The sequence below is a fragment of the Malaya genurostris genome, chromosome 1, assembly GCF_030247185.1.
Source record: "Malaya genurostris strain Urasoe2022 chromosome 1, Malgen_1.1, whole genome shotgun sequence".
Taxonomy (NCBI): domain Eukaryota; kingdom Metazoa; phylum Arthropoda; class Insecta; order Diptera; family Culicidae; genus Malaya; species Malaya genurostris.
Window position 1 is genome coordinate 151,888,073 of NC_080570.1, and position 120,323 is coordinate 152,008,395.

The 120,323-nt window shown below is 37.1% G+C and overlaps 1 protein-coding gene across 5 annotated transcripts; it reads left to right on the top strand.

The window, feature by feature from the left end:
• The first annotated feature begins 655 nt into the window (after positions 1-655).
• On the top strand, positions 656-115,137 carry LOC131426194 (protein lozenge-like). 5 transcript variants are annotated; one of them, XM_058588736.1, is made up of 7 exons: positions 656-1,234; positions 20,349-21,090; positions 36,077-36,316; positions 62,529-62,642; positions 86,218-86,433; positions 113,954-114,109; positions 114,172-115,137. In XM_058588736.1, exons 2-7 carry the CDS (start codon positions 20,823-20,825, stop codon positions 114,729-114,731), a joined length of 1,554 nt encoding a protein of 517 aa, XP_058444719.1. In that variant the 5' UTR covers positions 656-1,234; positions 20,349-20,822; the 3' UTR covers positions 114,732-115,137. The 5 variants fall into 5 exon arrangements, with proteins under 5 accessions (XP_058444719.1, XP_058444720.1, XP_058444722.1 ...); XM_058588737.1 differs by having other exon boundaries at positions 20,355-21,090; XM_058588739.1 differs by having other exon boundaries at positions 656-1,132.
• The last annotated feature ends 5,186 nt before the right edge of the window (positions 115,138-120,323 follow it).

The window sequence follows — 120,323 nt, forward strand, 5'->3', positions numbered from 1 at the left end:
AAGTCATTTTCATCGAAAAGTAACACAACTAATAAAAAGGTAAAAAAAATCATTCAACTGACTTAACTTCAAAATTTCTAAATCGTCAATACTTTCCGCCACGGGCGAGTTGCAAAGCTTTTCTAGCAAACGTTCGGTGGGTAATTCGTCGCTGTCCAAATTTCCCTCATACTCGCACCAGCACGATCGTCGGTATTTCCAGCCCTCATGACACATTGTTTGTGTATGGTATTTGCGATGTTCACTCCGGCGATAATTCACGCGGCCAAGAATTCATCCGGCGGTTCATTTAATCAGCTGCCAGGAAAGCATGGCCTGCTAAATGAACTCCGTAGCTTTTCCATCTGCCATCCTCCTTTGAACGTTCAGTAGCTAAACCAGGCAACCCCACTTTGGTTCACTCGGGCTGTGCTTGGATCAAAGCACACTGTAAATCTTCGGACGAGTCACACGGGAGTGACTGCGAACGGTTACCGGGCGGGAAGAATGAACACATTCGTGCGCTCTCGCTCACTCGCTCGGCCCGCATAGCATAGTGTTACAAAAGCTACAGGCACCAACGCAAAAACCACTTCTTCTCGTTGTTGTTGTTGCTGTTGGGGGCGAGGATTTTGTGGTTGCGTACGCTTTGTGTCTTTTCCCATTCATCAGTTCTCGGTTGCTGCTGGACGTAGCGAGACGATTCTCACCGTTCCCAAGTTCAAGCTGTGCTCGAAAGTGTGTTCCCGGCCGCGCTCAACAACACACGGTTAGTACTCTGGTAGCCTGGATGCCCCCCTGTTCGCGGAAAACCGTTTTTGTTGTGTCCGTTCGCGGTTTAATGCGCGGTTTTATCCGAAGAAGTGAAGTGTAGTGTTTTGGTTTTTTTTCGCGTGCAATTGTTGGCGGTGTGGTGGCGGTAGAAACGCGCCCTAGCCACGCTGAATGCGGTTATCCTGAACTTGAACTGCAATCGAAAGGGCCCCAGCCCTCCCCGACCAAAGAGACTACCAACCACCATCACCACCACCAAAGGAGAAAGCTCAGTGCCGTCTTCGACCGGTCGGGGAAGTGAATACGGTTTTACTTCCGTGGGTAGACCACAAAGTTTTTCGGTTAGTTGTGACGGGGTTTCGGTCGGATTTGACGTGAGGTGAGCAGTAGTTACTGAAACACTGGATTTTAGTGAAAACTATGCATTAAAATTAAGTGCCAAGAAGTTCCTGCCCGGTAGTGGAACACAGCTGAAGACGTGGTATGCAAATGATCGTTTTTCCCTCTTAGTGAATCTACTAGTTTGTGACAATGCTAGAAAACTGGCTCACGAAGGGTTCAGTGAGATTCCGCCGGTTCCACTAGCCTGACTGAGTCATTATTCGATCATATTTATGATGGTGATGATGATGATGATGCTAATAGACTGTAGCCAAATCGTACGACGAATGCCTTTCTTATCCCTCAAGTATGTTTGTATGTTTGTATGACTAATTGAATGTAAATGAGATCGACGGACGAGAACGGCAAGGTAATAGAGATTACTAGTTTCATTGTTTGCTTACAGTAGTGCTCCACTTGAAAAGTTACTTGAAACAGTTGCTCTAGTAATTCACGATGTACTGCTAACGCACTAAGAAGTCGAAGACGAAATATAAACGAATCAACAACAAAAAATCCAACATGTTTTTTTCCTGTTGAGCATTTTTGGCTATTATATAAAACTCAAAGGATATCGATTAATTTTAGGACATAAATTTTGAATTTATTGATAAAATTTTGTTAGCAAGAATGAGCAAAAATAAAGTTTTTTTTTCAATTTTGAGATTAGTGTTGAGTTAATATTTTCTCGGAGATGACTGAGCGAATTTCTACAAGCTTATTTGAAATCTTCTCTTGAATCATTGATCAAGCGTGAAGACCTAAAAGCGATCACTTCCGGTTCCGGAGATATAATGGTATAAGTGACGTAAGCGACAAAAGGTTCTTTTCTTATTTTTTTTCATTCATCTCTTCGGTCCAGAAAAGCTTTCTGGTCCTATGTGCGGGGTTGGGGATCGAACCCAGGTGGGCTACGTGAAAGCCATCGACTAACCCATCACGACGCTATACCTGTCCCCGGGAGATATAATAGTAAAAGTGGCGTAAACGACAAAACTGACATTACCGCGCAATTTTCTCGGATATGGGTAAACCGATTTCAGTACTTTTGGACTTATTCGACACTACAATTGGGCTGTGGATCGAGTTCCAAAATAATATGACTGACACTTGAAGTTTGGGATATATAATCATATAAGTAACGTATCCGACAAGTGGCGGTTTCTTTTTCGAAACGCAATTTTTTTTTCAAAATGTGACCAATGATCAAGTTCAAATGTATTATTGCTGATACATTTGGTTTGAGGAGTGTGGCCGAATATGTGACGTAAGCACTGAAGCATACTTTTGTGAGCTACCCGAATTGTTCTGAATAATTTTTTAACAAAAATTGAGCCCACATTCGAGTTAGAAAGTATCCTAATAAAAAAGGCAAAACAAGTCCTAATGGGACTGTGTGTTTTAGAAGTGCTCAATTGATTTCCTACCACTTCTTCTTAGATTCCATTTGCAAATACCTACAATTTGAAAATCAATTCTGAGTCGAATTGGTATCTCAATCAGTGCTAAGAGAACAGTTTACCAAACTTATGATGGATGTAAAGTTTCATCCACATCGAAGCAATTCCGATTTTGCGTTGTTTGTTTCTGGGATTGCACTGCATTGCACTGGGATTGCAGGTATTGGTACAACAACCGACAATTCCGCCATCCATGAGAGTTAATACAGTCGTATCAAAAACGCTTTTCACATTTGTTTATTCCCTTTCATAGCACTTCAAGTCTCGCTGGTGTCATGTCCTTGAGTACAAAATGCACCGAATTAGCCTCATATAACTCCGGCACATTTGCTTCTCTTTAACAGTGGCATGCTGCTAAATCTCCACTCCAAAAAAAATTGAATTTTACAGGGGACTTAATCATACGATGTAATTCATAAAGACCTAATTTGCCAAATGACGGAAAATTTTATTTGTAATGACATAATGTTAGATGAGCTTGAATTTTACTGGTTTCGACTGTAACTTGCGTTCTGCTAGCTGGTGCGACTGTATGAATTTAAATGCACCATTTATCAGCCAAGCAGATGTATGCTTCTGTGGGTCAGTCGATTAACTGATGTACTTACGATCAAATAATTCTCGGTTCAAGTCGCGGCGGGTGCTATTAGTATTCTTTTTTTTATTTCAATGAATTTCATGTCATGGAGTTTTAGACACAATAAATGTTCTTCCACGTAAATTTGCGCGACGCCCCATTTATGCGCATATAATAAGATGTAAAATCACAGGGTTTTTTATAAGTGTGTACCCATAAAAGTGGTTTTCCGATGTGTTGAGTCAAAGACGTTTCAATCAGGAGAAATCCACCATTTATAGTTCCTGTTGTGTCGAAAACTTCACTTTGCTTTCCACAGTTGCAGATAGTCTGCCAGATTCGAAATTGTAATTCTAATTATTACATTTTCTTCCTTGTGAAACGATCATCAACTTTGAAACACAGAAATTCGTAATAGTTGGTACAATCGTACTCCATCGAAAAATATTAGAACCATATTTGTTTCATTTTGCCATTAGGGTGACCATGTTACGGTGAATAAAATAAATGGTTTTGAGTTGAAATTTTTCCAAAATTATGTTATTTTATTTATTTCATAAATAAAATATGAAATAAAAGAAAACATGTAGCGCCCTTAATCCACAAACCATGAAAACCGTTAAAAATCGGTTCAGTGGTTAGCAAGCTATGAATTTTTAGAAAAAAAAGCCAGTTTTCCAAAAAAAAACGTGATTAATCCACCTAGCAGTGAACCTTGAGTGAAATTATTTGTCACACACGCATTTGCTGATCTCAACGAACTGATTCGAATGGTATATGGATGTTATGTTCTTCCAGCATTTATTGCTGTAAGTAGTTTAAAACAATATAATTAAAAAAAATCTTCCATCATCTGGATTACATATGCCATATTCGAACGATTATGTTGCCAAAAACGAGCCGTGCTAAAATCGGTCCGAGGCAAATTGTCATGAAAAAGGATGCTGTACACAGTCTTTTTGGTACTTAGCAACAATTGTATGTAACAGTATAAAAAATCGTGTTTTCCGTTGCTCCCAAGCATTTCTTTGTCATACAGCGCTCAAAACTCCTACTGCTGGAATAGGGGGAAAAGTCGTTTACACAAAAATTTCGATATCTCCGTTAAAAATGGACGAATTTTAACAATCTATGGCTTGTTGAATAGGTATTATCGTGCGGAATCTAAGTCTGAAAACATATTCTGTTTTCAAGGTCAATTGTGACAGATACTGTCAAAAAACTGAAAATTTTGACATAAAACTTCGAATAACTCAAAAAGTAAACATCCGATCTCAAAACCATTCAATAGCGTTTTGGGTGACGGGGAGACCTTTCATTTGCGACCAGTTTGATCAAAATCGGTCCAGCCATCTCTGAGATATCGACCTCTTAGTTGACAACACACATACAGACACACACACACACACAGACATTTGCTCAGTTCGTCGAGCTGAATCGATTGGTATATGTCATTCGGCCCTCCGGGCCTCGGAAAAATTTTCGAAAGTTTGAGCGAATTCTATACCTATTTTTTATATATATAAAAACGTGTTTAATCCACCTAGCAGTGAGATGATACCTATTTTTATCAATCCGCAAGTGTTTTTTGCATGAATATTCTTCGGTGTTTAAGTTTTCATGACATTATTTTAATGACCCTCGTTTTAAGCGACAATTTGAGATTTTAATCACTCATTACTCTGTAATGTCGAAACTGCAAATCGGATCGAATTTGAATCTAGAAGTGTGATAATCGATTAAACATGCCATGATATGTAAGTTCCACTCTAGAGTTTACGGTAATTTAAGGTACTTCCAGAGCCGGTATTCAGGAACCAGCATAACCCAAACCGATTCGTATGGCCATATGACGAATAAATTACAACAGTTTTGAGTTCAACTTTGAAGCTTTTCGGGATTGTCATCTTCTATATCGGTTTGAATTTTAAAAATTCATCATCATGTAATTCGAGAACCGGAAGTCATAATTGGATAAAATAATTAATTTTTGTATAAGTTTGTTTTAATTAAAATTTTTGTTTCTGAAATTTGATTAGGCTTTTTTTGAGAAAACGATTGAGCTTTGAGAAACGATTTTATACTGGAACCGGAATTCTAAAAGCGGTATGGCCGAAGTCAGATAAATTCACCTGAGTAGCTGTACACTTTACATTTGTTTCAAAACATTTGAAAATCAGTTAAGACATCTTTGAGAGATCATAGCACGAATTAAATTTTTAGGTGCCTTCTGATCGACAACTGAATACCACTAAAACTGAAAAAAGTTAATTTTTTTATCGACTATCCAAATCTGCTAACCCGATAAACCTGATTAAATTATGTGGAATAGACATTTTTATACAATCCCCGAAACCGGAAGTTGGATCTGACTGAAAAGCAAGATGTTTTATAGAACTTTGAAACTTTTCATTTGAATCTTAGATGATTCTTAGATTTCATTTGAATCTTAGATCGGTTCAGCCATCTTCAAGAAAAATGAGTTACACAATTTTGATTTCGTTTCACATATCATCCTGTAGTTCCGAAACCAGAGGTCGGAACCAAACATAATGCAGGAACTTTGTTTGGGAGCATACGGCTTTTCGTATGAATCTGAATTTGTAGAAAAGAAATTTTCCGAGAAAATTAATTGAAGTTATTTGTCACACACGCATTTGCTGATCTCGACGAACTGATTCGAATGGTATATGGATGTTATGTTGTTCCAGCATTTATTGCTGTAAGTAGTTTAAAACAAAATAATTAAAAAAAATTCTGCCATCATCTGGTTTATATATGTCATATTCGAACGATTATGTTGCCAAAAACGAGCCGTGCCAAAATCGGTCCGAGGCTAAATGTCATGAAAAAGAATGCTGTACACAATCCTTTTGGTTCTTAGAAACAATTGTATGTAACAGTATAAAAAATCGTGTTTTCCGTTGCTCCCAAGCATTTCTTTGTCATACAGCGCTCAAAACTCCTACTGCTGGAATAGGGGGAAAAGTCGCTTACAGAAAAATTTCGATATCTCCGTTTAAAATGGACGGATTTTAACAATCTATGGCTTGTTGGATAGGTATTACCGTGCGGAATCTAAGTCTGAAAACATATTCTGTTTTCAAGGTCAATTGTGACAGATACTGTCAAAAAACTGAAAATTTTGACATAAAACTTTGTATAACTCAAAAAGTAAACATCCGATCTCAAAACCATTCAATAGCGTTTTGGGTGACGGGGAGACCTTTCATTTGCGACCAGTTTGATCAAAATCGGTCCAGCCATCTCTGAGATATCGACCTCTTAGTTGACAACACACATACAGACACACACACACACAGACATTTGCTCAGTTCGTCGAGCTGAATCGATTGGTATATGTCATTCGGCCCTCCGGGCCTCGGAAAAATTTTCGAAAGTTTGAGCGAATTCTATACCTATTTTTTATATATATAAAAATAGGTAAAAAAGGTAAAAAACGATTTTCTGATCCACCCTAACATAGGAAATGGTAACTCTAAAGGTAAAATGAAATACATGCCGGTCTAATATTTTTCGATACCAAATATTACGAATATTCGAGAGAAATAGTAAGTCGCATAACTTTTTTTCATGGAATTGCTAAAATTATCTTTTTTTATAAAAGTTTTTTTATTCAGGCATTTTAGAATACAAGCTTTACGTGGCCGATTGAGCCATGTTTCTATTAGATAAAATATTTTTTTTACCATTGGATCTCGTTGGCACCCTTTTTCTAGAGGGAGAAGAGCTTCCATTTTTATCTTGCGATGATTAAGGGGCACTTTGTTCGAGGCTCGTCTCGTAATCCATTGCCGCATCGGTGGTATCGTTGTTGGTTCGTTTTTTCTTCGTTTTCCTTGTAATTCGCAGTCTTGGGCTCGTTGTTAGTTGTTGTATACCTTGTTGTACATTAGTTGCAGTTGCTGGTTGGATTGATGGTGAAACAAGAGTTTTGATCTCACTAGTTTCCGTTGTTGAGCGGTTGTCCTTGTTTTTGTTTGAAGATGTCCTTTTCGCAGTTTCAGTGCAAGGTTTGCCGTAGTGTGCAGGTTGTTCACAAAACTGACATGTGACCAGTTGATTTTCATACGTAATTAACGTTTTACACGGATCTATTCCGTCTTGATCACAAATTATGTAAGATGGAATTGCTTTACGTAGTTGCATACGTACCACTCGCACGCCATTCCGGAAACCCGGAAAAAACTCCACCATACTTCTCTTTCGATGGAAAGAACTTCACCGTACTGCGACATACTTTCCCGGACGAACCCATCGCTGGTCTGCGGGGGAAGGTCATGCACGCGTACTTCTATGGCATTGTTTACCATGTACACAGGAATTTTATATTTAACATTGTCATGATCAATACTGTGCACCCCGTTATTAACCGAAGCAAATGCAATTGCATTTCTTTCACGTTTGAACATAATGTACACACAGTTAGACGCCTTGTTGAATTGAATCTCACTTACATCATTAACGTTTAGATGCATTCGTTCCTTAAGCAAGATTTCAATTTCGGTTGCTGCTGGTCTAACTTTGCAGCGCTTGAAATCAATATAAATTGAATTTGGCCGTGTAGGCCCAGTTTCAGGCTTTGTTAAATCGTATTTGCCCATTTCGTACACTCTATTGTTCACCACACTGTATTGTCTTTTTTTTTATCGTCTCGACCGTAAGCAATTTTCGACTGTGTCGGATGAGATGCAAGCACGAACTGAAATTATCTTTTCTGGTGATTATGTGGTCTAACATAAAAATAGAAAAATGAAAGATTTTTATCCGCAGCTACAAATCGCTTGCCAAAATAGAAATCAATTTTCACTTCGTCGCTTACTGTGCTCATTCCGTATAATCGTTTTGCGTTTTTAAGTAAATCGAGCTTTGAGACAACTAAAACACTAACTGGAACATGTAGATTGTTTTCTACACAACGGGTAAGGATTTTGTGAAACTCTGACAAAATTTATCACGTGAAAGAGTGATAGGTTTTTGATCATGTATAACAGTTCGGCTGAAAAGTTCGTATCGTTTAATAGAAACACACATTTTTTTGCCAAAATTCGTTTTTATTATTCAACATAATTGCCATCAGAGGCGATACAGCGATTATAGCGATCTTCCAACTTTTCGATATCATTTTTGTAGTACGATTTGTCCTTTGCCTCAAAATAGGCCTCAGTTTCAGCGATTACCTCTTCATTGCTTCTAAATTTTTTACCAGCGAGCATTCTCTTGAGGTCTGAGAACAGGAAAAAGTCACTGGGGGCCAAATCTGGAGAATACGGTGGATGAGGGAGCAATTCGAAGCCCAATTCGTTCAATTTCAGCATGGTTTTCATCGACTTGTGACACGGTGCATTGTCTTGATGAAACAAAATTTTTTTCTTCTTCAAATAAGGCCGTTTTTTGAAATTTCGTCCTTCAAACGCTCTAATAACGCTATATAATAGTCACTGTTGATGGTTTTTCCCTTTTCAAGGTAATCGATGAAAATTATACCATGCGAATCCCAAAATACAGACGCCATAACCTTACCGGCCGATTGTTGAGTCTTTCCACGCTTTGGGTTCGGTTCATCGCGTGCAGTCCACTCAGCTGACTGTCGATTGGACTCCGGAGTGAAGTGATGGAGCCATGTTTCGTCCATTGTTATATATCGTTATATATAACACTGCTCAGAATCATCAATTCGTTGTTGTTTTTGATCGATTTTGAGCTCACGCGGCACCCATTTTGCACAAAGCTTTCTCATATCCAAATATTCGTGAATAATATGTCCAACACGTTCTTTTGATATCTTTAGGGTGTCAGCTATCCCGATCAACTTCACTTTACGGTCATTGAAAATCATTTTGTGGATTTTTTTCACGTTTTCATCGGTAACAACCTCTTTTAGACGTCCACTGCGTTCATCGTCTTCGGTGCTCATATGACCAGTACGAAATTTTGCAAACCACTTACGAATTGTTGCTTCGCCCGGTGCAGAGTCTGGATAACACTCATCAAGCCATTTTTTGGTATCGGCGGCACTTTTTTTCATCAAAAAGTAGTGTTTCATCAACACACGAAATTCCTTTTTTTCCAAGCTACTTTTGTTATTAGCTTCACTCAAAATGCAATATCTCACAAACTAATAATCAGACAGCTGTCAAATTTATACACGTATCTTTTTAAGGTTGGTACTAACTGAAAATGGTATGGATTTAATTCTAGTGGCGCCCTCTCATAGAAACGATACGAACTTTTCAGCCGATCTGTTATATCGAAACAATATACATTCTTCATAACATCAGAAATATGATCAGTAATTTATGGCGCAATTTTCAGTAGTATAAGATAACCATATGTAACTCAGAAGTAAGACTTCCTCAAACTTTAGAATCAATGGACATATGAAAAAAAATAAGAAAACTCATCAAGCTTGTTTGCAGAAGTTTTATTTCCAACGAAACAACGAAATGAATCAAAACTAGTTTTATATACTCTCATGTTAGATTTAACGAATCTACAACAGAACAATCAACAAAAAAAAATTGTTTGTTGTAATTTTGGTTCCTTTAGCCCCGCCTTATTGACTGTAAGCGTGCAATGATGAAAATATTTGAAGAGGACGACCCTTTCATTATTGACAATTGCTCGATTTTCGAACAATTTCGAATTGTGATAAACTCGAATGCCAATGGCATTGCAGATCCTTGCCGTCGGTGTGTCCGTCGCTACGCTGACGGTGTCACGCGACTAAACGAGTTAGCTTTAATCATTACAAATCAACGCAAGCAAGCCTTCTGATTGCTACACCAAGCACTGTCGACCAGGACAAACAGACCGAACACTCGTTTGATTACCCACAAAAATAAAGCCCCCTTTTAACAATGTTGTCTTCGTAGATACATAAGCGGACAAGTTCGGAAGTGTTATGTCCCTTTTGTCTGTGTTGTTAATTTCTTATCGATAGAAACATATTGACATCATAAATAAATAGTAAACAGACTGACTGACTGGGTCGTACTGGTTTCCAAGCATTCCAACGGATTTGGCGAGAATGGATTGGGTTTTCCAATCGACTACCGAGAGAATTCAACTTTTACCGTGATTTGCGATAAGGGATCGACGAACCGAACCATTCCGCGAGAGCTGTTAAATGATAGTTTATATTTGAACTTCAGTTGTGTCATTCTTATGACGCAATATCAGTGGTCGATAAGCTAAGCCGGTATGAAAGGCTTGGGGATTGCTATAGAACGTAATGGTTAATTTTAGAGTATTTCGGATAATTTATCAATACACTGCCAAATTTCGTGAACTGAAACCGTTATTCTGAATCGAAATTGCATGTTAGTGACAAGTTAAGTTCGATATGGAATGGATACTTGAAAAAGAAAGTTTGCTTTCGTATTCTATTCGTTACAGTCGTGAACCATTTACGGAATGACAGAAATAGAGGCTATCAAACACAGTCGAAAATAAGAAAAGTTCATGTTGAACTAATCTCACAAACAAATGACATTGATACATTATTTATTAACCATCGGTACAAAATAAAAGGTTTACTGTATCCGATTAAAACAAAATTTTAGGGCCGTCTTAAAAAAGAAGGATAGGTTCTTAGCATTGATTTTGCAGAAATTTTTTTATAGATCATTCTTTTAGAAGGATTGCTAAAAAAACCCCAAGGCAGTACCCATCGCTCGGAGCAAGTAATACTGGAAACTGAATCAGGTTCATTTCGACAAAAGCCATTTCGTCGAAAAGCTCTCTTCGACGAATGCCATGACGCCGAAAAGAAGAATTTCGTATCTGTATCGAATCTTTTTGTTGTCTTAATATCGTATTGGAATTGATTCAAAATGGAAATAAATGAAAGATGATAGTGCTTGCGCCCGTTTTGTTGACCCACAATCGAATTTCGGCGAAATAACCCATCCGAAGAAACGACTTCCGGTAAAATAGCTTTCTTCGTAATGAGTAAGAGTATCTATAAAACTAACAGCACAAAAGGTGGTAAATCAAAATCGACTAGCACCAATTTGGAGGATACTTTGCACCCGTCTTCCGAATGGCGGCAGACCATACTGAATTGAACGAAGAAACCGATTCGACTCAAGCCCAATTTTTCAAAAAGTCAAATAAATTTTAGGCATGAACTTTCTTCAAATCGTGGTAACACGAAAATTGACGTTCCAAACATATCAATTGGGCTAACCAAAACAAAAATTTGCACTGAAAATATCTAAAATATCAAATTACCAAACAAAGAAAAATAATATAAGTGTCTCTTGAATTATTTTGCAATTAGTTTATTCTGAACACTGTGGCAAAACAGATTTTTTGTTTATTATATGTCGAATTTTACCCCGATAAGACTTCCGGTCTCGGAATTACAGAATGATAAATTTCAATTTTAAGAGAGTATTTTTTCATTTCATTCTGCATAATTCTTCATTTATGCAAATCTGTTTATTTGATGATCAAATACAATGATTTAAGGTACACCGGTTCCGGAAGTACCAGAAAAGTGATCGTGTATTTCAAACCGTAAATCACTTCAATTTCTCGGAAACAGCTTGACCGGTTTTCACAAACTTAGATTCAAATGAAAAGTACTGTTTTCCCATAAGTTCGTTCAGAATTTCGTCCCGATTCGGCTTGCGGTTCCGGAAATACAGGGTAGTGTGTATGAAATTGCAAATGACAGCTCTAACCTGTAATGCAAAATACATAATAACCATTCTTAATTTGGTTCAAAACAGTTCCAATTTATAGGTTATGCTAGTTGCTGACCAAACGAACCGACTTAAGCTATGCCGGCTCCCATGAACATGAGCTTAGCGAGGCACCTGTCGCCGATGATATCGCAAATTGGTAAATAATTTGTTGCTAGTTAGTTACAGTGAATTTGAATTTGCTGCTCATTTTTTTCAAATTTTTTTAAGTACTTTATTGAGTTAATATGAAATCATCGAAACACCCCTCCTAAATAAGCTTAAAAATCAAACAAAATCCAGCTAATAATTTGTTGCAAATTAGTTAATAATTAGTTGTAGTACTTTTGAATTTGTAGCTCGATTTTTGTTTGTTCTTTGTTTCGAGTACATCGCTAAACTCATATCAAGTTAATGAAGCACCCCTACAAAAGAGACTAAAAGACAAATCGAAGCCCATTTTGTTGCAAATTACCCCTCCTAAATAAGCTTAAAAACAAATCAAAATACAGTGGTTGCAAATTAGTTACCGTATATGAATTTGTTGCACTTTTCTTCTTATTTTTAGTATTTCGCTTTTGTTACTAATTAGTTACGCATTTGTTACTAATTAGTTGCTCATTTCTTTGAGTACTTTATTAAGTTTATATGAAGTCAACAAAACACCCCTTCTAAACAAGCTTAAAAACAAACCAAAATTTAGTGTATAATTTTTGAATTGATGTCGTTTATTTATACCCGACTTTAACCTATTTATGGTCGTTCGCCGGAGTAAATAATTTGTTGCAAATTAGTTACTAATTAATTACAGTATTTGAATTTGTTGCTCAATTTCACATACAGTTAACGAAGCACCCCCACTAAATAAGCTAAAAGACAAATCGAGACTCAGTAGATAATTTGTTGCTAATTAATTACTAATTAGTTGCAATACTGTTGAATTTGTGGCTGATTTTTTTTTCGAGTACTTTGCTAAGTTCATAAGCAGTTAACAAAGCACCTCTCCTAAATAAGCTTAAAAACATCTCAAAATTCAGTGGATAATTGGATGCAAATTAGTTACCGTATAAGAGCTTTTTTTTATTATTTTTACTACTTCGCTTTTGTTACTAATTAGTAACGGTTAACTTGCATTAGTTGTTCATTCTTTTTAAATTTTTTGAGTACTTTGTCAAGTTTATATGAAGTCAACGAAACACCCTTCCTAAATAAGCTTAAATATCAATTAAAATTCAGTGAATAATTTGTTGCAAATTAGTTAATAATTAGTTGCAGTACTTTTGAATTTGTTGCTCTTTTTTTCGAGTCCATCGCTAAGTTCATATCAAGTTAATGAAGCACCTCTTCTAAATAAGCAAAAAAGACTAATCGAAACTTAGTAGATAATTTGTTGCTAATTAATTACGGTTATTTTGGAAATGTTGCTCATTTTTTTTTAAATTTTTCAATACTTCGCTAAGTTTATATGAAGTCAACGAAACACCCCTCCTGAATAATTTAAAAAACAAATCAAAATCAAGTGGATAATTGGTTGCAAATTAGTTATTAATTAGTTACAGTATTTGAACTTTTTTTTTTCCATAAATACGTTTATTTCTTAAGGCAGTTTACATAAGTTTTTCTTCGCCGTAGCATCACTTTTACATAATATTCTTATCCTAATTTAATTCTAACATAGTCACAACGTTTTGAATTTATTAAAACATATTCTCTTATAGCTTAAATATCATCTTAGGTAACTCGTCATTAATTATGAAATCTACTCGGAAATATTTTTTGAACCAAACGATTAACTTCTATAAATTATAAAATAAGCTGTTATTTTCAGACATTTTGTTGATAATTTCATAAACTGTTTCGAGTTTGTTTGTATCATTACATAATTTTTATTCTAATTTAGCTATTGGTTGAACTCATGGACGCAGCTGGGATCAGAACTAAGTCTTAAAAAGGGCCTTTATTAAATTGATACTCCAATTTTCTTTATGAAATGATAAATAAGTTTCATGTATGAAAGGTCACGACAAGCAAGAATGTCTCGAACTGGGATATTGGATAGTTTACCTTGGGTACGCAAAGAATTTATTAGTTGAGATCTGACATCACGATACTCCACGCATGTCCAAACGACATGATCAATATCCCGATAACCTTCGCCACAAGCACAATGATTAGTCTCGGAGAGCCCAATTCGAAGGAGATGTGCATCTAACGTGTAGTGATTGGACATGAGTCTGGACATCACACGAATGAAATCCCTACTCACATCCAGTCCCCTGAACCATGCCTTTGTCGATATTTTCGGAATAATTGAGTGCATCCACCGACCCAGATCATCTCTATCCCAAGATGCTTGCCAGCTGGCAAGTGTTCTTTGGCGAGACGAGCTATAGAATTCGTTGAAAGCAATCGGTCGCTCATAAATTTCACCCTCAATAGCACCACGTTTGGCTAAATTGTCGGCTCTTTCATTGCCTGGAATGGAGCAATGAGCCGGGACCCAGACTATAGTGATTAGATAATTATTATTCAATATGTCGTTCAGACACTGTTTTATTTTACCCAAGAAAAACGGTTCATTTTTGCCAGCAGCGATTGAGCGAATGGCTTCAATTGCACTCAGACTATCTGTGAAGAGGAAATAATGGTTTGGAGATAATGTGACGATTACACTCAAACTATAATGAACTGCTGCTAGCTCTGCTATATAAACAGATGCAGGTTCTTGAAGCCTAAATGAGGCCGAAACATTATTGTTGAACATACCAAACCCTGTCGCTTCTTCAATTCGCGATCCGTCCGTGTAAAACATTTTCTCAGAGTCAATATGCCTGAACTTACTTGAAAATATTTTTGGGATTTCCGTCGAGCGTAGATGATCCGGGATTCCACGCACTTCACGCTGCATGGATGTATCGAAAAATAAAGTTGAGTCAGGGGCACTTAGGATGCTGACACGGATAGGAATATATCTTGAAGGGTTGATTTCCTGTGACATATGGTTAAAATATACTGTCATAAATTTTGTTTGAGATCGAAGTTCGACTAGTCGTTCGAAATTATTAATTACCATGGGATTCAGCACCTCACATCTTATTAGCAGGCGTGATGAAAGCTCCCAAAATCGATCTTTTAATGGAAGAACTCCCGCCAGAACTTCAAGACTCATTGTATGTGTCGAGTGCATGCAGCCTAAGGCAATTCGCAAACAACGGTACTGAATTCGCTCAAGTTTGATAAAATGAGAGTTTGCAGCGGAACGAAAACAAACGCATCCATATTCCATCACTGAAAGTATAGTTGTTTGATACAATTTTATTAGATCTTGCGGATGAGAACCCCACCAAGATCCTGTTATTGTTCGAAGAAAATTTACTCTTTGTTGGCATTTCGTTATCAGATACCTAATGTGTCCTCCCCACGTGCATTTGGAATCGAACCACACCCCGAGGTATTTAAAAGTTAAAACCTGTTGGATCATTCTTCCCATCATATGGAGCTGAAGCTGCGCGGGATCATGCTTTCTTGAAAAGACGACTAACTCTGTTTTCTCCGCAGAGAATTCGATACCAAGATGAACAGCCCAAACGGACAAGTTATCTAAGGTACCTTGCAATGGTTTATGCAGATCAATAGCTTTGGGCCCAGTAACTGAAACCACGCCATCATCTGCCAATTGCCTTAGTGTACATGGGGTTACTAGACAGCTGTCAATGTCATTCACGTAAAAATTATAGAGGAGCGGACTGAGGCATGAGCCTTGCGGGAGACCCATGTAGCTAATTCTGAATGTTGCCAAATCGCCATGTGAAAAATACATGCACTTCTCTGACAAAAGGTTGTGCAAATAATTATTTATAACCGCTGGAAGTCCATGTTGGTGGAGCTTGTCTGAAAGAACATCAATGGAAACTGAATCAAATGCTCCTTTAATGTCTAAAAATACAGATGCCATTTGTTGCTTTTGAGCGAAGGCAATTTGGATGTCAGACGAAAGTAATGCAAGGCAATCATTCGTCCCATTATTTCTACGGAAGCCAAACTGAGTATCTGACAACAAACCGTTCGTCTCGACCCAAGTGTCGAGACGTCGTAGAATAATTTTTTCGAACAATTTTCTGATGCAGGACAACATCGCAATGGGTCTATATGAGTTGTGATTGGAAGCTGGTTTCCCCGGCTTTTGAATGGCGATAACTTTCACTTGTCTCCAGTCAGGCGGAACAATATTTTGCTCAAGAAACTTGTTGAACAATTCCAACAAACGTCTTTTTGAGTATTTGAACTTGTTGCTCAATTTTTTAAAACGAAGCACACCTACTAAATAAGCTCGAAAACAAATCGAAATCCAGTAGATTGATTTCTAATTAGTTTCACAAATATAACAATAATTTTGAATTTGTTGCTCAATTTTTTCGAGCACTTCGCTAAGTTCACAAAAAGTTAACGAAGCACTTCTACTAAATAAACTTAAAAGCAAATCGAAAAACTTCATATAAACTTAGCAAAGCACTTAGCACGAAGCATTCTAAAATAAATTGAGCAACAAATTCAAAATAGTATTTTAAATTTAGCAACAAATTATCCATTGAGTTTCGATTTGTTTTTAATCTTACTTGGGAGGGATGCTTCGTTAACTTCATATGAACTTAGTGAAGTATTGAAAAAAAAATTAAAATAAATTGAACAACAAATTTGAAATTTCTGTAACTAGTTAGAAACTAAGTAGCAACAAATTATTCCCATGTTTGCGCCATCAACGGCGGTAGATGCCTCGCTAAGCACAATTTTACCGCTAAGCACATTGTACCGAAATAGTACACTGAGGTCTCTTTTTAAGCTAGGGATACGTACAGCGTAAGAAAAACTCGCGTAACTCGCAAAACTAAAAAATTCATATCACGACGTTTCATGCAAAAAAAGACCTCAGTGTAGTCGAAAATTCAAATACTATGTCGTCTTTATCGAACTTAGACTCAAATACATGGGTCAACTGGCTGCTTTTGAACTTTGTCCGGATTTTTCACCTCCGGTTCCGGAGCAACAGGGTGAGATGTGTTTAAAATTTAAAATCGTCTTTTAAAGTGAAACACGAAGAATTACTGTTAACTTGGAATTAAAAAATTGCTTAAAATTGGAAAAGGTTATGCTAATGTGTGCTCCAATAAACTGTTTTTTGTTCCTATTCAATATTCAAAGAAAAGTTTTTAGAAGAATCTCTTAGTAATATTAATGAAAACATGAATTATATGAGAAAGGCATTATAACAGCGCTAGGTGGTTTGAAAGAAAAGTAGCGTTCCATAGAGAAATTAAAAACATTTTTACATAAAATTCATACTGTAGAAGTCTTTCAAAAAGAATAAAAACTACATAGAAATTGTAGATTAAACAACCTATAGTTTTTTTTAACCGAAAAACCTTTATTTACAAGAGAAGCTCTCATTAAGTTTCGTTGCGAACCTTGGGATTTTTTTTCAAGCCGATTCAAGTATCTTAGTTCAAAGTACAGGGTTGTTACAAAAAAAAGTTACAAATCGAAAACTAAAACGCGCGATATTTGAGCGAAGCGTTACGCCACTATTTTTATGCAAGTTATACTTTCCGCAGAGCTTGAAAATTCACTTAAATATAATTTAAAAATCTGCATAAGTTTGTCATATGAACACAAAAAATGAGTCCGCACTTTGCATCCGCACGTCACTTTAAGAAACCTCTCTTTGATGTACGGAAAATGTTACAGTAAAAATAAAAATGCTTACAATTGTGATTCTGAAAAAAGTTAAACAGATTTCAGCGAAGACATTTTTTTGCTTTAACATCTTCTTGTTCGGCTAGCATTTCCTTCTTGGTAAGAAGAATTTTAAGGCAGGCCAGGATGAGGATGATCTGATTTACCCTTTTTAATTTTAGTTTCAATTATGATAGCGCCTTCTCCTGTTATCAGATTTTACTCTGAATGTCTTTCTTTCCTGTCAAACTTGTTCTCCAGCAGGCATGAAACCTCCTCGTCTTTTAAATCAATATGTTAAAAACATCCAAATGATACATTTCCTTCAATCTATTGCTTCTATAGTAACTAAATCTAATGAGACAGTAGCATAAGAAACATTTCTTGATAACATTACGTAATAAATGAAAGTCGAAAGAGTTTAGACATTTGTTAAATATGCGGCACATGCTAGCAATGGGCTCGTTATATCCATAATTATTTCTGACATAGGCAATCCGAAGAAAGAAATAGGATCGAAGATTACGACGTCGAATGTCAAATTGTAATAATTGCAATTGCTCGGTGAAATCAATCCGCGACTGAAGTAGGTCTGTCACAAAACTAGCCTTACAAACATCGCGACTGACAAATAATAGGTAAATCGAGACCAATCGGTTTGCAGCGGTCATTGTCACTCGTAAGTTTAAAGAATATCTCCATGGAAGCCGTTGGAGACCTAATCGAACAAATTTTCGTTGAATCGCTTCGATGCGTTGGATATTCAAGAGTTGAGCGAACTAAAGCGCAATACCGAGCTTACATGCAACGTACATCAGAGAATGTTTTAGTAACGCGGAAAACAAAGCTTAGAGACTTTGGAGATAGTAAGCTCTATGTGCTCTTTCAAATTTATCTTATGGAATCCAGAAGAACATACAGGTCCTTAACAGACGATGCGCGTTCATGAACAGTTTGTGGAATATTATAGTCGAACTTGAATACAAACTTTTTGCTACTAAAAGAGATAGCGGAGCATTTCGTAGCATTTAAAACCATTTTGAAATATGAAATATGGAAGACATCGGCGTTAGTTTCATACAATTAATCGAAAAATTTAGATCCTTGAGATACAATAAAACTATAAAAGATCCAAGGTGACTTCCTCGAGGAACTCGAGAGGTAACAGTAAATGGTGAAGTTGTACAGCAGCTCTACTTTTACGTATGGATGGGACCGGGGGCAAGATTTATTTGTGTATCCCTTCCTTACTAACTAAATGACTTTTTTTTTTGCTCGGCGGGTCCCGTCAAGGGCCCCTAAGATCGCCCCTATACCCTTGTCCACATAGGATTCCTTCCATATTTCAGAAAAAATTCCAGAGCGCAAGAACAATTGAGAATGTTGGATAGTAAACCCAACAAACTATTAGAACAATTTCTTATCACCACGGATGGAATCGCAGAACTTCTTCGTTTCCTTTCTTGTCCAACTTCGCATCGTAAGCCAGTCGTGCAAATTTTGCTTTGAGAATGCAATTTTTTATCATACACACAATTTGTGACCATTTTATTGAAGAATAGCATTCCGTTTATTACGTTCTTTGCATTATTGAATGTGTTTTCACTGAGACGATATCTTCCATCAGACATCAATATCTTTGAGTGCGAACATCTTCTCTCGATTTCCGCATTGGAATGGGGAAACGCAATCACATAAATCGAAAAGTTTTTGTAATTCTTGGTAACAGCTCTGTTGAAATAGCAATTTGTACCACTTGAGATCGAAGAGCATAAAATCGAAATTTTGTCCACTGAAGAAAACATTTGCTAAACCGCCTTCTAGTAAATTTTGGTTTGATCAAGATTTTATCATTCACCAATTCGGCAAGCTCAACCAATTGCTGAAACGTTTGCCCATCTTTAATTTTTCAGGATTTCAAATAAGCTTCAAAAGTTCGCAAAGAATTTTTTTTTTGATCACATAAAGCACAAATGAGGAATGATGTTTTTTGAAATTCGCGCGAAATCCGCGCCATAGCATCAAAACCATAGCAGAAACCACGATAAATCCGCCAAAATCGCGAAATCCGCGCGACCGTAACAACCCTGAAAGTAGTGCAATGGTACCGCGTATGCACGGAGTGCACGGGGTTGAAAGTTCGATTCTTGTCTCAGACTATTTTTTTCCGATCAAAATTGGTCAAAAAATATGAACCTAATTCTTTGAAATTGTTCTGAATTTCCAATTAAGCTTTTAAATTAAATTTGAAAAATGCTGTTTCTTGAATATCGGACAATCGACGACAGTTTCATAATAGGGTCACTCTTCTTCACGTCAACCGACCTCTAACCGCCACTACCCTGTGATGGAGCAAACTGTAATACTTGAATGTAACACAAAACCATAAACCACACTCATCTGTTTGACCAGTGAATATTGGTCTCGTGTTTATCCTGTGGGTTAGTTAGGTTGGCACTAGCCACCAATACCAAATACTACAGTACCTACTGTTTTAAGTGACACCTTTCTCTTCCCACACCTACCGCTTTTCCTCCTAAGCCACCACCGCCAACGTCAACAAACAATTAACCCTGAAAGGGAAATCAAACAAAGACAACGACGACAACCGTTTGACGCCCGCATCAACCAAACCAAACAAATATTATCGATTAGTGACAATGCAGTAGACAAACAAATAGCTTCATGTGTAAACGATGGTAATTAATAAGTTATAACTTCAACTTTTTTTTCTAGTTTCAGTTCTCCCCTTCGGTTAAAATTAAAACAGTCGTTTGAGTGTATGCGAAAAAACCCACCGGTTTGGCGCTACGCAGTTGAATCACGCACATCAACGTTCGACAGCGATCTACTGGCAATTGACCACTGAATAAATCCACGCCGAATGACTAATAATCAATTGTGTCAACTTTGAATGGTGTCCGTTTGTGCGTTCGTTCGTTCGTTCGTTCGTTCGTTCGTCCCTTCTACCCGTCCGCGTGGGGTGAGAATTACCGAAAAGATCATCGCGCGAGTTGTTAGTATTCAACACGGCGGTTCGTCGTTCGTCGGTCAGAAGATCGTAAGTGAGTAATCAATTGAGACACGACCACCACCACCAACCCGGAACGATCTCACCGACATCCGTTTTGTTCGATTCTGTGAATTGTTTCGCGTGTGCCGCTTGAGAAAAAAAAAGCCTTCAAAATTGCTCCGAAAACTTCGTTCCGAATGCATTTGCCCAGCGGTGGAACGACGGTAGCATCGATAACACCGGGTGGCGGCAGCATCAGCAGCAGCGTCAGCATCAGCGCGAACCCCGCACCGACCGTCGCTGCTACCGAGTGGGACATCTACAAGGACGAGGAGATGCTGGAACCGCCCGCCGGAAGTAACAACAATGCGGAAAACAGTTCGCCCAGTCCGGGCGAAACCGGCGATTTGTGGTGGATCGAACGGTTGGTGATGGAGGCCCAACAGGAATATCCGGGAGAGTTGGGTGAGTGAGTTTCGGATGTTTAGAGTGTTGTATTGTATTTTTCCGTTCAAACGGTTGTTCTAGTTTCCTCAAAAAAAAAAACAAGCCGAGCAGGCAAAAAATCAATCCCGTCACGAAAATGCAGCACACCGACGGATGCAGTCGGATAGCTGACCGAACTGAAGCCGTACGAGTGCTCATCGACTTTCTTCTTCAGTCACATGTGATATGGGCCAGGCTGATATCGATGCTCCCGAAAAACCTCCCCTCCACTACTTCTGCTAACCCGTGCCATGAATGGCTGGATTTACTGAGACAGGAGAAATCAGAACAGAACTTTTTTACCCCCGATTCATGTCGATTTATTTTTTTGGTGCCGTCCTTTTTTTTCTTCCTCTGTTTTCCGTTTTCGGGTCTTGTTCACTGCACTTGTGTTTCGAAAGGTTTCAAATTTCATGTTACCCCGAATTTTTTGTTGTTTCTTTCGGACCGGTATCGAAGATACCTTCTTCATGCCACACCGGACCGGACAGACAATCTTACGGTGCTGGGTCAGTTGTTACGAAGCCTGAAGTGACTCTAACTTTTTGAATTGACTCACCGCGATCAAGAAATTCCGAGTTACAAGCGATATAGGTGTTGGAACTGCAGTTTTATGTTACGTTTGACACAATTATACAGCCTTAATTCAGGCTGGTCCAAACTGACACTGAACGTTTTCTTAGTGAAGCATAAAGCTGCTGTTGAATGAATACTCATGTAATAGAGTGACGTACATCAAGGCGTTTATTTTTTGAGTAGTCGACCGTAGTGACTCATGTTATTTCGATTTTGAAGCATTACAATTCGCTTAGTGAAGCATTTAGTGTTGAATAAAATTGGCAAAACGGTTCCAAAGTAAAAGTTCGATGCACGTCAGAAAAACAATTCTATTTCGAAATTGATTTGATAAAATAAAACCTGCTTAATTCACCTAGCAGTGGAATTGTACTTTTCTTCAAAAAATCAGAATGTGTTTTTTTTGCATGAACATTCGTCTTGAAATTAATTTTATAAATTTTCTAAAACATTTCGTTTCATTTTTCTTCCTTTATGGGCAAAGGTTTTCAGGTTTCACACATTCCATACCGAACGAACTAGGCTACATCACCCAACTGAACACAAGTGACGCTGGAGAAAGCCGTGGTATTTGCGTGATTAATTTGTAACGGAAGACATTACTATCTTCGGTTGCAAAATGTGCCCAAAATGTGAAGCAATGTACGTACTATGTTAGTTCGTGTACGGTGCTCGGGATGAGCTTGAGCATGGGCTTACAGTAACTTTGAGGTTGGATATATGCTCAAAATTTCAATCCAGACACAACGGAACCTGATTCTGATATTAAAGACTTTTCAGCTGTTTCTCGCAATTTCGCGCTTTTAAAATTTACAAAGTGATCCGCGTTTCCCTGTTAATTGTTATTGATTATCGGGATCGTGGATCACCAAAGTTATGCGATTTGTTATGCGAATTTTTCAAAGTTATGCGGTTTTCTTGTTCTGTCTTAAAAATGCACGAAGCGTCGATATCTGGTGTTATCTTGACACCAAGAAAATTATCAATTTCATGCATTTCTAAGACATTTGGCATTAATTTTCGCTATCGGATATTTGTTCTCTTTCACAAAATCGATTTTTTCAAACGATGTTTGATGAATTTTTGAAGAAATTTGGCAACAATAAAACCTTCTATAGGTTCGCCTGATTTTTTACGCGAATTTCCGATGTGATGTGATTTTTTAACCTGTTTTTTGTTGAGTAAATATCCCCCTTGTGGTGTAAAACTGTAAGCACAGAAAACGCAACCTATGTTTTAACACAAGAATTGGTTTGCTTCGAAAAATTTAGAGCGACAAATTAAAGAATATTCAGTTCTTTGAAGCAATATTGCAAAAAAACCAGTGCACCTGTTGAGACGAATTAATTCAGTGCAGTTATAGAAAAAATTGAAGATCAATTTGATGACAGATTTCACCAATTCAAAGTCAACAGAACCACTATAGACATCTATAGTCAATCCAGTTAACATAAATTGTAACGACATCCACTTTGAGTTTTAATTAAAAAAAACTATTTTTTCAGTGTTGTTAAGAAATTATTTTGTCACTCTATAAATAGTTTTAAATTTTGTAAATAGGGGTTTTGGCTCTTTCGACTCAAAGGTTCCCAACCCTTGCGTTAGGCTCCTCATCCGTAACCCATGGCAAAAAAAAACATTTAGTTTAATTATTGATATTTCTGGATTATTTTTTTTTTAATTTTCAGAATCTTAAAATTTGGTCCCTCAAAAATTGTGGTTAGGATGAATGACAATGTACACTCAAATCTCTTTCTATGCGGTTTTTATGTGTTTTTTAATGCAAATTTTCAAAAATATATTGATTTTCCGGTTTCCTACACTGAAAAACATGTTTACCTATTTTTCGAGGAGAAATCACTCAATATCGAGCTCTTCTATAAGCTACCCAAACTTAGGTTGTTTTCTACTCAAACTTTGACGAGATCGTAAAAAGTTGGTAGCGTGCTTTGTTATGACATAACACTTTGGGTACACTTACATTTACCTACACTCAGAAAAATCCTCACTTTTTTTTTTTTTTTTTTTTTTTTTTTAATAACTATTTATTGGAATATGAGTTAAAATTAAATTATTAAGATTTAAATTGGGTGTTCAGCCACAAGTGGTGACTTTTCAGCCCTGTTATATATATATATATGATTTGGTTATTACCATGAAGACATCATTTGCTTCCGCAATTCTGAGATTTTTGTGTAGGGAAAATTCTAAACCTACTTGTATTGTGTAATGGGGAAAAGGAACTTATATACTAACTTACTAACTAATACAGAGAGCGAATCGATTCAATTGAAGATTGCATCGATTTTTGTCGGAATTTGCTTATAATATTATGTGACATTACATCTAATGGTTCTATATTTGTGAGTCTGTGTAACTCATTTGTACTAAACCAGGGAGGACGCTTCAGAATCATTTTCAGAATTTTATTCTGAATCCTTTGAAGCGTTTTCTTCCTGGTGGAACAACAGCTTGACCAAATTGGTACCGCATAAAGCATGGCTGGTCTGAAAATTTGTTTATAAATTAACAATTTGTTTTTTAGACAGAGCTTAGAATTTCTGTTTATAAGAGGATATAAACATTTAATATATTTATTACACTTTGCCTGGATTCCTTCAATGTGATCCTTGAAAGTGAGTTTTTTGTCATACGTTAAACCTAAGTATTTAGCTTGATCAGACCATGTCAATTCCAAGCCATTCAATTTGAGAATGTGATTATTGTTTGGTTTTAGAAAAGAAGCTCTTGGCTTGTGAGGAAAGATAATTAATTGCGTTTTTGCTGCATTTGGTTTAATTTTCCATTTTGACAGATAATCACTGAAAATATTTAAACTTCTTTGTAGGCGACTGCAGATCACTCTTAGATTTCTACCTGTGGCTAACAGACTTGTGTCGTCACAGAATAGCGATTTCTGACAACCAACGGGTAGATTTGGAAGATCAGAAGTGAAAATATTATACAAGATTGGAGCTACACTCGAACCCTGCGGAACACCGGCTCGTACGGGTAGCAATTCAGATTTACAATTCTGATAGCTAACCTGAAGAGTACGATCAGTTAAATAATTTTGAATCATTTTGATCAAATAAATAGGAAACTGGAAATCAGACATTTTTGCTATTAAACCTTTGTGCCAAACACTGTCGAATGCTTTTTCTATGTCTAGAAAAGCAACTCCAGTGGATAACCCAGAAGATTTATTTGATTTTATCATGTTCGTTACTCTGACAAGTTGATGAGTAGTTGAATGTTCATGACGAAATCCAAACTGCTCTGGTAAAAAAATTGAATTCTCATTTATATGAGTCATCATTCTTAACAAGATAATTTTTTCAAAAAGTTTACTGATAGAAGAAAGTAAACTAATTGGGCGATAACTTGATGTTTCTGCTGGGTTTTTATCAGGTTTTAGGATAGGAATTACTTTAGCGTTTTTCCATCTTTTTGGGAAGTAAGCTAATGAAAAACACTTGTTGAAAATTTTAACCAGGAGTCTCAAGGCAACATCGGGAAGATTTTTAATAAGAATATTAAAAATTCCATCATTACCAGGAGCCTTCATGTTTTTGAGTTTCCTAATAATTGATTTAATTTCATCAAAATTCGTCTCAATAATGTCATCGTGTGATAACACTTGGGTTGAAATATGATCATACTTCAGTGAGACTTCATTTTCAATAGGACTCACAACGTTTAAATTAAAATTGTGGACACTCTCGAACTGCTGAGCAAGTTTTTGAGCTTTTTCACCATTTGTAAGAAGTATTTGATTTCCTTCCTTGAGAGCAGGAATTGGTTTCTGAGGTTTCTTAAGAACCTTAGAAAGTTTCCAGAAAGGTTTAGAATATGGTTTAATTTGTTCAACTTCTTTAGCGAAATTTTCATTTCGCAAAAGAGTAAATCTATGTTTAATTTCTTTTTGTAAATCCTTAACTATGTTTTTCATAGCAGGATCACGAGAACGTTGATATTGTCGTCGACGAACATTCTTCAACCGAATGAGCAGTTGAAGATTGTCATCGATGATAGGAGAATTTAATTTAGTTTGAGCTTTGGGAACTGAAAGATTTCTAGCTTCGATAATATAATGATTCAAATTATCAATTGCTGTGTCGATGTCCGCAGAATTTTCTAAAATAGTTTCATGATCCACATGATTTTCAATGTGAGATCTGTAATCTAACCAATTAGCTCTATGATAGTTGAAAATAGAACTAATTGGATTAATTATAGCTTCGTTGGAAAGTCTGAATGTTACAGGAAGATGATCTGAGTCAAAATCAGCATGAGTAATCGGTTCACTACAAATGTGACTTTGATCTGTTAGAACCAGATCAATTGTAGACGGGTTTTTCACGGAAGAGAAACAAGTAGGATTACTGGGATGAAGAACTGTAAAGTAACCAGCTGAGAGTTGATTATGAAGTATTTTACCATTACTGTTATTTTGCCTACAATTCCACTGGACATGCTTAGCATTTAAGTCCCCTATTACGAAAAATTTCGATCGATATCTTGTAAGTTTTTGCAAATCGCCTTTAAAGAAATTTAATTGTTCGCCGGTGCATTGGAATGGCAAATATGCTCCAGCGATGAAATAAATTCCATGAATGGTTTCAACTTCGATTCCCAAGCTTTCAATAACTTTAGTATTGAAAGAAGGTAAAATTCGATGTTTAATTTGCCGTTGGACAAAAATGGCAACTCCACCACCAATTCCAGTAAACCTGTCAAATCGATGAACCACATAATGTGGATTACTTTTCAATTTTACATTTGGTTTAAGAAAAGTTTCTGTCACAATGGCAATATGAATTTTGTGAACTTTGAGAAAATTATAAAATTTATCTTCACTCGATTTCAAAGATCGAGCATTCCAATTTAAAATATTCAAATAATTATTTAACATCACTGTTAAATTTTAAATTCATTATAATATTATTTGCAAATTTCCATCCGATTTGAAATGCTTCAAAAAGTGATGAAGTCGAATTCATTTGGATGATCATTTGAAAAAGTTGATCTTGTAGGTAGATCATTTTATTTTCAGTTATATCGCCTAAATCGACTTCATTTAAAGAAGCGAATGGCATTGAAGGAATATTTGTAGGTAGACTGCCATTAGAAGAAGATGATTTGGCCGGTCTACCTATTAATAAATTGTTTTCGTTAGAAGAAGAACTGCAAGGCGGTCCTGTGTTTTGATTATTTACATTAGAAGAAATAGGAGATAGATTTCTACCTAATATACCAGCATAACTGACATTAGAAGAAGATGATGACGAGGTCGATCTACCTGTCAATAAATTGTTTTCGTTAGAAGACGAATTGGCAGGTGCCTTAGAAGAATTTTCAGGTATATTCTGTAAATTTAAGGTCGTTGATTTGACTTGTTGTCTAAGCGAACGAGCGTTTAAAATTTTTTCCCTGACAGGACATTTCAAATAATTGGATTTATGATTTCCATTGCAATTTGAACATGAAAATTTATCAGTGGTTTCATTCATTGGACAAACGTCTTTCGAATGCGATTTACCACAATTCAAACACCGTATATCCATATGACAATTTTTGGTTCCATGACCGAAGCCTTGGCAACGACGACATTGCGTTAAGTTAGCAATACGATTATGCCGTTTATAATGTTCCCAATGAATTTTAATGTGGGAAATGAAACGTACTTTTTCTAAAGTTTTCAAATTGTTTACATCACTTCGATTGAAGTGTATTAGGTAAAGTTCATGGGAAATTCCAGAGCGTGGTTTAGAAGTACCATTCGCTCTTTTTTTCATAAGTATTACTTGGGAAGGGGCAAAACCAAGCAATTCTTTTAGTTCATTTTTAATTTCATCAATACTTTGATCATTTGATAATCCTTTCAAGACAGCCTTGAAGGGTCTGTCTGATTTTATATCATATGAATAAAATTTATGAAGTTTTTCGGACAAATATCGAATAAGACTTTCGTAATCTTCCAATCCATCCACCAAGACTCGACATTCTCCTCTTCGTCCGATTTGAAATGAGACTTTTACTTCCGGGAGAAAAGTAGAAAGCTCAGTACGGAATGCTTTGAAGTCGGAAATCATCACCGTCACTGGTGGCATAGATTGATGTTTCTTCCCAGAACGACAAGCGTCCATTTTGGGAATTTTTGAAGAATTTTCTTCTATGTCGCTACAATCGGATTCAGGAAGAATCTCGTAAATATTGTTAGACGGCATAGGATCAACGGAAGGGAAATCCGTCCGTTGTCTTTTATTTTTACATTCAGATTCTATAAGATCGTGAATGTTATTAGAAAAATGTTGAATAACGGATTGTGATTTATTCCGTATTGAATTATTTTTAGCCTTAGGCTTGTTGCCTTTCCGGTTGGACGCAGGCATTTTTGAAATTAATGAAATTTTAAATTAAATTAACTAGGCTAAATTAGTCTTCGATTAGACTCCTAGCTAGCCTTAAAAAAGGCTGATTAATTTCTTAGTCACTCTAATATCACTCTTTGTATCACTTAGTCACTCTAATATCACTCTTTGTATCACTTAGTCACTTAGTTAGTGATTCAGGTAGCCTTGAAAAAGACTGAAGCCTTGAATCAATGAAACTCTAGGTAGCCAGAAAAAAATTCCAGGAGCCAAGAGCTATACGCGTGCGGTGCGAACGACTGTTCAACACCGACTGAAAAATCCTCACTTCAATGCTACGTGAAAACGTAGCCATAGAACTTTTCTTGTAATACTTATGTGAAGTAGAGATAGCACAGAATGAACTCTTAGTCCACATTTGTATCATGTAATATCTACGTCACTTTTTTCGTAGATTCTATAATTTCGTTTCTGTTGAATCACTGGTGAAAAATATCAGAAATTCAGAATGCATTGTTCTAAATGTATGATCTGATCCTTTCTCCGGAGGAGCTAAACTGAAGCAAACGTTGTTCCCTTTAAGCGATGCATTCAGCTGGAACTAGTAGTTCAAGATGTGATTGATGTGCTGGAACACAATCTAGAGGTTTTGCGTTTTGAACTCCGCTGTAGAAAAAAACAAAATTGAATTGTGTTTCAGTTTCGTACTTTTGGTGCACAGAATTCGCGTAATACCAATTGTTCCTGCAAATTAGTTGTTGAAGATTGGTTTCGTAGAGCCATTTAGTAAACTCAATAAATAATACATTTGCTTATAAATTTTACTTCTGCTTGGTACTAATATTAGATCTGAAAGTATCACAAAAATTAGCTAGACATTATAACTGTCGATAAATCAATGAGCAATTATTTACCCTAAAATCACTGTGAAAAATGCCGTAGAAGGGTCAAAAGGGATTTGGCCTATGTTGTTTGTTCTAGGTTTTTCAACTGACGCCATACTGCGAGCACTAAATGAATTCAAGTAAGTACGTGACACATGAAATATTTGTGACAACAGCACAAATTCTGACATATGGTTCATTTCATATTTAATCATGATCCGATGGTTACCAAAGACTGTCCCAGAAAGTATGGACGCACTTTGATTTCGCTGTAAATAATTCACAAGTGTTAGATATTCAAATTTTATTCGATATACTGATAATATTAGACTACAACAACAGAATATTATTCTCAACATTTGCTACTTAACCATTGTAGACTAGCTGGCGCACCTTCTTGCGAATGTTCCTCATTCAATTCCGTACAGACTTCTTGGCGACGAGTTTTGACACTTTTTTCCAATCTTTTTCGAACTGTTGAATGGTTTCGGCTGCCGAGACATGTTTCCAAAGATGTGCCTTCGTTAATGCCCAAAGTTCCTCAATTGGTTGAAGTTGTGGGCAATTTGGTGGATTCATGTCTTTTGGGACGAAAGTGACATTTTTGGTAGTATACCTTTCTACCGTTGATTTCGCGTAGTGGCAAGAAGCAAGATCTGACCAGAAGACAACAGGATCCTTGTGGCTTCGAATCATGGGTAGAAGTCGTTTTTGTAAACATTCCTTGATGTATATTTCGCTGTTCATTGAAGCAGTGGTGATGAAGGGTTTCGAAATCTTACCGTAGCTACAAATTGCTTGCCAGATCATAGCTTTCTTACCAAATTTTTCGACTTCAATCGATATCTTGGACTGGTTTAACACTTGCCCTTCTCGCACCGTATAATATTGTGGTCCCGGCAAGGATTTGTAATCGAGTTTCACGTAGGTTTTGTCGTCCATGATCATGTAGTTCAAATTTCCAGCAAGAATCGTATTGTACAGCTTTCGAACCCTCGGCCTGATCGATGCTTCTTGTTTCGGACTACGTTTTGGTTGTTTCTGCTTCTTATAGGTTCGAAGATTCAAACGTTCTTTAGCACGAAGAACATTTGACTTCGAAGTGCCCACTTTTTTGGCCACATCATGAACTGAAATCTCCTTCTTTTGCTCGAACGCCTTCAGTATACGTTTATCCAACTGAGGGTTAGCAGGACCTTTTTTTTCGACCCGTTTTCGGTGTATCCTCAAAGGTGTTATCCTCACCGAACTTCCTTATTGCATTTCGCACGGCTTTTTCACTTACTCCTTCCATTTTTGCTATCTTTCTCAGTGACAGTCTGGGATCTGTGCACCATTTGTAAACAATTTAGCGACGTTGTTCTGCTGAAAGTCCACGCAAACAAACTAATGACAACGAATAAACAACTGCACAAGTGGTTAGAGAAGAGTGTAAACAACAGGACGCAGCCACAAAAAATTGACAGATTCTGAACCATTGCGAAATGGCAGCGGTTTTTGGTTGCGTCCATACTTTTTGGGACAGTCTTTAATACGTTAACGCCGGTTTTGTTGACGTACAATTGTACTTCTTGAATAAAGATTGATTCTTGTACTCTTGTATCTTGTAGATTGATTCATGATCCTCAGAACGGAGTTCCTAAGGAAACTTGTTGCCACTAAGCATCGAAGCATTAGGGAATATCGGAGTGAAAATGGTCACGGTGCGAAAATGGCCATTCGTAATCATTCGAACACTAAATGTCTAATCTCGTCGGCTAAGCCTGAGTTTAGCATCAGTCGTCGGGAATGTGAAAGTGTCGATTTTTTCGTAAAAAATGAAATTTTCATTTTTGTCTATTAACAGTTCGGCTGAAAAGTTCGTATCGTTTAATAGAAACACACATTTTTTTTTGCCAAAATTCGTTTTTATTATTCAACATAATTGCCATCAGAGGCGATACAGCGATTATATCGATCTTCCAACTTTTCGATACCATTTTTGTAGTACGATTTGTTCTTTGCCTCAAAATAGGCCTCAGTTTCAGCGATTACCATTTGCTTCTAAATTTTTTACCAGCGAGCATTCTCTTGAGGTCTGAGAACAGGAAAAAAGTCACTGGGGGCCAAATCTGGAGAATACGGTGGATGAGGGAGCAATTCGTTCAATTTCAGCATGGTTTTCATCGACTTGTGACACGGTGCATTGTCTTGATGAAACAAAACTTTTTTCTTCTTCAAATGAGGCCGTTTTTTTTAAATTTCGTCCTTCAAACGCTCTAATAACGCTATATAATAGTCACTGTTGATGGTTTTTCCCTTTTCAAGGTAGTCGATGAAAATTATACCATGCGAATCCCATAATACAGACGCCATAACCTTACCGGCCGATTGTTGAGTCTTTCCACGCTTTGGGTTCGGTTCATCGCGTGCAGTCCACTCAGCTGACTGTCGATTGGACTCCGGAGTGAAGTGATGGAGCCATGTTTCGTCCATTGTTATATATCGACGAAAAAAATCGGTTTTATTTCGATATAACAGCTCCAAACACTGCTCAGAATCATCAATTCGTTGTTGTTTTTTTATCGATTGTGAGCTCACGGCACCCATTTTGCACAAAGCTTTCTCATATCCAAATATTCGTGAATAATATGTCCAACACGTTCCTTTGATATCTTTAGGGTGTCAGCTATCTCGATCAACTTCACTTTACGGTCATTGAAAATCATTTTGTGGATTTTTTTCACGTTTTCTTCGGTAACAGCCTCTTTTAGACGTCCACTGCGTTCATCGTCTTCGAAGCTCATATGACCAGTACGAAATTTTGCAAACCATTTACGAATTGTTGCTTCGCTCGGTGCAGAGTCTGGATAACACTCATCAAGCCATTTTTTGGTATCGGCGGCACTTTTTTTCATCAAAAAGTAGTGTTTCATCAACACACGAAATTCCTTTTTTTCCATTTTTTTCACAATAACAAAAGTAGCTTCACTCAAAATGCAATATCTCACAACCTAATAATCAGACAGCTGTCAAATTTATACACGTATCTTTTGAAGGTTGGTACTAACTGAAAATGGTATGGAATTAATTCTAGTGGCGCCCTCTCATAGAAACGATACGAACTTTTCAGCCGATCTATTATTCATAATTTCATGAGGAGAACGATGCATATCCTGGGAAGTAGACCATCTCCCGTGAAATTTTCATATAGAAAGGTTATGCAATCACTTGAAAAATCGACTAGTAAAAATTGGCCCGAAGGAAATTCCTGAATTTTATCTGGATCCGACTTTCGGTTGCGGAGTTATAGGGTAAAGTGTGTTAAATATTTTACACAACGAAACAAAAACCGTAAGCATTTTTCTAAACTGGACTAAAAATCAAAATCGTATAAAATCTTCAAAATTAGTTTCTTGTGAAAACAGTTAATAAGCCACCTTTATACATCAACTTTTGAAAAAAGTTGCAGTTGAGCTATGAAAAATAAAGTATTAATTTTTAAAGCCAGACGAAAAAGAAAACTTTTCTCCACTGTTACGACTTACTTTTAGTGAGTAAGCTGGAATTCCTCTTCAAAGTGAATGTCGTTAGGTGGCTTATTGGCCGTTATCACAGAAAACGCGAGATTTTTCTAATGAAATCATGAATAATTGGCAGGACCTCATTAGAATACATGTTTCATTATTCTGTAATCATGAGATCGGCAATAGATTTTTAGCCGTGTACTAGTGGTTTTAATGATAAAATAATTTTTGTTTGTGCTCAGACTTCGCAGAACCGTAACGAAGCGGTGTGGCGAAAATGGTCGAGCGATAACGGTCACTAGAATCGGTCTGAGTCGTAAATTTATTGTTGCTTTTAACAAAAACTTGTTGATTTTATTAAACTCAACACTGCTTTCGACATTTGGATTCAAATTGATAACGGATTCACGGGCGTTCAAGTAATCCAAACTATGCCAAGTTGTTGCAAATCGGTCGAAATTTTGATAAAATGCAGGAATTTCGTATGCATTTGAACTTAAAGAAATGATAGTTCTTATGGATCGTTGAAAAACGACCCTGCACAATAATGTTACATGCACACACCGGCATTTAGTGATCCCGATGGTATATGACTCTCGCATGAACATGAACTCATCCAGGCTCTTCTCACCGATGATAACTCAAATAGGTGAATAATTTGTTACTTTTTAGTTGCCAATTAGTTACGGTAATTTTGAATTTGTTGCGCATTTCTTTTAAATTTTGTTGAGTGCTTCGCTAAGTTCATATGAAGTTCATACCCGATCAGATGCACATAACAAAATCATAACACAAGTATATCAACAGTTGATATGCATAACAATTTGTTTTATTTTGAGTTAGATATCTCACAGTTGAAAATTAAAACTTATGATAACAATATAATAACAAAATCAGTTATGATGTTTTATTTTCATTCGCAAGACTCATGATAATGTTCATTAATTGGAAAAATGAGTTCTTCCGTTGCTTCACATCGAAATATAATGGTCAGAATTTCAAATAACTAAGAAAAGAAACCAGATCTCTAAATAAATTATTCATTTTCAGTGATATAGTTTTTGTGTGTTAAATTTGCTATCTAAATTATTACAATATCAATTTATTAGTTATATCAAATTCAACAATAATTGTGATATAAACGTTCCAAAATCTGATTCGATTTTGTTCCCGCTAGAGTCTTTTTTGTTATGATTTTTGTTATTTTAACAGATTACCAGCCAAAAATATTTCAAAATTTGTTACAAAATATTTCTGAAATAAATTACTCCATAATTCTATTATTACCATCTGATCGGGTATACTTTACACTGTAAACACTGTTTACAGAAAAATGAGATAGCAGCAATCGAATATCAGAGCGATTATCGAACAAAGGCGAAGGGAAGCGAACGATGATCATTGACGTTCGTTGCATTTTTGATATTCGAGCAACATTGAATAATATAGCTCTAGTAGTATTATGATTTACGCCGATAAAATGAGTTGCTTCAGCATGACACATAGTAATACCTTTTCTAATTTGATACATATTCATCTCTATGAATTCTTCCGCTTCAATTCTGTTACTGCGTGCATAGATTTTCATCCAATACCTATGTCTTCCCACTCAGTTTAGCTTAGAATGACTGTTAAGATCGTTATTGTTTACTACATCGAATTGAAAAGAACTTATTCTCAAGTTTTATTTGCAGTAAGAGTGTTTATGGGTGGTATTATCAGCACTTCTTCAGTTGAACGTTCTAATTTTTACGTATTATCGTTCTTTTGGAAACCGAATGCGTTATACAGAAGGCATGATCTATTTAGATCACTTTGCTTATCGTACAACGCGTTTTTTAAGTGTTCTAATTTTAATTTGTCATCTAATGTGTTTTATCAAAACCCTTCTCGTAATCTCAGACTGGTTTTTAGATTTCCGTTTTTATTGTGAAATAACATTTACATTTTATCAAAAACATAACAAACAAATAATCAAATCTACGGTTTTCTGGATTATTACGTCAAATTTTCTACCCGGATTTTTTTTGCAGGGTTTCCGCAATTAACGCGTTTTTATTTCAAACGGATCTTTTTAACACGGTACGTAACCCCCGTGTGCAAAGAGACCTTACGGTACTGAAAAAAAGTTTTATCCTGCTCAAAATCAATCTACATGTACAAAAAGTTTCATTCAAATCAGAGAGAGATTTGTGTTGTGTACTCCGAATACGATTGAATATTTTCCTATTTGATATAGAATAAAATGACTTTCTAACCGGTATTTTGGAGAGAAGCATAAAAGCTATACAGCGGTTTTCAAAGTAAATATTTGCAAGATTTAAATCCGAAATTTATTATTGTGATGTTCATTTGAACGTTTTTTCATGCAATTCGTTGAACTGGAGTCACAAATATCTGTGCGAAAAAGTAGGAAAGCATGCCCGGAATAATGAACATATAACGAATAATAATTCAAAAAATTTAGATTTTCATTTCATGTTTCGAATTATTTATTTTGATAAGAAACATTTGAAAACTTGCAAATACTTATAAATTCACGTTATTTGTTTCGTCACCGGCTCATCAGTGCTCTAGCAGTTATAATTAAACTGCCTTTGCAACCAAGCAGTTCAACTTAAATCGCACGTTTTGCGTCCTAGGATAACTGATTCGAATGGCATATGGGACTCGGTCCAAAGGTCGGTTTGATCACAATGATTACCTATCATATCTATATAAGATAGTCAGGTGGAAGATGATCGCTATTCACCAATCACAGTTATGTGTTGAATTTATTCATCTCAACTGTTAAATTTATTTCATCAGAATTCTTCAATCTGATTTGTCACACAGGATTCAACGAAAACCGGGTGCAATCGATACGAATTTTTATTTAACATGATTGAGCCTACACGAAAAAAAACGCATTTCTCAGAGTATTACTGTGTTGCGTTTCAATGAACCTAACGATCGTATGTCTTCAAAACTGGCTACCGATAATGCGCTCCATCAAGTCATACATAATTATGAATGAGCCAAAGTTTAATTGACAGAGAGCGAAAAACAAAACCTCCATAAATATGCAAAGAAATCTTGGAAACATTGAGCGCTGTAACAAGCGGGAAACCTTACAGTTTGCAACTCCTCACTTCCCAGGTCGACCCAAGACGGCTAGCCCAAAACCGAACAACACAGCAAACGATCGGTCGGTCGGTCGGTCGGTTGGTCGGTCGTTCGGAATTAGAGTGTGGCGTTCATTTTGTTCCCCTCCTCGTGCCTCTCCTGCCATGTACGCCATGCGCACTCGTTTTCTTGCTTGGATAAACCGGCGGCAGCCACCGAGTGCTGCCTGCTGCCTGCCTAGTTCTGTACAGGGCCGGTAGGACGACGAAACTTGAATGAAACGCAGTCACTAGGAAATTGCCTCATTTTGCGTCGGTAATCGAACACTAGAGAGTGCTGTTTGTGCCCCAGTCCCGTTCTGCCAGATTCGCCGAGATGTAATGAGATGAAACTAATTACTCCTTACGTGATATCGCATTACATAGCCGATCCGTCGTCCCGTGGTTCCATTTGTGATTTTTATTGATGTTTCTCTTTCTCTTTCTCTCTCTCTCTATCTCTCTCAATTTTATCTTTGCAGTACGAACCGGTAGTCCCTATTTTCTCTGCTCGGCGCTGCCCAACCACTGGCGATCGAACAAGACCCTACCGAGCGCCTTCAAGGTAGTCTCGCTCGGTGACGTCTGCGACGGGACGATGGTCACGATCCGGGCCGGTAACGACGAGAACTTCTGCTCCGAACTGCGTAACTGCACAGCTGTGATGAGGAACCAAGTGGCCAAATTTAATGATCTCAGATTCGTGGGCCGCAGCGGGCGAGGTAAGGACATACAAACACACACACACACACCATTACATGCATAAACAATTCGACACTTTCTGTTCTGTTCCGTCCGTGTACCTTTGGCGAAAACAATTTAACAATTTTACCATATGGTAGAAGGCAATTCTGGTCAGTAAAGACACGTACGTACAACTGCTGCCTCCGGATTGGCACGAGCTACGGAAGAACCCAAATATATATCGACGGTAATTATACGTCAACTACTGATTGACCGCATACGGCAACCGTCGGGCGACCATGCGACGGGCGACCGATTCTCAAGAAGACCGACGCACTCTCACACTCACACTTACTTACAAAACAGTCGCGCTGCCGTTGGCTTCTGCGGTTGTCTCGTGGCTGAAGGTGGTGTGTCTCCCCCTCCCTTCCCTAAAACTCTTTGCGATGGTTTCGGTTTGCGAGGGACACGCAATCTCTATTATCATGTGCCGACACCTTCCCTGGCAGCCCAACCCACGGCCTCAGGCCGGTCTCGTGCCAACGATTCTGGCCCGAAAAGGTAAACAGTTGCCCCAGGAAAATTAGACTACACAGATAAAAATATTTTGTAAATTTACATTTATTTTCATGCACATATTCGGAGCAGGCAATTGAATGGAAAATTACATTAAAAAACTAAGCGTTTGTAAATATACAGTCTTGTTCAATGAAAAACTAAATGAATATTAATGTAATTTTACATCAATCATGGTTTTAAATCAGATTTTCGTTTCAACTGACATCTATTTCATAGTACTATCGGTTTACATGCCGTGTAAGTTTCATTATTTCTTTCTGTGTAATAACAACAACAAGAGCAACAAAATGCTCCTCCGTTCAAAGTAATGATACACATCTACGGAGTTGTAGCTCATTATTAGCTCGTTTAAGCAATGAACTGTTGATGAGAATTCGGAGGAAACAATAAATTTCGAAATGTGTTTGACAAGCGCTTAGCATCGGACCAGAAATCGTTTAGCAAGTGACGCGTATGTTTCGCAATATAGAAGCTTCGGATCTGCTACCGAAGCCGGACAGCTAACATTTGGCATCCGAATATCAGTTAATTACGACACCTTTGTTTGTGTAAGATTTTATGTTATTCGATTAGTAGTTACCGGTTCGATGATAAATCGAACGAAAGTCAAAAATTTTCAAAATAGTAAAAAATCAAAATAGACACTATAGATAATTTCAGAATTCAGCTTCTTCAATTTGTGATGTGCCAAGCGTTGTCATGAAAGAAAACGACGAGCAATTTCAGAAATTGATAACAAGTTTTCAAATTTTTCATACTTCAATTTGGATGGAACTTCGCTCAATATAGCATTTTTTGTTTGCATTTGTTTCGCACGGATACAGAGATCAATTCCATTCATGATTGAATTTCTAAAACGGGCGTTGGTTTTTTTTTTGCATGCACTTTCTTCAAATATAAACCGCTACGGTCATGTTCAGGAGTGTTCCAGTTCTAGATGCATAATTTAGGTCAGTTTTAAAAATTTAAATCTGGAAATTATAACAAGAAAAACTGGCAACCCTAGCAGCGTTTTACTCGTGTTTCAAAAGTACAAAAAGTAGAACGGCAACATATACCAGAAAGCAATTCCAGAAATTATTAGCAGATAATCAAACTCGACCTTCTCCGATTTGGATGAAACTTTGCATATGGCTTCAGTATGGCAAACCATAAGTTTTGAACCGATGGAGAGGTCAATCCGACTCACGACTGATTTTTGAAAAGGGCGTATGTTTTTTTGCATATCATGAAAATGGCCTTTTTCAAATCGTTGTAATTCTGAAACCGTTAATTGTACAAAATTGGTGTCCAGGAAGAAGTTGTAGGGAATCAATAGGGCACTCTAAAAAAATTATACACTGAAAAAAATTGATTTTTTTTTCTCAATAATTTCAAAATGAGCCAAAAAATATTAAATTAAAAAAAATCAGGGTTTCGATTTTTTTTGATAATTTTTATTTTAAAGCTCTTATGAAAACCTACATATTGATGGCTATCCCATCCGTGCCTTTTGAAAAATGAAGAAATTACAGCTAAAACAATTTACAGATATATTCGAAATTTCAAGTTCTCGTTGAAAGATAATCATTCAAACAGTAGAATATTATTCTACAGGTTAAAGGCAATAAATTTGTTCATGATAACCTTTCTTCTAAAAGTAGCTGTTCTTGAGATACTTGGATATTTAATTATAACACCATTTTTTATATTTCCATGAATTGTTTATTTGCTTGCTATATCTACAATTATTACATGTACATGTAGCTTTAAAATAAAACTTATCAAACAAAAATTAAAACCATGCTTTGTGTTTTTTTTAATTAACTTTTTCGAATTATTTTGTAATTATTGAGAAAAAAATCTAAAATTTTTTTCTGTGTGTATTTTTTAAAGTGCCCAATCGTTTCCCTACAACTTCTTCCTGAACGCCATTTTTGTACAATTAACGGTTTCCGAATTACAACGATTTGAAAAAGGCCATTTTCATGATATGCAAAAAACATACGCCCTTTTTAAAAATCAGTCGTGAGTCTGATTGACCTTTCCATCGGTTCAAAACTTATGGTTTGTCATACTGAAGCCATGTGCAAAGTTTCATCCAAATCGGAGAAGGTCGATTCTGATTTTGTCACTTCTTCGTCTACTCATTCCTGGAATTACTCAGTTTTAAATTTGACCGAACTGTTCGAGCTGCTGAATTTGCTCTAAGCACAGGAAAAGCTTCTGCTATTCGCAGAACACATTTTTGTTCTGCACCGAAGTTCAGTGTTCAAACAGACGTGCCGAATGAATAAGGCTAACCCTTAAATGGCCAAACCTGAATCGGCCAAAAGAAGTCGAAAGCACATTTTCATTCGGTACGTCACTATGGATATGGCACTTCGGTGAGAAATAAAAAATTATTCTGCGAATAGCAGAAACTTTTCGTGTGCTTAGCGGTTAATGTTACCCTGCTAGGTTACATAATGATTCCACACAAACTGTTATGCTATAACGCGACTAAGACGAAGCGTAAAGGAAAATTTCAATTTAATCAATTAGAAGTCTAATAATTTATTGGAAATCAAGTAGAGCTTTAAAATAATATACACTGAAAAAATGCTTTCTTGATTTTTCAAGAGTAAGAAAATTAAACAAAAATCTGAAATAAAAATCCTGTTTTAATCACCCAAGTGGTGTGATATTGACTCTCTCTTGTCATGAAAATAATCTAAATTCTGAATCAAGTTTAGCTTCATTCATTTCGAGTTTATACGGGTTTATTGCTCGATTCGGTGCAATGACTCTTTTGGTGAAATGGCTTCCTGCGAAATGTATTTCTGCGAAAAAGCTTTTTGCGAAATGGCATTCTACGAAATGGATATCTGCGAAATGGCTTTCTGTACTTTCCACAAAGGCCACGATTTGGGTGAAATTCTGCAGATGAAAAGCAGATCATCCCGCTGGGTATCGCCCATGCTGACTCCGGAACAAAAACACGAACGTGAGCGAATTTCGGGAGCGTGTTTGTTTATACTGATGCGGAATCGGGTGGACTTTTAACGTCGATTGGTTTACAGTTGAAGGAATCTCCAATTGATTTCCGAACCACTTTATTCACCCCCCTTGGACTATTGTCAGTTACCAAACTTCAAAAGATGACTCAATGAAAAATTCGGCGCACACGAGAAGGTCATCGAAGTCGGGGAGAAATATTTTGGTTTTGCAGACCTATCGGAAAATTACTTTTCGGAAAGGATAGACAGTTGCAAAATTGCCAAAATAAGAGAACCACTCAATCTTACGAAGGACGCTTTTTAAAAAAAATACCTTCACTCTCGAGAAATGAATATGTTTGTAACCCTAAAATTCTTAGTTTTGTACTTTGTTTTCGCAAAGTTAATCTAAGATATCTTTGATAAAAGGCTAAACTTTTCAATCATTTTATTTTTAAATGTTTTCAGTCAAAACATAACAAATCTTGCAAAAAAAGATTTTAGTGGTAATTTTTAAATCCAGTAAAATTTTTGTTTCAAAATATTGAGAAAAGCCCCAATCGAGTCCTACCTCGGAAAATTTTATTTTTAAAGATATAAAGTCGATTATGACCTCTACCAACCGTTCAAACATTGTAAGATGGGCATTTTTGAGTAAAAAAAAATTTCTTACAAAAAATTTTTATCAGCTTAACTGAATTTTTTTCCTGAGTCGTTTTATCTAGAAAGTTTCATTAAAATTTGTTGCGAGTTGGTGGGAAATTCATCCACGAGATCGAGCCAACTTAATACTGGAAGCTAACCGAACCCGAATGCCAACCTACAAAAATGCACTCGATTTAATAAAACACGGAAGAACCATAGAAAATTCAGATTCTTGTATGAATCAAAAATCTATCTAAAAGAACTGTTTAATATTTTCTTCTATTGAAATGCTTGTGTCAGCAGTGATGGCAATTCACCAGAGTGATACGCGTTGGTGTAAGATTCATGTCTACACAGGGGATGCAAGAAGCGAACATCACACAAAAAGGAAAGAGCACTTCTTCTCAGTGTCGAACAGACAGTATTTGAGTGTGTGCGTGTGGTTAAAGAAGCTAGTACGAGTGAAACACATTATCTCCGCATGAATCGCTCTCGCCTAAATACACCCAAGTGACCACCGGCACGTGCTGGTGAGCGAACAGTTCTGTGATTTAATTTTTAAATTTATAGAAGGTGGCGATGACCTTACTATGACAATCTTTTTCGCAGCAAGGAAAATCTAAATTTTAAAGATAAATTGTGCTTTTGCTGAATATGCGTGCCCCATGCTTCTCTTATGCGAACCGTATACCAGAGTCCTCACCGGCGTGCAAACTTCGGTGAAAATATCTTCATCCACCTCAGATAATTTCTGAGCTCTGCTCTAGCAATTTGGTGTGATCCAGTGCTGCGTGCATACTATTTATAACAGTGGTGTATATGTACGAAAGAGAAGAGCTCTCGTTGATGTTGTTAGCGCGAGGGAAGAAAAAATACTAGCTCTTCGTCACACAGAGGAGTTGGACATCTCTGTTTGTCAGTGTTAACTTGATTCGCACAGTGTGCCACTTTGCGACCGGGAATAATTTTTTGCTCTCGTTAGCCCCGCCTCGTTGACTGTACAGGTGAGATTATACAAGTTTTTAAGGAGACACTTTTGATTTAGAAGAGCGTCAGATTTAATTGGACTCGCACCATGTACAGCTCTGCGACCAGGAAATTTCGATAATTTGTGCTTGTTATGGTTAGTTGTGGTAAAAGCTGACAGAATTATTTTCATTGGTTTCATGGACAGAACTCCATTCATTGGGGTTATTCACGAATACTCTCTGGTTAGACGCATTAATTTTTTTTCAGAATTCTACACATAGTCTTAGAAGTTCAAAAAGAGTGAAAACGGGCATGATAGTTAATATTTCGGCTACTCTAACTAGCTTCAATTGATTTTACGGATATTTTTGCATAAGAAATATGAATTTTTTTTTCTTGGGTTTCTGTTTGCTTTTTGATTTTTTGTCCCACTGTGCGTTGCTTTAAATAACAAATTCAAAACCATTAAAATTGTGAAAAATTTAAGTTTACTACTTCTTGGACACCATTTTTGTCCTAGTAACAGTTTTTGAGTTACAATAATTTGGAACAAGTACATGCAAAACAGGTATTCTCTCTTTCCAGAAATCACACTTAAGTTAAATCCGTCTTTCCATCATGTTGCACTGGTAAGGCCACCTCGCTGCCACATTTTTATAATTAAATCGAGTGAAACTGCTTACAGCAATAATTACCGACATACTATACTATACTATACCAATTCAGCTTCTTCAATTTGTGACGAGCCAAGCGTTGTCATGAAGGAAAACGACGAGCCATTTTAGAAATTGAGAGCTAGTCTTCATATTTTCCATACCTCAATTTGGATGCAGAGTTCCATCCATATATTTTCAATATAGACTTTGCTTGTGCTTGGACTTGAGTCAAAAATTAACTGCATGGAAAAAAGCTTCAATGATACTATTTTAAATAGTAGAGAGAGTCAATAAAATTAAAACAGGCTTTAAAATGAGAACTTTTTCGCGTGGTTTTTTCATGCGTTTTCTTACGCGGATTTCCGAAGATACGCAGTTTTCTTGTTTTGTCTTAGACATGCATGAAACGTCGAGATCTGGTGTTATCCCAAAATTTTTTTCAAGTCAACTCTCTGACACAATTTTAGATTAAAAAAATTTTTTTTCGTATTACACCAGATCTCAACTTTTCTATGCATTTCTAAGACATTTGGCGTCACAAAAAAAATTTTTTTTTTTCAATTTTGCGGAGTTACGCGCTCTTAACTTCTCGAAATCCCAAAGTCGATTTTATCAAAAAAAATTGTTTTGGGATTACACCAGTCTGGATATTTATAAGATATTCGGCATAAAAAAAATTTCGTAAGTTTTGCGGGGGGTTTTTCGTGGATTTCCGAAGCAACGCGTTTTTTTCTTACGCGGTACATTTCTCCCGCGTAAAAAGAGACCTCAATGTATATTCATATCCAATGTATATTCATATCCAGATTTGCTATGCACTGATGAGTCGTAGACGAAACGTAAACATATGAAATTTAGAGAAAATGAATCTCAAATTATTTTCGCAATATTTTTATTTTAGACTTGTTACTTGAAATACATCATGAATTTAATAAAGGAAATAGTGCCCAAAAATTCTCTTGTCCGATTATGATGAAAATAGTTCGAAGCACACATTTTACTGAACATTAGGTGGTTTTTAATTTGTTCAAAAAGCACATATTTTATTTCGATATCTTCACATTTCGCCTTCGACTTATCAGTGCCTGAAGCAGTTCAAATTGAAAAGCCATCTCCCTCTAGCAGTTCACGCAAAGTATACACTATATTTATGTAATATTCGGTGCAATATCCTCTCTGATGTCTCGGGCGTAAACGAGTAACGACTGGTTACTGGTCGCCGCAGAATTTGAACATTTAAGGGTTTTTGGTTTGTGCAAAAAGCTTATGTTTTATTTGACCCAAAGGGGTGAAATGTTAAGAAATCGAAACATTTTACTATTAGCTGGCTTCAAACGAAATTACTGTAGTTTTTTCCCTAAATTTTCTAGCTAGATCATTACTATATATTTTGGTTTCAGTTAAATTTCGGAATCGTACGGCTAGAGAAATTTGTCATTGACCGATTGGACATAAAAAGAAGAAATATTAGTTCAGTTCTTGATTACCAGAGCAGTAATCGAGCTCAACGGAATTTGTTCAACATTATTGTGCTTCTTGAGCCTGACGGCCATCGGATCTTTTAAAGAATGAAACTTAATACTGGACCCAGCTACTTCCAAGTGCAACAGAGAAGACATTTGATTGACGAAAGAATAAAAGAAAGGAAAAAAACAAGAAGAATGATTCTTCAGTGCAAATAACACTGGCCCGCTGTCGTCACTCTTCACTTTTCTTCAGCCTCAGGCCGCAGTGATTCGTCGAAGTGATTATGCAGTGTTCATTTTTCACCGTCCCCATACTCGATTGTTATTGCTCAGCAGAATTAATGTCACTTTAATAAACCGTGACCCTATTCATAAGTCAGGTCCGTTTTTCCCAGTTCCCGGGCGTGTGCGCCTCTTACGGCTTAATTTGCTCGATGATTCTCATGATTCCTCCGTCGTAATCGACATCAAACTCATGGAGTCTGGAGAAAAAGTGTGTGTGTGTTGGTTCAGAAAAGGGCGTATTTTTAGAATTCGTTTGAAAACGTCGAGAACGCATCTGGTATTTGATAATGATTTAGAAAAAAATTGTCTTCTCCAATATTGAGAAGCAACGTGCAATTTTATATTGAGAAAACTTTTTTTTTTACACCCGAACCGATTCTCCTCTGGGTGTCATTGTTCGTGTCGGCGAAGAGTTCATTTCACGATTCCAAAGAATGAATAAAAAAAACTGTGAATAGACACTCTGGCAAGTGATTTTTCATCCACGCGCGCTAGTTAAATAGTCGAACCTTTCAGGCAGTACTTGAACCCTTTCCCGTCGCTGGAATTAGCAACGGGTTCGTACAGAAATGAGAGGTTTGAAAACTCTTTGTCCGGAATTTAAGGTTATTAATGGCGCGTGTCAGAGTTATTCAACGAAAGTAATCTCCCAATTAGGCAGCTTAGAATGGAATTTCTTTTGATTTTGTGATTCGTATCAGTCGGCGGCAGAGAATAAAAACGGCCAAAACATGATGTTCCTTTTTTGTCCGAGTGCCCAGCAAAAGGATTGATAATCACTCACTCTTCCACGAAGTAGTAGTGGGCTAGAGTTGAAATGTAATCCCGATGCAAGCAGAATCGGGTCGGTCGTTGATTGCAATGTTCATCTGAATGTCACCAGCAGAGATCACATCTCGCGTGTCCCGTCGCGCTTTGCAGCGATGCTACATTTATGACAATGGGATCCGGGATGATGTCCAGTCCAGTCCAGTCCATTTCGTCCGGTGGTGGGCGGTTTGGATAATTGCCAGCGTGGACGCAGAAATAACAAACACATCTCGGAGCGGAACCATTTCTGTGTGATGGCCTGTCGACCGGAATCGGGACGTTTTTGGGGGGAATCATTTACTGTCGCTTCAAGAAATGTCCCGTTGATTAACTACTGGATGGATTCCCGGTCGCCGTTGACAAACGATGAACCACACCCACTTTCGGGGGTCGGTTCATCGTCGGACAGACAAAAGTTTAAAGTCGGTCGTCGGATTGTTTGTCGTTCATTTGAAGAAAGGGGCTTTTTCCTGCAACAGGATTATGGTTCCTAAATAAACGACCAGCCGCGTCCCGTCGGTCGGTGGGTGGTGGCAATCGGCAGGGAATGAGAAGAGAAAGCATAAACGACTGCCACCCACAAATAAATAGGCTTCCGTAGTCCGCTGCCGACGGTAGTTTGGTAGCTTTTCCCCACAATGGCCACTCCGGGAAAACGGGTAGAAAACATCTGCGGTGTATAATGAAGCCGGGTGCTCCGATGGATATCGATGTAATCACTTTATTAACAAACACAAATATGATGCGATTATGCGATGATGGTCTCGATAGGAAAGGGAGGGGTTTGGTGCATTCAAATACGATTAAAGCGATAACAGATTCGGTTTGGTGGAATGGTCACTTTCCACCGGCGGAGATGAATCAGAAATGATGATACTAGGGATGAGTAGCTCGTTTTCCGATATATGACAATGTGTTGTTAATTTCATGTAGAACAATGTAATGAATAATCTGTCGGTGACATTTACTGCAGGGTACTTTAACGGTTGTAATATGCGATTGATTTCAGCTATAAATTTGTCTTCGTTTACGACAAGCAAAAGTCGCGATGGTAAAATTCATATTCATTATTTCTACTTCTGAGTTTCTTTCTAAAGACCGCTCGTAAGGAAAATGTGAAATATCTCTAATGAACGATCTCACCAGTATCCTGCTTCTCCTATTCGCAAAGCTGTAAACAACGTAAAGAGATGACACACCCCTACTGAACCTACTGAACCAATTTTAGATTTTCACCTTTTATCACACCATTGACTGTAAATTTTCATGCATTCCATATAACTATACTAACACCGACAATGATATGCAGAGGGCGCTTCGATAGGTTGACGTCGTTCAATTTTGTGCGGTAAATTCGCAGTATCCGTCTCCCAGTGATGCCAACTCGCTATCAGAGTATGTGGAGTGGGACAAACAAAAGCAAAAAATAAATTTCTTGACCGGATAGGAGTGAAAAAAAAATTAATACCGACGGTATCATTCGGTAATAACAAAAATTGATCTTTTGCTCTGCATTTTCTGCTGAATATGGTTGAAAATAATTGCCCCAAATTCGGTGCAAACGACGCCCAAAGCAAAAAGGAACTGAAACTCTTACAAAAAATGCCCGACCGCAGAACTGCACACGATGCGGGTGAAGCTAATACTGATGCTAACTCAATTTAAAAACTGCGTCATTGAACGTTTACGGCCAATAAGGCGGAACCAACGAAAGTTCAGTGTTGAATCAGCAAGGCTCACCGCGACTCGATCAACGTAGCATATCTAAAACTATTCCTCTTTTTAATACACGATAGACAATTTGGGTATTAACTACCCGAGTAAAGTCTAACATCAAAATCTGAACAAATTGAAATCTGATTATGATAGCAACATCATATTGCACTCCTAATATGATATCGACTCATCAATTTTTCAATTAATATCACATTATGTTATCATTTTGCTGTTTAAATGAAAATATTAAAATCGACAACTTAGTGAATCCATTGAAATTGAGCAAATTTCAAATGGCAACACAAAAATACATAGTTAAGTTTCAATGAAAGAATTATAACTTCAATCCTATGGTGCCTTTTACAAAAATGCTTTGACATCCTGCCGAGATCCTGCAGTTGACCGCAATCATAACCGCGAAGAAACGATTTTTTCCAACATTTTTTCAACTTTTACTTTTTCTTTTTAACCACGAGAATATTAGCGTCAAACCACACGTCTGTGAGGCATTAGATAAGTCGGCGATCATCGATACCACGTTTGTCTAAAGCAGGTCAATCTGAATAGTGGCTTTGGCATTCCCATCTCGCTGATCGTCTGCCGTAGAAGCTTATTTCAGAAGTTGATATGAGAAATATATTTGACGTCATCGATTTCCTCCTAGATACGTTAAGTATTTGGTATTGTAAAAATTTTGGCGTTCAGTTTAAAAAAAATGTTTCGATATTTGTAATCATACGACGTCGCGAAATTCATTCCAAAGTTTTTAGACCATTATTTTCAGTGCTTTCAGAAATCGGGGACCTGGATGGCGAAAATAATCTACTCGCCAAACCCGTTCTGAAAATACCCATAACTTTATATCCTACAGTATGGAAAATTTATTGTTTACGAAGTTCGAACATCGAACATTGAATGTCTCAGATTTCAGAACCTAGAGCTAATTCTTAATAATACTTTAGTGGCTTAGAGGAACCACCAAGAAAATATATGTTTAATTTGTATATTCCTAAGTAGTCCACAAACTGTGTTGAAGACACTCTTCAAAACAATTCTCATTCCTAGTTATAAATGCTTAGAACTTCATATACTCACTAACGCTAGATACTATGAGAAGAATTTTATCAATCATCTAATAGATCTTGGAACTTTTATACACTTTTCCAAAGAAACTGTTTGACTAATTCTTCATAATTTTGAGTCACAGGACTAATCCTGCATCAAATGATCGTAAATTATAAGTCTATAAATAAGAACTATAAATTTACTGAAGAGATTATGGTTCTATCTGTGGTCAGAAGCAAGATAATCGTTCATTATCCCAATTAGTCGAAAAAACAAATGATCTGGGATATCTTATTGCCGGATTCCTAATTCACGTTCCCTGTGTTCTAGAAGATTTCACTGTAAATTCGTATTTCAAAGTGATTACATGTGCGAGTTGTGTGAGATCAAGTAGATAACTCCATTTAATGTTATAATGTTCGAATGCTACAGCTTTGGATATGAGAAGGACAAGGAGAACATTTTTAAACTGTGCTCAAATAGCCACACTGCTATTCACGGTGGATGCGGGATGGAAGCGACGCAACGAGTGTGCATTGACAGAAACTACCTGCATACAACTTTGTGAAACAACACAGCTTGTCATATAACCGAACATTTTCCATCTCCTTATAGCTAGCACTTACAGTCCATAGCAACAGCAAAAAGTTCGCATTCCAAATCACCTAAGTTCGAAACCGGATTCTTTCCTTGGCGGTAGTGTGGAGATTGCATAAAATCTTTGTTCTTGCTTGCGACTAATATGGAGATTGCATACAATCTTTTTTCTTGCTTGCGAGTAATATCGCCTAAACGTATACTATCCCGGACCTTTTATGGCTGTTCTATTTTTAGCTTATGCTCGTGATGTGTCATTTCGAGAAAATCTACATCATATTATGTTTTCAATGTGCTTTCACTGAGAGCAAAACTAGTTTTCAGTTGGATGTCACACAGCATTTTCTCTGCTTTCGATTTTGATCTTTTAACCGTTAAAACGACCAAAACGATAACAAATTAAGTAATCGATATATACGAACAGCACAACATCAAATGGAGTTTTCTTTTTTATCTCACACTCTACTCGGGTAGTTAGTAGTTAACTAACGAGACCAGACTCATATCAGCACATGCTACGAAAACAGTTTTGTCGTGAATACTATGGGGCGCCTTTTCAAAATTTACCATGTACAAGAATGGGTAGAACTTAATCGTGAATATATCTTGTTGTACTTAACCCAACAACATATGCTATCGAAATTATGATCAGCTAAATTTTCAGTAGTAAATTACTAAATAACTACAAATAACTCAAAATTATAATTTTCTCAAATGTTTGGTTTCAATGAGTAACAAAGAGAGAAACTCATGACGCTTGTTTGTCTTTCTCGTGCTCGGACGACGGTTGCGAGGCAGTAAGCGAAATTGCATTCTCGTGTTACCAACTGGGAAGATATAAAACACTTTTCATTCATTCTAGCCTGTGCAGTTGATTTTTAATATCGGTAAATTAATTATTTAACAACTTTTCGATATTTTAATCAATGAAAATTATTGTGTGTTACCAAAGGGCGTTGTGATTTCGTCGTACTTTAGTATAAGTGCCCCGTTACAATTCTGCAAGTAAAGAAATGAGACCTAGCACAATTCACACAACATATCAACTTATAATGACGATTTTAGGGATGCCTAAGTAAAGGGTGATTTTTTAAGAGCTTGAGAACTTTTTTAAACAATAAAACGCATAAAATTTGCAAAATCTCATCGGTTCTTTATTTTAAACGTTAGATTGGTACATGACATTTACTTTTTGAAGATAATTTCATCTGCCACAACGTCGAATTTTCAGTGAATGGGCCCTAGAAAAGTTGGCAGAAAATCCGCTTTTTTATCGACAAATTTTGTTCAGCGATGAGGCTCATTTCTGGTTGAATGGCTACGTAAATAAGCAAAATTGCCGCATTTGGAGTGAAGAGCAACCAGAAGCCGTTCAAGAACTGCCCATGCATCCCGAAAAATGCACTGTTTGGTGTGGTTTGTACGCTGGTGGAATCATTGGACCGTATTTTTTCAAAGATGCTGTTGGACGCAACGTTACAGTGAATGGCGATCGCTATCGTTCGATGCTAACAAACTTTTTGTTGCCAAAAATGGAAGAACTGAACTTGGTTGACATGTGGTTTCAACAAGATGGCGCTACATGCCACACAGCTCGCGATTCTATGGCCATTTTGAGGGAAAACTTCGGAGAACAATTCATCTCAAGAAATGGACCGGTAAGTTGGCCACCAAGATCATGCGATTTGACGCCTTTAGACTATTTTTTGTGGGGCTACGTCAAGTCTAAAGTCTACAGAAATAAGCCAGTAACTATTCCAGCTTTGGAAGACAACATTTCCGAAGAAATTCGGGCTATTCCGGCCGAAATGCTCGAAAAAGTTGCCCAAAATTGGACTTTCCGAATGGACCACCTAAGACGCAGCCGCGGTCAACATTTAAATAAAATTATCTTCAAAAAGTAAATGTCATGTACCAATCTAACGTTTAAAATAAAGAACCGATGAGATTTTGCAAATTTTATGCGTTTTATTGTTTAAAAAAGTTATCAAGCTCTTAAAAAATCACCCTTTATTAAGAAATATGTGAGTTTTATTCGTATTCACGTCATCCAGTTTTGTCTCTGACATCACACACTCACTTCTAGTTACATCACTTAGATGTTCCACAATGTTGCTGGGATTTTCCCCGTATGCGCATTCCTGGACTCTGAGTCTAGATTTTGGAACGGAATTCCGGACCAAAACCGGGAACTGAATTCTGGACCTGATCAGGATTTTGAGGCAACAGTCTGGAGCAGAACGTAAAAATTGTCATGTATTTTCAATGAGAGAACACAATCCAACAGCTTCATCTTTTTTTTTACTGTCTCATTCGTCTCTAACTGCTGCGAAAGAGAGTATCAATGCCAACATCACTCGTTCCTCCTACGATTCGATATAAAAAAATCTGTCAAGTTTGTTTATAAACAGAGATTAAAATATGATAAATCTATATAATTACACCCCAAAACTTTCTTTGAAATCAAAACTACAATTGATACGGACACTAAAATGAAAAAACCAAGCTGTAAACCTCGAAGCTTCGGTTGAATATCGAAACTGAACAGTATGCGACGTTCACAGAAAACCGAAAATGACTGAAGGGACCAACGAAAGAAAGAACACAATTTTGAAACTACAATTTCGCTTTTGTCGTTGACTGGACGTGGATCACAATCTCAAAATTTGCCAGCTGAGCAGAGAGTGACATATATTTTTCATAATATTCGTCTGTTTTGAGGCAATGAAAATGACTTTTATCAACTCTGGTCTGGAGCAGGATTCGGAATCTGAAACTGAAGATTGTATTCGAGTTCTTCACTGTGAACTGAATTCTTTAGCAAGATTGTGAACCTGAATCTTGACCATGGATTCTTGGACTGAGTTCTGGGCCTGAATCTGAATTCTGAATTAGGAACTGAATTTTGTTCCAGGAACTAAATTCTAAATTAGAATTTTGGATCTAAATTCAGAACCTGATCATGGAACTGGATTCAGAGCATAAATTCGGAAATTTAATCCTGGATCCGAAACTTAATGGTGAAACTGGTTTCTGAAATTGAACTCTGGACCTAGAACTGATTTCAGAAGCTAGATTCTGGAACTGAATTCAGAACCAAGATTCTGGATCTAAAGTCGGGAGTCTAACCAGATTTCAGGATCAAGATTCCGGAGCTGGATTCTAAATCCGGATGCCGGAATAGAAATTCTAGACTGAAAATAAAACTCTGGGCTGGAATGTGAATTTTGAACCAGAATTTTAAATACTGGATCTGGATTCTGGAACTGAGTTCCGAATACTGGATCTAGATTCTAGAGCTGAACACTGAACTCGGATCCGATTTTTGAACCAAGATTCTGGAGTTGGATTCTAAACATGGATTCTGGATCTGTAATCTGAAACTGTATTCAAAATCAGAATTCTGGAGCCGAATTCTGAACATGACACAGAATTAAGTGTTAAAACATGGATTCTGGATCTGTAATCTGAAACTGTATTCAAAATCAGAATTCTGGAGCAGAATTATGAACATGGATTTGAGAATCGATTTTTGGAGCTGAAACCCAATTCTGCACCAAGATTCTGTAACTGAGTTGTGGAGTAGGGTTCCAAACCTGGATTCCGGTACTGAATTCTGAACATAGAACTGGAACAGAGACCGGAAGCTGAGTTATGAACCAAAATTCTGAGTCTAGATTCTAGAACTGAGCTCTGAGTCTGTATTCTGGAGCGGAATTTTGAATCTAGATTTTAGAACAGAATTCTGAACTGCGGAGCTAAACCATAATTCTAACTGCTGGATTAAGATTCTGGAACTGGACTCTAGAACCTATCTAGACCTGGAACTTATTTATGAGCCTAGATTCTGGAACTGAAATCTAAAACTGAGCTGGATTTTAAGTCTGGATTCTGGAACAGAATTCGGGATATAAAACTGAAACCGGAAGCTGTTTTCTAAACCAAAATTCTGAATCTGGATTCTGAAACTGAATTCTGGACCAGAATTCTGGAGCCGAATTTTGGATCCGGATTCGAGAGCTGAACTCTGGACCTGGAATTGCATTTTGACCCAATGTTCTGGAGCTAGATTCTGAACATGGATCCTAGATTCTGGAACTGAATTCTGAAGTTGGATTTTCAATCTAAACTCTTGAGTTGAAACTGAATACTGAACCTAGAGTCTGAAAATTAAGGAGGAAGCTGAGTTCTGAACCAAAATTCTGAGGCTAGATTCTAGAACTGAGCTCTGAGACTGTATTCTGGAGCGGAATTTTGAATCTAGATTCTATAACAGAATTCTGAACTGGAGTTAGACCATAATTCTAACTGCTGGATTAAGATTCTGGAGCTGGATTCTAGAACCTTCCAGATTTCTAGACCTGAAACTTAATTCTGAGCCTAAATTCTGGAGCTAAAATCTAAAACTGAATTCTGAAGATAGATTCTATGCCTGGATTCTGGAACAAAATTCTGGGTATGAAACTGAATTCTGAAACTGAAACCGGGAGCTTAGTTCTGAACCAAAATTCTGAATCTGGATTCTGAAACTGAATTCTAGACCAAAATTCTGAAACTGAGTTTTGATTCCAGATTCTAGAACTGAATTCTAGAGTCTAACTGAATTCGGTGCCAGAATTCTAAATGCTGGATCAAGATTCTGAATCTGGATTCGGGAACTGAATTGTATCTGGAACTGAATTTAAAACCTCAGAATCTGGACTAAGATTCTGGAGCATAATTTTGAATCTGGATTCTAGTGCTGAATTCTGGACCTGGAATTGCATTTTGACTCAATATTCTAGAGCTAGATTCTGGAACACGGATTCCAGATTCTGAAACTGAATTCTGAAGCTAGATTCTCAATCTGGATCAATCTTGAGCTGACACTGAATTCACAACCTGGAGTCTGAAAATAAAAGAGGGCGCTGAGTTCTGATCCAGAATTCTAGAACTGGACTCGAATTTTGGAACCGATTTTTGGACTAGAACTGAATGTTGGGCCTGGAACTGAATATTTGGATTCCGAAACTGAATTTTGATTCTGGATTCTGGAATTGAATTCTGGACCCAAACCCGAACGTGAGCTTTGAACGTAGATGCTAAAACTAAAGCCTGAAGCTGAGTTCTGATCCAGGATTCTGGAGCTGAATTGTGGACCGAAATGACGTGCACTGACAAAACTGACCAGTCTTGCTCAGTCAACTGAGAAGTCTAGAATGTATTAACTATGGAGACAATAGATGAATGTGATAGAACGACTGAGCTGTTCATTTGGTTGGTTTTTGCATCTTGTGATTAGCCCAACTAATCCATATTTGTCCATATTTTTCATGAAATAATTGAAACTGGGAGTATATAAATGAGAACCATATTAATAAACCAAACACGAAGGTTTAAAAGTTAGTATCGTAATAGAAAAAAGACACGTAACTGCCGTGCTAAACTAAACGAGCAAGATGACGTGTTTAAAATATATGACGAGTGAACCAAAGGTCCATGCAAAACTAAGCCAAATAATCTGCCATACAATCTACGAATCGTAACAAAATTATCATGCACACAAACTACTAGGTGTGCGGTTTTATTATGAATATGACTTGTTTAGTGGTTTGCGATCTTCGAATTGTAAAAAAGTTAAGATTCGATTAGATGATCGAAGTATTCGATCTGTCATGGGTAATGTCTATTAAACTGGACACAGTCAAATTTTATTATTCTCCATCTAAGTATTTTTTTGCTTCCTTTAGTCAGACATCACTCATTGCATCATATTGATTGGCATCTTTCTCTATCGAGTAGTGACACAGACAAACCCAGGGTCTCCGACGGAATCATCGAAAAAGAGAAGATATTTTTGAAAATGAAACAACTGTGTGTAACTTGTACAGTAATAAATTGCACTCAAAACTGGCTTATTTAACAGTCCATGAATCTAAATTTACCAAAAATTCTATTGAATAAAAAACTATTCGTTTTAGAAATTGTGTTGATTAGAAAAACATTCAATTTCCTTTTACTATGTCAAATACTGCAGAAACCACGACGGTGCTAAAACCTGTGGCGGAGGTCGATCTCACATGGACCAGGACCCTAAAGTCACCGTCACACCGAGGTGGCTGTGGTCAGCGACGAAAGTAAAAACGCTAACTCACCGGTGTCAACAATTGGAAGAATTTGGAAGTTCATAAAATTCATCCCGCAAACACTTTCGGCTTCGTTTGCTCGTACCTCGGTTTTTGTGGTTCCGGCGGTGCGTTGCCAAACCGACCGACCGACCGACCGACTTCGGTGAACTTCGGTCCGGTGTTCTCCGCAACCAGGAAAGGGATTAACCACACAACGAAAACCAAACCCAAACACCTTGGTTTGGTTTGGTTTGGTTTCATAGCTAATTGATTTTCCCGAATGATCCCTTCCGTCCTTCCGTAGGTGTGTTCGGAAGACGAACGAGCGAAGAAAAAAATAAATAAACTCTAAGATGAAAGTAGATTATTACGCGGTGATGATGGCATGCGGTATTGTAAAACCGGACCAAACGTCTATACCGCAAACTTTGATTTGCTCCGATAAATTATAACTTTTTTTTTGGGTTTAGTGCGATGCACTGACAGTGCGCCGTCGGTCAGCTGTGCGACGCAGTCATCTCTGTTTGTGTATGTGGTTTTTTTTTCATACATTTAGACGTACGAATTCGGATGCCTTCGAGTGTTAGAACTAACTCCGAACGGGAGCCGATGTGGCACAGAATGTAGTTTGTTTTTTTTTCGGGACGCAACATAATTCCACCCGTCGAACGAACCCTAATCGATTACCAAGCGGACCGCGCAGATCGCCTATAAATTATTCAGCGCAATTCTTCAAAACATTAAAATGAAGTGTTAATGCTACTTTAATTTTTTTAAATCACAGCTTAAATCATTTTTACGACGGTGAAATCCGCGCTCTTACGGGTCGCGGCCGTGCTACAATTCCGCCTGGATCGCGTTTGAACCCGACGCGCATGCTTGGGCTTTGTTCTCGACGACCACACCGTCGATCTTCGTCGGAGTTACGAGGCTATGCACCCGAGGCGCGCGATGTTGCAGGCAGATCATCTGCTCGCGCGGATCCCGAACAAAACAGACTCCTTCGAACCAGGGGAGGGAGGGGTGAGATTGGAGACCCCGATTGCTGGTCGTTTGTTTCCGACGGTCGGACGAACGAACGAACGAAAAAATAATTAATGGTCGTAATTTACTACAATGAAATATATTCCCTTATAGAGCGTATAGACGCGACACGTAACCAACGTTTAGCGGTTTTAGAGGAACCGCCTACAACAATAACTAGCCGATCCGTGGCACCGACAACAGGCGCAACAGGCGAAAAGGACCGCAGCGATAAAGTAGCAAATTAAGTACGCTTTAAAATGCCGTTGCCAATCATTTCCCCCGCAAGGGTATTATTCTCCGACTAATTTGGAGCCCGGCTGGAGAGAAGTTGTAGCTATTTCAAGCTCGTTCCGTGACGTGTGACATCTTTTGTCACGTGAATACAAACCAGTATGTGACAATGTATTATTCTCAGTCGGAACCTAGTTTTAATTGAATATCGAACACTTTCCATTTATTCAAGCAATTATTTATCCTCTTGACCCCTCATACCCTAAAACCAACAAACCACTTTACTTTCATGGTACACCACGGTGCCTGTTGAATAACCACCCTACGTAGTGAGGTGAAACCAATAAGCCACAAACAAAGAGATCTACAGCCGTACAGTCATGCCACGATTGTGACTGGTATGATGGTCGGACCGGTTCTTACATTGTCACACTTTAATGGATTCATTGCTACATGGTTTAGTAGATTGGGTAGCACAATTCTAAAAAATGTTTCGTACTAAACTAGACTATAGAACTAGTACTAGTTGTTTTTAAAAATCATGAAATCAATCATGTCATGAAATTATGACAATTGTTCATGATTTTATAATCGAAATTAATCAAACCTGAGCATGAAATATGCCTCATTCGAAGCTCGCAGCTCCAATTTTATTTTCGGACATCACTTGAACTTTCCGAGTGGAAAGATAATATAACTATTTTTTTTTGTATTGTGTGATAAATTCGATTCTAAATTTATGGCTTGAACGCCATGCATTTTTTATTCATTTTATCGTGCCCAATACCGCTCGACAGGTCGCAACTTCGGGCAGTTAGGTTGGTTGGCCTACTTCGGTACAACATGAATTTCAATCATTTTATACCATTCCAAAACATCTTTGGCGTAGCGATAAGAAGCCAAATCAGGCCAGAATAGCAATGGAGCCGTCATAGTGGCTTAAGGGGGGGTAGGGTCTAAACGAAGAAAAAAATCATTTTTGCGAATTTTTTCCAGAATTATCGTCCAACAAAATAAATTCAAACGTTTTGCATTATAAAAAGAAAAAAATAACGAGAAGTAAGTCGGTGAAGAGGTATTTTTGGGAACACTTCTTAAAAATCATGATTTGCGGTGTTCACTGTATCTCAGCGTAGAATAATCAGAAGTGAACAAATGAATGCAGCATAGTAAGAGTAGAAATTTTTCTAGACCCCAACGTTTCTGTTTGATTTTTTTTATTTTTTAAGTTTTTGGTGGTTTTTCAAAGTGAAAACTACGATTTTTCACGAAAAAAACTCGTCATTTTGTATCTGTTGAACTTCCCCAAAGTAACAAATAACGAAAAGGAAAACGTTGGGGTCTGGTTTTTTATATGTGGAAAGTATGTGCAAAATTTGAATTGGTGCAGCAGTTTTTGAATGACGATGGACACGGACTTTCAAAACCCGCTTTCGAGAAAATCGCGTTTGAAATTTTTTGTCTATAAAATGAATGGAAACAATTAATTACTCCAGGGAGCCCGTAGGGTCTAACATTTTCAAAAAATCATATTTTTTCCTTCATAACGAAACATTTCAAGAATGTTTTGTCAAGTTTTCAAGTCAGTCGATGCAGAAAGCTTGGGCCTGTGTGCTTAGTTCTTACTTCTTCGCAGTATGAGATAAGCAAAGATAAAGGTCCATAACTTCCAGAGTTTCGTTACAATAGGCTTGAAAATTTTACAGAAAATTCTTCAAATGTTTTACTATAAGAAAATATAAAGAAAATTATTTTTTAAACGTGTTGGATCCTACCCTAGCCCCTTAAGAATGGTAACAATTCCATTTTTCACGGAATAAGGAGACATTCGTTAAGGTATATTTCATTGTGTACCGTACCGGCAGTGATGAAGCTTTGGCTTGATCAACCACAGCTGCATATTGCCTGCCATATCATAATATTTTTGGCATTAAAAATGCCTTACTCTTCGCTATACGGGGACGGACGTATAGTCGGATCGTCGTTTCTGTATTTCAATAGCATACTACTGGTTAGAATCGACCTATGTTTTCATCCACCAATCCCAGTTGTACAAAATGACGTCATTTTCTTGTTCGGCATAGGAGGCTTTGCGTCATGCATAAAAACACTGCATCGTTCTGTGTAGTATGAAGAGGAATCTATAAATATATGCTGCAAAATATTTCTTTGTCTAGTTGAAACAAGTAACAGATCGACTGAAAAGTTCGTATCGTTTCTATGAGAGGGCGCCACTAGAATTAAATCCATACCATTTTCAGTTAGTACCAACCTTCAAAAGATACGTGTATAAATTTGACAGCTGTCTGATTATTAGTTTGTGAGATATTGCATTTTGAGTGAAGCTACTTTTGTTATTGTGAAAAAAATGGAAAAAAAGGAATTTTGTGTGTTGATGAAACACTACTTTTTGATGAAAAAAAGTGCCGCCGATACCAAAAAATGGCTTGATGAGTGTTATCCAGACTCTGCACCGGGCGAAGCAACAATTCGTAAGTGGTTTGCAAAATTTCGTACTGGTCATATGAGCACCGAAGACGATGAACGCAGTGGACTTCCAAAAGAGGCTGTTACCGATGAAAACGTGAAAAAAAATCCACAAAATGATTTTCAATGACCGTAAAGTGAAGTTGATCGGGATAGCTGACACCCTAAAGATATCAAAAGAACGTGTTGGACATATTATTCACGAATATTTGGATGTGAGAAAACTTTGAGCAAAATGGGTGCCGCGTGAGCTCACAATCGATCAAAAACAACAACGAATTGATGATTCTGAGCAGTGTTTGGAGCTGTTATATCGAAATAAAACCGATTTTTTTCGTCGATATATAACACTGGACGAAACATGGCTCCATCACTTCACTCCGGAGTCCAATCGACAGTCAGCTGAGTGGACTGCACGCGATGAACCGAACCCAAAGCGTGGAAGAACTCAACAATCGGCCGGTAAGGTTATGGCGTCTGTATTTTGGGATTCGCATGGTATAATTTTCATCGACTACCTTGAAAAGGGAAAAACCATCAACAGTGACTATTATATAGCGTTATTAGAGCGTTTGAAGGACGAAATTTAAAATAAAACGGCCTCATTTGAAGAAGAAAAAAGTTTTGTTTCATAAAGACAATGCACCGTGTAACAAGTCGATGAAAACCATGCTGAAATTGAACGAATTGGGTTTCGAATTGCTCCCTAATCCACCGTATTCTCCAGATTTGGCCCCCAGTGACTTTTTCCTGTTCTCAGACCTCAAGAGAATGCTCGCTGGTTAAAAATTTAGAAGCAATGAAGAGGTAATCGCTGAAACTGAGGCCTATTTTGAGGCAAAGGACAAATCGTACTACAAAAATGGTATCGAAAAGTTGGAAGATCGCTATAATCGCTGTATCGCCTCTGATGGCAATTATGTTGAATAATAAAACGAATTTTGGCGAAAAATGTGTGTTTCTATTAAACGATACGAACTTTTCAACCGAACTGTTAGCTCGTCCAGTAAATCCGTTCGCTCACTGGATATTTCAATTGCATACCATTGAAAAATTGGTTTGAATTGACGGTATGTTTTCACGAGCCAATGACAGTCGCAGTGAATGATGTCAAACTGTCGTCCGATTTGCGCAGTATGAACTATACCACAAAAGGGAATCTATAAATATATGCCCGAATACATTTCTGCTTTAGTTTAACCATGGCTGCCACCGAGGAAAGTGAACGTGGACATTCGTTCGCTCGCTGGATAGTTGCTTTTGTATTTATACCTTGCCGGTGCCTGAAAGTATGCATGAAAGTTGGAGACATTTTTGTCGTGAATACGACTTACTTTACCATGGGCGCCTTTTCAAAATTTACCCTGTACAAGAGTGGGCAGAACTTTATCGCGAATATCTCTTGATGTACTTAATCCAACAACATAATTTTTTCTACAAGCTATCGGAAATATGATCAGGAATTTGTGATTAAATTTTCAACTGTGTGAGATAACCACAAATAATTGAAAAACAAAGTTTTCTAAAACTTTTGGAAATAATGAGGAACATTCATTACGCGTGTTTGCCTTTTTCACACCCGGACGACGGTTTTGAGGTAGTCAGTTCCGGTTGTCTACTGGACGAAACTTCGATTGAAAATCGTTCATTTCTTATATTGCTACAGACGGAACTGGACGTCGTGGTGAGGTTCTCTTACCCACATAAGTGAGAACAAACCAAGTATGAAAAGGCTATCCGCATTAGGCCGATCCGACCGATCCGAGCTCTCCGGTGTCGACTTTTTTTCTGTTTCGGATATGGCTGAGCTGCACATGCACACAGCTTCATGTGCAGCTCAGTCATAACCGAAACAGAAAAAAAAAGTCGACGCCGGAGAGCTCAGATCGGCCTAATGCGGATAACCTTTGAAGCGTGAAACGCTCAGGTCGTCCTCTCACTTGGACTTCGGTCGTAAAGAGGAGCAGTCGGCAATGAAAGCAAACCTTCAGCGTGGTATAAAGCCTCAAACGCTCTGGCCACAGAGTCAGTTTTCCTTAGTAGAAGATCTACCGCATAATCCTGCTGCTGGTCGTTTGCATTGGAGCAAAATACAACGAAAAATGGACAATGCGGAGCATTATGTAAAATCAGCCCTTCTTATGGCTCCCAATGTTATCTAAAGAACTATAAAGATTGCTTCTTTGCATATCGGAAATTAACACCATCAGTGCAAATCTAGAATAATTTGATTGGCTTTGTGCAATTTTTGCAGTGCAAAATCTGCAACAGTGTTTAATATCGTTTATATCCAAACAGTGTTTGATATCGTAGAATTACACAATTTGGGTCTTCTGAATGCCAGAAATTTATCTCGCACAGCATTTTAACAGTTTTTTGCACTGATATATTCAAATTCGAAATGAAATAATCGACATCAAAATTCTATATGTTGCTATTTAAAACCATAATCGTATACTAAAGAATTATGCGGAATTTTCCTTTACTACACTGTATACGACCCATTTTTCAACCAGTTGTAGTAGAATTTTCTGTTGCTTTGCTATATAAAATACATAGCATCGACTCAGAATAGATTCGAACTCAACTCGTCACTCTCCATCACGAACGCCTTCATAAAAGGTTATTTCAGAACCACCATTATTTTATCATGAATAACTATACTGGTTATTTCATAATATTTAATTGTATGTCAGAATGTTCAACGTAACTAATATGTACTTTAGTTTAGGTGTATGGTTTCAAATTCTTGCACAATTCACATATGGGGAAAGCTTGCACAATTCACATAATCGATCATCTGATTGATATTCGGAAGTATAAAGGAAGAGTGTTAGTTTTATTCGTATTCACGACATCCAGTTATGTTTCTGACATTACACACTCGTACTTTTTTTAGCTAAGATACTTACCGAAAGATCTGGTTTCTTCTTAAACATTTGCATCATCTTCGCGTCCTTCTGGTGGTTCCTAAGATCCATTTTTGTTCCGTTCCTTTTACGGGAATTTTACGCTCTTCATTTAAAACACATTACAAACGTGGTTTTCTAGATACAGTACCTTCAGCAAAGTTGCTCAGATTGATAGGTGCCATCTTTTGAAAATTTTATTCATGTGACTTTTCATTGTTTTAGGCGATTCAGTTGCGAAGCCATTTCCGATATTTGCACAACTAGTGAAGTGCTGCTTAGAAAGTGCTTGAGATATCTATGAGAACAAATGATAATCGGAAGGAGCTAGATTTAGAGAGTAAGACGGATGGAGCGAAAGTTTTCAAATGAAGTTCTGGATTGCGTCCAATGTGTGTGCGGGGCTATTCTCGTCTGCCGTCACGATCCGGTGCAGAAAACCAATTCTTTCACATCAACAAAGCTATCATTCAGATCGTGGAGAACCCATTTCTCCACCTGCCTAATCTTTCTCATGACGTGTAGATGATCAGAAACGGCTTGGTGACTGACGTTTAACACCGTCCAGATCTTGATATGGGGTTCGAGTATTGGTTTTGTTCTACAATCTTTGCAACAAATCGATATCTTCGAATTTTGTGTGTGTGAAAACCGGTTAGTTCTTTGACTGTCACACTGAAAGTCAAACTGACTTAAATATACGTTCGCAAGTCCTCTCTGTAAAATCTTCTTAATCAGCAGTTTTTTTTTTGAATGTGATGAATTAACACTTCTCGCGAATTTAAAGACTGTCTTTTGGGAACAAAATCTCACATTATAAACAGGCACACCTGGTAATGAAATTATGAAGATTACCTTACTTAACCGCTTTGGTTAGTTTGTTCCATGGAGATATCAACACCGGCTGCATTGATTCAGCTTAATATTTTTGTATACATATCCAGATTATTTTATTATATATTACGATCAAATTTCACGTACGATGAACCTAATTAGTCAAATTAAGGAAAATTCCATTTGTAATGGCTTGATGTTGGATTCGAGTAAATTTTACTGTGATTCGCATTCGGCTAGCAAGTGCGAGTGTATGAATTTATATGCACCATTCACCAGCCAAGCAGAAATGTGTTTCTGTGGCTCAATCGATTAACGGACGAACTTTGTGATCCAATGGCTTTCGGTTCAAGTCACCGCTGTTGCTATCAGTATTTTTTTAATATTTTCCTTTTAAATAGATTTTATGTCATGGAAATTTCCAATCACACAATGTAACAAGTTCTTGCACGTAAAATATCGTGAACTGCAACGCTCAATTTATGTGCATCTAATACATTGTAAAACCACAAGTTTTTTTTTCGAAGTGTGTATAAATAAGACAATATTTCAAACAATTTTTTGGACCCATCTGAAAATCGTACCACGGTTTTTAACAATATTATTTATCACCTAAAATCCTAGATTACACGTAACCGGTCGGTACTAAACGCACAGGGCTGTTTTTTGTTTTTTTTTTGCGTTTCGTCTTCGACTCATCATAGCATAGCAGTTTATGTTGAATGTTTTCGCTACTTGAGAAACACTTCAAATCGCACCAAAGAACAGTGTTTTCACTGGTTAGGTCGCGAACGTAGATAAGTTTACACCATACTGGCCGTATACACTTTTTGAATCGTCAGTAGCTATGCAATCTCTCGATCATCCTACCACAGACACACATTTATATGTTTCATTTTTTTCTTTCGCAGGGAAAAGCTTCACACTGACGATTACCGTCTCGACGACGCCTCCCCAGGTTACGACATACGGCAAAGCAATCAAAGTGACCGTCGATGGACCGCGAGAGCCCCGTTCCAAAACCAGTGAGTATCGATGAAGTGGTGGTGGATGACCCATTGTTTTTCCTTTTTCGAAAGAAGCGTTTTACAGTCACTTGACTTCTGCCAGCATACTGCGATGAATGGTTTTCCTTACAAGAAAATACTTTTTCTCGTCATAACTGTCATTACATTCAGAATCACAGGGTGGATTGAAAACTTTCTGTAGACAAGGTGGACCATATAAAACTTCTGAAAACACATTTCAAATTTAGACATTTTTATCATTTTCAGCAACCTGTTAATCAATGAACGTATTTTTATATTCGTCCACCGAACATAGTTTCACTACAAAGCAGACAGAAGATGCTTATCTTGGTTCTCACCCTCTGAGCAAGCAAACCCGGCAACAACCGCCCGCACGAAGTGGATGTGATGCGATGTGGCTTATGCTTTGGTGAACCGCAAAAAAAAATAGCTGGAGCACTTTTGATCACACTTGTTCTTACGCTAGACGCTTCTTACTTGATTACTCGTGTGGACACCATCGAGCCAGATTCTGTTCTGTTCTGTTCTGTTTCTAGTCAACCGTTTCGAAAAGGAACAGAAAAGTTCTCACGATCGAAACGCCATGCGGCTTGGGTGGAAGACATGCTGTCACCTTATCGCTTATCTCCTTATCAGTTTTATTTTTGCACGCTTGCTTGCTTTCTAGAAGGGCCACGTTTCGGCATCGGCAGATCAATAGCCGCTGGCATTGACAAGTAGTCTTTGAATCTCTTTTTTTATTCATGCATTTTTTTATACGACGCAAGATTTTAACAATAAAACTAAGCCGATTTATTATGTAGCATTGTATAATGATGAAAATCAAAAGGGGTTATAATTCCAATAAAATTTTCACCTGAATGATCCGTCTATATTTTATGTGATCACGTTCAGAGAATATGTCTCCAATAAATATAAATGAATTTTTGATAATAATTTCTGATATGAAAAGCAATTTGCAGCAGCGAACAAAAACTCAAGTTTTTTTCAAAAAAATTAATACTAATCAGAGAAAAACATTCTCGATCACTCATCGCTGTTCGTAAGAACGCAGTGAAGTATTGATAAGATTTGTGTACCTGCTACAACAGGCAAGAGAATCCTAAGTGGTACCGTGACAGCAGGGTTGATTTCATCGATTGATTTCAGTTTCGTCCGATCGAGAAATATTGGACTGGACAGGGAAAGCAATTCGGAATGCTTCAAAGATGAATTCTCGCAGATATGATGGAATAGAATTACTGCTGAAGTGAACGTAATGAGCATGAACTTAGCGAGGCACCTCTCCCCGATGATTACATAAACAGGTGAATAATTTGTTGCTAATTTGTTGCTAATTAGTTACGGTAATTTCGAATTTGTTGCTCTTTTTTTTTTATTTTTTCGAGTACTTCGCTAAGTTCATATGAAGTTAGCGAAGCCTTCCTTTCAAATATGCTTCAAAACAAATCGTCGCCTAGTAAATAATTTGTTGCTTATTTGTTGCTAATTAGTTACGGTAACTTTGAATTTGTAGCTCAATTTTTTAAAATTTTTTTGAGTACTTTGCTAAGTTCATATGAAGTTAGCGAAGCCTCCCTTCCAAATATGCTTCAAAACAAATTGAAGCCTAGAGAATAATTTGTTGCTAATTTGTTGCTAATTAGTTACGATAATTTTAGTATTTGTTGCTAATTTTTTTAATTTTTTTTTGAGTACTTCGCTAAGGTATGAAGTTAGCGAAGCGAAGTTTAATAATCGATATTAGTTTCAAACTAATCGATTTAATATTATTCGACTATCTGGACTATTAATCGATTACTCGATCGACATTCCGACATCCATAAACGGCACATACACCTTCAGTTTCCCGGACAGTCCCAATGAACCTTGGACGGAATGAAAAACTGAACGATTAACTGAACTGAGCGTGTTTGGTGGTGACTATTTAGTTTTGCGTTTTGTCTTCATGTCAGTTTCATCCATTTTTTCCATGGAGGCCCATTATTCAGATCAAAAGAAAACTGATGGACTGAACGACAAAAGACAATCTGCTTTGATCTAGCAAACATTGCTGCTTGAAGAATCTACAAAACATGACAAAAAATATTTCTCAATGGATAAGTTTATTTCAATCAATATTTTGATAAAAAGAACAAATATTTTACTTGTGTTTCAAATGAACGATTTATAGATAAAATTGACTAACTTTTTAGATAAACTAAATTAACCTAAATTTAGTTTTTTCAACTAAAGCTTTTGTTTAATATATTCATTAATTTGCTTGTAGCATTCAAAATTACCGCAACTAATTAGCAACAAATTATTCACTGGGCTTCGATTTATTTTAGGCATATTTGGAAGGGGGCTTCGCTAACTTCATATGAACTTAGCGAAGTACTCGAAAAAAAAGAAACTGAGCAACAAATTAATAATTACCGTAACTAATTAGAAACAAAACTTAGCGAAGTACTCAAAACAATTTTAAAAAAAATTGAGCAACAAATTCAAAATTACCGTAACTAATTAGCAACAAATTATTCACCTATTTGCGTTATCATCTGTGAGGGGTGCCTCGCTAAGTTCATGCTCATGTGAACGTACGTACTGTTTCAAAGATGATGGGAGATATTTCAAGAAAAGTTTATCGTTTCATAGAAACCAGAACGGGATTGGACAGTTGATATTTCCTGGATGTTCTAAACCTAAAACTAAACACTGGAGCTAAACAATGGAATTGAATTCTGGAATTCAAAATTCAGGTTTCAGAATCCAGAAACCATTTTTAAAATTCAGTACCAGCTTCAGAACTCTAGAACTGAATTCTTAACTTGGATTCTGAACCTGAATTCTAAAGCTGAATTCAGTTTTAGGACTCGAATTAAGGTTCAGAAGGGGCTGGGATCCACTCGGAGATTGATAGTATCAATTATTTTTCTTCGGACATGGTCAGCTCCGGCTCCTATGTCGTAAAAGGCCACAATTTCAGTTGTTTCATTTTTTTCTTACTTTGAGTTACCAGCTTTTTTGATGTCTCAAATCGCATTTTTACTTTTCTATAGTTACGAAGATACGCGGTCTTATTGCGCGTTTTTGTTTTGTGCAGTACGTATCACCCGCGTAAAAAAGACTGTATTGAATAATCGAATAAATCGAAAAATCCAACATCCTTAGCCGTAGAGAAGATTGCTATACAGATCAGCAAGTGGATTTATTCTATGCGCCGTTCGCCTCTTGCGAGAGAAATTTTTATCGAAGTTCTGTTGTTCCTTCGCAGCCGAGACAAACATCATCAACAAACTTTACGGTCCTATTCAGGACATCCAAAATTCAAATTGAATTATTTTCGAAAAAATATTTCGCCTGGATACAAGTTAGTTCATATGGAACACGAAAAAAACTGCTGCCTGAATATCAAATATTAAAAAATGTTTAGCAGTGGTTTTGACAATCGTTGTGTAGTCCTACGTCTTCACTTCGAATAAACCTATTAGGCTGTCTCTTATAGTTTTAATACGTATGTACATTATTCTATCTTGTCTCTGACGTTACTTACCTGCTTTTTGCCTTTCTCAAATAGACAGGCTCAGTTCGAGTTCGACGAGATCACAAAATATCTGTGTGTGCTCTCATTGTCTTAAAAGATACTGTGCAATTTCATCCAGATACGACTTCCGGTTCCGAAATTATAGGGCGATGAGAGTCAAAACTTTCAAACTGTCATACAAAATGGCGATGCAAAAGCGGTACGCATCGGTACGTGCTGACACGGAAGAAGAAAACACCACCACCTTTGCAAACGAAGCAATACTGTGATTACAAAGGATTATATTGGTAATAACAACTAAAAGCTCACAAGTGCCTATCTCCCGCCTTCCCGTGTGCCTAAGTTATTTGGTCAACAAAACGGTATCGACGGTTTCCTTTTTGTAGCTCATTTACAACAAAACATAATTGTTGAGTTCTTAAATCAGGTTACAGTTTGCTTTGCCGTCGTATTGCAGAAGTGTATTTTTTACCGCTTATATTGTTATTTGTTACTCATCTCAAAGTAATTCGACAGCTGAAGATAGTAAATAGTATTTTTTACGAGTAGCACAACTTGTTCAGTTATACATAATCTCACTATTCATATTATTATTTATATTTAGAGGTTATAATCTAAGGTTGAGGTCTAAGGGTGATCATGTGACAAGGATATGCACTCAATTTTCTCCGATTTTTACAAACTTAGATTCAAATGTAAATTCTATCGAATTCAGAACGCTATTGAAATTGATTCAGATCTGACTTTCGATTCCGGAATTACAGTCAATATGTGTTGAAATTTTTCATCGAAAGGATCGTTTTCACGGGAGGGCAATTCAACCGGAACGATTATTTCGTTGTATTTTCTTTTCTTTTTTTGTTGAACCAAAATTTTACATCTGATTTTTTTCTCTTTTCGAAAAAAGAATAAAATCTTTCCCTAATGATTTTTTTTTCAAAAAGAGTACTTTCTTGATTGAGTTACCAGAATTGATTAAGATCTTCAAAATTGAATTTCTAGCAAAGGGAATTTAATTCATGAATAACGAAACATTCAATATTAATATAATGTTTTTTGTTTAAATTTCATTTACGACTTTTTGGATTTGGCTTAAATTCTGCATAAGTATGTAGATTGATTTGGTGTTTCCGGCACCTTTTGCAGAGAACTATTTGCACTATATGGAGAAAGTACGCACTGTAAAAAAAGTGTTCTTATTTTATTCTGAAAATAATGTCTAAAACTCAATTTTCTCAAAAAAGGTATTTTGGTTTTTTTTGACAACTGATGAAATTTATTGTACTATAGCTTAAAATGGAGAAATAATGGACCTACAAGTTACAGTCTTTCAATTGATAACAAATTTTTTTTGAATAGTTCAAATATTTTTTGAAACGTTTTGCATCACGATTTTATAAAAAAAAGCAGTTTTTAATCGAAATGGTGATAAAGAAATGTTAGCTAAATGCTTCCGTTCTTAAGTTACAGGGAATCTAAATTAATGATAACTGGAAATCTACAATTTTCGTTCTTTTTTTTATGTTTCTCCAGTTTTGTGACATTTTTTGCCTCTCTCATATAGAACCAAACCGACTTTTGAACCGAGGCCCGGAGGGCCGAGTGTCATATACCATTCGACTCAGTTCGTCGAGTACGCAAAATGTCTGTGTGTGTGTGTGTGTGTGTGTGTGTGTGTGCGCGCGCTTATGTGTGTATGTAACGTTTTTTTGCACTAACTTTTCTCGGAGATGGCTGAACCGATTTTCACAAACTTAGGTTCAAATGAAAGGTGGTCCCATGCGTAATTCCTGAATTTCATGCGGATTCGACTTCCGGATCCGGAAATATAGTGGGTTAAACATTGTGTACCATCACTGAAAATGGTACAACATTAAAAAAAATTTCTAAATCGACCTCAAATCTTTTCTAATTTTAGTTTTTATCAGTAGACGGTCAAACAAACCGATTTTGGTTATTCTTTTAAGGATCGAAGAAAATTATTTTGAAGAATACCACAGTATTATATATGATAGTATGATTGATATGAGAAAGGCATCATTACACCACTAGGTGGATTAAAATAGGTTTTTCGGAAAAGGAAGACAATCTGTTTTTTTTCTTTTTGCATAGTGGGTCAAAAAACAAAAAAGATGAAAAAAATACAAAGCTGACAAAACAATAAAAACACGAATTGAAAGCAGTGAATTTGCAAAATGAATTCAGATAAAGCAATATGAAATTCAGAGCGAAAATAAAAATTTCAATAGCAGTAGAATAACGTTCCCCAGTTGTCATACTTGATCTCTTTTTCAAGTATGCACGTTGGTATATTGTTTTTGGAAACACAGAAACGTATAAAAAAATACAAAACTAAATCGACCTTCAATTTCGTATGGAATCGCTTATTATCGCCATCGCCATACTGCACTGAGGATTATTTTCATACTCAGAATACTGCTCAAATTAACTTTGTTTAAAATGTTGCTTTCCAGTAAAGCAAGGATTAGGCATGAAGAAAATCAAAAACATGGAACCGACATTAATTAAGTTTTTTCCGAACCCATTCTTATCGTTATCGGTAACCTAGAAGCCGTACGCGAACAAGATAAACCAAAAACAAACAAAAAAACCCGAAAGCCGACTCGAGTTCCCTGTGTCCGAAAATAGCACCGCATTTTCTGGGACGAGTGCAATATTATTGTTCCCATCCCATCGCCAGGCACCAGCAATCAGAGCCGGGCCAGCGCAACGGGTCGTTGTCAGATTTCCATAATTAGTCCCTATGCTGTTATGCATATGACAAGCCCCGGGGGCGTTTTGTTGTTGGTATCGCCGTCGTCACCACTCGTCACCACTCGTCACCACTCGTCGCCTCATTGACTGAGACAATGTGGAGTAAAGAATTTGCATGGATGCTGATAAGAGCTGGCTCTCTCTTTCTCTCTCTCTCTCTCTGTTTCACTGTCACACTCGGATAGCGGGCGGCCTCTTTTTTGTCTTTATCTCGATCCTTGGCTTACAGTTAATTGAATGTCAGGATTTGACACTTTCAACGGGAGATTAATTAAGATACATGTCGATGTCGCACTTTCTTGACTTTCCACTTTGCCCGCCCGTACATCGTCGTGCAGCTGTTCAAACAGCGATGTAATTACTGCCGGTTCCGCCAACAACCCACCCGCCCCGGGGAGGGGGCCCACAACGGGCCAAATCTACTATCCCAGAAAGGGACACATGGTGAAAACGGTTCGCCGTTTTATGTGTGCCTTTCAAACAACGAAAAACCGCAACGTCAAATTTATTTTCGATTACAAAAAGAGACGAAACGACGTGTAGAAAAAAAGTTTGAAGAAACTTTTCTTCGGCTTGTCCTACGACTCTGTAACAACGGCAAAAATTAGAGCCTGCCCGTAAACCGCAACAAACGTTGCAACATATGCTCTGCGCGTCTCTTCCTGCAGGCGACCGTTTTTCTTTTTGTTGTTGTTGTTTCTTCTGTGATGTATCATAAGCTCTTCAAGGCATCCTTCAAGGCATCCACGTTTTGTGATCGGTTTCAATGTTTCGTACTGATCTTCAGCCGTCAATTCGGATCAGACGGAAGTCAATTCTGATCCCAGCATCGCGACAGTCAAATTTCCCATCCAATGTCCAATAAACAAAAACACAATCCCGCAAGCCACTTCCAAGCTCACAGCTCTTTTCGACTAAATACCGATTAGAAAATTACCTGGTCCGAAAGTTGGCATTGTATTGAATGACCAACATTTATTCTAACAACGTTTCGTGTTGTTGTTCACAGGAAACCCATTTGGGCTGCCCCCCCCCCCGACCGAGAATGGAACCGGCTCGCCAAGAGAGACAGACAGAGAGGACAACCCGTTTATCGTAAACCGAGCGAAAAGTTATGTAATTGCCTCTTTATTTCGTGCATGTGACTAGCAATTGGGCTCTTCGTTTCGTTCCGTTGGCCGTTTGCAAAAACAGAAGAATCGGCCACCATTCGGAGGGGGGTTGACCGGCACCACATTCAGTGGAACAGTGGCTTGGAAAAAGGATATCCTCGCGTTGAATGTCCGAGTGGACCGACGGCTCTTTTCATTAGCCGGCCGGGTCCGGACCGAAATGGAGATTTCAGTTTCGTTTTCGAATTATTTATGCCGACTGATGCAAAGTGCAGTATTTTGGGATCGTCCTGCTGCAGCAGCAGCAGCATCAGCAGCAACGGTAGCAGCCCATCTCCGGTTTTAGATTTTAACGAGCCCACACAGATCAGATCCCTGCAATGTTCCATTACCGAACACCCACCGAGAATACCGAATACTATACTCGGCCGGACGGACGGAGACATCGGGTCCGGTGGTTTTGGGTGGGTTTTTTATCTTACCTGCTAGTCCAGTGCTCCAGAACCGGATCCTTTTAGATGCCAACACTCCGGGGAAAACAACCAACCGGGCTTCTAATGTGACACAAGCAACCTCCTTCGAAAAACAAAAACACATCAGAAGAACCAAATTAAACGGTTGCATTTTTAACCAATTTTGTGCATCCGTATTTTGGTCATTATTCGAATGCTGAAGACTGACTGACGACTGTCAGCCCCTTTTGCAGATGAATGACAGTGGGGATGGCTACGAGGGGATGTTGAAAGTAGATCCAGTCCCAAATGTGTTGATTTCAATTTTCCGGTTGAAAGTTCACAAGCTTTATGACGAACGCAAGCATCTCGAGCTTGTTGAATAGAAAAATGACACAAAGTTATGAACATGAACTTAGCGAAGCGTCAATAGGTGAATAATTTGTTGCTTATTAGTTACGGCAATTTTAAATTTGTTGTTCGATTTTTTTTTTTAGTATTTCGCTAAGTTCATATAAAGTTAATGAAGCACCCCTCCCAAACAAGATTGAAAACAAATCGAAACCCAGTGGATAGTTTGTTGCTAATTAGTTACGATAATTTTGAATCTGTTTTAATTTTTTTTACTGTAACTTATTATCAACTTTGGTAAAGTGCTTCATTATCTTCATATGAACTTAACGAAGAAAAAAAAATATTTAGAAAAAAACTACCGATCAATTTAAAATTACCGTAACTAATTAACAACTTGTTAGCAACAAATTATCCACTGGGTTTTGATTTGTTTTTAATCTTCTTTGGTAAGGGGTGCATCGTTGACTTCACATGAACTTAGCGAAGAACTAAAAAAATGAAAAAAAAAACATTTAGCAACAAATTTACAGTTACCGCAACTAATTGGCAACCTATTGTCAACAAATGATTTATTTAGTTGCGTTATCATCGACAAGAGGTACCTCGTCTAGTTCACGTTCATGAAAAATTTGTTGCTAATTAGTTGCGGTAATTTGAATTCGTTGCCTTTGTTTTTTATTTGACTATTTCGCTAAGTTCATATTAAGTTAACGATGCACTCCTCCCAAATAAGCCTTAAAACATATCGAAATCCAGTGAATAGTTTGTTACTAATTAGTTACGATAATTTTGAATTTATTGCTCAATTTTTTTTCAGTACTTCGCTAAGGTTATATGAAGTTTACGAAGCACTCCTCCCAAATAAGCTTGAAAACAAATCGAAAGTGGATAGTTTGTTGCTAATAAGTTACTAACTAGTTACGGTAATTTTGATTTTGTTACCCAATTTTTTTAATTTTTCTTTTTGCTGTGATTGATTGGCAACAAACTATCCACTAGGTTTCGATTTGTTTTCAAGCTTATTTGGGAGGGGTGCTTCGTCAACTTCATATAAGCTTAGCGAAGCACTCAAAAAATTTACGAAAAAAAATTGAGCAATAATTTAGAGCTCCCGTAACTAATTAGCAACAAATTATTTGCGTTATTATCGACAAGAAGTACCTCGTCTAGTTCACGTTCATGAATAATTTGTTGCTAATTAGTTACGGTAATTTTGAATATGTTCACAATTTTTTTGGCTATTTGAGTATTACCCTAAGTTCATATGAAGTTAACGAAGCACCCTTTATAAAAAAGCCTGAAAACAAATCGAAACCCAGTGTATAATTTGTAGCAAATTAGTTACGGTGGTTTCGAATGTGTTACTCAATTTTTTTTCGTGTACTTTATTTCAATCTGCTTATTTCAAAGGAGTGCTTCATTAACTTCATATGAACTTAACGAAGTACTCAACAAAATAAAAAAAATATTGAGTAACAAATTCAAAATTACCGTAACTAATTAGCAACCAGTTATTCACCTATTTGAGTCATCATCGGTGATAAGTACTTCGCTAAGATCATGCTCATTAGAAATTTGGTAATGGAAAAATAATTATTAGAAAGTTACCATTTAGGGGTTAGCCAATTTTTGTGCTAGAACACATAATCTAATTTTTTTATTTAATAAAATTTGTATTCAGGCCTGTTTGCGAACAAGCTGTACGTAGTCAATTTAACCCGGTTTTTTGTTAGTCTAAATAATTTGTTTATTATTAGGTACCGTGGTCACGCTTTTTCTTGGAGGAGAGGAACTTCCATTTCCATCCTGCGAGGTATGAAGGGCGCTTTGTTCGTGACTCGCTTCAACATTCGTTGCTTCATTGTCGCTATTGTTGTTGTCAAACGTATTGTGGTGATTTCCGATTTATTCCCGTTTTCCTTTCGCTACCGTTTTCCGCAAGTACAAATCGCTTGCTAAACTAAGAACTTCTTGACGAACTTCGACATCTTCTGCGTCCGGAGGTTCTCGGGAACATCACAGGATTTCAGTTTTTGAATGGTCAAGATTAGTTTCTAAATACGTTTTCGAAATACGAAATAATTATTTTTTCTGTTATCTAAGTATCGCATTTATGTTGCAATACATGATCGATCAAACACTGAGCCTGCGGAAAAAGGATAAATTTTTTACCTATAATTACCATCGAAATCTTATGGTTTTCCATTGTAACGTCGCAAATTCACGTTTTACATAAAATTGTCTCAATTTGCAAAAAGTAAATGAAAAAAACGATGATTTTTCTTGAATTGAAATTAATTTGAACTACTAAATTCTGCATCTCCTGGAACGTGACTTCCAGTTTAACCTCCATTTCTCCCATTATGAAAATGAAAATTATAACTTTCAGGTGAGTTATCAATCAAATCAAAGTTTGGTTCGAATTTTTTCCCTTTCTATCAGTGGCGTCTCGTGGCAAAATTTACGGGTTGTGCACTGGTTATATCAAATGTAATACAGTAATTACAGTTTGTTGTAAGCGAAAACTAAAGATTGAGGAATAGATATTCGCTTCTGTTTTACAATACAAAGAAATATCGACATACTTTTGGATGGAATATTTTTACTAAACTTTTTTCGTATCATCGTTACAACAGAAGAAATCCGCGCACTGCACTTCCAGCAAATCTGTCAAAACCGCTTCGACAGTTGAACTTAGATTTTAAAATTTGTATGCGAACCAAAAATCAGTCTGGTCAAGAAAACGCTCTGTAGGATACTTTGATTTGCCTAGCAATTTGAAGACTTTGACTTCAGAAATCTGTAAAAATTTGTGTAGCATATTCAGAATATGTGAAGCTCAGATTAATATGTGAACCTGATATCTCTGGAGACATCAATTTGTTTTCAACTGCCATAAGCATAAACCACCGAAGCCTCTCCTGAAGGTGTGCATGCATACATGTTCTCACTCATGTAACGTAACTCATGTGCTCGGAAAAGACACTAACACAGCGACAAGAACTCGGTGCACAAGGCAAAGTGCTCAAGCTCAGGGAGCCACAGCATTGTGATATGAAAAGATCGTTTGACCAGCAAGCGCAAGCAGCTTAGAGTGAATTTTGGCGTATTATGCCGTGGATATAACCGCTCATTATTTCCTATTCGGTACAATCCGACGTGATTTCATCTAATAAATAGATAAATCTAAAAAATGATAGAATGCGGATGGGGATGCATTTAGTTCCTTTGATTTGACCGGTTGTGCAGTGCACGAGATGCACATAAGGACGAGACGCCACTGCTTTCTATTTATCGTTTCATTTGACTTAAACATTGCATAAGAATTCTTCATTACCAACATAGACAATTTGCATCACCAGTTTACACTTCGGACCCTATCCTAACTTTTGAAAAGAGCCTAGATAAATTCCTAGAAAATTTCCAAAAATATGTATCTCCGACACGGTAGGTTCAATTGACTCGATGTATTCGGCAATATTTTTGCATTTGAATTTTTTTCCGAAAATGAAACTTAAAAACCGAATATCTCAAAAATATTATTTTATTTTTCAATTTTATGGAAGTCGGACTTGTATAGGACTATCGGACCGGTTAATTTGAGTTTGATTTTATGAAAATCTGATATGATGCGGAGGTTTTATGCCTGCTAGAGAGGGAGAGAGTTTGCCAAATTTCATCTCCATCAGGCTTTTCTCTGCTTGCAAATAAATAAATAAATAAATAAATTTATTTGGCCCCAGACTATCTTGATCTGCAAACTAGACAAATTTATTAGCCAATTAAAAAAATCTGCTATTATTACTTGTGGAAAAAACCACCGTTTTAATCCACCTAGTGGTGTAATGATTCTCATATCTTTTATATTCTCATATACATATAATTGTGTGGTATTATTTAACGTTTTTTGCTTTGCCACTTCAAGACACACCCCCACAGACTCAGCTCGACGAACTGTGTCGAATGATATCGGACACTAATTTCTACCAGTCGATTTTGCAAGTAATTGCACAACCTTTTAATATGAGAAAGGCAAAAATATTGCATTCTGAATATCGATTCTCTTTATAATCCGATTCGATTATACTTTTGAATCTGCAACATAAAATATGCTTTGTGATTGGATTTTTTTTGTTACAACTATCCTTATAAATATACCGGCTGCAAAATCGCGAAACAAGGAAGTCCAACGCGTGAAATTTCAAATAATTTTCAAACAATTGTAACGCATCCGAAAATTTGCTGTGCATCAGCTGGTGTCGTTTTTGTGTTTTCTTTACCACGCGTATGGCATCGAACGCAGCACGCCGTGTGCTTCGTTCGTAGAGGCGGTATTGTGTTTTCTTCTTCCGTACCAGCTCATATACGTAACGGTGCGCTTTATATGAAGGTGTGGAATTTGTGGAACACTGAGAACCCTGTAGCCGGAAGTCGGATCGGGATGAAATTTATAAAAAAAAATGAAATACTTTTATTTGAAACTAATTTGGCGAAAACAATTCAAGCCATCGCTGAGAAAAATGAGTTCGTATTTAGAGTTTGTAAACAATATTCTCGATGCTTCGGGAACCGGAAACCCGGCGACTGGTAGAGCCGTCAACTGACAAGGCACATCGGTTGGATGCTTCATCGATCGATGCTCTTCATGCTGTTATTCCAGAGCCGGAAGTCGGATCCGGATGAAATTCTGGACTTTTGTATGGGACCAAGTAACCTATTATTTGACACTAGAACTGTTAAAAACAGTCACTCCATCTCTGAAAAAAAGTGAGGAAGTAATTTGAAATTGGAACTTTTACTCTAATCACCCACCGGATTCCGCAACCAGTAGTCAGATTCGAACAAAATTCAAGATCTTTGTGTAAGACTACACATTTCATTCGAAATATCCCGATATTTATACAAATCCAACTTATGTGAATTAGTGATGGCGAAACGACAATTTTTATTAAACTTGCTGGTAAATTTAACTAGTTGGCAGACCTTGTTAGTTAGTGGGTATATGCATCTACTTTGGGAATACTAGTCCTCGGTTTCCACTTCCGAAAGCACCGGTTATAGTAAAGAAAAGCTCCAAAAACGCCTCGATTTTCCAGCAACGGTTAACCCGATTTCAACAAATCATGATTCAAATTGAAGCTCTCATTGTCTTAAAAGATACTGTGCAATTTCATCCAATTCTGACTTCGGGTTCCGAAATTATATGGCGGCGAGTATCGAAAATTTCAAACCATCATACAAAATGACGATGCAAAACCGGAACGCATCGGTACGTGCTAGTAAGGAAGAAGAAAATACTACAGCCTAGCACACAGCGTGCTTTGTTCACTGTTGTATAGAGTGCAGGGTTATCACATTTGAATTTATATTAAATTGACATAACTGTTTTCAAATTGAAAAGGCTACGGTTGCTTATACCCAAAAAAAGCTTTATTTAGATTTTATTCAAGTATGAAAAAAAATTCTTGATAGAATCTTTTAGTGATGTTTTTTTTCAATTATGGAGGCTTTAACCTTAAATTTATTTGCCTCTTCGAGTCAGAAAAACTTTTTAACTCTATGTGCGGGGTTGGGGGTCGAACCCAGGTGGGCCTCGTGGAAGGCATCGACTAACCCATCACGCTATATCCGTTTCCTTAGTAACGTTTTCGAAAATGGGTCAAAAGTCATAAAATCGTCCAAAAAATTTAATACTTTTATTTTATGTTTGTCAGTTTTTTTATAAAGTAATGACATTGTTTAACGAATGAATCTATTTAAATGAAACTTTCACAGATCGTAGATAAAACAATAAACTTAAGCCAATTGTATAAAGATTACGAAAAAAAAATTTTCATTTCATACAAGTTTTCAATTATTTGCTGGCCCATAAATTTTTCAACGGATTTAGATTGTACGATGTTCTGTTGCATAATGATATATTTTTTCGTTTTCCAAAATGTCCAGAACAATTGATCTCGAAAATTGTATAGAAAAAATACGAAAAAAATTTGTTTCAAACCGAGATATCACAGATTCAAACAAAATATGGTTGCTTTAAACTAGAATATGGTCGTTCCAAACATATGTTGGTTGTTTAAAACAAAAAAAAGGTTGAATCAAACCAGAATTGTTGTTGTCACTATATCAACAAAAACGTTCATTACAATTTTTCGGAATTCATTAATTTCTACAATTTTTTTCTGCGTGATAATAGTGATTCGTGTATTGTCCATTTTTGGAACAGGTCATTATTTTATAGTTAAAATATATACTATCAATAAATTAAAAGGGTTTTCTTTGTTTGGTTCACAACAAAAAGCTAACACTACTTAAGTCTTCAATACTCCCTCGAAATGTAGACTACGACTGTAAGGTCTGGACGTTGGATGAAGCAGATCTTTGGACGAGTGGATTCAGCACTTCATATTCAGTTTGGAAAAAAGGCAGTACGCAAATATGGTGATCTATAAAACTACGACCGATTACAGTCGGCTGTACACGTATCACGAATGTCGGGAGGGACGTTTGTCCAGCTCTGGGTTATTTGTTGTGTTTAATATGTTTATGTACTTCGGACTCGGATTAGAGTTATAAATTAATTTAAATAAAACAAAATCACTTAATCGATCAAACGATCGTTTGATAATGAAACGTTATACTATCGGCTCGCCCGCAATTCAAATATCAGATTAACAAATGTAACATCCAACCAAAACAACGGAAACGCCACAACCCAAACAGTGCCGCAAATACGTCGACCGCAGAAATGCTGATTCGCGGATTGTCCACCCACACGCACAAACGCACCAACACACCCACCCATACCAGGTAAACCACACGGACAACTGGCACAGCATCCCATCGTACCATCGCTGTCCTCTTCCGTAGGTCCTTGCTAGCGGTGACGGTGATGGTCAAGTACCGGAAAAAATAAACTATTTCCGTTCTATTTTGCAGAACCCCGAAAAACCGGTCCCCGATGCCACGGTTTCCAAGGACGTCGCTGGAACGTCGGGGACGTCGCTAAACGGACAGTGGTTAATGTTGCACGGCTTCCGAGTCGCGCCCATTCACGTCCTTTCGTGTTTTTACAGTTGCCTGCCAGTGCCAGTGCCGAAAATTTGTGGGTCATGAATGAATGCACATTCGGTTGCGATGCTGACGGCAAACGATTTTTCAATGCCGGCAAACAAAATCGATTGACTGACGCGTTCGTTTGCCGGCTCTCACCGGAAGCAGAGCGGAGCGTCAGGATCGAGAGCTAGGTGCGACTAATAACCTAATCAATCTGTCAAAACAGACCGCCCCGAGTTCATCAGAGGCGTTAGCGAAAATAAAGGATACCGGTCCGGTTTCTATGAACGGGTAGCATAAGGAATACGGTGGTGGGTAGCAAAAAGGTGAAGGATCGATTTTTTTCTGGGTCTTCTGTTTCTTTGTTCGATACCTGCATAATTGATTCCGAGGGTGTTATTATGCCGTGTTGTGTCGGAATAATTATCACACTCCAAGCACACGGTAGGATTCTTTGGGTCTATCTAGGGAGGATCGGCTTCAAACGGGAAAATAAGGATTTCTTTCGCAAATTACATCGCTGGATGAGATATAGGGTAACTGTACCAATAATCATTTAAGTAGTTTACCGATTACTCGAACTACGATGTGATCTTTGATCCGATCTCACCTAAACTAGAGGTATAAAAAATATTCGATGAATAGTTCAGCTGCAGTGAATAAGTGTGCGGTTACCCTACGTACTTTCTTATGAATGTTCGGAACTGGCTTCGAGTAGGAGTTGTTATGGATCGACTGCATTGTTCTATAAATTGCTATTGTAAAGTCTTGAATGGAGTTTCACCCAAAGTCTGCTACCATGACATGACGGTATAGGTTTTAAGAGTTGATCCGTAATTATTTTGATTTCTTCCAGTAGAGAAGACTTCTTCCAAAGACTAGATTCTACGAGTCAATCGCAATCAAGATTAGGTGCTCTATTCCGGTACTTTGTTATTAACACATCGTTGATATTTCCACTTTTCCTATCAAGGAAGCCGTGGTCATTGGAAAATTTATCTTTCATTCTACACGAATATTTTGTAAATAAACTTGAAAATTGAGGAATTATTAATAGAAAACAAAGTAAACAAGAAGAAACTCACATTGGTTTATGTGACCTTATAAAATGTTCACGTCAATTTGACTAAATACAAATCCCATACGGATTACAATGCCATAGACAACTGATTTTCAATGGGTTACCATTTGATTGAAAATTCAGAGGTTAAAAAAGCAAATTTGTATGTTCACTGTTTTGAGCAAATAAAATAAACCAGAAAACTAAATTTAAATTTGTTAAGCTATTCGCTTTATTTAAAAATTTTTAGAACTATATATTTTTCAAAATGCAGTAACTAACCTGTCATGCTCTTTTGAACAGTTTTGCTGCTATCGTCAATCGGCAAATAACAATTAACGACTATAACTTTCACTTCAGATTGAACTATGAACATATTTGATTCTCATATTTTACATTACCTATTTCACTAGAACTTTATCTCACTTCCAAATAAACCCATGAATTACACCGTGACTCACACAAATGAATGCAACATTCAATGGTTGCTTCGATTACCAACACAATCGCTTCACCACCCGAAAAGCCTATTTTTCGGGGAACACATTTTTCTCCCAAAGGAATTTTCCACACACATTTTCGCACCAATTAAGGAGAACGAAAATACCCACTACCACTGAGGCCAATATCAAGGTAGCCATTTTTTCACTACAGCAGCACCACGCGGAATGCACGAGGAAAAAGTTGGTCCAATTAAACCGATTTTCATGACCGATCGAGTCGCGGAACCGTATTTCACTGCATTTTATCGAAACAATCGTAGCCTTTTTACCGAATTCTTTTTATAGTTCAATGAACTATTATCCATTCACTAGTTGGAAGTTGAAAAACGTGATTAATCCACCTAGCAGTGAGATGATACCTTTTTTTATCAATACGCATGTGTTTTTGCATGGATATTCTTAGGTGTTTTAGTTCTCATGACATTATTTTAATTATCGTCGTTTTAAACGGCAAATTGAGATTTTAATCACTCATTACCCTGTAATGCCGAAACTGCAAAACATATCGAATTTCAATCTTAGCGTGTGACAATCGATTGAACATTCCATGAGATGTCGAAGTAAGTTCCACTTTAGAGTTTTTCGTCATTATTTATGGTACTTCCAGAGCCGGTATTCAGGAATTAGCATAGCCCAAAATGATTCGAATGGCCATAAATTATTACGCCAAACAATTTACATGAAATTTATAAACTCATCATGTGTAATTCCAGAATCGGATAAAATTCACCGATTTTGTATGGGACCTTAAGTCCTGTAATATTTGTTTTTAAAGTTCGAATTGGTCTTTTTTGAGAAAATGATTGAGTTTTGAGAATCGATTCGATACTGGAACCGGAATTCTAAAATCGGTGTAGCCGAAATCAGTTAAATTCACCTGAGGAGTGTGTAGACATCTTTGAGAAATTGTAGTGCGAATTAAAATTTGGGGGTACATTCCGAATCCAAAAACGAATACCGCTCAAACTGAAATAAATTTATTTGGTAATCGACTATCCAAATCTGCAAACCCGATAAACCTGATTAATATATGTGAAATGCACATTTTTATACTAATAACCCTGTATCTCCTGAACCAGAAATCGGATCTGACTAAATTTTATAGGATTTAAAGACCTCTCATTTGAATCATAGATGATTCTTAGATTTCATTTGAATCTTAGATCGGTTCAGCCATCTACGAGAAAAATGAATTGCATTATTTTAATTTCGTTTTATATATCATCCTGTGGTTCCGCAATCAGAAGTCAGATCCAAACGTAATTCAGGAACCTTGTTTGGGAGTATACGACTTTTCATATGAATCTGAGTTTGTAGAAAACGGATTAACCATCTCCGAGAAAATTGAGTGAAATTATTTGTCACACACGCATTTGCTGATCTCGACGAACTGAGTCGTATGGTATATGGAAGTCATGTTCTTCCAGCATTTATTGCTGTAAATAGTTTAAATCAATATAATTATGGAATTACTTCCAACTCGATAATGCTGGTATCATCTGGTTTACATATGCCATATTCGAAAGATTATGTTGCCAAAAATGAACCGTGCTAAAATTGGTCCGAGGCAAATTGTCATAAAAAAGGATGCTGTACACAGTCTTTTTGGTACTTAGAAACAATTATATGTAACAGTATAAAAAATTGTGTTTCATGTTGCTCCCAAGCATTGCTTTTTCATACAGCGCTCAAAATTCCTTCTACTGGAATAAGGCTTACACAAAAATATCGATATCTCCGTTAAAAATGGACGGATTTTAACAATCTATGGCTTGTTGGATAGGTATTACCGAGCGAAATCTAAGTCTGGAAACATATTCTGTTTTCAAGGTCAAATGTGACAGATACTGTCAAAAAACTGAAAATTTTGACATAAAACTTCGTATAACTCAAAAAGTAAACATCCGATCTCAAAACCATTCAATAGCGTTCTGGGTGACGGAGAGACTTTTAATTTGCGACTAGTTTGATCAAAATCGGTCCAGCCATCTCTGAGATCTCGACCTCTTAGTTGACAACACACATACAGACACACACACATACACACACACACAGATATTTGCTCAGTTCGTCGAGCTGAATCGATTGGTATATGACATTCGGCCCCCTGGGCCTCGGAAAATTTTTCGAAAGTTTGAGCGAATTCTATACCTATTTTTTATATATATACAGGGTGATTTTTTAAGAGCTTGAGAACTTTTTTAAACAATAAAACGCATAAAATTTGCAAAATCTCATCGGTTCTTTATTTTAAACGTTAGATTGGTACATGACATTTACTTTTTGAAGATAATTTCATTTAAATGTTGACCGCGGCTGCGTCTTAGGTGGTCCATTCGGAAAGTCCAATTTTGGGCAACTTTTTCGAGCATTTCGGCCGGAATAGCCCGAATTTCTTCGGAAATGTTGTCTTCCAAAGCTGGAATAGTTACTGGCTTATTTCTGTAGACTTTAGACTTGACGTAGCCCCACAAAAAATAGTCTAAAGGCGTCAAATCGCATGATCTTGGTGGCCAACTTACCGGTCCATTTCTTGAGATGAATTGTTCTCCGAAGTTTTCCCTCAAAATGGCCATAGAATCGCGAGCTGTGTGGCATGTAGCGCCATCTTGTTGAAACCACATGTCAACCAAGTTCAGTTCTTCCATTTTTGGCAACAAAAAGTTTGTTAGCATCGAACGATAGCGATCGCCATTCACTGTAACGTTGCGTCCAACAGCATCTTTGAAAAAATACGGTCCAATGATTCCACCAGCGTACAAACCACACCAAACAGTGCATTTTTCGGGATGCATGGGCAGTTCTTGAACGGCTTCTGGTTGCTCTTCACTCCAAATGCGGCAATTTTGCTTATTTACGTAGCCATTCAACCAGAAATGAGCCTCATCGCTGAACAAAATTTGTCGATAAAAAAGCGGATTTTCTGCCAACTTTTCTAGGGCCCATTCACTGATTTGCAAGCGTTGCTCGTTAGTAAGTCTATTCATGATGAAATGTCAAAGCATACTGAGCAAATAATAATGCATGAAAATCATAACCTCAAAAAATCTGAGCAAATACTAATGCATGAAAATCCTAACCTCAGAAAAATCACCTTTTATAAAAAGGTAAAAACACGCACCGTCAACGCGACAAACGAGTAATCGAACGTCCGGCCGGATTTGAACTGAATAAATTTCGCGACTAGTGATGCCAGGTTACCACGCAGCCGATTCCGATTATTTCAGCATTTGAAACCAGAACAGAAAACGAATAGTTATTATTAGTTGGTTTCTATTTTCTTTTGTACATTTTTTTATCCTTCTCGCGCTTTTATATTCAACAGCACCATCATCTAACGCAAATCGGCCAACACATTCAGTTATGACTAAAACATAAGAATAATGCACCAGATTTTATTGATATTGCCAACTGCAGAGAATTTCAATAAATTTCAGTTAAATTTGATTGTAGAAAGTTTCAAAATACGAGACAATCGAACCAGTCTTAACGAACTAAACTTTCGAGTCTTCGAGTTTCTTTAAACGTGAAAACAATAAGGTGATGCAATCTCTCAAACTTTAAACGTGAATGACTCTTTAGATTCCATTAGATTCATTAAAACAGATACATAAGAAATTCTGTTTACTATCAAATAATTTTATGACATCAAATATTGCGTGAAAATTTAAAAGATCTCAAAGAATCAGAAAAATTTATAAAATGAAACGAAACATTCACTATAAGCTAGTTTTAAATACTTGGGAAAGATTTAGAAGCTTTAAGGATAAAAACTACTTATTTGACACTAAAGTATGGTTTTGTTAACGTTAAAGTCTAATACGTTTCATTAAATTTTCTTCATCTTAACTCCTACACACTTCGATTTCATTTTGTTGTTCAACGAAAATTTTCGATAAACAACCTATAGTTGGAATAACCAACCATTTTAATTCACAGCATGCCCATAAAAAGGATGTCGTTTCGGGAGGGGTCCTCAGATAAAAGGGTGTGTTTTTAACAGACACTTTTCCACTGCAACTATCTCTATTGATTTAAATAAAATTTGTGACTGTGTCCGAGAGAAGACACTATATTTCTTAGCATTTACTGTCAAGCCATTTCTATCACCATTATATTTCTAAACCTTTTAAATGTCAATTTCTAGAGCACAACAAACCACAAGACTTGTTTTGATGCGATTGATTTTGAGAAGAAATCCAAGATAGCTCCCTTGCTCCGATTCGCCATGCAACGTCATGGCATTACATTCCTTTTTCTTAGCGTATAAAATCATTGCATGGCTAGTATTATGATTCTACTGACACTGACTCGAAAATTCTACTGGTTTGTAAGATCAGCGCCGTATGTATTGAACCGCTAACCTGGGCGATCCGATCCATGGAGAACGTAGAACATCTTCTAAATTTGTATTATTAGCTGATGGTCATGCAAACTTACTTTGGTTATACTGGTTTCGGTTTCAGATTCCGGGAGTAGCGGTCTAAAATTCGAAACTCACATTGATTTCTCAGACATGACTTGAGGCTTGGGAACAGATAATAGTTCAAGGAAGCCAAATCGGGTAAACCATTGATTGTAAGGCCATTTTACAGCGATTTTGGTCTTCAATTGCTCCATCATTGCACGATAGCATTAGCAGAGAGAGTGTTTTGAAACATTGTTTAGCGCATTCATTCATACATTATTTGGTTTAGATTGCCGCATAATTTAGAGTGTATCGATTACACTATTCTTTCTGATCATGCTTATATGAGCCTGTCTAGTCTAACTATTTCAATTCGAAGATAGAACTGATTCTATCAAGAATACCTGTCGATTTAAATATTTCTATAGTTCCACGGTGAAAGGGCCTAACTGCAAATGAGAGACTCTCTTTTTTTACTGTTTCCAATATAAATCGGGCGCTTGAGGTTTCAACTCAATAGTTATTTGAAGAGTAAGACGTCAAATAGAAAAATCAACCCGCTAAATCGCGAAAGAAAGAGCGAACGAAAAAAAAAAGTGTTTTGGAGTTAGGTCCTTTTGTCGTGGGACAACAGATTTCATACATATTGCTCTCTTTCAGTATTTGCCAAAAATAATCAAAGAATTGACAATGAAGAAATTGAGTTTACCACAACCTTATGTATTTTGTAAAATGTTTTATGAAAAAATTTTTTAGAGAAGGCTTTCTGTACACTGCATTAGATGTAAAATAAATTGGACGCTAACGAAGACTGCAATGAGTTTGGTGTTGATTTTATTCAAATGATTATTGAAACATCAATGGACAAATGATTGAGAATCATGTTGATGAACACTTTTTACTCTATGTTGTATTGATTCCACGTGCAGAAATTTACCCTGAGAATACGTCAAGATGTAGACATTGTCCACACCGTGCGCGAAGATGCCGTAAAAATTTCACTCAACATGGCTTCAAAGAAGGTTCATTTCGGTAACTAAAGTTACAAGTCAATAATTTTAATCGACAAAAGATAGCTAATAATTTATAAATCTCTCACGACTTGAACCAAATAGCAGTAGACATGGCATTAAATGTTTTGATTGACATGAATTCAAATAGTGGAATAATGACTCCAGTCAAAGCTTTCATTATCATCCCATGCCAAAAAAATCGTTCACCAAGTTGATAGTGAAATCCCAAAAATGTATCTTCAGTAAATTACATTAATCCGTAGATTCGCAGAAAATTTCCAAATCCGCAAACCTACGAAGAATCCCGACGTTCTGGCATCGCTGTTCGTACCGTACGCGATGACACAAACGAACGAAAAGAACCGTTAGTTGACCGAACGAATTGAATCGTTCTTTCATTTCCGCTGCTACCGTTTAGACTTTCTATTCATTGCCCATAATTCTCGGTTGATCTTTCAAAAGGCCGTAAGAGAAAGGTCATTATTTATATTACAAAGCACGCTTACTAGCACACTGAGAAAAAACATGACATTCGAAATTGCTCAACGCAGTTTAATTTTGCGAATTGTTGGATATAACTTCTTCGAATAGAAAAGATAAACAACATGCTCTGGACTGTTCTAGTTCTATATACATAATTAATTAAATTCAACGACGGTGAATCTAGGTTTAAAACTGGCTTCAAACAAATGGTTTGACAACAGCGAGGATGGAAACTGGGTTAGATTTGGAATCAAGCGAAGATGACATCAATGTAGTTTGTTTGTTTGTTTATTTTAGCCCGGTTTTAACCTATTGGTCATTCACCGTGAAGCCGTTTATGTTATCATTCCTATTATCCAAATCACCGTTAGCCGTAATTATAAGTGACAGTTTATCGGAATTTGCATCAATTCAACTATTAAATGTATTAAACTTGCTTTCTAGTTCAAAAAGACAGAGTGAATATTAATAAACAATTCCTGTATTTAAAATGTGATTAGAAACAAGAATTCCGAAACAACAAATTGGTAGTGTTTATTTGTTTTAAAATACTTAGAAAATATCGAATAAGATTGTTCTATGAAATGGAATAAAAAGACCAAAGGTAAAACTTGTAAAAAAACGAGTATTAAGAGAAGTACAGTAACTCAACTGACAGGCAATTTTGTTACTGAACTCGATCCGTAAATCATTATTTTTTTTACAAATTCAGGATTGTATTTACTCAAGTTGAATGTATTGAAATAACAGAGAAATGTGAATCTGCCATAGTATTAAAGTCTCCGCTAAACAATACCATTCTAAAACAACTTCACCTGCTACCATTTCAGATATGCCTCAACTGCGACCTCCGCCGCTCCACCGGTTCCTCGAGCAGCCAGCATTCAGCCACTTCCCGGCCCGGTTCAATTCCAGTTCGAGCAAAGCGTCCCTCAATACGTACAGTGCGGGTTCAAATCTTCACCACGGCAGCAACAGTGGCAGTTCCAGCCTGAACACCAGCGTCGAGTCGACCAGCGATTACAAGCCGAACATTACCCTGCCAGGTTAGTTGATCTCCAGTCCGGCCGGACGGGATCGGAAAATCGTTTCCAATTCCAGTGCATTTTCGATTCGAAACTGCCGCCGATTGTGCTTCGTCTCGTTTCCTGACGATTGCATCTGCCGGCGGCCAAATGTGACCCCGTAATTATGTGTATGCGAAATTGATTACATCCACGCAATTCACAAGTTCGAACGGTCAAAATTGGAATGACTTTCGGTGGAATATCGGATTATGACCTCGCGGTGATTGCAAACCGGGTTTTTTTCGAAAATTTATGTGTCTGAATTGTTTTTAAAAAATGGGAGTAATTTTTAACGTTTGATTGGCGAATCAAGTTGAGCTGCTAAGTTGCACTGGTAGCTTGTTTTGAACTGCTAAGCACGGATGAATTGAAGGCGGAATATAAAAAGAAATTATTGGAGCAAGCTACACAAACGCTGGATTTCATTTGTGAAATGCTAACTATTGCCATTACAATAAATAAGGAAGTATTTATAAACAAATTAAAGAAAATTTATATTTTCAAATAACATATCGCTTTAAGCACCGAATCGAAATGGCAAGCGTGACGGTGTGATCATAATATTCATTCCACCTTCGCTTCAATATGAATACTACTACGAATCTGATTCCAAACTTGCATCACAGGATTCCGGCCACAAACAACAGAAGCTTGCGGGTAGCGAAAATTACCTTTCATCAAGAAGGTTTTTTTTTGTTTTTGTTTTTTTTTGTGCTGCCTAGCTCCATTCGTTATCCGTTTTCTTTGGTTTCTGGCACGGCCGCCTTTGGCGCGAGATCGATCGCGACCTCAACCGGGGCCCAACCACTTGCTACCTGTTGAATTGTGGTCAGATCATTGGCCAATCGGCAACAACTATCGCCGAGGATAGGATCGTATCTTTCACAGCTCATTTTCATCGCGCCCGGGAATCTGTTCGGCCCGGCAGTCGATGAATGGCGAACGAATGATACTTACTAATTTACTTTGTTTTTTTTTTGTTCGAAACACAGCGTGAAAATTTCAGTTGTTTATTTTAGTCAATTACCGCATAGCTGGAATAACGACGGGATTCTTGAGGAGTAATTACTGATTCAAATACTACTTATTAATGTTTGCCACATTCGAACAATAGCCTCGAAACTTAATTTTCCTATCCTTCAAACAATGGTTGAGGGTCGTTTGGTTCATAGAAAGTATCTTAGTCCTTTAGTCATTATTCTTCGAAATCACTAAGTGTAGCGCTCTAACCAATTACGTTGCACTAGAAGACATCACAAATGAACTCGTGCCGAAAAAATTTGACATGGACAGTTGGTTTGTTTACATTCTCAATAACACGTATTTAAACTAGAATGAACATGTAAACAAAGCACCGTTGTCCGTCAAATGATGATCATTAAGTGAGTTTCGTAAAGGTCGTGTAAAATCTAATACTACCCAGCACTCCTGGCAGCCTCATCATTTATCATTTTTCCACCGATATCATCAGCTACTACCCATATTATCAGATCCGAATGGATTCCGAATCAATTCCGAATCGGCGAGAAATTTTCATTCGGAATTCCATGTGGAAATCATGTGGAATTCCGAATCAATTCCAACTCCAGTGTAACAACCGATTCCGAATTTCGCCTTCTTCTTAGAATTCCAACATAAACTGTTGAAATTCGCTGGAAATTAACAAAACGACTTACCTTAGTCAGCATCATCCATTCCTCTAACTGGAGTGTAGTGAAATGGCTAAAGGCGCCTAAATTTTACACTAACACATTCATAAAATGAGCGAATATTCAATGACATTTACAATGTCACTGTCAATCGGGTTGATCGAGCAGCCAACTCAGGCGAAAATTCTAGCACTGAACCGATCAAGCACTGAAAAATCATGCAGTCGAGTAAGAATTCATTACTCATTCCGTTATTTCGATAATGTGGGTACCAGCCTATCTTAGGAAGTGTATGATTTCTGAGCTAAACTTCTTCTTACTGAGCTAAATCTTCTTCTTTACCGCTGAATTTTCTCGTTTTTGTTACTCAAATATCTCGAAAATAGCTACATTTAGGAAATAGTTCGCTACTTTTTTTTCATTGAGCATAATTTGAAGAATAATATTTTATTACTCGGCATGTTCATTCTTATAAAACATCGTTTTTCGAAAATCTACAAAAAGTTTTTCTTTTGGAAACTTTATCATAGATCACCTCTCCAACTATCTTTAATATTTGTTAGTTTCCTTGTAACTTTTGCATGATATGAAACAAATCTTACGATGGAATAACTAAAAGTTTTGAAAAAATAGTTTTATTTTCGATTTTTCGAAAAGTCGAGGCATTCTTTTTTTCAGTGTATTTGTTTTTGAAAATTCAATTGATTGCATACAACACCACACTTTGACAAACTTTTAGTTGCAGCTAAAGATTTCGAGTTATAATTGTTTGAAAATAATGTTGCTTAAAACACATACACCTTAATCAAAAGTTAGTCTTGTGTGAAAAAAATCTCTAGATCAGTGGAAAATACTTCATTTGCCCTACCGATCACACATGCAAATCGAAGGGTGTCGTGTCAGAATTTTGTCATTCATGGACGATTTGGCGCAGAATTGCTCATTTCCAACAGATTTGGCAAATAAGTGACTCTTCAATATGTTAAGACTCTTCAACTCTTTTTAACACCTATAACTTACAAAAAAAATATGTATAACGCCTCGTAACACAAAACTAACAAAAAAGTACCTGATGGAACGCCTCACAACGCATGTACATTTCAAAAATGTAACGCATGTAACGCTTCGTAACGCCTATAACCTACAAGAAAGTAACGCATGTAACACTTCGTAACGCTTATAACTTACAAAAGAGTAACGTATGTAACGCTTCGTAATGCCTGTAATTTACAAAATAGTAACGCATGTAACACTTCGTAATACCTATAACTTACAAAAATGCAACGCTTCGTAACGCCTATAACATACAAAAAAGTAACGCTTGTAACGCCTCGTAACGCCTATAACTTACAAAAAAGTAACACTTGTAACACTTCGTAACATCTGTAACTTACAAAAAGGTAACGCATGTAACGCTTCGTAACGCCTATAACTTACAAAACAGTAACGCATATATATAAATTTCAAATAAGTAACGCATGTAACGCCTTCGTAACGCCCCCAAGCAACCAGAAGTTCCACAATTACTTGAAATATCCACTTTCTTGCGGCTTAAACGTACACGCGGAACTTTTGAGAACATGAAAGTACAGAACAAGTTCCATATGAACTTTCTCGCTGCATAGAAGCTGAACAATGTATTCTAGAGGTAGCTTAGAAGTTCGCCCGGTTTGCATCACGCGAACTTTCAAGTGTGGATAATTACTTTAAAAATTGGTTGCTTAGAATGCTATTGATAAACTTTGAAAGCTGCTTAAACCAAATCAGTCCCTTTTATCCGAACTTTTGGTTAGTTGGGTCTATAACATACAAAAAAGTAACGCATGTAATGCTTCGTAACGCCATTACCTTACAAAAAATAACTTAGTAATCTGTGGAAGAATTTATACGATCTAACTACCAATGAATTAAACTTGAACGTGTATTGCAACATCATTGAAGTGTTTCAGTAGTACACTATTAAAAAACCTGTCTAATTTGACCCATTTCAGCATCAGCCAATCAGAACGCGTTCTGAGGAAGAGAACAAAGTATCTGCTGCTGCATCGATATAAATGCTGAATATTTCATTTTTTCTATCATTTTCTGAATAACGTTTGTCGAAGTAACATCGGGCCGGGCACACAGCGAAATCACACGCCTAGAACCATCTCAGATCTGAATGCAGATGCGTGATTTATTTGTGACAATTCAAGGCACTTTTCAATGCCACAGATCGTCATTAAAAATTAATTGAATTTCTTCCATTTCCTACCAAAAGCATCAGTTTGCACAATCTCTAACACATTCAATTACGACGGCAAGGCTCTCTCGCAATGCGAAAACATGACATAACCTCACTAAATAAACAGAATAAAATTTTTTACAGAGGTTCATCGTTTGAATTTAAAAATTGCAAGTCGCCTCACACTAAACAGATTTATACAAATATCGCTCCTTGATGCTGGAAACGCATACAGGGCAATTATTTTAGTTCTGTTCACTGAGGAACACGTTTTAACAAGCACTTTTTCGTCATTTTTCAATTTTTAATTAGCAGTCGCAAAACAAAACAAACACACGGCAGCTGTCAAACATGAACTTAAATTGTCGCCAGTTCATTTGTGTCGAAACCGTGTAAAACCTAGTTAGATTTTTTACCGTCACTGCTAACCTCAATCGGATGAACACTTTTTGGCAGTTCAGCAGTACTGTTTGTGAAAAGAGGTTTTTTTTGTTTGTATGTTGACAAATTTGATGCGACCATTTACGGTCCATATCGCCTAAATAGAGTCGATTTGTTCACAATTGGATACTGCTTGTTTTTGAGATTTATTATATAAAAGAGACTAGTTGCAAAGTGTAAAGATGATTGTTTATGATGTGTTCTTCGATTTTTGTTTAAGCTTGTTTGTAAACAGTACCGCTGAACTGTTAAGGGTGAATGCTTGTTAGGTTTTTTATCGTGACGACACAAATGAACAAGTATTCATCCTTGACAGTTCAGCGGTACTGTTTACAAACAAACTTAAACAAAAATCGAAGAGCACATCTAAAACAATCATCTTTACACTTTGCAACTAGTCACTTTTAATTAATAAATATCAAAAACGAACCGTATTCAATCGTGAACAAATGTTTTAAAACTTTATTTAGGCGCTACGGACCGTAAATGGTCTGATCCAATTTGTCAATTAACAAACAAAAAAAATTTCTGTTTATAAACAGTACTGCTGGACTGTCAAAAAGTGTTCATCCGATTGAGGTTAGCAGTGACGGTAAAAAACCTAGTTCAGTCGTGACGTCACGATAAAAAATCGAATTTATGTACAACGCGTCTTTATACTACACGCAGAGAAATTGAGCTTGTTTTAAATAACAAAACTGCCAATAGATTTAAATATTTGATTTCTGTTGATTTCAAGCTAGAATAAGATTGTTTTGAACCAATTTCTCCCTTCTACATCAACAATTATATCTATTTGATTTGAAGGCAAATTCTCATCCTGGCTAACGAAAAACTGATTTGTTTCGGCAGATTTTATCGTTGAAATAAATCAACCATTTATTACATGTCAACAAAAGTTGAGTTGAAGTTATTGGCAACGTATTTATTGATTCAATCGTGTTTTACATTTATATCAAGAAAAAAATGGGATCATTTTATCTATGGACTCATTTGTGTAATGATAACTAAGTTTATTGTTTGAATTAACCGTTTCAGTTTTCTGGTTTATAAGAAAAAAAAAACCAGACAATTTTTCTCCCGTGAAGTTTGCACTTGTTTTAAAAGGAAAATTCAAGTGTTTTTTTTTCGTTTCCTTGGGGTCTTTTAACAGTTCAAGTGTATGTATGGATAATTTAGAATATTACTCAACTTGCATTACATTACATAACACGTTTTTTATAGAAAATATTTGATGCAGGAATTCTATATTGACCAGATTAATGGAGCACCGAATCATTTATTGTGACATGTGAAAAATTTGATCGTCCCACGACAAAAAGGCTTAACAGCTATTGGAAGCAATTAAAATTTTAAAATGGATAAAAATCAAAATAAAATTATTTAAAAAAATTACCTGGAAAATTAGTCTTTATAAGAATAATGACAAACAAAAATGTATGATTTCAACAAACAAAAGCGTATGTTGAAACACTAATTATTTTAGGTTTGAATGTTCTCGTTCATTTCAACTGCCAAATTTATAAATTTAAAGAACTAATAATATTATCTTCATCTAAAGCTAGTTCATTTTAAACTTATTTTGAAAGTTAAATTTACCATGAAACTGTTTGTCAAGAAATTAACAGGAACGCGCAAGTAAAATATTTGTTATTTTTAACAAAATATTTCTTGAAACAAACCAATGCATTGAGCAAATATCAAATATCCTATTTTGTAGTTTCAAGCAACAATATTTGCAATTTCAAATCAGGTTTTTTTTGTCACTATTTCAACATAAAAAATCGTTGCGTGAAACCAAATTTTTCTCTGCGTGTAGTGTGGGTGTCGTTTCGAAATCTCGGTTGATTTTACATTAGGGCGTATAAGCAAGTGACAGTTTATCTTTAATCACTCCCTCTTTCGATTATTGTGATGTGATTAAAAAGATTTTCTTTGGTATCACTATTCTGTTTGAAAGTCGAAAGTTTCGGGTATCATTTCATGCAAAGAGTTGAGTGATAAACGTGGAAACCGCTTGGTAATTGATAGAAGAGAAAGTAAACAAAGAGAAACTGTCACTTGCTTATACGCCCTTTTGAAAAATTAACCGAGAAATATGCCGTGCGAAACAGGCTGCCATATATGCAGATTAATCTGTATTTTATTTCTCCTGAAAAGTACAGATTTAAGGATCAAGAGTAAACCAAGTTAACTTGTGTTGGTGATTTGTGTATTACGTAAATTTTATTTGGTACGTACAGAGATGCCATTTATACAGATTTATCTGTATTATACAGATTTTTACATACGCATACAGAATACAGATTTGATACAGATTTTCTAAATTCAATACGAATTTCCCAAAAAGTAAAATAAAAACTTTTTCGTATGAGCAATCTACTAGTATTTGATTGCAGTGACGAGAAGCAAAGTCTTGGTCTCATTAAATTCACCGTTCTACAGCCATAATGTGTTGGAATAACATCTTTTAACATTATTTTATTGTTGAAATTTATTTGATAAGTGAATACAGATAAATACAGATTTTTTTATAGAGAGTAATACAGATTTCCTATGAAAATATCTGGCATCTCTGGGTACGTATGTCATAGACCTATGTATTCATATATGCAATGCAACCAGTTTATCAAAATGGCTTACACGATTGAGTTTCAAACAATATTTTTTAGCAATAATTTATTCTCAAACGAAGGTTAAGCCAGACTTTTTGGATGAAATATCAGTTTTGATAAATTTTTTACCAATGTTTGATGGAAAATTGCTTGCATTTTATGAATGTAGATTTCAATTCTTTAATAAAAAAAGTTAACAACACTGCTTCAATGGATTTGTATTAGATTGCGTTACACAAAATAAACAAAACTAAATATTTTCTGGACTTCCGGTGAAACTCTCAACGGGTGTGCACGTTGCATCGTGTTAGTCCGGAGAAATTCGAGTATTTCGCAAGAAAGAAAGGATTTTCAGCCGTACTTTGACGATTCGACGTAGCCACTCAGCGAGATTTTCGCTTGTAGTTAGGTGAAAAGAAAGTCCATTGGACTATAAACGAAAATTAAATGACAATATAGCCTTAGTTGCTGTGCCATCAATTCGGCGTCATCTCAAGTGAGGTGACGCCAACCAGAAAGAAAAAGAAGAAATATTTTCTGTTACAAAGGCAGTTTTCCGGGAAAATAAATAGTTTTACGAAAACATTCCATATCCATTGCCTTTCGCGTGTTAAATTAAAGGTTCCTTTTTTTCCTTTTTTCGGGTTTACTTATAGAAAGTACGTAAATCTTTATATCGCAATAATTGCTGCAAGAGGAAATCCGTATAGGAATGTGTTTGTTGCTAATCAAATGTGTTAGTGGATGTAAGCTGAAACAGAAATATTTTTTCTCGAGCAGTTTTAAGGAAAGCGGAAGAGTTTTAGACCAAGATTTTCGCTTTTCTTAAATTGTATTTTTAAGCAGAAAGATCCGATTGGTTTATTTTTCAATCACATGCAAGATTTATTGATTAAAGTCAGGAAAAGAAGCACCGGAATTTGTTTTCACGCACACATTGTTGACATTACTCATACGCTTGCAAAGAGTCTTGCTCCTTAAATGTTGCGAAAGGAAAGTTATAGTAATAAGATTTTGAATTCGTGCCAGATTTTTCAATACTAATTATGAAGTACTAGTTTTTAGAAGTTTTTAGTGATAATATTACGGATAGCAGAGTTAAAGTTTTGGATATATACCCAATAATTTTTCACCTTGTTGATTAGCTTGAACCCGCCCTGAATAATTGATATTTTGAATGATTGATTTAATTATTTCAAAATTCTTCATGAAATTTGACCATTTGTCCATAGTCCATAAATATCTTCAAACTTCACAGTTTTCAAAAAAAAACTACAAATTTGTTGTACCTAGTCTATATTAACGAATAAAAAAGAAATGGTTTCAAGTTTAAAATAAACAGTTTTAGAATAGTAACTGTTTAATGTAACTAATCTGTACATTAGTGTAGGTGCGTCGTTTCAAATTCTAGTAGTGAAAAAGTGGAAAGCTTACACAATTCACACAATCGATCAACTAACTGATATTCGGAAGAGTGAAGGAAGCGTACTAGTTTTTTTTTTGTATTCATGACATCCAGTTATGTCTCATTACGCACCCGCCTTTTTCGCAAATGCAACGCATTTTAGCATTCATAATAATTATTTTGTATAGTGTACTCATTGTGACAGTCATGGCTTGCTATGGATTTGGGAATTTTGTTTTCTCACTCTTAAATTGAGGTGCACGATGTTTCGTACGATTACGGAACTAGTTAGGGTTGTTTGTTTGAATGGTGGTGTCAAATGTTCAACCCTATGTGTAACTTCTCTTATGTTGCTAATAAATAATAGATATTGGCAATCACTGATAACCATTCTTGAAGATATGACTTTCAATCGTTCTCAATCACTCAGTTGTATTTCAGTTATCCATCTTCTGAATGCAGTACCTCAAAATCTAAAAAGTAATCTTACAATCCGTTATATTAAAAGGACCTGCTTCCACGTCGCTCCTATCTGGAATATGTGTTAATAGACATAAAATGGTTTATGCCTTCCGAACACCAGCCAATTCTCCGGCGAACGAACGAACGACTAAAGACTCCGTAATAACTCTCTTAGAATAGCTAATTCTAGAACATGTTGCAGCTACTCGAGTCGAGTCATATATTCTAGCCATAATCCTACCGACTAGCCAAACTGACTGGAAAGGGGGAAAATCATCCTTGCTACTTGTTTAATTTTAAATAGAGGATAAAATCGGATAATCACCCTTGTTCGCTTGCTCTGTTGATGACATTTCAGCTTCATCCGTTCGCAAAACGAACGGCTCCTGTGTGCGTACGGATGCTGCCGGATTGCCTGCTGCCCAACAGAAGAGCCAGAATTGGTCAGAAGTTCAATTATGTTGTGGGTGCCGAGTGACAATACACATGAGAAGGGGAACGGGGCTCGGTTCGCATTCGGATTCCGGCTGAGAAGCATCCTTTCAGTCAATGTTCCGGACGGGTTGGAATATAAAAGTGCCCGACATGCACCATTGCACTGCTCGCTGGATGGTCACTTTCGGAATGATGCACACAAGTTCGAATGCAATATCCTCCACGCCTTTCGCCTCTTCCCCCCCCCTCTCCAACCAGAATTGGATGTTAGAAATATAATTTTCGATTACAATTATAAATCGTGCCCTCATCATTCGAGGAGGCACAGACAGAAAGTGTCCCAACGAGTATTACGAGTTCGGTCGTGGTGTCTTTTGGGGCCGCCCGGGGATCATGATGACGCTGGGCAGTAGCAAGAGCCTCAGCGGAGAAATTGGAAGGCTTCAATTTATTTTAGGAAACCAGCTGGAAATTGAAATTGTGATTTGAACTGATGGAAAGCTCCCAGGCTAACTTTCCGAAGGGACCGAGAAACCGGTTAACAGATTTTGCCGGTTCCGTTCTGCCACATCAATGTAGTTAATATGCTTTATTTTCATAATTAAACACCCAGTGCACAGTTTTATAGGTTTGTTTATGTACACATTACAACGACACGCATGCACTCCCACACACGCGACACCGGGCCGAAGTGCTGTAAAATGTTCGAAACATCATAATTTTTGCAACACGTTTCGACTGTATCGTCAGTTATCCGTAAAATTGGTCAGTTATTTAATTTTTATCATGACATTTATCGCCGTTCAGGGGAATTTACCAGCAACGGTTCGGTGTAATGCACAATTGCATGCACAGGACAGTTTTTTGTGTTTGTTTGTTCCACGAGGGTTGCTCAAAATTCGCTTTTAAAGTCTTTTCAGTTCGCTTCACATCCTCCCCCCTATTAGAACTGTATTCCGGAAACCCTGCACAGGCAGAGAAACACCTCGGCAATAATTCGGCAGCAACATTGTATCGGAGAAGCACGGCGGAAGAATCCCAAAATCGGTTCTCGTTGCCACTGAAACAGATTGGCCCCCGGAACGTCTTTTCGTGGGCAAAATTAGCGCATAATAACATATATCTGGCATCTGGTCCCTGCCCATACATTCCATAATGATAATTCCGTACCATATGGACCAGTTCTGACAAAGGCAGTTTGTTAGCCGCCTGCAGCCTGCAGCAGCTTCTGTGAGTGGTGATCCCTTTTCCGAAAGGTCAGGTTTTGGTTGTGCATGCCCCGTACAGGTACGTACTTTACTTTTGAATGATTTTCGTATTCCTCCCTGGGTATTGGAATAACATCACAAAGAATCACAGAAAATTTGCAATCTACCTTCGGTACGAAACCTGATGAACACTCCGATGAGTAACCGATTTCTGAATGATGCAGTTCCTGCTTCGGCAGACTCAGTGAGGCGAGGGATCCCGAAAGGGGAACCGTAATGACCTGTAAAAGTGAATTAGAATAAGAGCATTCGCTTCAATGGTTGATTTTCCTCACGTACTCTGAGCGATACTCTTTAGCCGGAACCGAATGGCATTCCTCTGTTCGCCATTGATACCATTTCAGTACTGTACTACTGATTGTACTTTTGTATGTTTTCCGAAATTCAAATGAACAAATGGTGGTGGGTAGGTAAGGTAGTTTTACAGTACAATATACCCTTCAGACATTATCGTATCCTTGTTTCGAGAAAAAACATTTCTTTTTTATGAATCCTGATTGAGCGATAGCTGAGAGGATCAAGTAATGGTTCTGAGTGTAATATTATGTTTAGTTCAAATGTAGAGTGTACGGAATTTAATGCAAAATTAGAAAGTTAGGATTACAGTGTACAATATTTAATGGCATGAGACCAAGTTAATTCGATAGTCCCACGACAAAAGGGCCTAACTGCAAATGAGAGCCTCTCTTTGTTTACTTTCTCTTTAGATTATTACGAAGCCATTATTGCAAATTCCAAATTCTTTAAAGTTTGCAATATAAATCGAAAGCTTGTAGTTTTACCTTGAAAGTTTTGCGAAGAGTGAAGCGTCAAATATAAAATCTGTTCGGTAAATCGTTAAAGAAAAAGTAAACAAAGAGAAACTGTCATTTGCAGTTAGGCCCTTTTGTCGTGGGACGGTCGAATTAGTTAGTTGATTAGAATCATAACAGTGAACTGACAGCACACAGCTCTTTGTAAAAGAACCGCAGCTCACTCATTTGCTTCACAGTTCTTTGCATCATGAAGAATGGAACATGCTTTTGCGCATTTTATACTTGATTATAATTCCTGCGAAAAAATATTTGCACAATCCGTTTCAGCGATACCAAGCCTACGAATTTATCCGTAGATCTACGGATTTCTGTCTTTTCTACGGATCTACGAATACACCACTCAAAATCTACGGATTCATTTTTTGTTATTTCTCTAGATTAGAGTGCCTATAACCAGAGTGACGACGTCTCATCCGTAATGTTGGCAGCGTTGCCAGGTTGCCAGATTTGTCTGGCAAATGCCAGATTTTTCTCGCTTCGCCAGACACTCAAGCTAACCAGATCTTTTGCCACTCAAACTAATCAGATCTTTTGCCAGATTTTCCTAACCAAAGCGATTTGTTTCAAGATTTCATGTGCAAATTCACTAGGATGCAAGATTAGATTATTTTTCACGTAGCTTCGATGTATTTTTCCTTTGGATGTGATGTGTTTTGCTATTGAATCGAACTAAAGGGTGATTTTTTAAGAGCTTGAGAACTTTTTTAAACAATAAAACGCATAAAATTTGCAAAATCTCATCGGTTCTTTATTTTAAACGTTAGATTGGTACATGACATTTACTTTTTGAAGATAATTTCATTTAAATGTAGACCGCGGCTGCGTCTTAGGTGGTCCATTCGGAAAGTCCAATTTTGGGCAACTTTTTCGAGCATTTCGGCCGGAATAGCCCGAATTTCTTCGGAAATGTTGTCTTCCAAAGCTGGAATAGTTACTGGCTTATTTCTGTAGACTTTAGACTTGACGTAGCCCCACAAAAAATAGTCTAAAGGCGTCAAATCGCATGATCTTGGTGGCCAACTTACCGGTCCATTTCTTGAGATGAATTGTTCTCCGAAGTTTTCCCTCAAAATGGCCATAGAATCGCGAGCTGTGTGGCATGTAGCGCCATCTTGTTGAAACCACATGTCAACCAAGTTCAGTTCTTCCATTTTTGGCAACAAAAAGTTTGTTAGCATCGAACGATAGCGATCGCCATTCACTGTAACGTTGCGTCCAACAGCATCTTTGAAAAAATACGGTCCAATGATTCCACCAGCGTACAAACCACACCAAACAGTGCATTTTTCGGGATGCATGGGCAGTTCTTGAACGGCTTCTGGTTGCTCTTCACTTCAAATGCGGCAATTTTGCTTATTTACGTAGCCATTCAACCAGAAATGAGCCTCATCGCTGAACAAAATTTGTCGATAAAAAAGCGGAAACCGAACACTGATTTTGGTAATAAAATTCAATGATTTGCAAGCGTTGCTCGTTAGTAAGTCTATTCATGATGAAATGTCAAAGCATACTGAGCAAATAATAATGCATGAAAATCATAACCTCAAAAAATCTGAGCAAATACTAATGCATGAAAATCCTAACCTCAAAAAAATCACCTTTTACATGTGTTAAGCACTTTTCATGTGCATTTCTTATAAACGTAGCATGATTTCCACGAAATATCAACAGTTTTTACACTCATTTTATGAGTTAAGTATATATTTTTATGAATTTCATGTGTTCTACAACCAGTGATAGATCAAATGCTTTCCACATGATGCTAGCGTGCAAATTATTTTCAGTGTACCTGAATTTCCTTATCAAATGTTGAACATTTTTAAAATTTACATTTTAGAGCATTTAACTTTAACACTTTTGCACGATAAAATGCGATAATTTTTCCACTGTCATTGCAACAATTTTATTGCACAAACATTTTAAAATCAGCTTAAAAATTTAACCTGGCATCCCTGATGTGCACGGCATATGGCATTTGTACTAAAATTCCTGTCAAAATTTTTAGCGCTAGTGTCTAAAAAATTCATAACAATGGCAATACAAGCTGAACAAATCTTCAGCTTTTGAAGAGTGAGTTCAAAACAAGACAAAATGTGTGCGAGAGCTTCCGTTCACTCTCCCAAACGAGCATCTATCCTTCTTTAGCACATTGTCAGTAAGGAATCTTACCTCTCACTCACACACTTTTTGTTTTCGCAGTATCTCGGCAAAATAATTGCCGAGATTTGCATCGCCGAGTACTCGGTAATCATCTCGGCAAAAGATAAAAATGCGCAGTCTCGGCAATGTCTAGTTTGACAAACGTGAATAATTACCGAAATTATCAACAAAAAGTTACCTGTAGGTTCGGCATAACATTTACTGAATGTACGGCAAATGCAACGAAGTGAAATTTATGAATAACCGAGCCTTCAGGAATTAAAAGTTAACAAACAAAGAACAAATTTCTTAAATTTTCAATATTCAATTGAGGATAAAGATTTTATTTTATTTAGGAAGTGCTTTCGACAAATAGTCAACAATAAATTGTAGTTATTATACTCACTGGATAGATCGTAGATTCTCACGCCTTTCTTTTGGAATAAAATAGCTGCGTGGTTCCAAACAAAAATATAAAACGTAAATGACAGTTGTCTTGCCGAATTATGGCAAAAGCTAACACATTGTTAAGAAACGTTGAGTTCAGCAAAACATTTTGTCAAATCTCAGTAAAAAGATGCACTTTTCCGACAAATCAGTAAATCTGCTGAACAAATTTCGGAAAATATAATATTTATCATTAAGCAATAAGCAAAACTGTGTGTTGCCGATCTGTCTCGGCTTTCTACTTTACTGAACTCGAGAATTGGTTTTAAGTATGCAGTAGGGTACCGGGGGCCACTTTTGCAGTTATTCTACAAATGTGCATAAAAAAACAAATCCAAAAAAAAACATTACGGCTAAAAATAATTGTTTCTAGTGCTCCTCAACGCCTCTACCTGGAAGTAAGCAGATATTTAGATCTAGATCCAAAGACATTATATTAATCAAAGATATCCAGCTCTCACATTTACTGAACCGACAAAATCCTTTTTTGCGAGCATGGCGCCCTCAGGCGAGCCCGCATCGAATCTCGTACATAGAAGTAGGGTAGAGAAATGTCAAATTCGTGCGCGCCAAAATAGCAGCACTACGCACCCTTACAATTGACATGATACACTCTTACCAGCCACTACCTAATTTTGGGTTAAAACCTACCCAAAATCAACTTAAGTTCAATCTCCCCATTTTAGGTAACGAGAGATGATCTCAAAATTTAGGTAAATGTTAGTTTTACCAAAGTCATGTCATTGCAACATTGGCAAAACTCGCTACCCATTTTCTACGATCAAATCAAAGTTTGAGTAGATAACGACCTAATTTTGGGTAGCTTATAGAAGAGTTCGACAATGAATGATTTGCAAAAAAAAAAATAAAAACAAAAAATGAATGATTTGCCTCAAAAAATAAGTAAATTCGATTCTCAGTGTATGTTGAATGTGATGCCGTGCGATGGCGTTGCTAAACTGAAGATTGATTTCGCTCCTAGCTCGTGATGAAAATTCTATGGACGATCTAAAGTTATGTTTCACAACTAGAGACGTACGTGTGCGAGGATGATGGTTGCAAGTTCATCTGTCAAAACACAAGGCAAAATAAATTTCCACTTGTGAAATTATGTAAAAATTCTTTAAACAGCATGCGAAAAGTTGATTTTCGTATGAGGAAAATTATTATTCACCACTGATATTTTTCCAGCACCGCATAACTATTTATACCTAACGCGCCATCTAAGTTTAACTATTTGAACCTTTCTTAGGATGACATAGGAATTTTACACTGGCTGCTATGGTGATCTCTTTGAATTTTAATTATTCTGTAGAATTTTAGGATCTGTTACAAGAGCTATTCATTTGAAAATGCAAGAAATCAAAAAGTTGTTAAAAAGCTAGTTCTCATCATATTATCGCATATTTGGTTCAGTTTGTGCATCTATACGGTCCTTCAAAACACATTTCATAATGTACCCGATGGATATAATCACTTGAATATGAGCAACATAGCATTTCCTTACATGCTGAAATCGGAACTGGAAATTTTCATTGTTTGAAACAGAATCTTGGGTTCAGCAAAAAAAAATAGATAAAGAAAATTATTCTCACACGAATATTGATTTTCCGCATGAACAAAAGATGCTGTAAATAATTCATAAATGATTTTACAAGTGGAAATTTGTTTTGCCCATACAGAATTATCGTTTTCTTAATCTTTTTTTGCATACGCAGATGTCGCTATCGATAGCTAAATTTTGCAGCAATATGCCAATTGTTCAAAGAAGATTTCATGACACTTCTGCCAATTATGAAACTAATTTGGAATGTAACCAAATTGCTATGCGAAAAACGCTTACTCTAACAAAAGGTTGTGCAAATTATTATTTTAAATTGTTCTGAAAAAATCAATGGAAACTGAATTACAATTACTTTTATGCCTAAAACTGCACAAGGCTAATTCGTCTCCTAATTTTACCCAAGCCAGAGTGTCTGACAGCAAACCGTTCGTTTCTACCCAAGCAACCAGAAGTTCCACAATTACTTAAAAAGTCAACTTTCTTGCTGCTTAAAAGTACACGCGGAACTTTTGAGAACTTGAAAGTACAGATCAAGTTCCCCGTGAACTTTCTAGCTGCTTAAGAAAACACGTGGCAATTTTTGACAGTTCGAAGTACAGAACAAGTTCCGCGTGAACTTTCTCGCTGCTTAAGAGTGCACGTGGTACTTTTAGCAACTTGAAAGTACAGAACAAGTTCCGCGTGAACTTTTTCGCTGCATAGAAGCTGAACAATGTATTCTAGAAGCAGCTTAGAAGTTCGTTCTGCTGCGTCGCGCGAACTTTCAAGTGTGGATAATTACTTAAAAAATGGGCTGCTTAGAATGCTATTGATTAACTTTGAGAGCTGCTTAAGCCAAATCAGTCACTTTTATCCGAACTTTTGGTTAGTTGGGTAGTCAAGTGTTAGGACATCGGAGATTAGTTTTTTTTTCGAACAATTTACGAATGCAGAGCAACATTGCGATATGTCTAAATGAGTTGTAATATGGAAGCTGGTTTCTTTGGTTTTTGAATGACGATAACTTTCACTTGCCTCCATTCAGGAAGAACAATATTTTGCTTAAAAAAATTTATGAACAAGCGTCTTTTTGCGAGGTCAGACAGATTCTTCATTAAGTCGAATTCAGTTCTATCCAACCTAGGAGTGTTATTGTTACAAGACAAGAGTGCTATTGAAGAATCAATCATTGAGAAGTTAGTTGTTAATAGAAGATACTGCAAAATAAATCATTTTCAACATCAGTTTGACACGTTTTTTTAATATGCTTTGCAATGCTTGAAAACTCCAGTATTCTCAGAAATGGAAGAGCCGTTTTTTCCTAACCTTGGATTCAAATGAAACGTCTTGTGTACCGAAGGAGCCGAAAGGATCGTAATGTGTTATAAATATTCGAAATTGTTTACCAGAATCACGTTTGGTTTTTGGTAGATTGGAGTCCTTATCTCGAGATTTTTATGTTCATGCAACAAATTAATGTTTCACTCAAAAAGATTTCAGAATTACATTGCTCGATTTACCAAATTAGGTTTGTATGAACTGTAGGTTTTACCGTGTATGGTAATAACATAATTGCATCATCAATAGAACCGTATAAACACATTATTTCTCAATGCATTCTACAACCGCTCAGGCATCTGTTGCAAACCAAACAGCAGGTGCAGTTCCTTAAATTCCTACTGCGTTTTGGCAGCGGCACTCCAACATAAGGTTGTTCGAAACCGTAGAAGGGTGATGTGAATTATGATTTTTGTTGCGTTCCTTGATGATGATTTTTTTTTTTTCTCTTCATCAAATATTATTATTTTGGGATGTTCAGTTTGTGCTTTAGTCCGGCCGAACAATGCGTGTTAGGGAAACCGAAAAGGAAGTCAATTACGAACCGTGTAATTTTACTCCGATCACATCCTTTCGTGATTGTTTGTTTTCCGATTGTTGCCTTGTCGGCAGCACGGAACGAAGGAAACATTCCCAGCGCACAGAATTTCACATCGAATAGTTATCCCCGAAATTAACTATGTTTGTAGATGATAAATGAAAGTATTTCCCGAATCCATTAGCGAGAGAAGCGACTCGTGGAATCCTTTTGTCTCCGCAACTGACGGACTGACTGACTGCTGCGAGGGGGGAGTGTGGGTGTGGGCACACAACAACGAGCAATGTTTTCGAAACTTAATTTGATTTCGTTAATTAATATCTTGATTCTTACCTAACCTTTGGGGCCGCCGGGAACCGAGTGGCATTTTGTTCGCTCGATTGATGGAAGAAATTTGAAACTTGTCGCATGTCATAGCAACACATGGGACGAAACGTTCGTTCGAACGTCGCCTTCGTTCCCAACCAATTGTGTTCTGCCGGGCTCATCCATCCTCAAGCTCAAGTTTCGCACCCTGCTGTGCGGGAGGTATGTTTCCGCTAATTGAAAGCAACAGGCACAGAGCTCCGGATCAAAGGAGAGTAGTAAATCGTCAGGAGAAACTTTTGCTCGAAGAAATTTGTCAGCTTCAACAAGCGGTTCAAAATAACCACGCATTCATCCCTTGGTGGGCTGCTGCTGCTCTTACCGAAGAGGTGGATAAAGCTAATCATATTTTTAAATATGTGTCATCTAACCATTCCATCGTAGCATGCTTGGAATCCTTGTTGTTTTTTTTCGCACTGCGAAACATTTCGTCTAATCTAGTAGCCAGTTTTCCGGTGTAGTGATTCCAAGGGCGCCTCGTCAAAAGTACATGGAATTTTGGGGAAAAAAATGTTATCAACGGGTAAGTGGTCAGGAAAGTTTGCGGTGCCTATACCGGATCTTTGGGATTTAAAAGCCAAAGTATGCTAATAAACACACCGTGAAACGGGGCCAGTATATGATTTCGATACCAACCACAAAAGTGATTATTTGTTTCCGTTCTCGCCTGCCTGCCATCGATATAACCATTGCTGCCGCGGATCCCAGAGCCTGAAAAAGTCTAATTTAATTTTATCCCACCACTGCTCGCGTCCACCGACATACACACACACTGTCCACCGGAGGCGGAGGGAATCCGTAGACCGTAGTGGACTGCAGTGATTGATTGGTCGATCCGTCGATCCGAAAGCAATCTTCGATTACAAGCCGGGGATCGCAAGGGAGGTGACTCCAAGGTGGATCCATGTCGCATCGAAATCCGTGAATGAGGATAGTTTTTCTTTCATTCAATTCTTTCACGGGTTTCACGTCCATTCATAAAAAAAAATTCCTATGCCGGTGATGCTAATTCCGTTTGGAATTTTCTTATTTCGCGCTTGACCGGCACCGGCGGACACGACAACCGACACCCCACGGCTATGACTGATAGTGTGTTTGATGTGGAAAATATCCGGCCGGCCGTGATTGCGGGATTGTGGTTTCGAATTTGTGTAATCGGCCGCTCGGTCGGTCGGTTCGCTATTAAATCGTGATCATTGTTTTCAATATCGCTTTGCTAGTCGGTTTTGTATGCTAAGCAGACCCATTTGCAATCGACAAACTATCACACGCCATTCACTGGTATTTGCGTAAGTTCTGATTCCGTTTTGTAGTAGGTGGTTTGCTTGTGTTGCGGGTTAAGTGATCAGGTGCACGTAGCCATGTTTCTATCTATTCCTCACCGTATTTGTTCGAGCGAAAAGTGAAAGCTCAAAATTATTTCGTACTATTCAGTTCTGAAGGAATGTGGCTTAGGATTCTCGAGGTCATGATTTTTTTCCCTGGCAGTCCCGGACGCATATTTGAAGTGGGAGCTAACTAAGAAAAACACTTTTTTTTTACAAAAATCGATTTTATTCATCAATCTTCAAGAGCAACACAATCATTCAAACGCTTCTCTAACTTCTCGATGGCGTGTTTGTAGAAGAATTTGTGTTTTGCCTCAGAATAGGCTTCAAGTCAGCGAAGAGCTTGTAGTCACTGGGGGTCATATCCGGACTGTATGGTGGTCGAAATGTGAATCGTTCAATTTAACCTTCGTTGCCTTCGACTTCTGAATCGATGCATTGCGAAACCGTGTTTTTATTTCTTCGAACTATGAGGACGTTTTTTGTCGTGAATACGACTTACTTTGCTATGGGGCGCCTTTTCAAAATAAGCCATATGGAAGAATGGGCAGAACTTAATCGTGAATATCTCGACTTGCATTGATGGCAGCAACATAATTCTTTCATTATTTCATCAAAAATATGATCAGGAATTTAGGATAATATTTTGAACAGTTTGAGGTAACCACAAACAACTCAAAAATTGAGTTTTCTGAAAATTTTAAATCAACGCGGAAAACTTTTTACTTTTGCTTGGGTTTTTCACGCAAGGACGACGATTTTGAGGTAGTCAGGCACATATCTTCAACTGAACGTTATAAAAGGGGTACCGTGGTCGAAAATCGATCATTTCTTCTTGTGTGTTGGATGAAAGCAGACGTCGGGGCGAGAAGACGCATTCAAACAGCGGCATCGAAGAGCGCACCTCAAACTCTCAGGTCGTAGTTCTCATTTGCCTTCCGGTCGTCAAGGCGAGAAGACGCATTAAACCAGTTTCGCATCATTTGGCACTACGAGCAAATGTGTCGGTTTGTTCGCAAAGCTAGTTTCAATTCAAGCAATAACGATTGTATCAGCTGCTGATGGTTTGCATTGAAGAGAAAAAAAAACAAGAAACGAAAAGTGGATAACATTATATAAAATCAGTCGTTCTAATGGCTCTAAATGTTATCTAAAGAACTATTAAGATTACTTCTTTGCATATCGAAGGTAGAAACCTTTCGTTTAGTGAAAATCCAAAATAATTTGAGTGCACTTTTCGCTGTGCGAAAATCGTCCGAGATAAATGTTCCGAACTGTGCTAAATGTCTTAGAGAATTCCACAATTTGGTCCTTTTAAATGTCAGAAATGAATCCTGTACAGCATCTTGATAGTTTCTTTCATTGAAATATGCAAATCCGAAATAAGATAATCGACGTCAAAAATCGTTGAAAATTTTAGTAGTGAAAAGGGGAAGGTTTCGCAATTCACACAATCGAACAACTATCAATTCGAATTCGAAAGTGTAAAGAAATCGTGTCAGTTTCATTCGTATTCACGACATCCAGTTATGTCTCTGACATTACACACCCGTACTTTTTTCCTTGATTTTTGCATTTAAACTATCTTATTTCGATATGTAGTATTCGTTTTTCCTTTCTCAAGATAGTTGAGGAAGATTATACTATGAAGAAAATACTGAATACCTTAACCTTTCAAACTTACTGCTGGGCCTTTGGACGCTTCGTACACTCAGAAAAATATTATGGTAACAGTTACTATATAGAGGGCCAACCTGACCATGCGAGTATAGTGGTTTTCAGCCGACCATTAAATCAGATGATTTCAACAATAGTCAAGTTCATGTTTACTATAAATGGTATCGGCTCTAGAATAGTAATATTGAACAGTATATTGTATGAATAACTAATACGATTGAGATGGTTAGGCTAACCATGACCGAATCTTTATTTACATTGTAGTTTTCGCTATAACCAGAGCCATGGTATTTTTAACATTTCACTTCTAGTTATTTCGAAACTATAGGCAGTGGTTGATTCAACTATGCTGAAGATCAGCAAAACATGAGCTAATGTTAAAAAGTTTTATGAAATTGAATTCTAGAACAAGAACAACAAAATAGTTTCATGGAATTTTATTTTATTTTCACATCATATTAAATGATGACATGCCTAGTGAAATGTTGAATAGCAACGTGGACACTGAGGAGCATTGTGTGGTAGCAGCAGTTGATCAAAGGCTCTGATTTTTTCCTGAAGCAGGAATGAGCAGCATGAAAGAAATGAATAGCCAAGTCCAGATGTAAACCTCGTTACCCACCTGCGATATGTTGGATGTTATTTCTACAGCGACCGATAATGAATAATAAATCGTATACGAGACGTTGTATTCACTGGAAAACGTAGCCGTTGCCGGAAAAATGGTTGAAAAATTGAATTTCAATGACGGAAACTTTTAAGGCTAGAAACTTTACTCACCTGCAAGACCTACCAAATTACACAAAGTCATCATTTAAAATATTTTTTTCATATCAATCACTGATGTGTTACCCACGTACAAAATTTTCTGTTATATTGTAACTTTATGTGACAATAACATAGAACATTCGTTTATTGACAATTTGTATAGTCAGCACAAATGAAATACATAGTCGGTTAAAAAACAAAAAATACACGATAATGTGATTACTACATAAATTCTGTTGATATGGACTACATGAATAGTGTTTTCAAACTTCATAATCGTCTAACAAACCATGTATCTATTTATGGTTACATTATTATACTGTGAACATATTCACATGGTAGCAATAACTATTTCGCTTCTCATATATCAAGGCTCAAGACCAATTTCACCTTACTAGAAATTGTGAGTTTAACTATTTGTTCTTATATTTGAGATGACTACCATTGTCAGTATGACCATGCCAGAAAAGTCATAAATACAAATAGTTTAGTCAAGTCGTAGTCTTTGTTGTCTAGTAATTTATACAATACAGATGGTGAATAGTCATATATCATGCTCTTTGATACTATTTTAGCGTATAGTAGAAATGACAATGAAAAACAGGTTGCGGTTACTATGGTTCTTTTCTCAGTGTATGTTTTGATTCCGGAGTGAATAGAAGGATTTATGTTTGTCATCCATTGTCACATATAGACGCGGAAAATATAATTTATTACTTGTAAAAATAGTCAAACACTGCACTGAACTGCACGCACCCCCATTGAAAAGAGCTTTCGCTTGGCCAAATGTTCATGCGTAATTGTAAATACACTACCTTCCGATAACTTTACGGCCTCAGTTATCTCACGCAATATCTATTTACGATTAGATATAACCAATTCGTAGACTTTTTGTTGTTTCTTGGGCAACCACCTCAATTGGACGACCAGAACGTTCATCGGAGTCTGTAAGTTACAATTCAGAATATCAATGACAAATAATTATTTTCGATAGAGTAGAGTCCGGATAGTCCGGAACTTGTATTGTACTTTTTTCATCAAGCAGCAATGATAAATTAACATACGAAATTGACAAAAGTAGCTTCACTTAAATGGCTGTCACTTCTCAATTTGTAGCAAAACCATACCTACCTACAAATTAAGTAGTTGTGTAAAGAAAACGTTGGCTGATGTGCGACGGATGTCACTTAAAGTCAGTAACACTTTCAACAGTTATTATATCAATCAATATGGATTTGATAATAATTGCGCCATCTGTGTGCCGGTTACATGACTTATTGAGTGAAGTGTTATTCAATGCTTCTCTAGAACAAATTCAGTGCCTGTAAGAGCAAATTCAGTAGCTGGTGTGCTATCCTGAATTATGTTATATCCACATTGAGTATGATTGGGTTAGCGTGTAGCAGTGGGTGACAGTGCGGGATAACGGTGGCTTGCGTTGAGTCAAAGGCCACGAACGAGTGTCTAGAATATAAGTGGATATCTGCGGAAAGGAGAATATCACAGATGGAAGTTTTACATGGGAGATCTATATAATAGAACTTAAACTGGAACAAACGTGTCCCCAGCAAGTGGTTTTAGTTTTATTTATTCGAACAGTTCTACTGTCAGATTTAAAACTGGTATACTCTGCCTCTGCACCACCTCTTCAACTTATTTTCAAATATTTGTTGAAACATGGAAATATTCCGTCTTAGTACTTGTCATAAAACCAGGCTCAAAATCAGACGTACCTAATAATCGACGGATTTCTATTATCTCGTGCATTCCAAAATTGTTCGAAAACATGAAAAATAGAAAAAAAATTCAACAAATAAAAAATTACATAAGGGCATATTCAGGAGTGTTCTAGTTCTAGATGCATAATTTATGTCAGTTTTAAAATTTAAATCTAGAAATTATAACGAAATAAACTGGCAGCCCCAGTAGCGTTTTATCTGTGTTTCAAATATAGAAAAAATAGAACGGCAGTGTATACCAGTTTTAAATTTGACAGTAGAACTGGTCGAATAAATAAAACTAAAACGGATTGCTGGGGATACGTTTGTTTCAGTTTCATTTACATTATAGACCACCCATATGAATCTTGCAGCTGCTGAATTTGCTCTAAGGAGTGTATCGAAAAATAGCTATCCACCAATTTTTCTTTTAAATTCTGATAAAAAACGATATTTTAAACTAAAAATTGATCCTTTATTGTACGAAGTAAAACTTGAGCATAATGAATACCGGATGAAATTTAAGTTATTCATTCACGAATTTTCGAACTCCTGCATGTTCCCTGTCTTCTTGAAGACCCTCTTCACGATTACCCAGTAACGTTCGATGGGTCGAAGCTGAGGGCGATTTGGTGGATTGATATTTTCCTCAACGAAATTTATACCCTTTTTCGCAAGCCAATTGAGAGTGGTTTTGGCATAGTGAGCCGATGCTAAATCCGGCCAAAACAGTGGAGGTGTACTATGATTCTTATATAAAGGCAGCAATTTCTTCTGGAGACACTCAGATCGATAGATTTCCGCATTTATAGTTCCGGTAGTGTAAAAAATGGTTGACTTCAAACCACAGGAACATATTGCTTGCCATAGTACCAAAAGGAGGGGGTGTAGGGATTTTTTCCAGAACTATCGTTCAACAAAATAAATTCAAATGTTTTGCAAGATAAAAAGCATCATTCGAACAACATTTTGTCATTTTTCCATGGTGAACAGATATTTTTGTGGACGCTTCTTAAAAATCATGATTTGCGGTGTCCACTGTATCTCAGCGCAGACTACTTAGAAGTGAACAAATGAACGTAGCATAGTTAGAGAAGAAATTTTTCTAGACCCCAACGTTTCTGTTTAATTTGTTTTTAATTTTTTTAATTTTTGGTGGTGAAAACTACGATTTTTCACAAAAAAAAACGCAATTTTGTTGCTGTTAAACCTCCCCAAAGAAAAAAACAACGAAAAGGAAAACGTTGGGGTCTGTTTTTTTATATGTAGAAAATGTGTGCCAAATTTGAAAAAAAATTATGCAGTACTTTTTGAATGACGATGGACACGGACTTTAAAAACCTGCTTTCGAGCAAAAAGCGTTTAAAGTTTTTTGTCTATAAAACCAATGGAAACAATTTGTTACTCAGGGAGTCCGTAGGGTCTAATATTTTCAAAAAATCATATTTTTTCAGTTATAATTTATTATAATGAAACATTTCAATAATGTTTTGTCAATGTTTGAAATCAATCGAAGTAGAAATCTTGGACTTGTGCGACGAGCTCTTGCTTCTTAGCAGAATGAGATAGCCATAGAATTTCATAGCATATTCTTGAAATGTTTTACTATAACAAAATATAAAGAAAATAATTAATTATTTTTCAAAAGTGCCCCTTAAGCCTAAACACAGAATAACAACAATTAGTTCCTCTGCTGTTGGACATTCGCAGTGTGAGTTACGCTTCAAACAAGAGCGATTGCGTCATCCAGCTACTGGTCTTTTGCATAGGAGAAAAAGAAAACGAAAATTGGACAACGATGGGCAACATTTCACAAAATCAACCGTTCTAATGGCTCTAAATGTTATCCAAAGAGCTATTAAGATTACTTTCTTTGCAAATCGAAGGTAAAAATCATCAGTTTAGTGGAAATCTAGAATAATTTGTGCATTTTTCGCCAACATTTGGCCGCTTCGCATTCGCGAAAAAATGCTCCCAACTGAACAAAAGTTCGGAATAAAAAGACTGATTTGTCTTAAGCAGCTTACTTGAATAGCAGCCTGTTCTTGAATAGCAGCCCTTTTTTAGTAATTATCACTTGAAAGTTCGCACGACGCAATAGAATGAACTTCTAATCAGCTTCTAGAATGCATTGCTCATTGCTTCGAATTCACCGAGAATGTTCACGCGGAGCTTGCTCTGAGTTTCCAAGTTGTCAAAAGTTACATTGGCTAAATGATAGAAATTGGTTCATTCGATTCAATTTTTTGAGTTGCTGTATTGCACTTTTTTCATACGAACCCTGCGGTGATATTATTTCTTACTGTCAATATCTCGGATATTGCCTCCGATTACCTCGAACTCCGTTTATTGTAGACTTAGTAATTAATCTAATAATGGGATGATTTGACAAATGAAATTAGTATTAGTACAAATACCCTACACAAAGGGTGATTGTTTTTGCTGGTATCTTTTCGGCAACATTGTTCTTGACAGATCACGCGTGAATCGTGTCTTCTGTCATTGTCAAACTTGTTCAGTTTGGTCTATAGTTGAATCATTATTCGTCGTTTGGTCTATAATTTAATCAAAGTTGAAGGAAGATCGAAAAATTGTGTACAGCGACGAAGCTCATTTCTGGTTGAATGGATACGTCGACAAGCAAAATTACCGCATCTGCAATGAGGGCCAGCCAGAAACATTGCAAGAGTTACCAATGTATCCCGAAAAAGTCACTGTTTGGTGTGGATTATGGGCCGGTGGCATTATTCGCGAAATGACGGTCGATAGGTTGGAGAAAGTGTGCCAAAATTGGACCTTGCGCACGGGTCATCTGCAGCGGAGCCGCAGCCAACATTTGTATGAAATCATCTTCAAACATTAATTCATCAATTTTCTCAATTTTTTGTGTCTTTTTTTTTAATCAAAACCAATACCTCTTGAAACATCACACTTTTATAGAATCGAAACTAGCGAGTCGTACGCATCACACATGCCGAACATGTATTTTAAGGGCTGAGGCCAGTAGGTCGCGTATAACCACGTTGCTCGCTCTGCGTATTACATTTCCCTCAATGCTCTCTCGCAAAGGTGCAAAATGACTCCCGATGTGGCCGAGCGGCCAAGAAAGTTTTGATATATTCAGTTACAAGTTTGACTACACCACATAAAATCCAATAAAGCTATCGCTTGTTTGGAAGCCTTGCTGAGCCGATTTTATTTCTCTCTCATGTTTCGTTACGTTACCAGGATACAAGGGCAGAAAAAAATGGTGCCGCCATATAAATGGACTTATCTTTACAAAAATAACATTCACTCAATTTTTATCGTAACAATATATATGCTTTTATGCATTAATCGCATCTAAACTAAATTATCTAGACATTGTCAGGATAGATTTTCGATCCATGCTTTTGAGGGTGAGATATTCAATGAACAAGTTGAAAGACGGCGTTTTCAGCTAAGCAATTCTTCCTTCAGAAAAAAGACTTTCCCGACCGCTAATGTCAATGAATCATTCTGAAATTTTCACCGGGTAATCTAACCGGGTAATTATATTCGTCACCGTTTTTGAGAAAATCAGATTTGAAGCGTGAAAATATCCCTCTAAAACGCTCTAAAACACACTGGCCTTAGCCCTTAATGCTCTTTTTTGCATAATTTATCAAACAACCTCATGTCTAAAAAAGGTTTCGTGTGTCAAAATTTTGCTCGCGCATCGCAAAATTCGAGCTACTCGCACACTAAGTTGATGAAATTGTTGAATGTGGCAAAATCATTAAGAATCTACAACTGTTTGTGAACATCGCGATCGGGAACTACAATTTATCTTCAGAAGTGATAGAAAAAAAACCCCCAATTGTCTTCCTCTATGTTCCTCTTTAAAAGAAATTGTCCCAAATCCAAACATTTCCGTTTCCAGTACTAAACGGACAAAGTCGATGCCTACATTTCTAGTATGACTAATAAGGCTTCGATGCCCAACGCGGGTGCGATATTCAACGGTCGCATCCTATTTGCATAATTCGATCTCACACGATGTCTTCAAGCCGAGCAAAACATATGTTATCAAACCAAGAAAGAAAGAAAGAAAGAAGAAAAAAAAAAGACGACAACAATCCCATCAAATTAAAACCCGATTAGTGAAAACGATCAGACGGTGAAGTTTCTCGTCGTAAGTTTTGCCGCCTGCCGCCACTCGGAAGTGACTGCTTATGGGAATTTATCTTCTCACATTTTGTTTTATGTTTGCTCGTTTCGTGTGTGTTTCACCGCCGATTAGACCTCACACGCCCGATAAATTAATGGCTTGTTTTTTTTTCGTCTCTTGTTTGCTCCGCACAGATTACAGCAACGCGACAGATTGGCCGAACGGTCTCAACTCATCGTCGACGGCGGCTTACGCTAGCAATTATTCGCCGATTCAGACGACACCGCCTTCCTACGGCGGGTACGATCCGTGTCCGATGGCAGAACATCCCAACTACAATCTTCCCACAGGTGGGATATTCTCTTCAATTTTAACAAGTGCACCTCGAATTAATCGATTTTTTTCCGTTCAGTCCTTCCAGATACTGCCCAAACCTACCAGGAATACTACAGCCTTCCACCGGCGTCCAGTTCGACACCACATCAAGCCATGTCCCATGGGTATGTGTCGAAGAGCACCGACCTGGATGGATCCTACGGACCCTACAGTCAGTGGGCAAACGGCTACGGAAGTTATCAGTACAACACGACATGTCCTCCACCGTTGCCACCACCGCAACCGCAGTACCCATCGACGGCTCCGGCCATGGTTCTTTGCCCTCAGATGTTTAGCACGGTCAACCAGAATCAAATCCATGTGCACCTGCACGGTACCGGCAGTGAAAAACTTGAACAATACCTGGGAGGCTCGGAGAATGGATTTACGATCAATCAAGTTCCGCCCGGCGGTCCGCGACCTCCGACATCGGCCGTCGAAATCGGTATCGGCACCCACGACAGCAGCCTCATCGGTCACGACGGCAGTCAGCAAACGCAACAGCAGCAACATCCGGGCGATGTTGTCAGCGATCCACAGGAAAGCCGCGAGGAAACGGTCGCCGGCGATCCGAGCAGCGTTTGGCGACCCTACTGATGCTACGAGTTCTAAAGGCTCTCTTCTAGACTGATTTTTTTTTGTTTGAAATCCTTGGATGCTTCGGGTTGCAATCAAAATCGGAAGCAGTTGCACACCGTTTGTCAACGCAGAACCAATCGCTCAAATACTGTTGATTGTAGGATTAGGAATGACGTACTCTCTATTTTGAACTATTGTTTAGTAGCTAATTTTCATTCTAGGCTAATTTATACTGAGATCGGCGGTGTCTGATCGGACAAATTTCACAAAGCTGTGTAGAGAAACTTGTTTCGTATGCTTAAACAAACAGATTAATGTAACTTGTACAGTTCGAAGAAAAAACAGTGAAATGGTAGAAAAATGTAAAATATCTCAATGAACCCGGTAGTTGAATGTTGAATTTATAATAAATCTTTGTACAAAATGGCTTCAACAGTTTATTCACATCACATCCTAAATTTACTGTTTATTACTCAAAATGTTCACTTTAGAGTAAAACATCGTAGAACTACTTAAACCAGAGCATTTGTAAACTCAGATGTTTTATTTTTCTAAAATCTAAAGAAGTATTACGGAACAAATGATCAGTGTCAAATGGTTTCGAAATCACAGCGTGGTTCAGTCAGTTGCAACTGTTATACCCTTATTCTATTATACCAGCTTGACGAAAAAACGTGTCTACATTTAGGAGATAAGTAAAAGCGCAAACTTTCTGTTCGGGCATACTTGCAGGCGAATACTAAAGAAAAGCGATGTCCACTGTTTCGGAAAAGTGATACAAGACATTTGCCATTTGTCATTACTTGTAGAGCAAATGATTATGGTCGTGTTTGCGCTTGAAACCAAGCATTCAAACATTCAATTTGGTCTATCAATCAAACAAATTTTTACGATATTTTTCCGTTAAAGTAAAGTGTCTCCGTTTAAGAAAAAAATTAGATTTTTCTAAATGGAAAAATTTTGTTCGCGGATGTGGGTATTTCGTTGCAATACGACTGTGAAACATATTTTTTAATGATTCTAGAAGAAGTGATGAAAGTTGATTCATAAAAAAACACATTTTTCAAAACGACCGCATTCGCAGTTTCCTTTATTTGCCTTAGACATAATGCCCTAATGGAAACATAATCCTTTTCATTTGAATCTGAGTTTGCGAAGACTGGTCTTGCCGTTTCTGAGAAAGTAGAATGATTCCCGATTTGGAGCACACGAGCACTTTCTCAGTACTTCCTGAATTAGGAACGATGATCCGGTATAACTAACCATACCTGCTATTTGAAGAATTATACGGTAATTAGAATGTATTTGCCTCGATTGTTTGGTGTCATGTATAAATTCACGCTCCTGAAAATGAAATTGTTATACTTACCAGTCTGTATTTCCAGTGCCGGAAGTCTAATCCGAAAGAAATTGGGTATGGGATTGTAAGACCAAAGCTTATGAAACTTGGACCATGCGGTCCCTGAGAAACTCGATTGCATTTTTTTTAGTTCATTTTGCTCATTTTATCCCATAACTCCGGATCCGGAATTCGGATTCAGATGAAATTCAACCTTTCATTCGAATCTAAGTTTGTAAAAATTCGGGTGCACATTTTTGTTTCATACGCACACAGAGAGACACTTTGCGTACTCGACGAACTCTGAGTCGTATGGTGTATCCGAATGTCCCACGGGGCTGCCAGTCGTTTTATTCGAATAAAATGTTTTTTTATCCGACGAAAAATGTTACATCGAAATGCTGCCAAATCAGAAGTTTTTTTTTTAATAGCAATTGCTAGAAAGGAAGGGCGAAACTTTTTTCTTTACATCATTTTATATGGTTTCCGAAATTTTGTGAAAATTTATTAAATCTCTATTGGAATCGATAGAACGATCAATTTAATTTGATGTTTGAAGATGATTTCAAATGCGGCAATTTTACTCATTGACGTATTCAATCAAACAGAAATGAGCTTCGTTGTTGAACATAATTCTTCGAAAAAAAAATGGATCTTCCTTCAACTTTGCCAGTGTGCCACACGACGATTCATGATTTAATTAACAAACTGAACAAGTTTGACAATGACACAAGGCACGATTCAAGCATGATCTGTCATAAATAGTGTTGCCAAAAAGAAAATAAAAATCACCCTTTAGAAGGAAAGCAGAAAAATTGGTATATCTTTTAAGGGGCGGGTAGGGTTTGACAAATCATTTGTATTTTTCTTTACATTTTGTCATAATAAAACATTTCAAGAATATTCTGTGAAATTTCCAACCCTATCGGAACCAAACTCTATTCGTTATGCAGGCATTTATCTGTTCTTATTTCATACTACGAAGAGGCAAGAGCTCGTCGCACAGGCTCAAGAGTTCTACATTGATTGACTTGAAAATTTGTCGAAACATGTTTGAAATGTTTTTTTTTATGACAAAATACAAACAAAAAATATGATTTTTCGAAAGTGTTAGAGCCTACGCACCGACTAGAAAAATAAGAACTTTCCTTCAATTTTATAGACAACTCACCCGTCGGACTTCGTTTCGCCCAAAAATTATTGGTGGAATTTATGCAGAATGGTCAAACGACTAAGTGGTTGACGTTTTTATCCATTAGTTTTCTGATTACTTCACCTACAATCAAAAGAATTCGTCACACATTCGCTTTCGCCCAAATAGGGATATCACCAAAAATTAATGTGGAGCTGTGAAATACTTCTGTTAAGTAAAAATTGAGCAAATGCACAGATTGTCATCCCATCCTTTGAGTCAATGCACTGAAAAGAGGTCTCTTTCCAATAGTTTCGAAATAATGAATATAAGGTGCTACCTTTTCTCTTCCAGATGGGATTCTTGCTTCTGGTAATTGATAAAAAAGGTCACTAACCTGAATTTTGTATTGATTCGGTAGAGTAGGATATATTTACAATTTGTAGCCCAAGAAACCAAAAGTTCGTAAAAAAATATTTGGCTTAAGCTGCATACAAAACATTCTGAGCAGTCCGTTTTTAAGGAATAACTCATACTTGAATTTTCACCCCACCCATAACAGAACAAGCAGTTCCTTGTACAGCTTTCAAGCAGCGAGAAATTTTTTCCGATTTTTTCTGTATGTTCAAGTTGCCAAAAAGTGCCACACGGACTTTAAGGGCATATTCAGGAGTGTTCTAGTTCTAGATGCATAATTTATGTCAGTTTTAAAATTTAAATCTAGAAATTATAACAAAACAAACTGGCAGCCCCAGCAGCGTTTTATATGTGTTTCAAATATAGAAAAAATAGAACGGCAATGTATACCAGTTTTAAATTTGACAGTAGAACTGGTCGAAAAAATAAAACTAAAACGGATTGCTGGGGATACGTTTGTTTCAGTTTCATTTACATTATAGACCACCCATATGAATCTTGCAGCTGCTGAATTTGCTCTAAAGCTTTAAGAAAGAGGATAATTTTCAGGGACCGTGGAACTTTTGATTGCCTGGAAAGACGACACTTAAATTTTAATTTTATATTGGTCTTACCAATTTGAACAATCCATTATGGTAATCATCTTGAACATTGAACTAATTGCCACTTATTATGTGCGCTTAGTGTAATCTAAATCTTTCGATGGTAAAATGCAAGGGTTGATGTCCTTTTCCACGAATTGTACAATATTTTTTGACAAGCACTGTAGAACGGAGTTGGCGTAGTGAACTGAAGCCAAATCCGGCCAGAAGAGAGGAGGAGCCTTATGCTTTCTGTACAGTGGCAGCATTCTCTCCTTCAAACATTTTTCCTCGTACACCTTGGTGTTAATTGTGCCCTTCGTGAAGAAAATCGACGACCGCAAACCACAGGTACAAATTGCTTGCCAGACCAACACCTTCTGTCCAAACTTTTCCATCGCCACCGTGGTGTCAGCGTCGTCCAGGTCCTGGTACACCGATTTCGTATAATATTGCGGTCCGGGCAGCGTTCGAGAGTCTTCGTTGGCGTAGGTTTCGTCGTTGATCAGGATACATCCGTCTTTATTCTGTAGAATCCGATTATACAGTTTTCGCGCTCTTGTTTTGGCCTGAACTTGCTGTACCAGGGACTTTTTCGGCACCTTCTGTTGCTTGTACGTTTTCTGGGAGTTCCGAATTTTGATCCGTTGAATCATTCCAATGCTGGTGCTGAGCTGCTTGGCCAAATCCCGCGTCGACGCCGATGGGTTTTTCCTGATGTACTCAACCACTTTTGAGTCCTGGGCGGGCGGATTTCTTTCGCGTTTCCGGATCAATTCGACTCATCATTGAAACGATAAACCGTACCGAAGCCAATCGATTGCGCAGCTGTTATTGACATGTAAACAAACATGTCACCGCAAAACACGCTGCAAAAATTAAGCCATTTCAGAGTAATAACTGTTTGAACGTTGCTAACTACTTATCGATACACTCCTTATTTGGTTTCATTTGCTTTTTCTGTTCACATATCATACGTCCGTCGTCGCCATCATTTATGGTGAGATTCGACATAAAAGTATTTCTTTTAAGTTTATTAAGCTTTTTATAATAAATAGGTATAAAATTCGTTCAAACTAAAGAAATCGTTTCCGAAGTGTGGAAAAGCATGTCCAGGGTTGTTATGAAAAATTTCAAAATCAATACGCGTGAAATCCTCCTGAAGTCGAAAACTAAAACGCGCGATATTCTAGCGAAGCGTTTTCAAAACTATTGACGTGATTACGTCTTACTTTTCCATGGGAAATTCGCCCTATTGATGAATGTGTAGAAATTAATCGTGAATATCTCGAGTTGTACAAAACGCAACAACATAATTCTTTCTCCAAGCCATCAGAAATATAATCAGCAATTTGTGATTAAATTTTCAATAGTGTGATAACCATAAATAAACCAAATATTTAGTATTCTAAACCTTTTGGAAACAATAAGGAAAATCCATCACGTTTTTTTTTCGTACTCGGGCGACCATTTTAAGCAAGTAAAGCACATATCAGTACCGATTTTCAACTTTACGACTATAAAAGGTAAACCATAGTCGAAAAACGATCATTTCTTCTTATGCGTTAGACGGGCCTGGACCTACCAACAGGTAATTTTGGAACTGAACCTGGATTCTGATCTTACTTCAAGGATTAAAATTTTGTTTCAGAATCCAGTTTCAGACTTCAGTTTCGGAATGCAGTTTCAAAAGTTCAAACAAAGATTCTAGAGCTGAGTCCTAATTCTAAACTCTAGAATTCGTTCCTTGACTAGATTCCGGAACTGAATTTAGTACCTTAATTTTAATTCGGAATACGTATTCAAAATTCTGATTCATCAACAATTTTGGAATAAAATAAATTCGAGGTCTGAGTTCTGGAACAAAATTTTAGATCTGAACTCCGTACCAGAATTTTTAAACTTTTAATTCCTAAATTGAGTTTCAATTTCAGAACTCTTTTCTAGAATTCAGAATCTGCATACTGGAATTGAATTCCGATCTTGGGTTCTGGAACTAGATCTTGGGACTGTAATTCAGGTTCGGAATAATTTCTGAGGCTGCTGTTGTGAATTCTAGAGCTAATTTTAATTTCACCAACTGAATTATTGATCTGAATTCCAAACCGGAATTTTGCAACTGAATTCGGTGCCAGTCTCAG

Coding starts and splice junctions, on each gene's coding strand:
- LOC131426194 (XM_058588736.1), top strand. CDS start 20,823: ATGCATTTGCCCAGCGGTGGAACGACGGTAGCATCGATAACACCGGGT. Junction 36,317..62,528: donor CGTGGGCCGCAGCGGGCGAG/GTAAGGACATAC, acceptor TTTCTTTCGCAG/GGAAAAGCTTCACACTGACG. Junction 114,110..114,171: donor CAACTACAATCTTCCCACAG/GTGGGATATTCT, acceptor TTTTCCGTTCAG/TCCTTCCAGATACTGCCCAA.